The sequence below is a fragment of the Lepus europaeus genome, chromosome 13 (assembly GCF_033115175.1).
Source record: "Lepus europaeus isolate LE1 chromosome 13, mLepTim1.pri, whole genome shotgun sequence".
NCBI lineage: Eukaryota > Metazoa > Chordata > Mammalia > Lagomorpha > Leporidae > Lepus > Lepus europaeus.
This window is the reverse complement of record NC_084839.1, coordinates 555,917-699,585: the sequence shown is the minus strand read 5'-3', so window position 1 is coordinate 699,585 and position 143,669 is coordinate 555,917. Positions and strand designations below refer to the sequence as shown.

General features: G+C 52.8%; 1 protein-coding gene across 1 annotated transcript; it reads right to left on the bottom strand.

The window, feature by feature from the left end:
* Window positions 1-50,081: 50,081 nt before the first annotated feature.
* On the bottom strand, window positions 50,082-116,224 carry TPO (thyroid peroxidase). The gene is made up of 16 exons (XM_062210111.1): window positions 116,131-116,224; window positions 113,422-113,506; window positions 110,986-111,155; window positions 99,574-99,706; window positions 87,031-87,160; window positions 84,762-84,968; window positions 78,542-79,048; window positions 75,291-75,549; window positions 73,616-73,786; window positions 72,197-72,434; window positions 71,391-71,599; window positions 70,046-70,216; window positions 62,455-62,586; window positions 61,084-61,183; window positions 53,268-53,385; window positions 50,082-50,141 (listed from the first exon to the last, which is right to left on the bottom strand). The coding sequence occupies exons 1-16, from the start codon at window positions 116,222-116,224 to the stop codon at window positions 50,082-50,084; spliced, it is 2,784 nt and encodes a 927-aa protein (XP_062066095.1).
* Window positions 116,225-143,669: the final 27,445 nt, after the last annotated feature.

The window sequence follows — 143,669 nt, the reverse complement described above, 5'->3', positions numbered from 1 at the left end:
TTGATACTGACTAGGTGTGGATGTAGGGCTCACAGGGTGAAGTCTGCAGACTTACTCCGCATATTACATACTGATTGAAGGTATCCAGATGCTGATGGGATGTGCAATGAATGCTGACTTGGTGTTCACTGGATTCTGAGTATGGTCTGTTTTTTTACTATGCACAGATTACTTAGTGGATATGGACTAGGTAGTGGTTGGGTATGGATGAAATACTGACTGGGTGCACTGGATGCCGAGTGAGCATACAATGAATGAGAAGGTGTGGATTGTTTGAGCAGTGTGTATGGTCTTGCTACTTATTGGTTGTGGACTTGGTGGGGGTGCAGACTGTGTTGTGCACTGGGAAGGGACTGGAGATGTGTACTGGATGCTGCTTAGGTATGGATTACTCAGAGGACGTGGAATGTCTAGTGACTGGTTGCAGGTGAAATGCTGACTGGGGTGGCCCGCATACCCAATGTGTGTGTGGACTAGATACTGACTAGGTAGATTGGATTAAGATGGCAGGATAGGGAGGGAGCTTATTGCTCTAGTCTAGAAGGTAGATTTAAGAAAAGTAGAGAGAATGCAGTCTAATGGAAAAGTTAGGATAAAAACTCCACACAAGTTAGAGGGACACTGTGGACCTGTGTGGAGGGCATGGACACGCACAATTCAGGACCTCAGCAGTCCAGAACCTCAGCACCCGCTTTGGAGTGAGGCAAGACCAGTCTGCAGCAGCCCAAGCTACTGGCAATAAGGATGCAGGAAGATCCTGGTGGGAATCCAGCTTAGAAACCTCTGGGAGACAGTGTACCTGCCAACCTACAGGGGGAAGAAAAGGTGGGCTCGTTTCTCCCTCCCTGACCAGCCTGCAACCAGTGTCTTGTAACAAGCAGATAGAGGGTAGGTGCCATTTTGAACATATGTAACAGCTGCTCCAGCTCATGTCCATGTGCCCAGCAACCAGTGGAGTGGAGACACCCACGTCTGGCAGGGGGAACTGACAGGGGGCTAGGTAATCATGACTGTAGGAAGCTTGAGTGCCAGGACTGTAAAAATACTGTGGCCGCATGGGAGGCCTCAGTGTGGCTGAGACTTTGGGCAGTCACTGAGGGAGGCTGCACACAATCAGAGGTCCCTGATTTCCTGATGAAGGTCATTGCTGAGGGATCTGTGCTTACACCAGGGAATGCACAGAAACTTTGTGTGGTTCTTGTGGAAGTGTGGATGAGTATTACACCCACTGGGGCTAGTGCCCAAGGAACTGGTCTCCTTTGAAGGGGGCAGGGAGGGGGTAAGCTGAGATTACACCAATAGCACTGAACAAACCTCTCCTCTGATTAAAAATAAAGAAAGAGGAGATTTACCACACCTAACCTGGGTGTTACCTTGGACACTCACTTCACCCTGGAGCACTGAACAACTCCCCCTGTCCACACCCACTACATGCCTCTAGGTATTCACTGAAAAAGCAGACACTCCACTAAACCACAGAGGTATAGTCCAAAGATAAAAGCCGGCACATGGGAAAAACAAAGAAGAAAGCAATGAGTATCTCCACAAATACTGAATATTAAATGCAGCAATTCAAGAAACAAGAATAAAGAACACAGCATGACACTCCCAAAATAAAACAACACTTAGATACTAGATTGTGAAGATGAAGAGATTGAATAAATGCAAGAAATTAAAAAAATCGATTGTAGGATTACTTAGAAGTAATCAGAAGCAAATCCACAAATTATGAAATCTGTACATGACATGAAAGAAAATTGCTCCCACAACATTGAGATCTTAAAGAAAAATTGAAATAAAATCTTGGAAATGAAGAATTCAGTAGAACAAACAAAAAATGCAGTGGAAAGCCTTAACAACATAATTGATGAAGCAGAAGAAAGACTATCCAACTTAGAAGACAAATCACAAGAAATTTTACAGTCCTACAAAAACAAGAAGAAATGAGGAAACTAAAAAACACTTTTGGAGACCTACAGGGTACTATCATATGACTGAACATATGGGTCTTGGGATTTCCTGAAGGCCTGGAAAGAGAGAATTTGAAGGCCTTTTTAATGAAATAATAACAGAAAACTTCCCTAATGAGAAAGAAAGGGACATCCAAGTACAGGAAGCACACAGGACTCCTAATAAACATGACCAGAAAAGATCTTCACCATGACACACTGTTGTCAAACTCTCCACAACAAAACAAAGAAAGATTCTAAAATGTGTATGAGAGAAATGCCAGGTTAGTTTCAGAGGATCTCCAATTAGATTCAGAGTGTACTTCTCATCAGAAACCCTACAGGTTAGGAGAATGATGAGATATACTCCAAGTCTTAAGAGAAAAAAAAAAAAAAGCTATCAACCCAAAATACTGTATCCTGCAAAGCTCTCAGCAAAGCACTTTTCTTTCATGTCATGTACAGATTTCATAATTTGTGGATTTGCTTCTGATTACTTCTAAGTAATCCTACAATAGATTTTTTTTAATTTCTTGCATTTATTCAATCTCTTCATCTTCACAATCTAGTATTTAAGTGTTATTTTATTTTAGGAGTGTCATGTTGTGTTCTTATTCTTGTTTCTTGAATTGCTGCATTTATTATTCATTTATTATTATTGTTATTTCATTTATGAATGAAAATGAAATAAAAACCTTCTATAACAAACAGAAATTGAAAGAATTTGTCACCACCCCTCCAGCCTTACAAAAAATGCTATACACAGAAACAGAAACATCACTATGAAAGAAGGTGAAGGTAGAAAATCTCCCAGTAAGAATATTTATGGGAAAATGGCAGGGCCAAGTTGTTACTTATCAATAGTCAACTTGGATGTAAATGGCCTCAACTCTCCAGTTAGAAGATGCAGACTGGCTGAATGGATTAAAAAACAAAAGCCATCTATTTGCTGCCTACAAGAAACACATCTCACCAACAAATATGCATACAGACTGAAAGTGAAAGAATGGGAAAGATATTCCATGTTAACAGAAACTTAAAAAGAGCTGGCATAGCCATCTTAATATCAGACAAAATAGACTTTAACACAAAAACTTTTGAGACAAAAAAGGGCACTATGTGATGATTAGGGGATCAATTCGACAGGTAGATGTAACTATTATAAATGTATTGCACCTAGTTACAGGGCACCAGGCTATTTAAGAGAAATGTTAAGGGATTTAAAGGGAGACTTAGACTCCAATACAATAGAATTGGGGGACTTCAATACCCACTTTCAACAATGGACAGATCAACCAGACATAAGGAAACAGATTTAATCGACACTATAAACCAAGTGGACCTACCAGATATCTACAGAACTTTCCATCATACAGTCACAGAATACACATTCTTCTCACCAGTGCATGGAACTTTCTATAGGATTGACCACATGCTAGGCAATATGCTAGCAAATATCAGCAAATTCAAAAAAATCAAAATCATTCCATGCATCTTCTCTGACCAAAAGAAATTAAGTCAGAAATCAATAACTTAGGAATCTCTAGATCATATGCAAACACATGGATACTGACCAACATGCTCCTGAATGAATAGTGGGTCATTGAAGAAATCAAGAGAAATTGGCCAGCACCGCAGCTCATTAGGCTAATCCTCCACCTGTGGCACCAGCACATCGGGTTCTAGTACCAGCCGGGGTGCCGGATTGTGTCCCGGTTGCCCCTCTTCCTGTACAGCTCTCTGCTGTGGCCCAGGAGTGCAGTGGAGGATGGCCCAAGTGCTTAGGCCCTGCACCCCATGGGAGACCAGGAGAAGCACCTGGCTTCTGGCTTTGGATCAGCATGGTGCGCCAGCCACAGCATGCCGGACACAGCGGCCATTGAGGGGTGAACCAATGGGAAAAAAAAAAAAAGGAAGATATTTCTCTCTGTCTCTCTCTCTCACTATCCACTCTGTCAAAAAAAAAAAAAAAAAGATAAATCAACACCTTTCTGGAAACAAATGAAGATGACAACACAACATATCAAAACTTATGGGATACACCAAAAGCAGTGTTAAGAGGAAAGCTTATAGCAATTGGTGTGTACATCAGGAAATTAAAAAGGCACTAAATAAATGAGCTATCAATGCATCTCAAGGATCTAGAAAAACAATAGCAAACCAAACCCAAAACTAGTAGAGGAAAAGTAATTAAAATTAGAGAATACACAGAATTGAAAAACAACAACAACAAAAAAAAACAAAAAAAATACAGAAGATCAGCAAAATTAAGAGCTGGTTATTGGGAAAAAATAAAAGACATACCATTGGCCCAACTAATCAAAAAAGGAGGGAGAAGACCCAAGTCAATAAAATTAGAGATGAAAAAGGAAATGTAACAACAGATACCACTGAAATAAAAAAAATCATCAGAAATTACTACAGAGCTGTATGCCAACAAACTGTGAAAACTAGAAGAAATGGATAGATTCCTGGACACATACAACCTACCTAAATTGAACTATGAAGACACAGAAAACCTATAGAGACCCATAACCAAGGCAGAAATTGCATCAGTAATAAAGACCCTCCCAAGAAAGTAGAACCCAGGACTGGATGGCTTCACTCTGAATTCTACCAGACCTTTAAAGAAGAACTAAATCCAATTCTTCTCAAGCTATGCAAAACAATTGAAAGGGAGGGGATCCTCCCAAATTCTTTCTAGTGACACCTTAATTCCTAAACCTGAAAAAGATACAACAGAGAAAGGGAACTACACACCAATCTCTGATGAACATAGATGCAAAAACCTTCAACAAAATACTAGCTAATTGAATCCAACAACACAACAGAAATATCATTCACCTGAACCAAGTGGGATTTATCCCTGATATGCAGGGATGTTTCAACATGCGTGAACCCATCAATGTAATACATCACATTAACAAACTGAAGAAAAAAATATGATTATTTCAATAGATGCAGAGAAAGCATTTGATAAAATATAACACGCTTTCATGATGAAAACTCTAAGCAAACTGGGTATAGAAGGAATACAATCATGGCAACTTATGACAAATCCAAAACCAGTGTCCTATTGAATGGGGAAAAGTTTGAAGCATTCCCATTGAGATCTGGTACCAGACAGGGATGCCCACTCTCACCATTGCTATTCAATATAGTCTTGGAAGTTTTGGTCAGAGCCATTAGGCAGTAAAAAAATCAAAGGGATACAAACTGGAAAGGAGGAAATCAAATTATCCCTATTTGCAGATGACATGATTCTATGTATAGGGGATCCAAAATACTCTACAAAGAGATTATTAGAACTCATAGGAGAGTTTGGTAAAGTAGCAGGATATAAAATTAACACACAAAATTCAACAGCCTTTGTATACAGACAATGCCATGGCTGAGAAAGAACTTCTAAGATCAATCTCATTCACAATAGCTACCAAGAAACTCAAATAACTTGGAATAAATTTAACCAAAGTTGTCAAAGATCTCTATGATGATAATTACAAAGCATTAAAGAAATAGAATAAGATACCAAAAAATGAAAAACATCTTCCATGTTCTTGGATTGGAAGAATCACTATCATCAAAATGTCCATACTACCAAAAGTAATTTACAGATTCAATGTGATACCAATGAAAATATCAAGGACATTCTTCTCAGATATAGAAAAAATTATGCCGAAATTCATATGGAAACACAGGAGACCCTGAATAGTTAAAGCAATCTTCCACAACAAAAACAAAGCTGGAGCCATCACAGTATAAGATTTCAAGGCAAACTAGAAGGCAGTTATAATTAAAACAGCCCAATACTGGTTAAAAAAAAAAAAAAGATGGATATAACAATGGAACAGAATAGAAACACCAGAAAATCCAAGCATCTCCAACCAACTTATCTTTGACAAAAGAGCCAAAATCAATCCCGGAAACAGTCAGTCTCTTCAACAAATGGTGCTGGGGAAACTGGATTTACATAGAAGTATGAAGCAAGACCCCTACCTTACACCCTACACAAAAATCAACTCAAAATGGATTAAAGATCCAAATCTACAATCCAATATCATCATTAGAGAACATTGGGGAAACTCTGCATGACATTGACACAGGCAAAGAGTTCTTGGAAAAGACCCTAGAAGCACATGCAATCAAAGCCAAAATTGACAAATGGGATTACATCAAATTGAGAAGCTTCTGTACTGCAAAAGAAACACTCAGCAAAGTGAAGAGGAAACTGACAGAATGGGAGAAATTATTAGTAAACTATACAACTGATAAAGGATTAATAATGAGAATATATAAAGAGATCAAACTCAACAACAACAAAACTAACTACTCAGTTATTAAATGGGCAAAGGACTTAAACAGATAATTTCAAAAGAGGAAATCCAAATGGCCAACAGACACATGAAAAAACGCTCAGGATCATTAGTCATCAGGGAAATGCAAATCAAAACCACAATGAGGTTCCCAGTTATAATGGATTTCATACAGAAATCAACAAACAACAAATGCCGGTGAGGATGTGGGGAAAAAAGGTGCCCTAATCCATTGTTGGTGGAAATGTAAACTGGTAAAATCACTATGGAAGACATTTTTGAGGTACCTCAGGAATCTGAATATAGAGCTATCATATGACCCAGCCATCCCACTACTGGGAATTTACCCAAGGGAAAAAAATCAGCATATGAAAGAGTTATCTGTAACCCCCCATGTTTATTGCAGCTCAATTCACAATAACTAAGACATGGAGTCAACCTAAATGCCCGTCAACTGGAGACTGGATAAAGACATTATGGGATATATACTTATGGAATACTACACTGCAGTAAAAAAAAACAAAAAACAAAATCTGGTCATTTGCAACAAAATGGATGAAACTGGGAAACATCATACTTAGTGAAATAAGCCAGTCCTGAAAGGACAAATACCAAATGTTCTTCCTGGCCTGTGATAACTAATAGAGCACCTAAAAGGAAATCTGTAATTGACACTTTGAGAAGCAATGACCTTGAACAGCCCTTGTTTTGACTGTTGAGGAATAGTTGTTTTTTTTTCCTTTTCATACTATTTGTTAAACTCTTAACATAGTTAATCGTATTTGCATAGATTTAATCAAAATTGATCTTAGTAAAAAAGAAGAGTGGGAATAAAAAGGAGGAATGAATAATAAGGAGGAAGAGGGGTGGGAGTGTGGGTGGGAGGGCAGGCCCAGTGGGAAGAATCATCATGTTCCTAAAGTTGTAATTATGAAGTTTGTAAATGTAAAGCTGTATTGTTCTGCATACATTCCTATGGACTTACTTCTAAGGGTACAGTTTAAAAATTTGTCATGGGACCCTAAGTCTCCTTAAGCTGGGTGGTAAAAGTAGTATTTTAAGTGTTAAAGTGGGCATATGGATAGGATTAAGTGTTAAAGTAATCATATAAATAGGACTAAGTGTCTGATAATAATATAGAATTAAAAAGGAGTGAATTCTCCAACATGGGAAGCAGTCCATATAGCAGACTCATAGATTAACAATTGCTTTAAGTAGCACTCTGATCTCAGAATCAGCCCTTAATGCATTCTGGTCTTGTTGAAAAGCCCATGAGAGCATTTCAGGCATGGATAGCCAAGAAACTATTTCAAAAATATGTCCTACATGAAAGACCTCTGTGGGTGAGAACCCAGCTGAAAGAAGTGGTCATCAAAAAAGGAGGTACTTTTCTCTGAAGGGAGGAGAGAACTTCTACCTTGCTTAGGGCCTTGTCTAAATACTGATGGAGTTTGTGGATTCAAAAGGCTTCTACAGCCTAGGCAGCTCATGTCTAGATCCTCAGCTGATCACTGACATCATACATAGAATGTTAATTTTTAAATTAACAACAGGAGTCACTGTGCACTAACTTCCATGCAGGACCTCTGTCCTCAAAGAGTTGTATTATGAGAATTAATAGTTGTTCTCAAAGATTTACTTCATTTTATTATATTAAGTGGAGGATATTCTAATGTCTCATAAGTTATAGTTATGTCTAATTGCTCACAAAAGATGTATCCTTCTTGGGCTTTTCTTTAAAGTTAAGTTTTTTAAAAAAAAAAGAATGTTTAAAAAAATCAACTTTGAGACACAATGACTTTGAACAGCCCTTGTCTCGACTGTTGAATTTTTTTTTCATACAACTTGTGGAATACACACCGACTACCGGTGGAGGAAGTGCTGACTGGGTGTTGACTAGAAGACGGCTTTGTACGTACCACATGTCAAGCGGCTATGCAACGAATGAGGTGACAGTGGATGTGGGCTTGATGCTGACTAGATGGGGACTTTGTGTGGGCCACCTGCTGAGCAAGTGTGGCCTGGGTGCTGAATGGGTGTACGATGACTGATGGAAGACTGTGGATTGTATGATGAGTGTGTGGTCTGGATATTGACTGGTTGTACTTGAATGCTGACGACCTGGTGTTGCCAGAGTGCCGAGTGTGTATGGACCGCATGTTTGTGGTCTCGACTGTGGCCTGGGTGACAGTGGATGTGCAATGGATGCCATTCAGACTGAATACAGCCTAGATCCTGAATAGTGTGGCCTGGCTGCTAACTGGGTGTGCGATGAATGAGAAGGTGTGGACTGCATGAGTGTGGTCTTGATACTGACTGGGTGTGGTCTGAGCATACACTGGATGCCAAGTGGATATGAATTACTCCGTGGATGTGGACAGGATACTGATTGGTTGTGGATGAAATGCATGCTCCACTGGGTGTGGCCTACATACTGAATGTGTATGGACTAGCTGCTGACTGGGTGTGGGCTAGATACTGAGTAGCTGTGGACTAGTTGCTACTGTGTGTCCACTTACCTTTGGGTGTGGACTCTATGCTGGCTGGTTCTTGACCATATTCTGACCAGGTATGACCAGTAACTCACTAGAGTTACTGAGTGAACATGACTAGACACTGATGATGTGTCAACTTGAGGCTTATTGGAAATGGACTGGGAGCTGATGTGGATGGTTGCTGAATGGGAAAGGATTAGTTACTGAGTGGATGTGGGCTAGATTCTGATTGTTTGCAGGTGAGATGCTGGCTAGGGGTGGGCTGGATGATGAGCTGGTATAGACTAGCTATTGACTGAGTGTACACTAGACGTGCACTGGACGTTGAATGTGTGTGCATCTGGTGTTGACTGGGTGTGGATCCAATGGTGACAGGTAAACTTAGTGTAGTGTATACTGTCTGGGGGTGTGCTAGAAACTGACAGGATGTTGTCGACATGCTGACGGTGTTCACTGGATTCTCACTAGATGTAGATCACTTAGTGGATATGGTCTGATGACTGGGTGTGGGCTGGATACTGAATGGGCATGACCAGCTGTTGACAGTGTGACCTGGGTGCTGAGTGTTGACGAGAAGCAGACTTTGTGTGAACTACACGTGGATCGGTTGTGCACTGGATGCTGAGTGTGAGATGAATGAGAGGGTGTGGATTGGGTGATGGGTGTGTGTGGTCTTGATGCTGACTGGGTGTGGCCTGCATGCTGAATGTGTGTGGACTAGCTGCCGACTGGGTGTCCACCGGCTGGCTGACCAGGATGGATCAGTTACTGAGTGAATGTGTGATCATTAGATACTAGTCATGTCTAGACTGGATGCTGACTGTGTGTATACCCAAACCTGGGTTTGCAGTAGATGCTGGCTGGGTAGACCCGACTTTGACTAGGTTTGGGTTAGTTACTGAAGGGATATGGACTAGACACGGATTGAGTGTGGATGAATAGTGACAGGGTACGGGCTGGTTGCCGATTTTGTGTCGACAAGATGCGTATATGGATGTGATGCTGAGTATGTGTGCATTAGACGATCACTGGGTGTTGATCCCCTTCTGATTGGGTAGGAACTGCACACTGACTGGGTATGAAAAGGATACTCCCTGGGTGTAGACCGGATGCTGGCTGGGGTGGGCTGGAGTCTGGTTGTGGACCAGTGGCTACGGAGTAGGTCTCGATTGTGTGTTGACTGCATGCTGTGTGTGGACTAAAAGCTGAGTGGGCAAGGACTGGATGCTGAATGGGTGTGGACTGGCCGCTGACTTGGTATTGATCTGATGCTGATTGTGTGCAGACCATGTAGCAGTCAGGTAAGGAAGGGAGGGACTGGATGGATGCTGACTCGGTGTGGCCCAGACGCCAATTCAGTGTGCATGGGATGCTGACTATCTGTGCATTTTCTCTGACTTGGTGTGGCCCAGATTCTGCCTAGATATGGATCGGCTACCGAGTAGGTGTGGACTGGATGCCGTCTAATGTGGAAAAACTGCTGACTGGCTGTAGACTGGATGCTGACCGAGTATGCCCAGGAAAATGCATGGTAAATACAGGGACACACCTGTACTGTGAAGCCGGCTGTCACCCGGGCCTCTCTGGCTGTACCTGGGACATGGGGACCTAAGCTTGAGAAGGGCTCTATGCCTTGTCCTGCATTCAGCATCCCGGTGCCTGTCTGGCAACCTGTACTTCCTGATGTACACGTAGAGGCTGTGTGCATGGGCGTGGGCACAGTGTTCCGGACAGTAGGAGTCACAAGAACTGTGCAGGTATACGTGAACTGGTAGGGAAGTGTGTATAGACAGGCCACAGGCTGAGATGGGTCAAACTTTTGAAAAAAGAAAACTGGAGGATTCACACTATCAGATCTGGAACGTCATTATGAGCTGGGAGATCAAGGGACCAGGCAAGAGGTCCAGATGTCACCCAGGCAGCCGGTTAATCCTTGTGAGAAGTGTGACGGCACTGGAGAAAAGATAAGCTTATCTGCCGGAGCACTGAGACAACTGAACTTACACAGGCGGAAACCCCACCTTATCTTAAACTCCTCTCATACAGAAGTCAAAGCGGACCGAAGCGTACAGCACGCAGCTGCAACACTGCAGAACGAGAGTAGCAGTGGACAAGGGGCCCACAGATACATTTGCCAGAAGCAAGACAGTGACAGTACGAAGTGACAGAACAGGACATAAGGCTCAGCCGTGCTAGGTTCTTGTTCCCCTGCCTCCTTCCGAGAGACCAGTTCAGTCTGCACACACCCTGTATTGTTCCCCTTCCACCCCCTGGACTCTTCCCCAGGCTGGAAGCCAGTGGGCCAAACCTCAAGAACCAGTATGGAGAAGCTCACCTCCTCCTACTGCCCCACGCCCAGCCCCAGCCCACCTGAGCTATGAAAGGGCCCAGGGGCTTGGCCATGTGCTTGGTCTGCGAGTGCACTGGCAGCTGGTCGATCTCTACAAGTTTTCTCTGAATGAACGTGGCCTGGCTGTGAGTTCGTATTCTGTCTCCTCTATGTTCGGTGCTCTTTTTCTTACATGAAGATCGAAGATCGGTACGTTGCACTTCCTGGTTGGTCTTGAAACAGCGCTGTGAGAAACTCAGTTAAGAGGAGGCAAAGACAGGCTACAGGCTGGCAGGTGCTTAAAAATCCGCATTCAGCAGGGGCCGTGTCCTCGCCGGCATCCAGCCCTCTGCAGACTCCAGCAGAGCAGAAGGGGCACTCTGAGGAGCTTCGCCAGAGCCCACCTGGAGGGCAGAGAGCGGCGGTCATGCGGTCAGCCAGTAGGGAGAGCAGGTCAGAGCCCGTTGGAGGGGCCACAATAAAACACAGACAGTGCCAGGGCGTGGAGCAGCAGGGGCGCTCACTGCTGGCAGGGACGGGAATGGCAGCCACTGTGGAAGACAGCACGGTGGCTCCCTGCAAAGTGACGCACACATATAGAGCTCCAGGCAGCCCCAGTGCCTGGGGCTTGCCCTGCAGAAACCAGGTCAGGTTCATACAGGTTTGTCCACGGCTGCTCCTGGGGCAGGTGAGCAGGTGTCTGTACCACACGGTGCTGGGCAGGCGTGGTGTCCACACTGGGACGCCCCTCAGTAATAAAGAGGTCCAGGCAGGTGGGCAGCAGTGGGGCCAGAGGTGCCCGAGGGAAGTCACGGCTCGCAGAGGGCGTCCGCTCGCCTTGTCCTTGAGGGGACAGAACCACAGGGCAGGCTGGGGACACTGCTAGCTTGCCCAGGCTGCAGAGGGCAGCAGGGAGGGGCCTGGAAGTGTTCTCCACCCCACCTTCCTCTCCGCGAGACACCTTCTCACCTTCGGGGTCCTGTGGGTACAGCATCCTCATGACCAGGAAGCTACCAGGGATGCAGATTTGCCCTCGGGGGAAACTATCTGCGGGGTGGGCTGCCGGGCGGGGTTCAGTCGGCCCTGGGGTGGCTCGGGGGCTGGGGCAGCCGTGTCTCCGGCTTCTACTCCTTCTCTGGCCGCAAGGCCTGACCCCTGCGGGCACCTTTCCTCTCGGGGCCTCAGCACTGGGGTCCCCACATCAAGCTCTTCTGGACTCGTGATTTCACAGATGAAAAGCACGGAGCAGAGGGACTGACCAGATCCCCTCCACACACACACCCTGGAGAAGCCAGGCTGGTCACTTCTGGGTTTCTCTGCGTCTGGGTTCATTTCCCTAGAGCTGAAGGCCATTCCTAAGGGGGGAGGGGGGGCAGCCCCTCCCCTTCTTTCGTCCTTTTAGGACCATAGTCCCGCCTGCCCTGACTGCCCCTCCTCCGCAGACCAGCACCAATTGCAGCAGAGCTGCCCAAGCTGAGCTGTGGGCGATGTCACCAGGGTGATGTCACCAGGGCTCAGCAGAAGGCCGGCCGTCTACTTTGTTCTGTTTACGGTTCCTTCAGGAGTAGTTAAAATAATCATTAAGATCTTCATGCTTCATTGTCAGAAAATATTTCCCTCATGTGAACAGTTGTCTAAAGTCAACCTTTGCGCCAAGGATTTACGTGCTGTGTTGCGAGAGGCTTGAAAAGAGACATTGATGGCCGGCGCCGCAGCTCACTAGGCTAATCCTCTGCCTTGCGGTGCCAGCACACCGGGTTCTAGTCCCAGTCGGGGGCACTGATCCTGTCCCGGTTGCCCCTCTTCCAGGCCAGCTCTCTGCTGTGGCCAGGGAGTGCAGTGGAGGATGGCCCAAGTTCTTGGGCCCTGCAGCCCATGGGAGACCAGGAGAAGCACCTGGCTCCTGCCATCGGAACAGCGCGATGCGTCAGCCGCAGCGCACCTACTGCGGCGGCCATTGGAGGGTGAACCAACAGCAAAAAGGAAGACCTTTCTCTCTGTCTCCCTCTACTGTCCACTCTGCGAAAGAAAGAAAAGAAAGAAAGGAAAGAAAGGTGCTTCCAGCACCTCGTGCCATTACACGGTTGTGGCAATACTGGTTCACAGGGATGAGCAGGCGCCCCAGCCCCACGGCTCTCTCTGCACCCCAGCTAGACGAGAGCAGGTGCCAGCCCTGTCCCAGGCTGCTCTGCCTCCCTCACAGGGTGGGGGGGACTCGGTCCCCAAGTGAGAGGTCATGGACACAGCCCGCCACACTGCAATGGCACCATGCAGGCAGTCCAGCTGCCTCAGACAAGAGCCGTTAGTGAGAGGGGACTTCAGCTGGGAAGTGCCACCAACAGTGACCTCAGGGTCAGGGGTCTGGATCCCCTGGCTCAGCAGGAGTGGGAGCCATCAGTCCGCCATTTCCCTTCCTCGGGCGAATCCTCAGGAAGCCGAGGCCACTGGGGCCCGTGGGTGGGAGGGGCACGGAGACAGCTTCCCCAGTGTGACACAGGACGCAGCCAGGCGCTGGGACCGTGGCTTCCTGCGGTTTGTCTCTGGCTAAGGTCAGAACACAGACGGCCTTCTCTCTCCAGGTGCACCAAGACCACCCCACCCCCAGCGATAGCTGTTGCTGCTCTGATGCTCAGGGACAGCTGCTGGGGCACGCTTGCTCCTCTGAGCTGGTGGCACCCGTCACAGCTCAGACCCTCCTCTGGGGCTTGTCCGTGTCCCTTCATCTGGCTTGTACCGCCCAGGTACCCCAATAGCCGTGGTCACCTTCACCCTGCACTCTCCAAAGTGGCCTTCCACGAAGTTTTATTCAACTCCCTGCAATGCCCAAGCCTTGAGGGCGTGTGGATGCTTCCCCCACATGGGCACCCCTCAGGGAGACCAGGTCAGATCAGACAGTAAGACAGAGCCAGAGGCCACTGCATCACGTGCTGGCCCTGCACAGCACGCAGACCCATGGTAAAGGGAGGGCTGTGTGACCCATGCAGACAAGGCTGATTGTCATCACAGAAACTGCAAGGCAAATGGAGTCTTTCTGCACGTACCACCCTCAGTGGGGGTGCAGCAGGACACGTCCCGAGACTGGACCCTCAGCAAAGGAGACAGGGCCTCCGCTGTGAGGGGCTGCAGCCCGGCAGCCTCTAGGAGTTCAGGTGCTTGTCCTGCGGCCCTGCACCATCCCTCCCCGCCTCTCCACACCAGCCCCCAGGCAGGGTTCATATTCAGACCACCCTCCCGATCTTCTCCCTGCACTGCCCAACCTGGGCCTCGTTCCAGAGCCAGAAGATGCTGTTAGCACGCACCATACAGCAAACACACGCCGAACAGACACTCTGCCGAGTGACCAAGACGGACTTACTCAAGGGGCCACCATGACAGGACAGGGCCCACACCAGTGGAGAAAGCTTGGGCTCAACTTCAAGTACAAGGCCCGCGGGGAACTGTGACGGATAATCAGGTCCTTGCTGCTCACGCTGGGCAGCCGCTCCTCCCGAGACAAGGGCTGGTAAGAGCAGAGCGTTTATTTCAAGATGCTGGCAGCATTGGGCAGAGTGTTTTCTGGATCCAAAGTGAGCTTTTCCCTCCCAACAAGCCAGCAAAAGGGGTTTAAATAGCTGCAGGTGGGAGTCATAAAAAGCAATGAGTCATTCAGTTATTAAGGCGACTCCCGGGCTTTGCTGTGATGGTCCAGGTGCAGGCTTGGCGACTCAGTTGTGTGCAGGGGTGGTTGCATGTTTTCTCAGCTGGGTGCGAGGTCCACCTTCCCAAGTCACCTCCTCTTACAGGATCCCAAAATTCCCGTACACCGATGACGTGCGAGCCAGATAACTGCAGCAGCCAGTGCCCGTCAGCCACACGTGAGACGGGAAGGAAGCCGCCCGCATCACGGCTACAGAGTCTCCACTGCCGGTTTGCCCTTCCACAGCTCCGGAACAGGGGCGTCGACTCCGTCCTAGACACCTCCTGCTGCTTGGGGGCAGGCCAAGGGAATTTTGGATGGAAGATTTTTACAAGGTGAAGTGTATCTTCCTTGGTTTCCCCTTCAAAGGTCAAAGACAGTTGTAGCAGCCTACATGTTTGTTTGCGAAGTTTGTCTACATAACCCAAGAGGCATGTCATGTAGGCAAAGATACTTAGGGTCACTGTAAATGCTCACTCTTACCTCTCCCAAGGCATAAGGCATGGGTGAGGCCAGGACTTCCATCTGGATAGGGGTACTTGGTGGCAATGCTGTTTCCTGAAAGGTAACCACTGCATATTTGCACTTCTAACTTCCCCAATCCACTCGTTGCTTCCACCTGTGAAGAGTGTCAGAGATGGAGCTTCCAAGGGGACCCTGGGCAGGTTCAGCTTGCTGGAATACACTGTTCAAAGCACCTGTGCAAAGGTGCCTCAGGAGGATCTGGAGGCCAGTTGGCTAGATTTAAAGACAAGGCAATTGTTACAGTAATGTTTACATTATCAGCTGATATGGCTAAGTGTTTCCCAAGCAGCCATGAAGAGCCAGTAACCTCCCTGTTCCGGAAGTGGAGGCACGGGGTGGGCTGCCCAAGAGCGCGCAGTTCTGCCTCGTGCAGTGCCGCACGTGACTCATTCTCAAACCCAGCCAGCCTTGGGTGACAATGTCCGATCTTTGAGATGCGAGTCACTGAGTGTGCCGCTTCATTTTAAGAAAGATTTGAGTCAATGCTCCATCCTAATCCTTGCTTGCCAACTACAAGAAGTCAAGAGCTCTCAAGCCTGACCACCCCAGAGTGGGCGCTAGGTACAGATTCTAGCCTAAGGCGTGAGAACTCTAAGTATCACGTGTAGTCAGCACATCTTTGATGTGGTCCCCCCGAGGCTGTGGCTCAGTGTCTACTCTGACGGTTACCAGGTGGTAAATATACACAGGAACCCGCTTTCATAACCTCTCAGCCTTTTAGTTTAGGGTTGACACCAGGGACTCCATCTCAACTCCCATACCCTCCCCTTGCTGTCTTCTGTCACAGGGTAGCAAGGCTCTGTTTGCTCCTTGTTGCACAATGAACTTGGTCCTGGTCGTGTGGTTTTATCTGGTTCCACGTTGGATTGGAGGGGTGGAGACTGACTACCAGAGTCAGTGTCCGAATCCCTTTTGGTCACAGTTAAGCAACAGAAGAGGTACAAAGAAGGGGCCTTAGGCTACACACGCCTGGTGTCTGTCAGAGACTCACTTCTGCAGGTGAATCAACTCAAAGTGTCAGGCCAGCATTAGCTCGCTAGGAATTGTACTTCTGCAGAATTTGACAAGCAATAGAATTCTGACAAGGAAAACAACAACAACAACAACAAAATCAGGAAGATGTATAGCAAAACAGTGATAAAAAAACACCTGCATCATAAAGAGTTACTATGTGAAAGTAATGTTAGTTTGTCAATCATTTGCATTAAGTACAGTGGAAAAAAGTTAAGTCCCCATCTAGTTATCTCAGATTTGGAAAATAAAGTTAGCAAGCCTAGCATGGGCAGGTTTAGATGTTCATTTTACACAATCTAACTCAACTAACAGCTCGTCACTCCAAGTAAGAAGCCTATCCTTTGAAGTTTCCAGGGATCCAACTGAAAGTCAGAAGACTCACTTTGATATGGGGTAGGCAAGCAGCTAGGTTAAGACCACGGAGCTGGAAGCCACAAGCTGCCACCACCCCATGTCCCCTCCTACTCAAACTGCCCCCCTTCCCGGGCTGCCCATTTCATCAGGGACTTGGGGGGAAGGTGCCAGGGGACAGGCACAGTAGGTGCCTTCTGCAGAGACACCCCCTCCTCACAAAAGGGGGTGCGGGAGGGTCTAACTGGATGAGGCACTGGGGTACTGTCTCCCCTCTCCATTCCTTCTCCTTGCCCACCGCCCACTCATGATGGGTATTTCCATGTGGGGCAACCTATGTTCACAAGCGTTTGCTTTCTCACCTGTTCAATAAGACTTACCACTTTGTGCACCTTATACATACCTCTGCTTAGAATGCTTCTGGAGGTACAAGAGCCCAAAATGCAAACATTAATGCCCCACTCCCACACAAGTCCAGAACTCTGAATCTAAAGAATTTTCAGAATTAAAGAATCTATTCAAAGACATTAGATCATTGTAAAGGAATCATTTCATCTCAGCCAGGGCCAGATCTAAGCAGAGTTAAGGTGCTCAAACATTTTAAAATAGGCAGATAACATTGAAACATTTAAAGTAGGCAGATAACATTCAGCTCTCCCCAAGCAAGCGAGATTCAGAAAACACAAGAAACCTCCCCAGATCTCATTAACTAGACCAGTTACGAAGAAAAGCCTTGATTAAAAGGATTAGCAAGTGACATCAACCTAAGATCCCACTACTTCTACCAACAGACTTACACAACCTACCCATCAGATTTAAGTCACATGAACTGAAAGGTATTTGCGTTTAGTAGTTTTAGCTTATTTGAGTGTTCTTATCTATAAGCCAATTAAAACAGACCAAGGATTTTATTTTACCATGTTGACAACATGTACAGACACAAAATGTATGTAACGAGAGGACAAAAAATCTCCAACTCCTTTTAATCGGTTGATTAGAACGGCTTCTTGTTCTTAGCAACCTGAATTAACCATAACTTCTCAATTGGAATCTGCAGGAAAAACACCCAACTTGAGCGTTTGGTTTGCAAGACAACTCCAGCCCCAGTAAAGCAGCTGAACATTTTCACATCTGAAGAGAGTTCCGTTTTCATTTCAGACTGGGTTGGCACTCTCACAGTTGGACAGGTGCCTCCTGTTGCGTGATTCTTAGGATCTTCTGTTCCCCACTGCCGGCTGCACCAGGGACTGTTACAGCCATGTTTAGGAGATCAGGGGAGCCCCTGGGCCACCGCTCCACCATGGGCGGGGGGGAGGTGGAGCTCCAGCACGTGTAGATTAGCAGGGACTCCCAACATCTCCTTGGGCACAAATTGCCACAGACACAGCCGTTCCAAGAGTTTAAAGTATTCAAGAGGTAGCTTTCCTCACCTGTTCCTGGGTTTTTCTGTCTGAAATGGAACAAGTCGTCCCCTTTCCTTTCAACCGTCAGTCTCGATCCCTCTATCAGAATCCTTGTTATCTGACAGGGAAGCTTGCCCATGAGGCACTTCCCCATCCCTTAGATCTGACCAAACCTCTCTGGCCTCACACAGCATCACAGTTCAGGGACCCATTGAGCAGGCGCCGACACACAGGCCACACAGCCTTGCACCCGAACCCACCTGCTTCTCAGTCACAGGCCGCCCATCAGACGGGACGCTACCCAACAGCTTCTGAATGGGACTGAAATGGAACTGCCCACGTGCTACCAGAGAGAAGGAAACTGACACAAATGAGCACTCCAACAAACCACACCCTGCTCGTGCAGGGACTGAGGCCACAGCCTTAGAATCTTCTCTCCCCCAACCAGTGCCTGAAGACGACCCGACGACCCACGCTAGGCCCGAATGGCACGAAGCCCAGGTGGTAGAGAGAGGATTTCCGGGCGCCCGGTTCGACTTACCCGGTCCTGGAGCCCAGCAGCTCCTCTCCAAGTACTGTTTCCTCGCCCCAACAAGCGTTCGTGGGAAGCTGATGCCATAGCAGGGAGAGACTCCCAGGAAAGGCCCTCGGCAGCTGCGGAGTCACGGCCGCAGGGTCAGTTCACCACGAGCAGCTCTGGGGTACATGTGGCCGCTGCCCTTCCCTGCCGATGTGGGAGGCTTGGGCCACCTGCAGACTGCACCGCCGACGCCCAGGGTGCACGCTGGACAAATCGCCAGGCCCCTGCCCCTGCCCAGACAGCCGGTTCTCCAGACCATCCGGCAGCGGCGGTCTTGGGGAAAGAGCCGCGTCCGGAGCCAGGATGTGCTCCCCCACCCGGCAGGGCGGAAAGGGTTTTTCAAGGCCTACGGCAGCTGCGGGTGGAAGTCAGGAGGCGCGAGGAGCGAAGCAGGTGTTCATATGTGTTCTGATGATGGCCCGGGAGGGGCGGCTGGAGGGTGGTGCTCAGCTGTCTGCGGTTGACGGTTGCAGCCCCTCCCCTCAGCTGGCCGTGGGGTCTTTCCAAGTCGCCCTCTCCCAGCAGGCTCCTGAAATTCCTGTGCAAAATTACTGTTCACTAGTACAGGTGACTCACACGCCAGCAACCAACGCCGGAAGGGGGAGGGGGGGACGCCTGCAACGCAGTTGCTGGAGGCCTGCAGGGGCATCGTGGGGTCTGCCCACCGAGGTCGGTGGAGAGGGATTCCAGTATACTGACCTACAGGTGCAAGCAGCAGGCAGGCCGGGCTGCCCACCCCTCCCGGGCAGGAGATGGGATGAGGGCTCTGACCAGGTATGGGCGGGGGGGAGTTAGTGCTGAGCTTCCACGGGCCCTTGGCGAACACAGGTGATGCACAGTGAGCCTGGAGGAGCCGAGGTGGCCCCGCTGAGGAGGATACAGGCTGTCTCGGCAGCAGAGGCTGGTCCAGGAGGGAAGCTTTGTCCCTGCAGGTGGCGGCTTTACCCCCGATGCCTCAGCATCAGCCCCTCTCTTTTCTTCTTCTTCTTCTTCTTCTTCTTCTTCTTCTTCTTCTTCTTCTTCTTCTTCTTCTTCTTTTTTTTTTTTAATATTTATTTATTTGAAAGTCAGACTTACAGAGAGAGAAGGAGAGACAGAAATCTTGCTATTGCTGGTTCATTGCTCAAATGCCCACAGTGGCCAGGACTGGGCCAGGCTGAAGCCAGGAGCTTCTTCCAGGTCTCCCACATGGGTAGCAGGGGCTCAAGCACTTGGGCCATCCTCCACTGCTTTCCCAGGTCTTTAACAGGGAGCTGGATCAGAAGTGGAGCAACTAGGACGTGGGAGGCTGGCCTCCCAGGTGGCAGCTTCCCCGCCACACCACTCACTGGTCCCCAGTCTGTTTGCTGCGTGCGCTTCTTTCCACTGTTGCGTGGGCGTTGTCCTCGTGGAACCGCCCAGTGCTGCCTGATTCTGCAGTCAGAAAGCACGGACAGGAGGGGTTTTGTTTATTTGTTTAAAGGTTTGTTTATTTATCTGAAAGGCAGAGTTAGAGAGGCAGAGAGAGAGAGAGAGAGGACTTCCTTCTGCGGGTTCACTCCCCAAATGGCCGCAACAGCTGAAGCTGGGCCAATATGAAGCCAGGAGCTTCTTCCACGTCTGCCACGTGGGTGCAGGGGCCCAAGGACTCGGGCCATCTTCCACTGCTTTTCCCAGGCCACAGCAGAGAGCTGGATCGGAAGTGGAGCAGCCGGGACTAGAACCGGCGCGCATATGGGACGCCGCACTATAGGCAGGGGTGTGACTATGAGTGTGTATCTGTGCTGGTGTGTCTGAGTGTAACTGTGTGTAATTATGTGTCTGCTGTGGTTGTGCGTCTCTGGTTGTGTATGTTGTGTGTGTGGGTGCATCTGTGCTGGCGTGTCTGAGCGTAACTGTCCGTGTGTCTGTGGGTGTCTCTCTGTGTGGTTCTCTATGTCCCATTCCTAGGTTCCTGACGAGGGTCGGACAAGTTGGATTAGAGCCCCCCAGGGCACCTGCATCTTGTCTCTTTTCACTGCCATCTTCTGGGCTCCTATAGCCCCTGGGGGTTCCTGTGTCTGGTGCTGTGAAGCGAAGTGGCCCCAGGCCTTCGCACGCTCGGACACACAGTGCCCTTGTCCAGCGTTCTGTCCTGGCTCTGACACTGGCTTGGCCGACTTGGACAAAATGAAGGTTGTGGCCCAGCCATCTGCAGACGAGTTGCACACGGTAGCAGGCCTGGTCGTCCAGTCTGATACAACGCACGCTCCCGGCCTAACGGTGGAAACAGAAACAGCCGGAGCGTCCGCGGCAGGGACAGCGGGGCTGCTCACCCGGCCCCAGGGTGGACACTGCACGGCCTGCACGGCTGGGCCCCTCTAAAGCCACGGCGGTCACTGGGCACAGCACCAGTGGCTGCCGTCTGGGTCACTGCTGACGCCATCCTGCCCGGCAGGTTTGTTGAACCCTGTGAAGGCTGCACAGGAACACTGGGGCAGAGGCCCCTGTCTGTTAATTAAGTTTGTTTCTAGCTGACACAGTGAAAGTTGTGGTAGAGGCCCTCCCACGGTCAGAAGAAGAAAAAGGGAGGCCTGAGTCCCTGGAATGAAATGTGGCCGTGACCTGCCTCCCTGTGAGTGTTCCAACTGCAGTCCCTATGGGCGAATAGTAACCATTTCAGGTTCTGCTCGCTACTACGGAGCAATGGTGCTAACCTTTGCCAGACAGCTTACGGTTCAGTATGTGTGTAAAAAAACAAGTCTTCAGTAACTGCTCCCATGGGCAGTACTGTATCAGTCCTGTGGCTGCCACGTAACATTAGAATATCCAATCCAACGTACGCAGGCAACCACATAAGGGAGACAAAGAGCCTAAAACCACATATAAGGGAAAACCCTTCTTTGTCCCGGGCTCAGGATTTTGGATAAGAAATTCCACCTGGGCCTTATGCCAGCATAATAAAAGACTACTTCCTGTGGAGAGGCCTTGCTACATGGCACAGGGCACAGGGCACAGGGCACAGGGTGGTTTTCCCGAGGGGCCAATAACCCTGTTTGTTCCACAAACAGTGAGAGGTGCTGGTGTTGAGTCGGTGGGGAAGCCAGCCCTGTGCGTGCAGAAAGCAAGGGGGTCCTCCTCCGCTCACCACCAGGCACAGAACACACGGGATAATGACCCAGTGCCCGGCACAAGAACTCGGCGAGCGGCCACCTGTGGCCCTACATGGGTCACTTGTACTGGGGGTTGGCGAGGGCATCACTTTCCTCCTTACAATGATAAAAAATCCTTTTGTTGGTGTTTCTTGTCTCACAGCTGTATCACCCCTGGAAAGTGTCCAGAGATGAACGGGAGGGAGCCTGGGGACTCCACCCTCCGGAGGTCCTTGGGGAGAGGAGAGGAGAGGACAGGGCGCCTGGGGCTAGGACCCCCGTGTGGCTCCTGGGGGATGGCTTGGTTTCTGGAACAGTCTTCTGGGCAGATCAGCACAACTTCTGAGAACACAAGTCCCCATGGAAGCGAGCAGATCGAACGTGGACACCACACCAGGTTATTTCAACACTGAATGAAACTTGTGGAATATTCCCCAAGTGCCTGGTCGTCCCAAACACTGTCTGGTCATCACCACCACCACCAATTCACCACCTCTCGTTTCCCTCCACTGCTCCTCCGCTTCACCCACGTGGCCAGGGGCTGCCTACGCTTCCCCACCTCAGGAGATGCCTCTATTTCCTTCTGAGTTCCTACAGCCTCGGTGCTATGAGAACTGGGAGAGTTCAAAACGCAGGAGGCCAGGGCTGGCGTTGTGGCGCGGTGGGTTAAGCAGCCGCCTGCAGCGCTGCCATCCCATGTGGGTGCAGATCCGAGTACCCGGCTGCTCCCCTTCTGATCCAGCTCCCTGCTAATGCACCTGGGAAAGCAGCAGAGGATGGCCCAAGTGCTTGGGCCCCTGCACTGGCTCCTGGCTTCAGTCTAGCCCAGTCCCAGCTGTTACAGCCATTTGGGGAGTGAACTAGCAGATGAAAGACCTCTCTCTCTGTCTCTCCCTTTCTCCAGTAACTCTGCTTTTCAAATAAATACAATAAATATTTTTAGAAGTTAGGAAGTGGAGAAGGGTGGGACAGTGGGAGCTGGAATCTCTGTGCTGGGTGAGGACCCGTCACGGTTCCCAGCATCCTCCTCCCTGACTCACATGCTGGGTGAGGCCCCGGCCCCCAGGTGAGCCTGACGGGATATGGGGAGCTCGCCAGGCCCTGGAGGGGCCTTCTTGCTCTCACAGAGAGTGGTGTTGGTTTAGAGACAACAAAGACAAGTGATGGTTTCCACACGCCCACCCGTCAGGGCCAGAACCCGTGCCTGGCACATTTCCCTTCTATCTCAGACTCAGTGTTACTCCTCCTAACACAAGGAGCCCCACCTTTCCTGAGCAGCTGTGGGAGTGACCAGTGCTTTGTCACTCCAGGCTCACTGCGCCTGTCGGAGCCTCACGTCCTCCTCTCCCTCCACTCTGGCCAGGTGACCGACTTACGCAGCAAGACAAGTGCTGCCACTGCTCTGCTGAAAGCCACTCCGCGCGGTGGCCGCCACCCTCTCCGGCCCTGCTCACTCCCGTCTCACCCTTACTTGGACATTCTGCCTGGGATGTCCCGCCCCACGCCAGATTCAACTGAGAAAACCTGTCATATCGGGAGCTCTGCCTTCCTACAATGAACACCTGAGACCGAGGCGGCCTTACCGAGAAAAGACTGAGCTCCTGGCGTGGGCTCACAGGCACCTGTGTTCTGACGAGGACCACGTGGTGACAGCAAGCCAGGAACACAGAGAGAGACAAAGACGCTGGGGTCCCCAGTGCCCAAAGGACCCCATAGGGCCCCAATTCCCAGCAGCTCTACCACCTCCCACCAGCGCCACCCTGGGGACCCTAGAACTCATATCCAAGCCGTAGCACTTGCTCATCATGCAAGCTCCAACTCAGTCCGAGCTCTAGTGCCCCGCAGTCCCTAGCTCCCCCACTCGGAGGAGGCTGTGCCTTCCAACTGGCAAAGCTCCCAGAAGCCCCTGGTCTGCCGTGCTTGGGGCTGACAGCTGGGTATCCACACTGGCCATGTCTGCAGGACGCATTTGCTTGCTGACGTGTGCTTCTGTAGACACTCGCATGTTCCAGGGCAGAGGGTGCTTCTGTCTGTGCACTCATATGTGGATAAGCCAGGCCTCATGACAGCAGGTGCGGGAGCTGTGTCAAGAGGAAGGTTGTCTGTGACACCCTGTGGAGGGCACCCGAGCAGAACACCCTGAAGGGAGCTGGCGCCACAGGCAGAGCCGTGGGGTCATCGGGGGACAGGAAGGGCATGGGGAGGACAGCGTGCTGCATTCCTGGCCTGTTTTCCCACTGCTGTGACCAGACCCTGGTAACAAGTGACGGAGCCTGGCTCTGCCCCCACCGGGTCTCAGCACCCCTGAGAACGGCAGGGCCACAGCAAGTCAGCTGTGTTTGCACGCCTGAGGCTGCCTGGGCTGGGGGCTCTGGCAGCGCCACCACCCACAGGGGCCTGTGAGGAGCCTGCACGTGCGTGGACAGTGGCTGGGAAGTGAGTGTCCACATCTGGAGGGAAGCTAGTCCCCTCCGAGGGACTGTCCCTGACAGCTCAGCCAACAGTCGCTGCTACTCCTTTGTGAGACAGTGGATGCAGAGGTCCTGTGGGGACGAGTGGGTCTCGAAGTGCGGTTCCCGGGCCAGCAGCAGCTGGGAACGCACGAAGAACACCGGCTTCCAGAGCGCTCTGAGCAGACCGAGCAGCAGCTCCGACCCGCAGCCTGACAGTCGGGTTCCCAAGCGCCGCTGTGCTGCAGGCTTTGCTTTCAGACCTATGCAGACGCCTCTACACAGGAACACTAGAGGAGGAAGCCTCAAATCTCATATTCAAAGACGCTGGATCATTTTTTCATAGAGCACCCTCACCCATTACCCAGAGTCCTTACATGGTATAGAGGCAGGCACCAATTTTAGGGCGAAAAGCACTACTGGACTACACTGTAAGCCAGAAGTTGAAAACTGCATTGACCACACGCATCACATAAACACCACGTAAAAGCCCAGACCTCTGGCCTCTCACTGGATCATCTCCAAGCACAGGGCCCCATCAGCTGGGACCAGCAGGGTGAGCCCAGGATGGTGGGGAAGGCCAGTTGCCAGGAGCTCGTCTTGCAGGTCTGTGCAGGGCACCCCTCCCCTGAAGCTGGACTCAGGCCCCCTGGTGCATTCTCACACCCTGGGCCATCCCTCTAGCAAGTTCCCCTCCCACAATTCCACTGGGCACCGCCTCCTGCAATCCTGATGGTCCCCAGACCCTACTGTTGCATCAGCCCTACAACTCAGAGGGACACGGGGAGCCGCACAGCCAACACTGCACTTAGGGTCAGAGGGGGAAGCTTTTCCTGATGTCACTGTCACCACCTCTGCTCAACACTGTGCAGGCGGTGAAGGAGGGAAAACAAAGGGACCGCATGGAAAGGAAACTCTGAACTTGCTATTCGGGGGCCAGCATGCAACGGGTTAAGCCACCACCTGCAACGCTGGTCCTCCGTATCAGAGCTCAGTCCTAGTCCTGGCTGCTCCACTTCTGATCCAGCTCCCTGCCAATGCACCTGTGCAAGGAGCAGAAGATGGTCCAGATACTTGGCCCCTGCCATCCACGCGGGAGACCCTGATAGAGTTCCAGGCTCCTGGCTTCGACCTGGCCCAGTTCTGGCTGTTCCCCATTTGGGGAACGAAACAGCAGATGGAAGATCTCTCTCCCCCTGTTTGTCTGTCTTCCCTCTCATCACTCTGCCTTTCAAATAAAAATCTTAAAAAAACTATCTCTAGTTTTTGTACATATATCTCTGTTCTTGTATGTATAGCAATTCCTAGGGATCCACTAAAAAAGTTTCAGACTAAAAAGAAGTTCAGTGAGGGCGGCAGGACACAGGGGTAATAGAGAAGAATCAGTTGTATTTCTACAGAAGTTATCCAAACGAAGTGAAATGATTCCATTTATAATAGCACCAGAAAGGGTAACATTCTTAAGAACAAATTTATTTTGATTTTTGACTACTTATGTTATTTGAAAGGCAGAGACAGAGAGAGAGGTCTTCCATCTGCTGATTCACTCCCCAAATGCCTACAACAGCCAGGGCTCGGCCAAGCTAAAGCCAAGAGCCAGGAATCCATCTGGGCGCCCCCGTGTGTGGCAGGAATGGTGCCCCATTACTTGCTGGGCCAGCCTTCTAGCAATTTCCCTTCCTGCAATCCCACCAGACCCCAACACCAGCACCTGCTGGTGTTCCATTACCTGCTACCTCCCAGGAACACCAGTAGGAAACTGAGTCAGAAGCAGAGAGTAGCTGGGGCTCCAAGCAGACACTCCAGAATGGTACATGGGCATCCCAAGCAATGGGTGTCCAACTTTCGAGACTTATAAAACTTAATAAACTACTGTTGAATAAAACGAAAAAGATTAACTCAGTGGAAACCCCGTCTTGTGTCAGGAAACAGAAGACTTGGTATTGTTAAGACAACCCCAGTTAGCTTCTTGTTTACAAAAATTGACAAATGGATAGAAAATTCATGTGGAAATGCAAGAGACCTGGGGTAGAAATCTGACTCAGAATCGTGAAAACAACCAGGAGAAAGAGAAAAGAACAAAGCAGAGTTGGGAACCTTACTTCCCACCGTAGTAATCAAGGCAGGGCGGTGCCAAAGCCAGGGCAGACGCAGCTCAGCGGGGGGGGGGGGGGGGGGGGGGGCCTGGAACCCCGCCCACCAGTCACACTCCACTGAGTTCCCGCTGAGTTCCCACACTGGTGCCAAGAAAACCCAGAGGAAAGGAAACTTCTCACCAGATGGTTCTGGCACGCGGTAGCCACAGGCTCATACTTCACACCGTGTAAAATGAGGCCCAAGGGGCCGCAGACCTACACACAAGCTAAAATGTACTCCAAAACTCTCACAAGAAAGTAGAGGAACGCATCTGTGTGTCCTGGGAGTAGGCAATGGCTTCTTGATTTAACACCAAAAGCACAGCGACAAAAGAAAAAAATTACATAAAGTGGACTTTGTCAAAATGTGAAACTTTGTGCTTGGAAGACACTGCCAAGAGAATGGAAGAGCAACTGGTCACGGGAGAAAACGTGTACTTCTCAGAGCCGCTGTGGCTGGAATCCAGGAAACAAAAACAAAGGACAAGCGCCATCTCCACCATCCGGCACTGACTCTGCCCGGCCACGCTCACACAGCACCTGAGAATGGCAGCTTGGAAGCACAGGAACGCACTGCTCACAGACCTGGAGGTCGGGAGTCCAACCTCAAGGCGTGGCAGGCTCCGTGGCAGGCTCCGTGGCTGGCTCCGTGGCTGGCTCCGTGGCAGGGGGGGACCAACTCCTGGTTCTCGGGCAGTTCCCTCTCAGTGTGTACGGGCCCTCGATGGGCTGTGGAGGTCTCAAGCCACAGGATCACTACTGAGTGCAGCTTATGGTGGACACACATGAATGATCCAAGCAGTGTCTGTGCGCTAATGCAGGTCTTCTAGAACCTTCCAGCCATGCCACCACGGCCTGGGGTGCTGCTCTGTTGGGCCAGTTTTGGAGTTTGATCTGAGCTTTTGGAATCCTGGGACTGCTGGGGCCAGCTCTTTGCGCCAGTTTCTCTGCAGGCGCTTTCCAGCTTGTCAGAGAGGGTCTTTCTGGTCAGGGTTGGTTTCCCAGCCCTGAGAAAGCTGCTCTGTCACAAGACAGCAGGAATGTCTGCCCCGGCGGGGCCCCGGAGCTCGGGAACCGGCCCAGAGGCTGCTTCCCAGCCACGCTGGGACGCTCTGCTGTGTTCACACAATCCTTGCAGGCTGACTTCCAGCCCGCGTGCAGGCCCCGCGGGCCCCGCGGTCCTGGGCAAGGGCGCCCTCAGCCGGCAGCCGCCGCAGCCCCCAGCCCGGGCCGCGTTTTCCGTGTCGGGGCGCGGCTGTCGGGTTGGTCCGGGCGCTGATTGTTGACCCGGGGGGGATGCCAGGACAGGCGCTGGGGATGAGATCTGTCCTGGGGCAGAAGTGCACACTGGAGGTCTGGGCTGTCCCTTTGCGTCAGGGTCTGAACGTGGAGCATTCCCGAGGGGTGGCGCCCTGGGCAGTTCCCAGCACAGGGTGGAGATTTCCAGGAAAGCGTCCATTTTCTGGCCTTTCTGGGAAGCCTGGGGAGCACGAAGGAGTGGGCGTGCCAGTCAAGGTTACCCCACTGTCGTCACCGAGGGGCTCTGGCTCCGGCCCGGCCGCCCCCGGCCTCCCTCAGTGCCAGTCCTGGCAGCGTCGCCCCCAGGCCACCTCGCACCCCTGTCGCTCCCCCAGCACACGCCCGACGCTGTCTCGGGAGCGCTCAGCCTGCCCAGAGCTGGCCGGGGGGGGGGGGGCGCCCCAGGAACCCCCACGTCACTCCCGGGGGCCCGGCCCAGGTCACGTGGCCTGGCCCGGCCCCGGGTCCCAGGAGGACTAAGCTTCCACCGCTGCCGCCCAGATGCTGCCCGGGGCTTGTTGCACAGGGGCTGGGGGTCCGGTCTCCCCGCTCCTGCCTCTGTTCCACCGGCACCGCTGGCCCTGGCCGCTCCCTCTGCTCCCCTTCACAGGGGCGACCCTGCGCAGGAGACCTTGGCCCAGGCCAGGGCACATCTGCGGCTGGCACAGCTCAGCAGTGCCTGTGTGGGGGCCAGCAGGGGCTGCCCACGCCTTGGCCAGCGTGCCCCAGGCGATTCAGCGGGGAAGCCCACATCGCCCCCGGGCTGCTCATTGCTAAAGAACTAGGCCTGAAGACAGCGCGTGCTCCACACCCGTGCCCAGGGAGTCCTGGCTCCCGGCTGTCTCAGCCCTGCGCTGGCTGGGCCCAGGCACGACCAGCTGCTCACCACTGCCCTGCCTGGATGGCCGGCTCCTGAGCCGAGCCCTGCTTACCTGCACGCCCCTCCCTCCAGACAGCCCGCCGGCCCTTCCAGGCCCAGCCAGGCCCAGCCCTCCTCCGGCTGGGGGCTGGCCCCAGCCACTTCCTCTGCAGCCTGGGCGCCAAGCTGAAATCATCGCCCTGATGGGCTTGTTTACTTGTATTCCACCAGAGACTGGCTCCAGCTGCTGAATCCCGGACAAGGGTGGGCACGGACAACAGAGAAGCCCGTGGGAGCCACATGAAAACACAGCCCTGTATTGTCCCCTTGCAGGCCTGGAATCTGGAGGCAGGCCCTGGAGGCCTGGACGCAGCCCTGTTGATCTGCTCTACTTCCTTAAGGGGCCTCCTACTCGTGTTCTCACGGTGGCTACTGGGGCTCCTGCCATTCTGTATTTGTTCCAAGTAGCAGGAAGAGATGAGGGCCAAGAGCAAATGCGTGCTTGCCAACAGGGCCGGCCCCCTTTAGAGAGCATCCTAGAAACCCCATCTGCGGCTCCTGCTCGCCTCCCCGGCCTGAGCTGTGGCAGCCACTCCTGCCTGCTTTCCGCCTGGGAGACTGCAAACGCAGACTCCGTGGGTAAGAAAAAAAGAGAGAAAATTGCCACAAATTGTTTTTGTCTGCAGTTTTGTCTGAAACTTGTGCTCGAGGAAGACGGCGTCTGGATTCCTCGGCCTGAACGGCTGGCGCTTGGCAGAGGGTGTGGAATGCTGCGAGCCCTCAGTGAGCCCTGGTCGGAGGCCGGAGCCAGCTCTGACCAAGGGTGTCGGGCCTGGCGCTCGGTCTGCCGCATGTGCTCCGGTTGTTTTCATACGGAGTGAATTTGGGGCTCTGCTCTGGGAGAGGCCCTGGGCATCCGAGCCGCTCCAGGCAGGGGGCCTTGTGGGTGTGGGGACAGCGATCATCCGATCACGGAAGGTGGAGGCCACAGCACCCGGCACTGCAGCCCGAGACAGGTGGGACAGGCTGGCTACCGAGCGCCTGCTGGACAGGTCAGCATGGCCTCCCACAGCCGTGCTCTTGTGTTGACTTGGCCTGGGCGCCCTCGGCCCTTGTCCATCTTGTCCTGATGGCAAGGTTGGTTCAACTTGGCAACCCGACGCTGGGGCCGGGTATGCAGCCCCTTCCCCCAGAGGGCACTGCCAGGGCTGCTCCCCGCAAACTCTCGGCCCTTCATGTCTTCCAGGCTGAGCTCTGCCCCTGGCCGGGCTGCTGTCCACTCTCAGGACCACATGACCTGGAGGTCACCGTCCCCGCCCGCCATCTGGACAGGGCCACAGGCGAGTGGCGCCACCTGCCCCTCCAGGGCTGGCCTGCTCCTTGGCTCTCGATGCAGCTTCGCGTAGAATTTCTCCTGCATCTCCTAGAGACAGATTTCTCTCTGAAATTGTTGGGGGGGGGGGGGGCTTAAAAACTCATCAAAAATGGAATTAGATCTTCGTGCAAAAACATTCTGAAATCCAAAAGTTTCATGGAAAATGGTACAAACAAAAAAAACTATGAATTTCAAAAACCTGTCGTTTGATTCTATTTTTCCATGGACCTTTTAAAGGACCCCATAGCGTGAGAGCAAGCTGAGCGGCACTTGACCCTGAGCCTGAGAGATGGGGCTCCAACCTAGGTCAGAATGTCTCTGCTGCCCCCTGGCCCTAGGGTTCCCGGCAGGGCCCTGGACACGATGGGCAGACGGCTGTGCTGTGGGCAGTGCCACACCAGCTACTGCTCGGCAGGGTTGGGACACCTACCACTCCCAGTGCCAAAGACGAGGGCGGTGTGCGGTGCTCTGCCCTGAGGGCTATGCGTGAGCAGCTGGATTTTTCAATTCCAGGTCCTTGTCATGCACAAAGATAGGCATTCTAAGCTGCCATATATAAGGTGGATTTATTCAGAAGATGAGAAACTGTGCACACGTGTGTGCACACACACACTCACACACATGAACATGGGTTACCTTGCAGAGAGAAATACCAGTCATGAGTGGGCCAGGAGATCTGCACAAAAGAAGGGGTGGGGGAGGGGAAGCAGAGGGCACCCAGCCCCTCCACCAGCCATGCTCTGTGGATGGAGAGAGAGCTGGAACCCACAAGAAGTGCCGTCTGTGGTTGTCATGTAGTTCCGGGTGCCGTGGTTTCATGGGCGTCACGCAGAACACCCACAGCGTACCTGACCGTGCTAGCACTGACGGGTTTCTGGTTTTGCGCTCTCAGGACTCGGTGAGTATGAGGAAGTCTTCAGGCGCACCTGTCCCTGCACTCGGTTGGGGTTCCTTGCTGGGTACTGCGAAGGCTGTGCAGGGGCGACCCACGCTGCCTGTTGCACCTTCCCACGGGCGGTAAGAGCGCTCCCGGCTCCCGCCGTTGCCGATGCAGCGGGGCCTCTCCGTGGTTTACTCTGCGCTCCGCAGAGCTGGCGGGGGTCCAGCACCTCGGGCTCTTGGTATTTGTAAAAGCTGTGTCCGCCTCGCCCTCCCTAGAACACGTGCTGTCACTGCTGACTGGTGGCGGCCTCAGCATGTCCTGGGTGGAGCCTGTGTCTGTGTCACACACCCCTCAGTCTGCGCCTCTCACTCTCCTAACGCTTTCTGCTGGGGAACACCAGCCCTGCTTACCAGTCCTTCCCTGAGGCCTTTTTGTGTCCTGAGACCCAGGTCTACCGTTTACTTGGAAGAGATTCTCAATACAAGGCGCCATGGCCCAGCACGCGAGTGCACCCCCCCACACTCAGCCGGCCAGGGAAGCGGGTCACAGGTGTGCACATGCGCGGTCCTGTCTGCCGGGCCGGCGCCTGGCATCACTGGTCCTGGTGCTCCCAGGACCTTGTGCCTCGCTGGTTTGTGGGGCAGCGTCTCCGCACTGCCTAGAGCTACAGGTTGCCTCACCTCTTTGCTCTTCCTCAGGATGGGCTTTGCTCCCCAGACCTGTGCCTGCTCACCCATATTCAGGGTCAGCCTGCCAGTTTCCGCCAAAAAGAAAAAGAAAAGAAAAGAAAAGCGTCTACAGGGCTTTTGATCGCCAGGTGTTGGATGGAATCAATCGCTCGATTTGGGCTTTACTGAAAGGTTAGCATGTAGTTCTCCGGTTCACGCACATGGAATAGTTACACAGGTACGCGAGCCTTCTTGGACAGGCTTCAGCGATGTTTTGTAGTCTTTCATAAAGCTTTCGCGCATTTTGTTAGATTCATTTATTCGTCTTGGTGTCTTGTGCTCTTGTAAATGTTATTTTCTAGAACTGTGCTGCCGAAACATAAAAATGCAGCTGAACTGTGGGTATCAACCTGGGCCCTAGCAATCCTAAACTCACTTGTTAACTCTAATAGTTTTTATAACATATTTTTAACCATTTTAAACTTTTTTTGAGAGTGAATGGGCACTCCGGTTCATTCCTCAAATGCCTGAGTGGCCAGGGCTGGGCTGGGCTGAAGCCAGGAGCTGGGAACTCCGTCCAGGCCTCCCACGTGCATGGCAGAACCCAAGCACTTGATCCTGGCCGCCTTTCAGGATCCTCATGGGTAGGAAGTGGGGTCAGAAGGCAGAGCTGCACTTTCGGAGGCGAGGACCGGTCGTGGTGCCACGCTGAGTGCCTGCCCTGTAACACCATGTTGAGTTTCTACATTCGCAATCATTTTGTCTGTCAGTGACGGCGGTTTAAATTAGCCAGTGGAGCCCTGCGTTTTCCCATTTCTTTTCCTTCCTCTGTTGTCCTTGTGGCTTTTCCTGGCGTTGCAGGGAGTGGGGAGGGTGGGAGCCCTTGTCCTGCTCCCAGTCTCATGGCTGGCACCTTCCTTTTCACCATTGAGCGGACACAGGTATTTTTACAGATAGCTTTGATCACATTTGGGAAATAGTCTTCTGTTTATAGCTAATGGGGGTTTTAAAAATGGTCTATTTGAATCATTAGCTGATGATGAATTTATTCCTGGTAATTCTGTGACTGTTGATCCTATTGTGTGGTTTTTGTTAGTTATCCCATTGCCGTGCTGCGCTGCTGTGTTTGACTTGAATGGGTGCGGAACTCGAATCAGCAGAGCACCCAGCAGGCACGCCAGCCACGCTCCATGCTGGCCGGCTGTTTGGCTGGGGACCTGCCCTGCTCTCCAGAGCTAGACTGCCGGGCTGTTTTCTCTGCTTGCACCGGGCTGAGCTGGCCCGCAGAGTGCGCTGGGAAGCGTTCTCGCTCCTCTCTGCACGTCTGTCCAGTCGGCACTGGTTCCCCTTGGTGGAGCACTCGCCGGCGAGTCCTCCGCTTCTGTGGGAGACTGGGGCCCTGCCCTCAGCGGAGGTGACCTGTACAGAGCGGCTGCCCCTTTGCACCCCAGTGTGGTCCATGGCATCTCTAAGGACGTGGCCTCTCATGTGCCATGAGCCAAGTTGTTCGTCGTGTCCTCTGGTCTCTTACACAACTGCTAGCGACGCATGTTGGTGATTTGTGCCTTTTCTCCTTTGTGCGTGCGCTCAGCCAGCAGTCCGCCTGCACGCTCACCAGGCCTTCCTGATGCCCCCGTGTTGTTTCACTGGTGTGTGTGTGTGTGTGCGCGCGCTCTTGTGGTTTTTCTCACACTGAAGTTAGATTGCTGTTCTTTTTTGAGGTTTTTGGATAAACACATTATTGATTTTCATTCTTATTTTTAATAAAATAGGTGTTTATAGTTATATGTTTTTTTGACAGGTAGAGTGGACAGTGAGAGAGACAGAGAGAAAGGTCTTCCTTTGCCATTGGTTCACCCTCCAATGGCCGCTGCCACCAGCACACTGTGGCCGGCGCACTGCGCTGATCTGAAGGCAGGAGCCAGATGCTTCTCCTGGTCTCCCATGAGGGTACAGGACCCAAGGACCTGGGCCATCCTCCAATGCACTCCCGGGCCACAGCAGAGAGCTGGCCCAGAAGAGGGGCAAACGGGACAGAACCTGGCGCCCCGACCAGTACTAGAACCCCGTGTGCCGGCGCCGCAGGCAGAGGATTAGCCTATTGAGCCGCAGGGCCAGCCTATATGTTCTTTAAATACTCTCCAAATGCATCCCACTAGCTTTGATAGTTCATAACCTCATTATCATTCAGTTAAAATATTTCTAAATAACATTTTGATCTGGCCTTTGATGCATGAGTTAGGGAGAGGTGTTGCTCAATTTCCAAATATTTGGAGATTATTCTAATTGTCTTTTACTAGTGGTTTTAGTTTAATTCCACTTTTGCAAAGAATGATCCCTGTCGTGTTCAGCACCTTGAGATTTGTTGGGCTTTGCTGTAGGGCTGAGCAGTGGTCTCTCAGGAAATTCAGTTTCTGGCTGAATTTGCACATTGCCTATCTCAGTAAATTTCCCACAAGTACCTGGAAAGAATCAACTCTCACTGCCAGTGTGGTGTTCTGTTTATGACAGTTAGATTAAAGTTGTTGACTATATTGTCCAAATCTTCTAAACTCTTGCTAACTTGTATCATATTTATCAATATTTACAAATGTCCGACTACAGTTGTGGATAGGTTTTTTTCTCTTTGTGCATCTGTTAGTTTGGGTTTCATGCAGGTGAACCTGTGCTATTAGATGTGAGCATATTTCTCATTATACTGTTTTGAAAGTTTTCTACCATGTAACAGTTGTACATTTTTATGGGCAACAATAAGGATTTCAACACACACCACGTCCAGGCAACAAGCCTTCCCATTTCCTTGTCTTTGTGTTTGTCACCCACCAGCTCCGCTCCTCCAGTGCTCTGGGAGCTGTCATCACCCCCTGGCCACCACAGACCACCAGAACTTGTCTGTTTGGTACCCATCATCCAACTTCCATCGGTGCCTCTCCCCGACCCCTTCCCAGCCTTAGTGACCACCATGCCATGCTCAAACAGACTTTAAAAGAAGAGCAAACTTCCCCGTCTGAAAGGAACATGCAGTAGTCGTCTTTTTGCACCTGGATTCTTTCAGTTTACACAATGACCTGCAGTTCCGTCCACAAACACCAGGTACGGCTGAATGATGCTGCATCGCGCACGTATACCACAGTTTCTTCATCCATCCTCCACCGACACCCAAGTTTCTCATCCTCACCAGCATGTCTTATCTTTCGTCTCATGTGAGAGGTAGAACAACGCAGAAAGCGAGACCAAGACAGAGCTGCCATCTGCCGGTTTACACTCCCAGGCGTCCCCAGTGGCCCAGGTAGGACTGGGCCGAAAACCAGGAGCTGGAAATTCAGTCCAGGTCTCCCGTACGGGTGACAGGGAACCCAACGACTTGAGCCTGTCACTGCTGCCTCCCAAGGTCTGCGTTAGCAGGAAGCTGGAGTCAGGGGCTGAAGCCAGGAATCAACCCAGGTGCTCCGATGTGGGATGTGAATGTCTTAACTGGCTCGTCTACCACTAGGCTGAGTACCCACCCCATCTTCTGTCTTCTTGATAAGAGCCGTTCGGACTGGAGTGACGTGATACCCCACGTGGTTCTGACTCTCAGAGTTCTGGTGGTCTCCGGGGCATCTCCAGCACCCCAGACTCAGGACAGGGTGAAGCTGTGAACGTGGCTTGGGGTTCACTTCCAGGCAGGTGCCCCACCCCCCACACTGTGCTGGGGGCGGGTGGGGGTGGGGTGATGTATTTTCCCATTGTTTTATCTGCAGGTTCACACCCTTCAGGTTGATAGTTGAATCTGTCTCAAAACAGCTTCCAAGAAGGTCGGGGCCTTGGAATTCCCCAGGGGCAGGCGTGGGGGGCGGGGGGGGGGGTGGGTCTGGCTGGGGGCCCTTATGAGGCTCCTGTTTTTCCTCCTTAGCCTTGCTCTGCTGAGTCATTGTGGCCATCCACGGGCTGAGGACATCCTGTTTGCTGACCCCAGCAGACCTCGAGCATTCAAATACATTAGCACAGTGGTCCACTTGCCCAGCAGAGGGGTCAGCTGGGGCCGGCGTGGGCCAGAGTGGGTGGAGGACTGGCTCTCACGGGCGAGATTCCTTACGCCTGAGTTGCCTGAATGGCTGTGTCATCTCCTCTCCATCCCTGGGAATCAACTACGGCTGACCACAGGGGAGGATGAGCAAACCTCGCAGCGCCCCCAGGCCCACCCTCCCGGCTTAGTCATCGGCAGCTCGGGGCCACTGGGGAGCGCAGGGCGCGACGGCCCGGAGCCCCGAGGAGGAAGCCCAGCCATGGGGCTGGAGTTTGCCGGGCAGTTAGGGCAGGAGCAGCTGAACGGCTGATACACTCGGGCAGATGTTCGACTGATGCCAACACTGACCCCTCAAAATAACCCAGAGGTAGTGGTTGAATAGTTGTTATCTGAACATGATGACCGAGTGCAGGACAGCCGGTGGCTTTTACTAACTGTCATGTATTTTAATGTTTCTCATTTTCCTCTGGCCCTCCATGGAGGGGTTTCTACTGGCCGTGGGGGGTGCGTGTCCCTCACCGTGTGCATGTCCATGTGCACACGTGCAGATCTGCAAGGCACACACGTGCTCTCACACACGCGCATGTGCGCGATGCATGGATGCACACATGAACACGTGCACACACACATCACAGCTGAGGAGTGCCAGCTGCACTTGGCGTCCACCTGAGGAGAGTCCTGCTGAGCTGGGCCCTGCCTGCTCCACTGGGGGTCTCTCCACTGAGGGGGGTCTGCTCTGTTTTCCCACTCTTTTCATTTATTTCTTCTTCCCATTTCCCACTGCGTTTAGGGGCAGCCGGGTCCACGCTCATTATCTCCTTCCACTCCCAAAGGCCCTGCCCCACCCTGCCCCGCCCCTGCGCTCAGAGCCTGCGCCCTCCTCCTCTCTATCACACCTGTGACCTCACCTCTCACAGCTGCCAGGTTCCCCTCCATTCTCTGAAAGGACAGTAAACGCCACTCAGACGTAACGACTGCTCACGGGGAGTCAGCTGTGTGTGTGTCTGCACAGCTCCCTCCTTCCATGGGGAGACTCTTTTACGGGCCGTGTTGCCCTAACTGAATGATCTGCAGATGGAGTTGATCGCAGCCCCGGTCCCATGGCAGGGCTGCTCACAGCCTGACGTGGGCAGGGTCCCTTCCGGGACAGTGACCCAGAGCGGAGAAGCGGAAGAGCAGAGGCAGGGTGCCCATGTACGGGACGGGCTCCTCTGCAGTGGGGGGTCCCTCTCCGAGGGGTCACTGCCCGGGGGCTGGAGCTGGCCTTCCTCACCAGGCTTCTTGGTGGCCCTGCCTGTTCGCGGGTGCTACTTCCTGCCAGGCAGGGAGCCCCGGCACAGCTGCACAGTGGGGCAACCACAGGGTCTTCTGCCTGCCCCAGGTCGGTTGCTTCCCTGGCTGCACTGCCTTCTGTGAGCAGGGAGGTGCTAGTGCTGAGTGCCCGGGGTGCCAGGATGCTGGGCTGCGTGGGATGGGTGCCAGAAGCCATCTGCTTCCCAGAGCAGCGAGTTCTGTCCCAGGTTCCCTGACCTTGCAAGTGTGGGTGGCATGCAGCGCCCCCCACTCTTCGCTCCTGGAATCTGCCTCGCTCCCTGCAGCAGGTGGCTTGCAAGCCATGGTGCTGTGGCGCCTGTAAGCCCCTCGATGACCTCAGCAACAGAGACCACGACATCCTCCGAATTTTAAACATTTCCTTGCCTTGTAATAGAACCGTCAAGTTTGGCCCAAGAACCTGGAGTAAAAGCAGGTTCTCAGGCCGCCGTGTGGCTGTTCAGTTCCCTGAAATGGGGGAGCCAAATGCCATGAGCATGGCCAATCCTTCAAGAACAGAGCCCCCTCCTCTCGTGACCTCCCTGACTGTTCCTGGCTGGAATGTAGAAGTGATGACTCGAGGCCGAGCAGCCCTTCGGACCACGAGGAAGGCGTCCCAGCAGGGGGAAGGAGCTGTAGTCTTTGCTGCCTGCCTGGCAGCCACACCCCCCCCCACACCTGCTCCCAAGCTCCTGAGAAGCAAGCAGGGATCCCCGAATGCCTCTTCATGGGGTTCCTGAACTACACAGACGCCTAGCAAGCATCACCAGTTCATGACTGCAAACATCGCTGTGTAGGGACCAGGGGAGGCAGGAGACAGAAAGGGCGTCTCTGTGAGTGGGAGCCAGCAGCGATGTCCCTCCAGCAGGGATGGCCCAGGCTGTCCCACCCCCCTGGGAGGAAGGAGTCATGCAGCACTTTGAGCCCTTCAGTTACCCCAGAGCCACTATTGTGCCCATTGTACAGCTGAGAAAACTGAGGTTCACAGCAGTTGCTTGTGCCCAAGTCCCCAGCTCATGGTTTGTCCCTTCTGCCTGTCCTTGGTCTCCAGAGCCCCTGAGGTCCATGCCTGGCTCAGTGTGGGTGTTTGTAGGGGTGAGTATGCTTGTGGGGGTGACCATGTACCATGGGCAGGAGAGCGCTGGACCCTTTCTTCTGTTCTGAGTCAGTTCACTCACATGGTGGCGGCATCGTTCCCAGTGTGCCCGTCTGCCAGGGAGAGTGGCTGGAGCCACACAGGCTGCGGGGGTCCCGTCTCCCCCCACACTCGGGAACTCCCCAGGAGCAGACCAGCCTCTGGCCACTGCAGGGCTCAGGTGGCCATTTCAGCCTGGGCTCTGGGGAAGGGTGCTGGCAGGACCACCACAGAGGAGGGGACCCAGAGCCGGGTGGGCGCCAGGCCCTGGAGCACAGTGAGGCCAGCATGGCCGTTAGGGGCAGGGTTCTCATTGTCTGTGGTCCAGGCCCCAGGTGAGAAATGTCTGGGACGTGGGGATAGCCAGGTTGGGCGTCCACTTCCAGAATGTTCTTCCTTTGGAAGTTGGAGGACTGGCTGGGAGGGTGCTGCTATCCACAGTCTCCCACCTATGCACCTCCAGAGCCACAAGGCCCACCTGACCCCACAATGGCACAGCCCGGCGTCCTCAGCGCCACCTGGCGGCCAGGCACTGCCCCCTCTTCACTCAGCAGATTCTGCACCGAGCGCCACGCGTGTCTCTTCCCACCCCTGTCGTCACGTGTGTCATCTGCTCCCCCTCGCCTTCCAGACAAGGGAAGTGACCTGGCTACGGGCTCCCACTCACCGAATCGCCCCCCTTCTGACACCATCAGTCCCAAACTGGCTTGAGTCCTCCTCCGCTCCAGGAGGAAGGCCTCAACCTTCCCCCTTCCAGCGCCAGGTGGAACGCACCCCACCTTCCACCTCCCCAGGTCACACTGGGCCCCTCCCCTCAGCAGCAGGACTAGGGAGCCCAGCCCTACTCCTACAAGGGCGGCCCTGGGCTCCCTGGACTCTGGGTGCTGGGACTGTCTGTGAACGCTCTGTGAGCGAGGCTGGGTACAGCGGCCCTGGGCTCCCTGGACTCTGGTTGCCGGGATCTCCGTGAACGCTCTGTGAGCGAGGCTGGGTACAGCGGCCCTGGGCTCCCTGGAGTCTGCTTGCTGGGATCTCCGTGAACGCTCTGTGAGCGAGGCTGGGTACAGCTGCTCTCGATGCAGCCCCAGCATGCATCCTCATGGTGGAGACCAGGGTCTGGGGGCTGACCCCACCAGGCAGCCTGGGGCTGAGCCAGCAGAGCCAGCCTGTGCCGGAAGCTGTCGGGGATTCAGCCCACACCCAGGGAGGCTGTGGGGAGTCTGGGAGGAACCAGGATTTCCCCAGGTGATACACCCGGACCCAGTGCCCAGGCAGGTCCTTGAGGGGAGTGGGGGCTCTTGGCTTCCTCACAGCCTTTCTGGGCTGTGTTGCTGGGTCCCAGGCCAGGAGGGCAACACCACCAGCAGTGGCTGCACAAGTGTGGACCACGGGAACCCCAAGGTCTTTAGTTGTACTCGGAGCAGGAGGAAGTACTTCCTGTACCCAGATTAATGCTACCGGACTCTTGGGAACTCCACAGACCATGAACACGCATGGAGTGCAGCACGGTGGTGGTCCAGGTGGGTGCGGTGCTCTGGGGAAGAGTGAGGTGCCTGAGCCGAGCTTCCAGCAGACACTGTGAGGTAGAGGAGGCTAGGTGAGGAGGATGGCACAGGGGCAGCCATGGACAGGATGGAGAGCGAAGTTCAGGGTGACTGGACCACAGCACCCATACGTGGAACATTCCAGAACTTAGGGGCAGAGGCCCCCAGAGGCCAGTCCCACTTCCTGGAGGTGGGCCCTGGTGAGGCTGAGTGTCTTCTCCAGACAGTGTCAGAATGGGAACTGTGACAGGGAGGCCTCCTCTCAGCCAAGGCCAGGCCAGGCTGCAGGGGCACGGCCCGTCATGTGGGACTCCCAGGCTGGGCTGCAGGGGCACTGCCCACCTCATAGGGCTCCCAGGCTGGGCTGCAGGGGCACTGCCCACCTCATAGGGCTCCCAGGCTGGCCTGCAGGGGCACTGCCCGCCATGTGGGACTCCCAGGCCGGGCTATAGGGGCACAGTCCACCTTGCAGGGCTCCCAGGCACCCACGCTGCACCAGGTGGTGACTCCGTGCAGTGGGCTGGGGCTGTGACTGCAGCCCCTGTGTGCAGCTGTGGCCCATGGTGAACACTGCAGCCAGGAGACGTGCCAGGACCCCTCCTGAGCCCTGAGGGAGAGGGCAGGAGCCTGTGGGGGGGGTAGAGGAAGAGCGCTGGGGAAGCGGGAGGCCCAGCTGGCCACACTGACACCTGTGTGGACATGAGGCATTGTGGACACTGTGGCCTCACAGACGGGGCACCATGTGGCTGCATCCTGGAGGACAGGGCTACAGAGGGAACAGGGTTGCTGGAAGGGCTGGGGCTATGCATCTGTGTTGGCAGCATCAGGTGGCCCTGCCCAGGGTGGGGGGAGGCAGGGGAGCAATGCTGTGGACGGGGATTGTGGGGTCACTCGGGATGGTGCCTCAAAACCTACCTGCCCCAGGCCTACACTGAGTGAGTTCCCAAGTACAGAGAACAACTCCGGGCTCACAGGGAACAACCAGAGGCTCATGGGAATGACCCCTACGACCCTGAGAACCACCCCAGGCGCATAGAGAAAGACCCCAGTGACCCCAAGAACCACGCAGGCTCACAAAGACCCCAGGCGCATAGAGAAAGATCCCAAGGCTCTCAGGGCACGGTCCCAACAACCCCGAGAACCACGTAGGCTCACAGAGAACAACTTGAATGACCCCGAGAACAACCCCAGGCTCACAAGCAACAACCATGAGGCTCAGAAGAAATGACCCCAGACTCACAGGAAGGACCCCGGGCTCACAGAGGGCCCAGGGCCCCGGCAGCTCGGGTGTCCCCTCAGTCTCAGAACACCTTCATATCAGCACAAGAGTGGGAGTCTGACTCGGCCGGCGTGCGTGGGCTGAGAACGTGCGTGTCCAGTGGGTTCCTGGGGGTCCAGACCTGAGAACCACCACCCAGCAGCCCAGTGAGCCACCTGCGCCTCACGTCTGGAATCTACACGGACGGCCTGGCAGCTGAAAGGCCCTCACCCCATATCAGAGTACCTGGGTCTGATGCCGTGACCTGCTCCTGAGCCAGCCTCCCGCCGATGCCGACCCTGGGAGGGACACAGGCTCCCGACGCCAGCCTCCTGCCAATGCCAACCCTGGGAGGGACCCGGGCTCCCGACGCCAGCCTCCCGCCGATGCCGACCCTGGGAGGGACCCGGGCTCCCGACGCCAGCCTCCCGCCGATGCCGACCCTGGGAGGGACACGGGCTCCCGACGCCAGCCTCCCGCCGATGCCGAGCCTGGGAGCACCTGGCTCCTGCCGCCCACGTGGAGAACTTCTCCAGCCTGCAGGAACTGCACCTGCCACGTGCACAGAGGGTTACCAGGCACTTGTTAATGATGAGGAACGGATCCCCAGCAACAGGTTTGTCCCATTCACCCTCCAGGGCACAAAGCCCCACATCTGTGAGATCCTAGTGGTCAGTCCTGGGAGAGTGTGCGGGACACTCAGTCGTGACGTCGCTGACTTCAGCCTGGCCCAGCCTCAGCCGTGCGGGCATCTGGGGACTGAACCAGAGGACAGAAGATCTCTGTCTCTCAAATAAATATAAAAAAGCTTTTAAAAGGCTGAAAAATTAAACGCATGAAATAAAATTTACACAGGAGGCTGAAGGATGCAGGAGACACCAGGACCCAGGCAGACCCTGCGGCGCTGCGGCGGCCCCCTCAGAAGCGCACCCCTCCTGGGGGCCGGCGTCCTGGGGTGCCGGATGAAGCCCCTGCCTACAACATCGTCATTCCGCACGGCTGCCGGTTCAAGTCCCGGCCGCTCCACTCCTGCTCCTTCCCTGCTCACGGCCTGGGAAGCAGTAGACAATGGTCCACGTGGGAGACCCAGATGAAGCTCCTGGCCTCAGCCTGGCCCAGCCCTGGCCGTTGCAGCCATCTGGAGAGTGAACCAGCAGATGAAAAATCTCTCTGTAACTCCTTCAATTTGCACTTGAATTCCTTTCCCAATCTCCAAAACCTGTGCCAGCTGCTCCTGGTTCAGCCTTGACTCCATGGAGGCAGAGTCCATGAACTTAAACGAGGTGTTTGGGGAGGTGTTTGGGGGGGTGTTTGGGGGGGTGTTTGGGGAACGCTCCGGCAAGGCCAGGAGCCAAGCAGACAGCGCCCGAGCCCCACCCCTAGTGAGGAAGGCGGGGCTGCAGAGCCAGCAGCACTGAGGCGCCCCTCGGCCGGAGTCCCAGTTTACGAAGTGTGATTTCTTGGCCTTTGGGCTGTGTCCTTGTCTCTCTGGCCCTCCTATCTGCCAACCCCCCTTCCTGAGCTCCCATCCAGGAGTCTACCTAACACGCTGAGCCTGAGGGCCTGCCTCTGCAGGGACTCCCCAGCGCCACCTCCTGGCGGCCCTTGGCTCCTCCTCCCGGAACAGGAGAGGCAGAGGGCCGGTGGCCGGCGCTGTGCGGATGTTGGACGAGGCAAGGGTGTGTTATTTCCCTGTGGCTGCTCTGACAAATCACCACAGACTCAGGGAAACGTGACGTCGGTCCCATCGGCATCCCGGCGTGGGCAGGCTGTGCTCCCTCCAGGGGACGAGGGAGGATCCTTCCCGCTGCTTCCATCCTCAGGGGCTGCCAGTGTCCTGGGCTCCTGGCCCCAGCTCTGCTGCGGTCACCATCTTCACCAGTGCCCTCTGAGGAGGACCCCTGTGATGGTGCCGAGGGTCCACCTCCCCCCAAGTTCAGTCACTGAATCACACCTGCGAAGCTGCAGATCAGTGGGACGGTGGGGGCCTCAGCAGGAGAGCGGCCTGGAATGGACACAGGAAGTCCCAGAAACGAAGCTGGAGTTCCAGCTCTTGTCCACCCCCAGCGTCTTGGGGGCGGAGGGGCCCTGGGTGCTGTTGGAGCGCTGGGTTTGTGGCCAAGCAGAGGGCGCCCCTCCCCGGGGCGGGGCTTTGTGGAGCTCGCCCCTCCCTGGGGAGGGGGGGGACTTTGTGGAGTTCATCCCTCCCTGGGGCGGGGGGGGGGGAGGGGAGCGGGGGGGGGGGGGGGTGTGTGCTTTGTGGAGCTCACCCTCCCTGGGGTGGGGCTTTGTGGAGCTCCCTGCTGTGAAGTGAGGTCTGCCAGGCTTCTTCGGGCAGGACTTCAGAGAGGAGCTATACCTCGTTTTTGTTGGTTCCGATCCCTCCTGTCTCTTGATCTGGCCGGCTGGCCCAGCACACCGATGGTTCCCACCTTAGCTCCCGTGTGGGGTAGTGTGACCCGGTGCTCCTGAGTCTGGGACAAGTGGAACCAGCTTGGTCCACTGGGAAGCCTTATCCTACTGGGGCTCTGATGGACCCAGACTTGCCCTGCGGTGGGCGATCCGGCATCTGGGCCGGAAGTGCTGGGTTCTCCAGGAGCAGCGAGAGGCAAGCACAGCCCAGGCGCATATGGAAGCACTCCCCCGGTGAAACCGCAAACCCAAGAGCCTGTGCTCACCGCCATGTCGTCCAAAGCCTGTCAAGAGGAAAATTGTTTTTCCAGCGTGGGGGTAGGGAAGGCAGTTGGACGCTGCAGCAGAACTGGTTCACACGCAGCCTTGGACAACAGCACAGAGCTGCTTCCGGAGCAGGTTGGAGTTAGTGTCCAGTGTTGGAGGTTTCCGTAACGCCAAGAAACGAGGAATCACTTCAGGTCCGTGCAGCATCACTGTGGTTGCAGCCGCACATCCAGCCAGCAGGGATTCCAGCGGTGAGGACCCGTCTGGCCTCAGGTGGAGACGGCTGGGGGTCAGACGGGGGGTGGGGGGGCAGATGAGCTTGTCGGGACCTTGGCTTCCAACAAACGCTCAGGCAGGTGACTGCCCTCCGCCTCTGCCTCCAAAACATTCCGGAAGCACCACTGCCCCCATGTTACCTCCTCCGTGGTCCCGGATACAGGAAACACCTCCCACTTGCTCCCGGGCCATCGCTCCCCCACCCCACCGGAGTGAACCAGTAGGTGGAAGACATCTCCCTGGCTCTGGCTCTCCCTCTCTGTATAACCCTGCCCTTAAATAACTATTCTTTTTATAGGAAGAGCCCTTGAAGAAAAGACCACTGCTCTGTGAGGGTCTGGGAAAGCCCAGGGCCAGGGAGGGGGCTTCCTCTGTCCAGCGCCTGGTGCGGGGTGGTGCTGAGGGCAAGGACAGGGCCACTACCTGCTGGGGCGCTGGCCCTGGTGGCCAGGAGCCCCATTTCAAGGAAAGAGAACACTTGTGTGTGTTTTTGCATCCAACTCGGCCCTGATGTCCTCTGGCGCCGTTCCGGACCAAGGGCCAGTGGTGCTGCTGCTGGCTGTGCGTCCTGGCTGTGAGGTGAGACTGGGGCTCCCACCAGGGGCTTGCTGACTGCAGCGCCCGGGTGGGCCAGGGAGCTGCCCTGCCCTGCCTCTAACCTGCCCCTGCCCGGCCACTCCTCGGGCCCCGTGCCAGGCCCCGGTGTGCTGGGCATCGGTCCCCCCGGGGGCGCCCATCACCCGGCAGCGCGGGCTGAAGGTCACATCCAGGGAGGCGGTCAGGACGCCCACCCACAGCTGCAGACCCCAGCGCCGCACACGTGCCCTCATACAACTCAATGGGGCGGACAAGGAAACCATATGTGCCCCTTGGACCTGGGACGGATCCGTGACAAGGCCAAATCCTGTCTAAAGCGCTGGAAACCATGCCTGGCTGGAGCACAGGGCGATGCCCTCCGGCCCTGGCTTGCTCTTGTTCCCGTCACCGGCTCTCACCAGGCGCCCTCCTGTTCACCCAAAACACTGCTTTCTGGCCACAGATCACCCGTCTTAGCTGTTTCTGGTAACTACAGGCAGCTGGCTTTGTAAGGAATATTTCTTGCCCACAAATCACACTTGGTTTTGTTAATGAGGAGCTGCAATACACCCTACTAGCTTGGGTGCGGGGGGCGGCCGGGGGTACAAGTGGGAGGCTCCCGCTTGCAGGGTACAAGTGGGAGGCTCCTACCTGGGGGGAGGCGGGGGGCCACGCGAGCTGAGGAGCTGGCAGACGAGGACACTGGCCGGTGCCAGGTGAGCTGTGATGACCCCGTGCCCTAGGAGAGACTGCATCTTTTCTCTCTGATGCGGAGAGACCGCTGGGCGTGCAGGGCCCAGCCAACAGTTCTTGGGCTGGGGCCCAAGGGGACCGGTCAGCCCCACGGAGCCGTGCCTCTGCAGAGCCTTTGGCCCCAGCAGAGTGTGCAGCCCTCTTGAGGACCCACCCCATCTCCTCTTTGCAGCCGCCCATGATGGCAGCCACACAGAACATCCAGGCTGCCTTCCAGGAGAAGTTTGGGAACACCCCGCTTTCTGGCGTGCCCCAAAATGATTCGCGGAAGCTGGAAGGAGTGGGTTCCTTAGGTCTATGGAAAACTCAGGGCATGTCCTCCACCCTCTAAGAAAACAGGTTCCCAGCTCATGTTTCTGTTTGCATCAGGCTTCCTGTGACTCACCAGGCCAGCGTGTGGTCACTCTGAGCAACGGTAGCAGTGCAGTGAGTGCCCGCCGGACATGCGACCTGTGCTGGCCACGTCCCCCTCGCCAAGCACCTTGTTCTAAGCCTCACAGCAACCACAGGCATACAGCTGAGCCCTGGGTGGTGCTGTTCCGTGTCCAGGACTCTCTGTGGCAGCACAGGGGCTGAGCACTGCCCTCTGGTGTCCATGGTGTGAATTCTCCCTGCAGGGCCACCACCAGCTCCCAGGCCAGCTCTGTGGGAGGCGGCACCTGCACACCCGCTGCGGCCTTCCCCAGCGTGGTCACATGACCTGACTTCTGTGAGAGAACCCTCACGGTGGGACTTCTGACGCTGGGCACAGCCGGGCAGTGGCACGATCAGGATTTCCTTTGGTGTGGGGGGATCCCTGGTCTTCACAGGGTCTTCCTCGCAACACCTCCTCCACCTCTAGGAGACGGGACCCCGGTCGGTGCCATCACACATTCTTCCCAACCAGAGTCTGAAGCCTGCATGGTGGGAGGTGACAATGCCGCTTGCCTTGAGCACATGCAGACCACCACCTATTCTAGGCTGTCATCAGTCTGCTCGCTCCCTTTCAAAGGGTGACTGCAGGGTGCAGAGACATCCCCCATCCCCGCCAAGACTGGCCGCGTGCTCCCAAAGCCCACTGGGCCCCATCTCCACTCATGTCCGAGACAGGTGCTGGTGAGAAGCTGGCGTGAGTGGGCTCTGGACTTCATACAGGGAAAACGGGGCTCATGCCAGCGCTGTGCCTCCTCCTCTGGCTGCCCTGTGTCTCCTAGAGATGCTCAGCTTCCCAGAACCCTGTGTGTGCAGGACAGCTTCTACCCAGTGCCTGTGTACACCTGGGGACCCCTGGCCAGCGACCAGCCCCTACGCTGGGGGATCTCAGCCAGCTCAGGAGTGGGGACCCCTCACGGAGAGGAAAGGGAGCCCCCGGCAGCAGCCAGCAGGAATCACAACATGAGCCACCTGACGACCCCAGCCCAGGCCTGGGGTCTCCCAGCGAGGCCAACACCGTGGAGCAGAAGCAGACCCTGACCTGAGAACCTGTGAACGGGACGTGTGGTCACAACACACTGAGCAGTTCCGGGGCCACCGGATGCAGGGCAGGACTCTGACTGCAGCCTCTCCCTGCTCTGGGGGTTGACAGAGGGGAGGGGAGCTAGGAAGGGGTGTGGTCCATTTCCTGTTACCACCAAGAAGTAACTTGGGGCAGGCACCCACGTCCCACATCAGTTCGAGTTCTGCTACTGCTCCAGAGTCAGCTTCCTGCTAATACGACCCTGAAGGCGGCGGTAGCTGGGTCGCTGCCACCCACTTGGGGGTCTGTATTGGGTTCCCAATTCCCAGCCAAGGCTATTGCAGGCATCTGGGAAGTTAGTCAGCAGCTGGGAGCCCCTGCTCATGATCCGTACACCTGTCTGTCAAGAGGAAGGGAGGGAGGAAGAGAGGAAACAGGATATACCGAGGCTGCAGTGGACCTGGCTCTGGCGAGGGAGCCCTGTGTGGCCACATGGTGGACAGCAGCATGGTGGGAGAGGTGCACAGCAAGTCAGAGCGAGGGATGGAGCCAGTAACCACCTCCCACCAGGCCACATCTCTTAGAGGTCACACAACATAACACACTGCCAGTGTGGACCAAGCCCTGCCAGGAGCCGCTGGGGACATCCTAGCCACGTCCTCACCACACACCAGGGACCAAGCCCCTGCCAGGTGCCCCTGGGGACATCCTAGCCACGTCCTTACCACACACCGGGGACCAAGCCCTGCCAGGAGCCCCTGGGGACATCGTAGCCACGTCCTCACCACACACCAGGGACCAAGCCCCTGCCAGGTGCCCCTGAGGACATCCTAGCCACGTCCTCACTACACACTGGAACCAAGCCCCTGCCAGGTGCCCCTGGGGACATCCTAGCCACGTCCTCACTACTGCTCGCTTCCTGGCTGCTCCCCTCTGGGCCCAGGCGGAGCTGTGGATGTGTAGGCTTAAAGACCCTCCCATGGCTTAAAGACCCCTCCCGCAGGTCCGCAGGCCCCAGCACAGTGAACGGCGAGACCGAGTGGGGCACAGCACCGACCAGCTCATGCTGACGGCTGCAGTGCTGACAGCAGCCGGGCACTGATTGCCCTCGGCGGGCTGTGGCCTCTTGCCCTGGCCATGGCGGGCTCTGTGGGCTGCGGGCACCGGTCCCGTCCCTGGGAGCAGTGCATGTGGTTTGTGATTCTCTCTCCAGTTTTCTCTTCGGAACCTAGAAGTGGTTTCTGAAACTTATTACTGCTTTTAAAATATTCTAGGAATGTTTAAAAGTGAAGTGAATTCTCGAGGCGCCCACAGGAACGCTCTGAGAATGTGTTCAGTGCACCGCGGGAAGGCTGAGGGATGCAACGCGGTATAGACACGGCACTGCTCAGCCACGGCGCCCCTCACCACAGAGGTGGCTGGCCATGAACCTGGCAAATTCTGGGCTGAGCTTACAGCAACACACAGGGGTCCCGGCCTTTGTGCGCAGGTGTCGGGGCCTGGTGGAGGATGAGTCGAGCTCTGAGGACAAGAGCCTGGAGGCCCCAGGCCACCCCAGAAGAGCCCCAGGCTCACTTCAGCACAGCAGGACTTTGGGCCTGGATTCTCACCACAAAACCAGCCCAGCTACGCCCCTGCCTCCTCCCCTGCCTGGGCACTTGGCGGCCAGGGTCAGTCCTCCAAGATACACAGGGTGTGGTGCAGGACGGGTTCTGCCGGTGCCAGCAGGCCTGGGCTGCACAGCAGGAGGCCTGAGACCCTCTGCTTACAGGGAGGAGCCTGTCTTGGGTGTGGACAGGGAGGCCGACCGTCCACGCCAGGGCCGAGGGCCAGCTTTGGACCAGGTCCTGCTGTCTGCCTGTGAATGAGCTGCCTGGATGTGCAGTGACTTAGGGCAGTGTCTGGGGAGCAGCGGGAGGTAGGGTGGCACAGGGGCGGCCCGTTCTCCATGTCCTGGGAAGGGCCAGGCTGTTCTGTGCACCAAGCAGAGCCAGGAGGGCTGGGCCCTGCCAGCCTTGGTGTGCACATGGCAGCACAGGGCAGTGGAGGATGTCCACGTGCCAGGGCCACGCCCATAGCAGGGCAGGTGGGGAAGTGTCCACACATAAGGTCCATGCCCAGAGCAGGGCAGGTATAAAGACGTCCATGTGTCAGACCCACACCCAGAGCAGGGCAGGTGGAGAAGTGGCCACACATGAGGTCCATGCCCATAGCAGGGCAGTTGGAAGGGCGTCCACGTGTCAGACCCACACCCAGAGCAGGGCAGGTGGAGAAGTGGCCACACATGAGGTCCATGCCCAGAGCAGGGCAGGTATAAAGACGTCCATGTGTCAGACCCACACCCAGAGCAGGGCAGGTGGAGAAGTGGCCACACATGAGGTCCATGCCCAGAGCAGGGCAGGTATAAAGACGTCCATGTGTCAGACCCACACCCAGAGCAGGGCAGGTGGAGAAGTGGCCACACATGAGGTCCATGCCCAGTGCAGGGCAGTGGAAGGGCGTCCATGTGTCAGGGCCACGCCCAGAGCAGGATAGTGGAAGGGCGTCCACGCATAAGGTCCACGCCCATAGCAGGGCAGTGGATGGGCGTCCATGTGTCAGGCACATGCCAGGGCAGGGCAGGTGGAGAAGTGTCCACCGTCAGGCCCACGCCCAGAGCAGGGCAGTGGATGGGCGCCCATGTGTCAGGGCCACGCCCAGAGCAGGATAGTGGAAGGGCGTCCACGCATAAGGTCCACGCCCAGAGCAGGGCAGTGGAAGGGCGTCCATGTGTCAGGCACACGCCAGGGCAGGGCAGGTGGAGAAGTGTCCACCGTCAGGCCCACGCCCAGAGCAGGGCAGTGGATGGGCGCCCATGTGTCAGGGCCACGCCCAGCACTTTGGAAAGCCTTACAGAAAGGCGGCTGGATGAGAAAACACTTGTTGCTTCCCCAGATGCCCAGCAGGTGGCGCTGCCTGACAGAGACGCTCAGAATCAGATCCCTTCAAGGCCACTTTACCCAGAACCACACCGAGCGAGAAGCCCATGACCCGTAGGCGCCACGCAGGGCAGAACCCTCGCTCCCAGGTGCTGCTGGGTCCACGGGTCCACACGGGTGGGGCACTCACGATGCTTGCTGACTGACCCGGCCAGCAGAAGGACACAGAGGCCCAAAGGCCAGCCCCGATGGGAACTCCCAGGCTGTGGTGGGCAATGCCTCCAGGTGGGCAGGGCCCTTGGCCAAGTGTGAACTGCTTTCCTCTTTCGTTAAACTTGAGCTTGCTCACTGACTCTCAGCATCCACTTCTGTGCCCAGGACCAGCCACGTTGCTGTCCAGCCACGGCTGCCCAAAGTGCCCTCTGGGCTAGGTTCCCGGGCTACCATGCAGGACGCCAGGGGTCCCAGTCGCAGGCCAGCCCCTGGCAGTGTGCAAGGCTCCCCTGGGAACAGCACCAGGGAAGTAACCAGAGAGGGAGGCCGCAGGGGAAAGAAACGGAGCAACTCCCAAGGTACCAAGCCCAGCACAAGCCCGCTTAGATTCTGAAATGGGTCAGACTCGGCAAAAGCGTTCCAGACCCTGACAGCAGGCCAGCTGGGGTTCTCACACCAGTGGAGCAACCAAGCTCCCAGCTTGGCCAGGGCATGCAGGGACCGTGCTTGGTGCTGAGGGGGTCATGACGGGTGGCTGAACTGGCCGCGCCCACACTGCACTATTCCTGGGATTCCATGACGTGGGCTGTTGGTCCTGGACAACTGTTCACGGGCACCGCCTAAGAGGTGGGCGGGGCCGAGCACAAGGGCTCCGACGGCCGGGTAAGAACAAGTTCATTCCCCAGAGGGCACAGGCAGTGCCAGGGCTGTCTCCCAGCCACCCATGCCGCAGGAGGCTCGGAGGCAGACGTGGACTTGGCCGGTGGTGTGGCCTGGCTCCTCTGTCTCCCCAGCTGTTGTCCCCTCCATCTCGGCCGCCCTGTGGGGGAAAACCTCAGCACCCTGGAGCCCAGGCCGTGTCCCCGTGGCAGGGGCAGGGTGGTGACCGCCGGGCTGTGCTCATCTCTGCCCCATCTTCCCATCATTCACAGGCTTCGTGTTAACAACAGGAACAGACGGAGCCGCCGCTCTGCGAGCAGCCCTGCTGTGTTCAGGTCATGCGCAGTGAGCGGTGCGGGCCTTGGCAAGCAGGGCAAAGGCCCCTGAGCTCCCGGTACCATGCTCCCTCGCTGGCGGTGCTGCCCGCGGTTCTCATGGGCTGCGTCCCTGGGCAGACGCGTCCCCTTGTGCCTGGTCTCTGCATGGAGACAGCTTTACCTGGCTGCACCTGCTCGTCACCTTGGGCCAGAGAGGCAAGCCCCCTGGTTCAGGCCCTGCTCAGCAACATAAGGAAGCCGGCGAGGGCTGGCTGTGGTCCCTGCAAGGACAGCTGGGCTGTGTCCCCGAGGGAGAGGGGGCGGGGGAGGCAAGGAGGCATCAACACCGAGAGGTCCCGGGGTGACAGCACAAACGGCTTCACTTTGTGGGTCCCACGCGGCCCTGGCCCTCCCCTCAGGGTCAGATTCTGTCCCCAGGAGCCGGGCAAGCACAGCTGCTGGCTCCCGCATGGGGTGGGGCGGCTGAGGCTGGGGAAGACCGACCAGGAGTGGGGGAGCTTGGGGGAAGGGCAGAGCAGCAGAGGCACAGACTTAAAATTGGAGCACAAATCCTGCGTCACTAAAATAAACCTGAGGCAGGGCGGCAGTGTGACGGGGCCTCCGAGGTTTATCAGTGCGAGAGGTGTGTGGGTACATCTAGGGCACCCCAGCCCGGACCAGTGTTCATGAAGGGGCTGCGGAGGGGGAGGCCAGGGGTTCGCTCTCAGGGCTCGGAGGGACTGCAGCACAGCACGGGACTCCTAGGAGAACAGTCAGAACGGCGACTCCGAGGCGTTCCTGGCCCGTGCCAGCGTGCCTCCACCAGATGGCACCACGGTCCCCAGCAGGGCTCTGCTCTCTCCACGGACGGTTCGCACCGTGTCCACCGTGGCCTCTGCGGCAGCACACACATCACTTGTAGAAACGTCCCAAGCAGGTGGCCGAGGCAGCCACGCTCCTTCTGACTGCACTGGGGAGGAAGTTTCTGGCTCCAAGCTTCGTGGTTTGCTTCTCGGAGGCGGCCAGGGACGCATGCTGGGGAGCGCAGGCTCCAAATGCAGGGGGCGCCTACCTGCAGAGAAGGATCTGGGACCCACAGGCGGGCTCCTGCGGGACACAGGGAGTGAGACACCTGCCTCTGGCCTGGGTGACAGCCTGGCCCACGGTGCCCAGGTGTGGCTGGGAGGCGAGCTCAGATCCCCAGACACACACCTGCCTCTGCCCTGGGTGTCAGCCTGGCCCATGGTGCCCAGGTGTGGCTGGGAGGCGAGCTCAGATCCCCAGACACACACCTGCCTCTGCCCTGGGTGTCAGCCCGGCCCACGGTGCCCAGGTGTGGCTGAGAGGTGAGCCCGGGTCCCCATCCAGAAGACACCTGCCTCTGTCCCATGTGTGGCTGGGACAAACGTCCCTTGTGCACTGAGGTTGGCCAAGGCGTCCCTCCATCGGGGAGCCAGGGCAGGCTCCCAGGATAGCTCTCGTGTGGGGGGCATACAGCAGTCCAGATTTGAATCTGATGTTTAACTGACAAACATGAAAGTTCTGTATTCCTGTTGCGAAGCCGGATGTTCCGACGGAAGCTTGTGGTTGTTCAGTGACACGGAAACCCAGATGGCACCGCCACTCACCACAGCCATGCGCCAGGCACGGGGCTGCAACCGCCCCGTCTCCCTGAGGCTCTGCCTGTGCCCCATGCCCGCTGCTTCTGAGAGCCGGGACTGGGATTGCCATGGTGGCTGTTTCACCGGACACTGTGGAGGTGAAAGTGCTGGAAGGCACTGAAGCCTGCCTTTCCCACGTTCAGCACAACTCCTCCTTGGGAAGAACCAGACTTTAAGCCAGCATTTTCCAGGCCGGCGCTGTGGTGTAGCAGCTAGAGCCACCGCCTGCAGTGCGGCACCCATATGGGCACTGCTTGGAGGCCCGGCTGCTCCACTTCTGATCCAGCTCCCTGCTAACGCTCCTGGGAAAGCAGAGGAAGATGGCCAGAGTGCTTGGGCCACGGCACACATGAGGGAGACCCAGAAGGGGCCCCTGGCCCCTGGCATAGCCCAGCTCTAGCCACTGCAGCCATTTGGGGAGTGAATCAGACAATGGACGACTCTTTCTCTCTGTGCCTTTCTGTAACTTTTTTTTTTTTTTGAAAGATTTATTTATTTGAAAGTCCGAGTTACACAGGGAGAGGAGGAGAGGCAGAGAGAGAGAGGTCTTCCATCCATTGGTTCACTCCCCAATTGGCTGCAACAGCCGGAGCTACGCCGATCCGAAGCCAGGAGCCAGGAGCTTCCTCCAGGTCTCCCACATGGGTGCCGGGGCCCAAGCACTTGGACCATCTTCTACTGCTTTCCCAGGCCAGAGCAGAGAGCTGGATCAGAAGCGGAGCAGCCGGGATTCGAACCAGCACCCACATGGGATGCCGGCACTGCAGGTGGCAGCTTTACCTGCTAAGCCAGGGCTCCAGCCCTGACCTTTGTAACGCAGCCTTTCAAATACACACATGTTAAAACGTCAGCATTCTCAGGTTCCTGTGGGGGCGGGGCCGACTCCGAGGTGAGGCCCAGGTGGCTGTGCTTGGAGGGGCACTGCTGCCCTCTCCCTCAGGGTCCCAGTTCTGTCTGCCTGGTGCTGTCCACACTGGCTCGCTTCTGACAGACTTAGTGTGGACAGGAGAGCGTGCAGGAGGACAGGCACCAGAGCCATGTCCACTTCTTGGACGCCCTCTCTGGAAGCAGCGGCGCTGTGACCCCGAGAGTCCGCAGGGAAACTCACCTGCGCCAAGTGCGGAGCGCAGACCCCCGCGATCTGACGCCGCCTGCGTCCCAAGGGGGACGTCGCTCTTCCACCGCTCCCTGTCACCGGCAGTGTGGCCTCAGACCCTGACTGTGACCTGCGGCAGACACCACACACGGTCACCGCCATTATCCTCGGAACGTGCCTTCTGAGCCACAGCGGGACCCCTGTGCTCTGCCTGGCTTGGCTCCGGGAAACCCCATGGCTGCAGCTCCTCCCCCGGGGCCCTGGCTTCAGGACGGCGAGGAGCACAGGAAGAGCCTGGCGGTGACTCACGTGACAGCCTCCACTTTCTCCATCAAGGGTCAAAGGTCAGGGGTGTCCGAGAGGCTGCTTTCTAGAAGTTTCGTGGCCTTTTCTTTATACAGAGAGGGAGCTGCAGTGTGAAGTTAGCGTAGATTAAGTGGTTCACAAATTGGACTGACCCTGGATTCCAGGACTCTGACTTGGATGCACGGGGAGACAAACCTCACGCCTTTCCTGTGACTTGAGTCAGCAATCATGACCTGTGCATGTGCGGAACAGCCTGCCGTGCTGCCCACACACCACACTGGGCTCTCTTAAGTGGGAAGGGGAGTGGCCCCGTTTCACTCTCCAGCATAGCTCAGAGCATCCTGATGTGCCGAGGTTGGCCAAGCTCCCAGGAGGTGGCCTGCGGTGGCCCTGGCCACTCGGACGCTGACAAGCTCTGTGGTCTGGCACGAGCTCCGGGCCCTGCACCCGGCTGCAGACACAGAAGCGAGGTCAGTGGTGCAGCTCCTCGGCGGGGGTCTGTGTGCCCCCTCCTGCATCCTCACTCACAGCCATGGCTGCACCACAGCTGCCGCCAGGGCACAGCATGGGCTGATGCCCACAGACCTCACGGTTCATCAGAGAGGGTTCCCTGGCCTCACCGAGCCAGACCGCCTTGAAGAGGTAACACTGGCATTGCTGTGAAAAGCAGCCCGCAACTCCTCCGTGTCGTATTCCTAGCAGACACATCCACGTTTCTCTCCATCGCCTACATTTAGCTCAGTAAACAACCATCCTGGTCAATTTATCTGCCCTCATGTCACAGAAGAGCGCACGGCGCTAACTTGAGTTGGGCTGGTCAAACGGCTTTCTCAGTCACAAAGTGGATACAGCAACAACTTCCTCGGGGACTTGCAGTGAGAACGGGAGGGAGCCAGGCACATGGGCGGTCAGCGCGCACCCTGGCGCTGGGCAGGCATCGAGTGAGTGTCGGGTCAGTGTGCACTGACTTCTTAGTCACCATCCACTCAGACAGGTGGGCGGCCAGCGCGCACCTGGCATTGGTTAGCAGTGACTGACAGGTGTCCACCTGCATAAAAGTACATTAGCTTCTAATCCACTCTCTGGTAATGACTGCAACAGGTGCCGGGTGGCCTTCATAACTGTTCTACGGTGTGGGACTTGGTCTGCCCCTCAGGGCTACTATCCTCCGGGGAAGTAAAGTTTACATGCATGAAACAAGATACATGCTAAAAACCACCCAGAACTGTATTACAAAGGGTAATACTAGATGTTGCAGCTTAATTCACAATAATCAGATGTTGGGAGGAAGCAAGGTGTCCACAGACAGTGGGTGGAGCCAATGCAGTGCGCACTTACACATGTGATGGGACCATTCTAGTGTGTATGCAGACACATGCAGGACCCATCTATGTGCACATATACGTGTGGGCTGTGTGGTGTGTCCGCAGATATGGTGGAATGCATGTGCTGTGTAAGCAGACATGTAGTAGATGTGTGGTACGTATGCAAACACATATGTAACCGATGTGGTGTGTATGCAGACATGTGGTGGAAGGTGTGGAGTGTATGAGGACACATGTGGGTCCCATGTGGTATGTATGCAGACACGTGGTGGAATGTCTGTGGTGTGTAAGCAGACATGTGGTGGAAGGTGTGGTGTGTATGATGACACATGTGGGTCCCATGTGGTGTGTATGCAGACACATGGTGGAATGTCTGTGGTGTGTAAGCAGACATGTGGTAGAATGTGTGGAGTGTATGAGGACATGTGTGGGTCCCATGTGGTGTGTATGCAGACACATGGTGGAATGTCTGTGGTGTGTAAGCAGACATGTGGTAGAATGTGTGGAGTGTATGAGGACATGTGTGGGTCCCATGTGGTGTGTATGCAGACACATGGTGGAATGTCTGTGGTGTGTAAGCAGACATGTGGTAGAATGTGTGGAGTGCATGATGACACATGTGGGTCCCATGTGGTGTGTATGCAGACACATGGTGGTATGTCTGTGGTGTGTAAGCAGACATGTGGTGGAAGGTGTGGTGTGTATGAGGACACATGTGGGTCCCATGTGGTATGTATGCAGACACATGGTGGAATGTCTGTGGTGTGTAAGCAGACATGTGGTAGAATGTGTGGTGTGTATGAGGACACATGTGGGTCCCATGTGGTGTGTATGCAGACACATGGTGGAATGTCTGTGGTGTGTAAGCAGACATGTGGTGGAAGGTGTGGTGCGTATGAGGACACATGTGGGTCCCATGTGGTATGTATGCAGACACGTGGTGGAATGTCTGTGGTGTGTAAGCAGACATGTGGTGGAAGGTGTGGTGTGTATGAGGACACATGTGGGTCCCATGTGGTGTGTATGCAGACACATGGTGGAATGTCTGTGGTGTGTAAGCAGACATGTGGTGGAAGGTGTGGTGTGTATGAGGACACATGTGGGTCCCATGTGGTGTGTATGCAGACACATGGTGGAATGTCTGTGGTGTGTAAGCAGACATGTGGTGGAAGGTGTGTGTATGAGGACACATGTGGGTCCCATGTGGTGTGTATGCAGACACATGGTGGAATGTCTGTGGTGTGTAAGCAGACATGTGGTGGAAGGTGTGGTGTGTATGAGGACACATGTGGGTCCCATGTGGTGTGTATGCAGACACATGGTGGAATGTCTGTGGTGTGTAAGCAGACATGTGGTAGAATGTGTGGAGTGTATGATGACACATGTGGGTCCCATGTGGTATGTATGCAGACACGTGGTGGAATGTCTGTGGTGTGTAAGCAGACATGTGGTGGAAGGTGTGGTGTGTATGAGGACACATGTGGGTCCCATGTGGTGTGTATGCAGATGTGGTAGAACACAGGTGTGCAGATATGTGGAACACACATGTGTATGTAGACATGTGGTAGAACACATGTGCTGTGTATGCAGACACATGTGGGTCCCATGTGGCAGGCATGCAGAAGGGGAGGGGCTGAGCCAGGAACTGAGCAGAACCTAAGCACAAGGTCCCCCCCTGCCCTCAGGAGCTGCTGCACCCAGCTCAGAAGGGGTGGGGGCGGTGCCTCAGGTCCACGACAATGGCTGTGGGCACGAGCAGAGGCCAGGCTGGTGCCAGTCAGTGGTGGTGTGGGGGTGGTAGAATGGCTGGCAGCCCTGGTTCTGCCAGGGAGAAGTGAGTGACACGGGGGAGGGTACTTCTTGCATAGGAAGCGAGCGGTACCTAGCAGCGAGGACACGGAAGTAGCCCTTGGGCTAACAGGCCGGTCTCAGAGCAGAGAACCATGAACCCAGTGATCGAGGAGGCAGCCCCAGTGGTGGGAAGTGGGGCGGGGAGAAAGGCACTGGGATGTGGACACGGAGCAGCCTGGCCTCATGGCAGGCTTTCTCGTGGGTGAGTAGGAAACCAATGCAAATTGTCCACCTTTTGTCCAGGTTTATAGTGTGGAAGCAATCGATATAAAACAGCTGACACAGCGAAAAGGCGAAGACAAAAGGAGACCCACACCGGGGAGCCCGCACGGGAAACAGCAGAGCAGCTGAGGCCACACTCGAGGTGGACTCCACATTCGCACTCCACCGGCGTACCCCCCAGGCAGAGACTGAAGTCAGAGCACACCAGCCACACACACAGACCCAGGAGACCCAGACATGAAGGAACAGTGGCTCACAGAACTCACCACACACGTCTACTCGGCAAAACTAGGCGGGCCAGAGAGCTGAGCAGTTAATTTTTAAAAACTCAATTTGGGCCGCGCCGTGGCTCACTAGGCTAATCCTCCACCTTGCGGCGCCGGCACATCGGGTTCTAGTCCCGGTCGGGGCACTGGATTCTGTCCCGGTTGCCCCTCTTCCAGGCCAGCTCTCTGCTGTGGCCAGGGAGTGCAGTGGAGGATGGCCCAAGTGCTTGGGCCCTGCACCCCACGGGAGACCAGGAGAAGCACCTGGCTCCTGCCATCGGATCAGCGCAGTGCGCCGGCCGCAGCGCGCCAACCGCGGCGGCCATTGGAGGGTGAACCAACGGCAAAGGAAGACCTTTCTCTCTGTCTCTCTCTCTCACTGTCCACTCTGCCTGTCAAAAAAAAAAAAGTTAAAAAAAAAAAAACTCAATTTGGTGGAAGAATTTCAGCGACACAACGGAGTTAAAACTGACGATATTTACCAGTGGCATCAAGGCTGGATCAGGGAGCTGGCTGCACGGACGTGGTTGTGGTCACAGCGTTTCCTTGGGGACACGGCCCCACAGGAAGTCACTGACTCAGAACATGGCCTTATATCCCAAACAGCACGGCAGGTGGAATGGGGCAGGGCAGGAAGCAAGGCCCTTTTGCTTCCCTGAGAGTGGAGCTGGACGCGGACTGAGTGCCCGACGGGGTCAGGTGTAACGTTAGGTTCTCAGCCTCTGTCTCCCTGTCGCTCCCTCCTGTGTCTCTATCTCAGCCTGCTTCTGCTCTTTCCCCTCTCCCCTCCTCCACTCCCCCTACCACAACCTGTTTCCTGAAGCTGAAGAGTGAGCATGTGGGGATGACACCTGGGCTGACTGGTCAAAGCCTGGGAACAGCAGAGGGGCCACTGACCTTTGCCCTCTGAGCTCAATGCATCCCCCTGGGGGTGCCGAGGTGTGTGGGGGACACTGTTCCCTGGAGTCCCAGAGCAGCGCCTGGCCCATGGCCCCTCACGGAGATGGATTCCCTCCGAGAGTCACTGTGTCCCCTGGTCACACGTGTTGTCACAAGCTAACACCTGCTTTTCCACGACATGAGGTTAAGTTGTATTTTGAAAACTAAACTGGTGCTTGGGAGCATGGCTTTTGGGCTCCAGAATCTAAAATCAAATGTGGCAGAAGGCTTTCCTCCTGAGGCTCCCGGAGAGGCGTTCACTTAGTCTGTGGCTTCAGTCTGAGAACAGGAACGTTGCCTGTGCACGAAGGCTGAGTGCTGTCACTTCTCATAACGATAAAGTGTGAGATGCCCACAGCCATCTCCGCAATGGGGCTGGCATTGTGGTGCGGTGGGTAAAGCCTCTGCCTGCCATGCTGGCATCCCATATGGGTACCAGTTTGACTCCCGGCTGCTCCACTTTCAATCCAGCCCCCTGTTATTGCACCTGGGCATGCAGTGGAAGATGGCCCAAGTCCTTGGGCCCCTGTACCCATGTGGGAGACCCGGAAGAAGCTCCTGGCTTCAGACCAGTCCAGCTCTGACCATTGCAGCCATTTGGGGAGCAAACCAATAGATGAAGATTCTCTCTCTAAACTCTGCCTTTCAAATAAATAAATCTTAAAAAAAAAAAAACAACAACTCTGCAAATGTAAAATCACATAAATTGAAATTATTGTCACTCCAGGTCTTTCCCCAAGGAGCACTTAGTAGATGCAGTTACAAGACCAGTTGATTTGAAACTATTTGTCTTCAGCCCAGGTAATTTTTATTGCTCACTCTAATTCATGGTTGGCAAAGGGTTGTAAGTATTGGTGACACCTACGTTTTTAAGAGGAAGTGCATCACAGATGTAAGGAGTATTTCCTGTCACCCTCTCACTAAATCCAGAGACAGTGATTAAAGACAAGCTGAAATAACCTCTGCCCCCAGTGGAGAGAGAGCAGAGTTGATGGTTTTCTAGGCCACAGCACCATAGGACCCTGTCAGATGCTCTCGGCACACACCACGGTGGTTCCAGAATCTGCCCTCCCCTCAGCCTTGGGCAAGGACGGGACCACACACAGCGTGTAAGACACACTGCAACGGGCAGTGTCCCAGAGCCTGCCGATTTCCCCGAGTGCCCTCTGGACGTCCCCCACACCACACTGCTCAAGCCACAGCACTGTCTCCTGGCTCTGCAGAGGGAGGGCCGAGACCCGGCTGCAACAGGGCGGGCTCCTCTGAAGGCAGAGTGCTCCCTGCCTCTCTCCGGTGAGCTGCAGTTGCTGGAGGTCTTTGGTGCTCCGTGCCTACAGAAATACACGTGGATTTCCACTTTTTTTTTTTTTTTTTTGGCATTAGAATATCTTATCTCTTAATTTCATTTTCCATGAACTTACTGAATGCCCTGCTAGATGCGTGATGGCCGCGGTCTCTGTGCTCCTCTGTCCAAGTTTCTTGCTATAAAGGTGCCAATCACATCAGTCTAAGGGCCATCCTACCCCAGGATGATCCCCTCTTAACGAAGTACATCTGCAAAGTGACCGTCTCCCAGTGGGGTCACACCGAGGCCCAGGGGTGGAGGCTGCACCTGCATTGCAGGATGGACTGATGGGCCGAGCAGCGGCCCTGACGCAGGCCTTCCTTCCCGTGTCGGCCGTTGTAGCTCGGCTGGAAGAACTGCTCAGCCACCCGAGCCACGCTGTGGTCAGTTCTGTGGGACCCGAGAGCCTGCTGCAGACGTGTTGGTTAACTGTCCTCAGCCAGGCAGATCCTAAGCTGGCAGACAGACACCCAGGCCACGAGCACGGTGCCCAGGAGGGGTGACAGGAGGAAGGGGCAGCCAGGGTCAGGGCAGAGGCTGCTGCCCAGCGCCAGAGGCCCCTTAGATGTCTGCTGGCTGAGGATCTGGCTTCCAATTGCTACAGACCAGCCATGTCCAATGCAGGGAAACGTGTGACAAGACCTCTGTAGGTCAAGGGCAGGTATGCCTTGGAGTGCCAGGAGGCGCCTGTAAACATAGAGGCTATCAGTCTCCCACGGGATGAGCGGTATCCGATGAACACCCTGAGTGTGAGCGCAGCCCATCACCCACCGCGGCAGGCCTTGGGGAGAACTGAACAGACCGGAGCGAGAGTGACAGAAAGGAGGTGGGGAAGATGCCTGCAGGGTGGAGCCGAGCCCGTGGTGTGGTGTGGAGGAGGCACAGGGCCTCAGCGCGTGTTCAGGCGTCCTGGGCATGGGCCATCCTGGGCTCCAGGCTGGGGCGGCACTCACACCTGTGGCGTATGTGGAGCTTTTCTTAGTCTTCCCGGTTTAGAACAGGCAATCATGCAATAGAAAATTAATAACGCCAACCAGCTGCCAGGGAAGCAGCCGCCGTGGGGAGTGGAGGCAGGTGCAGCCCACCAGGGCCAAGAAAAGTACCCTCCGTCCTGCCAGGCCCAGCCAGGTTCCTTCTGCACAGACCGCCCTGCTGGGACGGGGCTTGCACATCTGGCCCTGGGAAGAGTCCACGGCAGGGGGCAAGAGTGCACCTTTCATCCCAGAGTGACCTTGCTTCTCTGTTGAGCCTTCACCCCAACAAGAGCCAAGCGTTTGATACCCAAGGGGTGCAGGTGGTCACCCTACTCTCACTGCCTGAAGCAGAAGAATGCGCCAGCATGTCTAATGTGCTATTCGGAGCGGCTCTGAGGCCAGTGCCTTTGGGCTGCCACTAACCTGTATCTGCCTGGGGAGAAGTGAAGCACTGGTGACTGGCTGTGCTGGACCAGCCATACCCGGAAAAGAGCACTGGGCTGTGCTGGACCGGCCGTGCCCGGAAAAGAGCACTGGGCTGTGCTGGACCGGCCGTGCCCAGAGGAAAGAATGCGGCCTTGGAAGGTGCATGGCACTTACCACCTGCAGATCACTGTCCACGTGAGCACCGCCACGCCGCCCACAAACAGGGCGCCCAGCGCGATGGAGACCCAGGACGCCCAAGGGAGCCTGCCGGAGTCTGGGCACAGAAGGGGCCAGGTTAGCAGAGCCTGCTGGGCAGGCAGCGTCCATCTTCTCACCTGACCCCGGCCCACACTTGATTCTGGGACGGCTGAGCCCACAGAGGTATCTGTCTGCCTGCAGAAGCCATTTAAACACTCAGCCCAGAACTGGCCATGGGTGTGGGGAGAGTGAGTGGGACGGGTGGCTCCACCCTGGGAGATGCTGCCTTGCAGAGGTTCCCACTGGGACAGGAAGCATCCCTGTGTGCCCAGACCAGGGAGCACTGAGCACACCCCAGAGACCCTGGGCCTGAAAGGACTGGGATGGGGCTGGGAGAGGGTACGGTGACTGCCGAGCAGAGCAGGACCCTCTGTGCCTTTGGTCACCTGTGGCCAGGGAGGGCGTGTGGAACCCCGGGTACCCGTCCTAGGTAAGCGCTGTTGCTGGCTGGGACGCCACCTGGCCCGTGACTATGTATGTATGCTCCTGGACCTGTATCAAGTCTGCCTGTGCATCTGAGTCTATACTGAACCTGCATCTACCTACACACCAGCCTCTGCATCTGCAAGGGCCCCTCCTGCTTGTTCTGGAGGCCACTGTCCCAGGTGCGTCCAGCCTGGCGAGCCCTGACCCCTCGTCCATCACCCGGGTCATGCCGGGCAGGTGACTGCGCCGCGTGGGCCTTGTGTCCTCTCACCCCACCCCACTGCACAGAGAGGGCCTCGTGAGCCCCTGCCCGGCTCAGGGTGGGAACACTCGTGGATGTCCTTGAAGGGGGCGGCCTGGGAGGGGGTGAGGGGGAGGTGCAGGCAGTGACTCTGAGCCTGGAGCTGGTGCTGGGAGGGGGCTCGCTCTGTGCAGCAGCAGCTGGCACGCAGTCCTCCAGTGGCATCTGGTGCCCGATCTGCATGCTCACCGAGCCTTCCCCAGAGCCTGCACGGGCCTGCGGGGGAGCCCAGCACCCAGACCCCTCATTGCTTGGGGACACACACACGAGAACCACTGCCCAGGCCTGTGTCAGGGCAGGCGGAGCGCGTTCAAAGGGGCCTGGAGCGAGAGTAGTGCCCAGTGAACCCGAATGTCCTCGGCCACCCCTCGGCTGAGGTGTGCCCCTGCACTGGCTACAGGAACCAAGGCTGCAGGGCTGCCCTGGCATCCGCACCTCGGGCATCATCCACCTGTCCTGCAGTGCAGCCGCCCCTCCCCCCCACGCTGCAGAGGGGCTGAGCGCGTTTCCTGTGTCGCAGGTTGCAAATGGAGCCACCAAGTAGGCGCGCTCACACTCACCTACACAGGTTCTCCCGTCGTCCCCCAGCACATAGGGGTCAGTGCAGGTACAGTGGAAGCTGCCCTTGGTGTTCCGGCACCGAGCTGAGGGGTGGCAGGGCGCATGCGCCGGGTCTGCGCATTCGTCCACATCTGCAGAAAAGAGCGTGAGTGAGCACGGGCCAGGGCCCAGGCAAAGCTCCTGCGTGCCCGCCCCTCCCAGGAAGCCAGCCACACACCCAGGTCCAGTCCAGGTCCAGGAGGACAGGGAGGCCACCTCTTGCTCCCACAATTCTCAGGAGCAAAGGCTGCCCAGAATCCTCTGCCACAAGTCCCTGCACTCAGCTTTGCCGGCCGAGTCTGATCCACCTGCCACCCACCCCCCACCACTGCAGGACCCAGAGCCACGGCCCTGTCCACTCTGCTAACATGGACCCTGCAGCCACCCTCCCACTGTCCTCTGCTGTGATGTGGGGGGTCACTCAGACCACAGGAGCCAAACGCACTTTTGCCCGATTCTAGGGCCAGGCCCCGCTGCGGGCCCTGCCTCTGGCAAACAACACTGGCTTTAAGCCAGCAGATCCCACATCCTTCCTGCAGCTCAAATGTGCACGTGATGGGAGTGACCGTGGGCAGACATCACGGACAACTCCTGGGCATAGGGTCTTCCGGGGCATTTACAGCTCCTGGGATCAGAGTCGCCTTCTTGGAAGAGCCCAGCTGCCGCCAGTGAGCTGGCTTAGGGGTGCAGCACAGCGAGGTGGGGTGAAGGTGGGGACAAGCTAGCGCCGCCCAGGCTGGGGACTTCCCAGCCAGCCAGCAGGCACTCCAGTGGGAACTCAGCCCTGCTTCTCCGCGCCACCGCCCCCAACCCAAAAATTATGCACCTTTGCTACTAAGGCCAGGAATGGAATCAGGGCTCTGGAGCCCGAACTGCAGTATGCAAACGTGGTGTTGAGGGAGCGGCTGTCGGTTGGGGCCCAGATCCCCCTCTGTGCAGGAAGAAGGTGAGCTGCAGCCCTGGGCCCTGTACCTGAGTCCACCTGTGCCTGGGAGCTGCAGCCCTGGGCCCTGTACCTGAGTCCACCTGTCCCTAGTAGCTGCAGCCCTGGGCCCCTGTACCTGGGAGCCGAAGCTCTGGGTCCTGTGCCTGAGTCCACCTGTCCCCAGAGGCTGCAGCCCTGGGCCCTGTACCCGAGTCCACCTGTCCCCAGAGGCTGCAGCCCTGGGCCCCGTACCTGAGTCCACCTGTCCCCAGAGGCTGCAGCCCTGGGCCCCGTACCTGAGTCCACCTGTCCCCGGAGGCTGCAGCCCTGGGCCCTGTGCCTGAGTCCACCTGTGCCTGGGAGCTGCAGCCCTGGGCCCCTGTGCCTGGGAGCCGCAGCTCTGGGTCCTGTGCCTGAGTCCACCTGTCCCCAGGAGCTGCAGCCCTGGGCCCTGTACCTGAGTCCACCTGTACCTGGGAGCCAAAGCTCTGGGTCCTGTACCTGAGTCCACCTGTCCCCGGAGGCTACAGCCCTGGGCCCTGTACCCGAGTCCACCTGTCCCCGGAGGCTACAGCCCTGGGCCCCGTACCTGAGTCCACCTGTGCCTGGGGGCTGCAGCCCTGGGCCCTGTACCCGAGTCCACCTGTCCCCGGAGGCTACAGCCCTGGGCCCCGTACCTGAGTCCACCTGTGCCTGGGGGCTGCAGCCCTGGGCCCTGTACCCGAGTCCACCTGTCCCTAGGAGCTACAGCCCTGGGCCCCGTACCCGAGTCCACCTGTGCCTGGGAGCTGCAGCCCTGGGCCCTGTACCTGAGTCCACCTGTGCCTGGGAGCTGCAGCCCTGGGCCCCGTACCTGAGTCCACCTGTGCCTGGGAGCTGCAGCCCTGGGCCCCATGCCTGAGTCCACCTGTCCCTGGGAGCTACAGCCCTGGGCCCTGTACCCGAGTCCACCTGTCCCTAGGAGCTACAGCCCTGGGCCCCGTACCCGAGTCCACCTATCCCTAGGAGCTACAGCCCTGGGCCCCGTACCCGAGTCCACCTGTGCCTGGGAGCTGCAGCCCTGGGCCCTGTGCCTGAGTCCACCTGTGCCTGGGGGCTGCAGCCCTGGGCCCCGTACCTGAGTCCACCTGTGCCTGGGGGCTGCAGCCCTGGGCCCCGTGCCTGAGTCCACCTGTGCCTGGGAGCTGCAGCCCTGGGCCCTGTACCTGAGTCCACCTGTGCCTGGGAGCCGCAGCTCTGGGTCCTGTGCCTGAGTCCACCTGTCCCCAGGAGCTGCAGCCCTGGGCCCTGTACCTGAGTCCACCTGTCCCCAGGAGCTACAGCCCTGGGCCCCGTACCCGAGTCCACCTGTCCCCAGGAGCTACAGCCCTGGGCCCTGTACCCGAGTCCACCTGTCCCTAGGAGCTACAGCCCTGGGCCCCGGGCCTGAGTCCACCTGTCCCTAGGAGCTACAGCCCTGGGCCCCGTACCCGAGTCCACCTGTGCCTGGGAGCTGCAGCCCTGGGCCCTGTACCTGAGTCCACCTGTGCCTGGGAGCTGCAGCCCTGGGCCCCGTGCCTGAGTCCACCTGTCCCTAGGAGCTGCAGCCCTGGGCCCCGTACCCGAGTCCACCTGTCCCTAGGAGCTGCAGCCCTGGGCCCCGTACCTGAGTCTACACCTGTGCCTGAGAGCTGCAGCCCTGGGCCCCGTACCTGAGTCTACACCTGTGCCTGGGAGCTGCAGCCCTGGGCCCCTGTACCTGAGTCCACCTGTCCCTAGGAGCTACAGCCCTGGGCCCCATACCCGAGTCCACCTGTCCCTAGGAGCTTCAGCCCTGGGCCCCTGTACCCGAGTCCACCTGTCCCTAGGAGCTTCAGCCCTGGGCCCCTGTACCTGAGTCCACCTGTGCCTGGGAGCTACAGCCCTGGGCCCTGTACCCGAGTCCACCTGTCCCTAGGAGCTACAGCCCTGGGCCCTTGTCCCTGGGAACTGCATCTCTGGGCCCTGTACCTGAGTCTACACCTGTGCCTGGGAGCTGTAGCCCTGGGCCCTGTACCTGAGTCCACTTGTACCTGGGAGCTGCAGCCCTGGGCCCCTGTACCTGGGAGCCACAGTTCTGGGCCCTGTACCCGAGTCCACACCTGTCCCCGTGGGCTGCAGCCCAGGACCCCAGCCCCCGTGCGCAGTCTGACCCGCTCACGGTGACTTGCTCCACAACTTTCCTTCATAACGCACAGCATCAGAGGCATCTGCACATCACTGAATGTCCTGTAAGCAGCAGTGGCCAGTATGTGTCTTCCTAGGATGTCCTCTGACAGGAAGGGCTGAGTCGCCCCTGTGCTCTGTGCTGGTCTTCTCAGGGCCAGCACAGGGTCTGTGAACCCCTCTGGTACTGGGATCCTGGCATCAAGAGGGTGGGCGGCCCAGAGGCGGCTGTGTGAGTTGTCCAAGGTCTCGGCCCTGAGTGGAGAAGCTGGACTGGCCCGGGCTCCAGTGCCACGTGGGTGAGAGCACCTAGCGTGTGTGGAGTCCAGTGTGAGTGATGAAACTGCTGTGGGAGCCCCCCGCCTGAGGGGACGCCTGGTGCTGTCCACGTGCGCTGGAGCCTGAGGGGACGCCTGGTGCTGTCCACGTGCACTGGAGCCTGAGGGGACGCCTGGTGCTGTCCACGTGCGCTGGAGCCTGGGGGGACGCCTGGTGCTGTGCACGTGCGCTGGAGCCTGAGGGGACGCCTGGTGCTGTGCACGTGCGCTGGAGCCTGAGGGGACGCCTGGTGCTGTCCACGTGCGCTGGAGCCTGGGGGGACGCCTGGTGCTGTCCACGTGCGCTGGGCTGACCAGCAGCAGCTTCTCACGCACAGGCCAGGGCCGCAGGTCTGCCACGAGCCTGCCTTCCTCACTTTGCTGATGGGCAGCACTGTGCAAGCCTGGCCAGAGAAGACCCTGTGGGCGAGGGGAGCTGTGGGCTCCTGAGACGTGATGACAAGGGCACCAGGAGGACAGTAGCGGGGCTGAGGGACTGGAGCCCTGTCTGAGCCGTGTCTCTTCTTGTTGCAGAGGCTGCTGAGGAGGTTCGTGTATTGCTCACCACATTCCACACAGGCCCCAAGCACGGGTGCTGTGGGGAGGCATCTGGGGTCCACAGGGAGGGGTGTCCCTTTTGTTGTGGCTCTGTCAGGATGGCACCCATGGGCGTGGCAGGTCCACTTTCTCCTCCTCACCTGGGATAGGGGATGAGGTCAGCAAAGAGGAGCGGTTGTCCTGGTCCCCGAGGCTCCGGGTGGGGCTCCATTTCACATGTCCAAGGCAGTGCCTCCAGGCCAGCTCCCTCCAGTCAGTGCAGCTCTGCTCCCCCGTGCCACCCTGCTGCTGCTGCCCAGACGTGGCCTGCAGGTCCCACAACGCTGCACGCGCAGGGGCTTGGGGATCCGAGTCATCCCCTCAGTGGCCTGCAGGCCAGTGGTGCCAGCAGGTCGCACACACTCCCCCTGGAGCCCAGGAGGGACCCTTGCAACCTTCCTGCAGCTGCTGGCCCTCAGTGTGCCTTGCCTCATACCCCAGCTGTACCCTGCCGTCCACCATGTGGCTTCTCATAGGAGGGCAGGCCTCGGTTAGGGCCCAACCCCGTGACCCCATCTTACTTGACGGCATCTTCCGACCCTGTGATCCCAGGTGTGGCTGCACCCTGAGGAACCAGGGGTTAGGACCTGAACACGTGTCTTTGGGGGGCACAGTATGACCCCCAGCACTCTCCATGTGTTCGGTGTATCCTGAGGACGCTCCAGCCAGGGACCTACACGTCCCACTTCTCCCCATCTGAGGACCACTGCTGAGAGCCAGGTGACAACTCCCCCTGGCTGGACAAAGAGGGGGAATCCCAGGGTCCCCAGATTCCAGATCTACCCTAACAGAGGCCAGGCCTCGCCGGTTTCCAGGTTCCCTTGTTTGCTAAGAGCAGCCGCAGTGTGCATCCCAACGCCTCACCCATCCGGGGAGCCAGCACCCATGCGGGCTTCCACTGCTCTGAGCACACCTGTGCTGGCTGCAAACCTCATTTCCCACAGCAGACACAAGAACCTCGTGTCTATGCACGCATCACACATTGCTTCATCTCGACAGTAAGTGGTGTAAAAGGCCACAGACTCAAAGGTTTTACCCACCTGGAAAGTACAACCTTACAGCACCCAAATGGGGATGACTAAGCTAACTTGTTAAGGTTTCTTTTCTTTTCTTTTTCTTCTATCAGCTGGGTTTCAGGGAGGAACTCGGGTCTGAACAGTGAGGGGTGCTATCTGTGTTAGATACTCAGGAGACCCAGAGCTTTCCCTGCTGCAGCCGTCGATGGGGAAAAGGCAGATGTTGTTGACCAGCTAAACGCTGATGTTCTTACTGCAGAGTTCTTTCTTGTGTGCTTACTCTGGTTTTTTCTCATAATTCTTCACTGAGACACTTCTAGCATATGGAAAAGATGCGGTGAAAATATTTGTGGGGGTCAGTGCCGTGGCGCAGGTTAATCCTCCACCTGTGGCGCCGGCATCCCATCTGGGCACTGGTTCCAGTCCCAGCTGTTCCTCTTGCAATCCAGCTCTCTGCCATGGCCTAAGAAAGCAGTACAAGATGGCCCAGGTGCTTGGACCCCTGCACCCACATGAGAGACTGGGAAGATGCACCTGGCTCCTGGCGCAGCTCCGGCCATTGCGGCCATCTGGGGAGTGAACCAATAGAAGGAAGACCTTTCTCTGTCTCTCCCTCTCACTGTCTGTAACTCTACCTCTCAAATTAATAATAAATAAAATCTTAAAAAAAGAAAATATTTGTGTTCATAAATGAATGCATTTAAGTCTTCTCATGACTTCTCCTATTGAGCATTTTCTAAGTTAAGACTATGCTTTAATGAAAAAAGCAATAAAAGAAAGGACAGAGTTGAGTAAACAGTCATGCCCTCCTTTTTTGCTTCTCACTGGGGATGTAACCGACATTCGGAAGTTCTCTTCTATGTTTATAAATACGACCCACAGAAGTAAACACTCCAAATGGCTTCTGATTGTGTCAATGCTCTGAGACCCGTGTTTGTACTGGGTGCGCTGTGGTCCCCTGAGTCCCGCTTGCCTCCCTCATGCCCGCTCACCCTGCACCACGGTGCACTGCACATACGGAGCTCAGAGCCCCAGGCTGTGCCGCTGTTCATGGGGAACACACAGCCGAGAGCTGGACCTTAGGCTCGTCCTCCTCTCACACAGAGCACGCAGGCTCACAGAAACCAGGAGATTCTGGGGAGACAGAGCCAACGGCTAGAGCAGCCCTGCTGCCCTGGTGGAAGGGGGGTGGCAGCTGTCAGGAGCGAGGACGCGGCTGATCACGGTAATTGCAAACACACCCAGGGTCCACAGGAGGCACAGCAGCGGGGCTCCAGGGAGCAGCCTAAGCCAGACCAGCACAGCCCACTTCCTGCTGGAGTGAGTCTGGGAGTGTGGAGCTGTTTTAAGTCCGGAGGAAGGTTTCCTGGGCCAGGGGCCAGGCTAGCGCCTCTGGCAGTAGCCTCCTCGCCCTGATCCGTGTGTGCCAGGTCAGCTCCCAGTCTGACTTCTCCAGCTGCTGGGCCCTGTCTCTCCATGTGAACCTGAGACAACTGTGGGGACAGCAGTCGGCCTCTCAACCTGAGCCTGTGCCCAGTCCTCCCGGTGCATGGGGCCCGCAGCCCCTCCAGCACTCTCCTGGCCACACAGCTGTGGCACCACACCAAGGACCTGCAGTTGAACCCGGAGCCTCACCACGGCACTGCACTGCATTCAGTGGCCGGACGACCATCATCACCACCCACAGGATGCCCTCCTTCCTCAGTCAAACGCCAAAACCTGAACCCCAGGTATGGCTTGCATTTCTGCTGGACTCTTCCCAGTGCTGAGCACGGCTCACTCAGTGCAGTTCTGACACTGGCCCCCTCCCTCCTGGGGACACGGCCTTGGTGGGGGCAGCCTCTCCAGGCACTGCCCCAGGGCCTCGCAGGGGTGTGAGTCAGGGCTGGTAAGGGGAGACCTGGCTCTGGCCACTGGATCACTCTGTGGCCAGAGCAGTCCCATGGGGATGTCCTGCTGGCCTCCCTGCATGGCCACCCAAGGACCCACGCTCTGCTAACTGACACATCTGCTACCCAGGTGCCCTGGGGGTGATGCCCACCTACGTGGTCACAGGGAGAAGCCGGTAGAGGTGGCTGGGGAGTTTCACAATGTGGCCTAACAATGGCCGTTCCCCACGTGCTCTCCAGGAATGGCGCGGGCAGCTCCTGGGCACCCCTAGGTGTGAGGAGGCTTGGGAATTGGGCCCAGCGGTCCCTGAGGGAGCAGACAGAAGTCACTGGTCCCAGATGGCTGGGGGCTCACCACGTGGGTTTTCAGAGGGCAACATCCCCTGACGATTCATTCCAGAAGTCAGCTTTGCAGATCCGTCTCTCCCTGACCCTCTCCCAAGGCCCTGCCTGGTGCCATGCTCCTCAGGTGACTGCTGTCACGCTCCACTACCTGACCACAGATGCGCCCACGGCACTGTTTGGTAGACAGCTTCCTGGCCCATGCTGCCGACACACTGTGGAAACGCAGGCTCTCGTTCTCATCCCCCGCATGCCCCGCCCCAGCCTGCTAAATGACTGACCTTTACAAGCAGGGGGCTGGGAGTCCCAGCCCTCCGGGGTGCAGGTGACTTGCTCTGGCCCGTGGAGCTCATATCCATGACGACAGGAGAACACCAGCCTGTGCCTCCCCGCCTCTTCACAGAGCACAAAGTCCCCGCCATCCACCGGGTCTGGGAGGCCACACCTGTCGTCTGTACAACGTAGAAAAGTCTTCTGCTTGGGGTTGCGGCCACGCCACAGATACCACTTAGCTCCCAGCCCCCAGGCCCTCAGAAGGCGGCCACGCTGGGGCCAGGGCCTTCTGAGAGGGATGTGCTTATCATCTGCCCTCCCTCCCCAGACAGAGGGCGATGGAGGCGCGCCTGTGTAGGGTGTGTTCACTCCCCCAGCAGGGCCCACCTCCCAGAGAAGGGCCGGCTGTACGGAAGGCACCAGTGACTGAATCTTCAGCTGCTGCTGGCAGCTGGTCAACCTCTGGGGAGCTGGTGTTGTCCAGGAGACCTGACCAAGTGCCTGGTGCTGGGATCTCTGCACTGCGGGGTCTGCTTGTGCTCATGGCACCTGCAGAACAGAAGCTGAGGCAGAACAGTTGTTCTGAACTAAACCCTGAAAACTCCAGCTCCTGGTCACTTGTGCATCTTTTCTATGGTGGCCAATGTTGACCTACACTGACCAAGATTTGCTCTTAGAAATGTGTGACATCCAGCCCCCACCTACAGCACTGGCATCCCACATGAACACTGGTTTGAGTCCCAGCTACTCTGCTTCTGATCCAGCTCCCTGCTGATGCACCTGGGAAAGCAGCAGCGATGGGTCAAGTGCACGGGCCTTTGCCATCCACACGGGAGACCCAGAGTTCCAGATTCCTGGCTTTGCCCTGGTGCAGCCCTGGCTGTTGCGACTATTTGGGGAGTGAACCAGCGCATGGAAGATCTCTAGCTCTGTCTTTCAAATAAATAATAAATCTTTAAAAAGTAAAAGAAAAAAGAAGTATGTAATCTCACCTGCTGCTTTCAACTGGGGCAATGTGCCCACAGGAATGGAGCAACTTGGTGGGTGATACTGGGGGCCCTACCAAGCCAGCACAGACCCTGTAGGCCAGTGCTGGGGTACTGCACCCCAACGACTCCCTGCGCCCTTTCTCCATGACACTGCTCAGAAAGGATGTCTGTCCCCTTGGACCAGGGTGCTCAGGCTGGTGGACTCGGCCTTCCTCAGTGGAGGACACAGCGCCTGCACGGGGCTGGCCCCAGTGATGACGCTGTTTGCTCAACCAGCCTGGGTCAGACACAGCTCTTGGGGAAGTCGCTCTCCTCTGCTACAGGCTGTGCTCTGTGCAGTGACGCAAAAGGGGCTTAAAATCACCTTGAGGGAGGGTCTCCCGCCACGCGTCCAGGTTCATGCCAGGGATGTCTTCACAGGACTCAAAGTCTCGGGGGAACTGTCCACCTTGGAAGGCATCGGCCGGCACCCTGGTGAGGCCCGTGTTGTCACAGACCACCCGGGACAAGGTGTGCTTCTCCAGTTCCAGCCGCTGGGCCTCAGTGAAGACTGGCCCGTGCTCCCACCAGAACCTCGGAGGAGAGAGCAGGAAGCGTGGGTGAGCGGGAGCCCCTCCAGTTCACTCACACACCAGGCACCCCAACATCACACTCTACAGGCCCAGCAAGGTGAACACAGCGTCCAGCCCAGGGCAGGATCAGGTGCCCAGAGAGGGAGGAGGAGGAGGGAGGGGAGGGGAGGGGAAGGGGGAGCAGGAGGGGGAAGAAGAGGAAGGTTGGGGAGAGCCAGGGAGGAGGGGGAGGAGGGAGGAAGGAGAAGGGAGGGGGAGGAACAGGCAGAAGGGAAGGGAAGAGGAGGGGCGAGGAGGGAGGGAGGAGGGGGAAGAGAGGAGAAAGGAGGCAGGGGGAGGAGGAGGAGGGCCTGTGGGCACCCAAGCCTGGCCTTTGCAACCTGAGCCTCTGCAGGGGCGTGGCCTCCATGGTGAGGGACACAGTGTGACTTCCCTGCCCGCAGCCCTCCACACCTGCTGGCCTCTGGGGGGCCCTGTGCTGTGTCTGCTCCCTTCTGCGCCCGCCCAGTCTCGCAGCGGAGGAAGCTGTGGCTGAGGGAGGTATCCCGCCAGGTCTCCGGAAGCCACAGGAGGCAGCGTGGCCACCATGGACGCCTACCTGTCCCCGTCCCTCAGGGCCTTCATCTGCCTGCCGATGATGCACGCGAACAGAGGCCCTGTGCGTGCCCCCGGGAGCAGCTTCTCAGCCAGGCCACCCAGCCAGATGTCGATGTTGTCGGGATGCCCGTACAGTTCCATCAGCCTGCGGACAACGCTGCGGTCGGCCAGGACCTCGCTGAGGTGAGCGGGGCTCTCCAGGCGCGGCAGGCCACAGAACACCCTCCACGCGTTGTAACCTGGGCAGGGGGCTGGGGTGAGCCATCTCGGTGTGCAGCTGCTGCCGCCCCTCACACCACAGCCCAGCCCCTGGAGCTCAGCATCCTGGAATACTCCAGCATCCACCTCAGGACGCGCACTGGAGGGGGTCACGGCGACCCATCCAGAACGTCCATGGGGGCTCGCTCTCACCCAGCAATGCTCAGCTCTGCCCCTACACAGATGCCGCCAGCCCCTCTCACAGGGGCCCACAGGGTCACCTCTCACCAGTGCTCAGGGGACCTTGTCAGTGCCGAGGCGGAGCCTGTTCTGCCCCGGGAGCCCAGCTCCTCATCACCCTCTCCAAAGCCCCCGTCCATGCTCATCCTGCCTCCCTGGACAGGCACTTTCCCTCCCCCTCCTCACACTGCCTTCCCCTCCCCCTCAGCTCAGCACCTCTCTGCCCCACATGCTCCCCTCCTCCCTCCGCAAGGCCAGACCAGAGCCTCCAGCTGCTGCCTGCTGTGGCACCACCATCTGACGGGAGCACGCACCAGGGTCCTCCACTGCTCCCCCTGCTTGTGTGGCCCTGTCTTACTCCTAGGGCCTCATCAGCCGTGGGCTCTGGAGCCCAGCACTCAAACACAGGCACAGGCACGTGGGGAGGACCGTGCCGGGTCTTTCGGGTGGTGAGGGACTCAGAGAGAAAGGGGGCAACTCGCAGGAATCTTGGGTTTGGACAGGATAAGAGGAAAAGCACACACCTTCCAATCTGCCTGGGCAGGGCACAGAGGTGATGGAGGCAGCTGAGTAGGGGTTTCCACCTATAGGTGTGGCAGTGCCAAGTGCAGCACCAGATGCTGCTGGCCCCAGAACAGTGGGAAGGGCAAGAAGGGGACAGGAGTTGGGGTCTGACCACCTCCAGGGCTTCCTGAGAAACCAGACGCAGCCTTGCCAGGGTCTGCCCAGAAATTCTGCCTCCCTGTCTGGGGCCGGAAGTGCCTCGGCTCATGTGTCCCTGGGGTTCATGCGTCCTGGGGTTCCCGGGCTCCTGTACCATTTCCATTGTCTAAGAAAAACTGGACAGAGCCTCTTTGGCTGAGGAACAAGAGTGCCTGTGGCCCACTGCTCAGATGCTGGAGCAGATTTGCAGGTACATCTTCACCTGAACCAGTTTCCCCAAGAATGGCCACCCTCACAGCACATGTACAGGCGAGCAGACCTGGCAGCCCGTGGTCCCGGCCCCTCTGCAGGTTCAGCGACGCCAGATCCAAGGTGCCCGAGTTCGACAGCACAAAGAGCCTTTCTGTCAGCTCCTCGTTCATCAGCTGGTCATGCGCCTGCAGTTTGGCTGGTCTTGCAAGAAGGCCTCTGACCAGCGGGTCCACCCCACCTGGGAGACAGCACACAAGCTGCTGAGACTTGCTGCTCAGTGCTAGTGCACAGTGCGACATCTCTGTGACAGGGCCCATCGGTTCTCAGCAAATCCTGTGTGTCAGCTTGTGAATTCCAGAACGGACTCCAGGGTGCTTCCATCAAGCTGAGGACCCCGCCCCGCTCTGCACTAGCCGCGTGGGGCAGACCTTGGGCCTTTACAATCAAAGGGGCCCGGCGCCGTGGCTCAACAGGCTAATCCTCCGCCTTGCGGCGCCGGCTCACCGGGTTCTAGTCCCGGTCGGGGCACCGATCCTGTCCCGGTTGCCCCTCTTCCAGGCCAGCTCTCTGCTGTGGCCAGGGAGTGCAGTGGAGGATGGCCCAAGTGTTTGGGCTCTGCACCCCATGGGAGACCAGGATAAGCACCTGGCTCCTGCCATCGGAACAGCGCGGTGCGCCGGCCGCAGCGCGCTACCGCGGCGGCCATTGGAGGGTGAACCAACGGCAACGGAAGACCTTTCTCTCTGTCTCTCTCTCACTGTCCACTCTGCCTGTCAAAAATAAAAAAAAATAAAACAAACAAAAAAAAAAAACAATCAAAGGGGCCAGAGACGGGGCCCGCCAGTCGTTCAAGTTTTAGGTTTTGTTTTTGGTGGCGGAAACATCACAATCAAATAACTTGAAATGTCTGGAACAGGAAAGACAGACTGGGCCCAAGGGCTGTCGGGACCCAAGTGGCCATGCCCACCCCCTCCAAAGGCCCTGGGGTCATCCTCACCGAACAGACCCAGAGGTGCGTGCACCCCCACTTGAGTGCAGTCAGATCTGTTTGGGGTCAGTTTGACTTCAGGGTGTCCCTGAACATACAGCTCAGGGCCCAGGATGTTTCTGCTGGTGTGGAAGTGGCTTTGCCTAAGATGGTGTTGGGGCTTTCAGACAGATGAACACCGGGAAAGGGCCAGAAGGAAGGAGGCAGCTGCCCAGGGGACTTGGTATTCTCTTCTCAACGTCTCTCCCAGAGGCAACCCAGGTGCACACGTCCTGAGCTCATGGTGCCGATCATAACCACAGGACGCGTCAGCACTCCGCCATGAAGGACCAACGGCAGCAGCTACAACGGGCACATTTAAAGGCAGATTTCTCCCTCTGTGTTTTCTGAAACCACGAGCAGAGAGTTAGCTGCCCCTGAATGGGTCATCCTGTGGATCAGAAATGTGACAGAAAGCATCTTTGATGAACAAATTTATCTTGCCTGTGGCCCGTGGACCACAAGGTCCATGAAATCTTTCTGTCTGGTCCTGCCAAGGCAACTACAGGCAGGACTCAGAATTCAATAAATCTATAGCAAGCTAATATAAGCTGAGGATTTTATATGACCTGTGACATTATAAGTATCCAAATGGGCTCGGCAGACACACGGTTCCCACCCCTGTTGAACACTGGAAGCTTGGTTAGCACCAGCCACGCGGACAGCAGGGCGGTGGCTGGAGGAGGTGGCGAGCGCCTGGTGGACAGACACGCACCTTCCTTGATGAGCCTCCAGGGGCTGAAGAACACATCGCGCAGCTGCAGCCTGGGGAGGCCCGGGGGCTCCTGGAAGTGGGCGTCCAGTCGCCGCACTCGCGGGTGCACTGTGGAATGGCCGAAGCGGAAGGCGGCCGTGGAGAAGACATTGGACACGGTGGGGTTCACGGTGGGGTCATAGCCTCCGTAGGGACCCACGTGCTGCTGGAAGGCCTGGGGTCCCAGGATCCTGGGAACGTAATCCCGCAGGGTGATGATCTGCAAGGAGAGGGGAGCAGGCGAGCTGCTGAGCAGGAACAGGAAGGCCCGGTGTCAGTGAGGGCTACGGTCAGAGTGACAGGACGAACGGCACCTTCCTAGCATCCCTGGGGACGCAGTTGTCAAGGGTGGGGGCCTGCAGGTAGACAGGGACAGGTGGGGCGCCAACCGCTCCACTAAGTCCTAACAGCCTTTGCTCCTGCATGTAGGATTGGGTGAGACATGTCACAGACATCCCCAGGCACCCTCCGGGGGTCACACAGAACCTGCTGCCCTGCACACACGCAGGACAGGGGCTGCCTGCCACTGTCCCCCAGAAGACATTCCCGTCACAAGCCACCTCTCCCCTCATCTCCCGCTGTACCGCGCAGTCCCCTGACCTTGAACACAAGACACATATCTGAAACCAGCTCCCCTCAAGGACGCTGGCCCTGGAGCCCAGGATCCAGGCAACTTGAGCTCCTACCCTGCCACCACGTGCAGCTGCCCGACTCTGGGGAGTCTGCTAAATCTGTGCTCTCTGTGGAAAAGCCTCTTTCCACATAACAGACAGCAATTTTACACAGATCACAGTTCTGGTCTACATACATCAGTGAATTTCCATCCTCCAGTTTAAAGCAAATCAACGTAGGCCAGGCAGGGGGTCAGGAAGGGATGAGGAGCCCAGTCTGGCCAACACCTAGGCCATGAGCCCCGCCCAGATCCGTCACCTTCCAGCCAAGGCCGGGCACACCCACTGCTCATCCTACAGCTGGGCCTCAGTCTCCATTATGCCCCAGATGCCATGACACCTTTCTGGAGACCACCACATGTGCTGCAGCCCCACCCACACCCTGCCTCCTTGGGATCTGGGATCAGGCCCTGCCCTGAGTTCTCCCAGCCCCGGCTGAGGGCAGTTCTGCTGCATGAGGTTGGCGGCACGCACACTGCAGCGTGCACCATCCCTTTGCCTTTCGGTAAAGCCTGCTCCATTGTTCACCTCCATCTGCGTCTCCCACTTGTATTCTTGCAGAGGGAAGAGAAGAACCTGGACTGAGTCTGGCCCAGCCAGGGCTGTCAATCTCCAGAATATAATTTGGGGATCCCCATCTCTGTGACAAAATGATACCCAAATTAAAGAGTGTGTGGTGTGCACAGCTCCTGTGATTTAGGATCCGTGCCAGGACGAAGCTCCTGGGTTTCTTCTTCCTCTCCCCCTTCTGAATTGTGCTCCCAGCTCTCTGCTGGTTCTGTGAGAGACAGAGACAGGGTGAGCGGCAGTGGCCTTGGCCGTGTCTGAGCGCGTGTGGATTTCACAGGGGAGGGTGAACCCCTGCTTCTGTCCTCCTTCATAATTTCAGCTCATATTATCAAGCACCTACTCTGGACCAGGCATATTGCAGGTGCTGGGAAAAAGAACTCAACGCCCAGATGACAGTGTCCGTCATGGTGGAGCTTCTGTTCAGAGAGGACACAGAACAAAGTTGACAGAACAGACCAGTTCCTAAGGCATCGGGGCTTGTAAAGCTGTCAGCCCTGCTCCAACCTGCTCACCTGTCAGGCAGCGTCTGAGCAGCCGTGACAGTAGCATGGGCACAGATGCAGAGTCCTACAGCAACACGGTCTATACTGGCTTCACTGCTCCCCTCAAACACCCAGTGTGGGTATTTTGAACATTCTAACAATCTAGTTTTGTACACCTGTCTTGTCGGTCACTTGCTTCTTCTCAATTCCACCGTTTAAGCTTCAAGTCAGGCTCTGTGTATCCTGTTCCTGCTTTCATTACTGACTCCAGTACCCTACATACACAGACACACATACATGCGCATGCAAGCCTAACCTGACATGCACGCAGACACACATACATGCACACACATGCCTAACCTGACATGCACACACATTCATGCACACACATGCCTAACCTGACATGCACACAGACACACACATACACACACATGCCTAACATATCCTGCACACACATCCATGCATGCACATGCCTAACATGCAGGCACATACATGCACATGCATGTCTAACCTGACATGCACACAGACACACAATCATGCACACACATGCCTAACCAGCCTTGGCTGTGGCTGACAGGCACTGAACACTCACACGGTCCTGTGTAGTCGATAAAGACAGACTCACTCCCTGCTGCTGCCCAGCCTGCCCCCGAGGCTCAGGTGCCCTCACCACTCAGCAACTAAGGGGTCACTGCCTGGGCCATGGGGGCTTCCAGGCTGGGTGCCTGGACTCTCACCTGCAGCAGTCATGCATGCTTGGACAAGACTCACCTTGCTTCTCTGTAAAATGGGGTTGGCCACCCAGGGCCTGGAGCGATGGAGACACACGAGTGGGAACTACTAATGCAAGGTATTGCGCTTGTCTTACATAACCCAGCAAGACTGCAGATTCAGCCATGGTGTTTTACCTGTGCAAGTCACTCTCACATCACACAGTGAGTATGCAGGCTCCATTCAAGGCAGTCAGATTCAGTGTGAAAAACAATCACAACATGAAGAAAAGAATTAACACGGCTGCTTAGTTTAACTTGCTATTTCAGAAATCTCACCCAGGAACATGGAGTCCTTTATTTACTCCACTGTTTGCAAAACAGAAAAACACCACCATCATTGGTGTCCACCACCTGAAGGGTTGTTATGAGGGCTGTTAAATGGGCTAAAATCTGCAAAGCGTGGAAGTCCTGGGTGGGCTGAGCCTGTTACTAGGGTGGGACTGGCACTGGGATCATCACAATGGCTGGGGGGGGGGGGGTGCGGAGCCCAGGAGGGAACCCTGCAGCTCTCAAGTTAGCCCCATGTCCCTGGCCAAGGTGCCCACGATGACCTTGCCTGCACCTGCCAAAGGGCACCCTGGATTCTGTGCCCACCTCTACGGGGCATCCATAACCTCCTGTGCAGCCGCCGGTAGCTGGATTCTGCACTCTTCCAAACAGAGTGACCAAGGCCTCGCCCCACCCTGCAGGGGTGCCCACGGTGACTCCTCACTCACCTGGTGCAGGGCGCCCACCACCTTGCGCGCCTCCTGGTACGTGGTGTCCGCACTCCAGTGCGGGTTGAGGGCCTTGAACTTGGCAGCCAGGCGGTTGTGCTCACGCACCCACAGCGTGTGCACGGCTGTCAGGGAGGGGACCTCACTGGCACGGCCATCCCCAGCCAGGAAGCAAGGGGCATGGGACTCCCCCGGGGCTCCAGGCTCTGGCGCGCAGGCAGCGGGCACGTGCAGTGCAAAGGGCAGGTAGGCGCGGCCGGCGTCCCAGTGGCGGGTGTTGATGCGAAGCAGCCCCTCGGCACTGGTCCAGTTGCGCAGCTGCTTCTCAGAGGCGGGGGAGCTGCCGTACACGGTGGAAGCATCGAGGAAGGAAGTCAGCCCGTTCATCTGCTGCCGCGGGTTTGCCTGGGACAGGTTGCCAAAGAGCGCACCCTGGTCCCCGGTGCCGCAGGCAGGAGCGGAGCGGTAGAAGGGCAGACAGGTGGTAGGCGAGGCGTTCCCAGGGAGCTGCAGGGCAGAGGGGAGAGTGGAGGTCACCTCGGGCCTCGGGCACCCTCTTAGAGACACAAGGAGCCCCAGGCAGGGGCGACCGTCAATGCCAGGGTTTCCCGTACTCCTGTGCTCTCCCTGTGGGGTCAGCCCACAGGCCCTTCTGGCCCTTCCTGGGAAGGCAGAGCCGGTGGGATGGAGCCCCCACCAGGGGAGCGGGTGTCCCTGATCAGTGTCCTGCTCCTGCCCCTGGGGTCCCGCTGACCTCTTCTCCCCCATTACCTGGGCTTCCGTTAAGGGCATGGGGCAGAGTCACAGGGGGTTGCTGGCTGGAGGGGCAGGGCCGCTGGGTCTGGTTCCAGCTCTGCCTGTGGTCTGACAGCTGTGTGTGGGGGCAACACCAAGACCCTGCACTCTCCGGGCACCTTCACAGCTTTCCTGGGCAGAGTCAGGCCGGGGCCATGCAGAGCACGCGGCTCTGCCCCACTGTGGATGTGCCCAGGTTAGCCCTGCTCTGGGACGCTGGGCCTTCCCCAGCTCCAGGAAGTGGGATCCTCACGGGCGTCCTCCTGCCTTGGGTCTGAGGCCCAGAGGTCAGACCTCCTGCCCACAGAGGCAGGGCACAAGGGACGGGCAGGTTCTGGAGGGAGGCCTCTTACGAAAACCCCAGAGTACACAGCCCTGCCTGGTGAGGAATGAGGAAGAGCAGAGGACCTGGGGCCACTCCGGCGGGCACGGACCTGAGGGCCAGGGGCAGCTCACAGAGGACCTTCTATACCTGTGGCACTGGAATTCACGCATGTGACAGAGGCCGCAGAGGGAGTCACCCTGGGGAAAAGGAGCAGGCTGGGTGAGCCCAGGTCCAGCCCACAAGGAAGGGGTGTCCCCTGAGACCCCTCAGGAAGCTGGGCTCAGGATGGAGCGCAGAGCAGGAGGGCTTGGACCACGAGGGCCACCAGGAAACCACAGTTGGAGCCCAGAGTCCCATCAGCTAAAATAAAGCAAAAGAACGGAAAAGCTCAGAGAACCCTGGCAACAGACACATCAGTCTTCACCCTTCACCCAAGATCAGAAAAGAAAGAATGGGTTAAGTTAGAGAGCACAGATAATAGGCTGGCAATAAAGTTCTCCTGGATAATCCTTGATCAAAGACACATTTTAAAATAAATTGAAATCTTCGTAGAAATCGATGGAAGTGGAGCCAGGAGGCAAACCAGGCACAAACAGCATTCAAAAGGATCAACGTGTGTGCAGACGCGGGGGCTGAGCGATTACAGGTACACTTCAGCCGGGTTTTATTCACTATGGCAGAAAGGCAATCATGATCCGTCAGCATCGATGCAACACACTAACAGACTAACCATCAAACTCTGGGAGCGTACACAAAACGCCGGGGGAAATGAGCTGGTGACTGCAGAAGACAGGTCAGTTGGTAAGGCCCGAGGCTCACAGACCCGTGTGTGGAAAAGCCGGTTCTGGTGAGCCTCTCAACAGAACTGCCCCAGCTGGACAAGGCCAGGCTGCAGCTCTGTGGAGGAGCCAAGAGTCAAGATGGGTTCCTAAGCCGGAAGAGAGCATGGAGGACATGGCCGTGACGGGGTGTCCGTCGGGAGGCCGTGGTGCAAGGACTGAGCAGGAGGGCAGGTGGGCATCTGAGAGGACTGCGTCGGAATCAGTGTGGAAAAGGGAATCTGCTCAAAGTGATCACCACTTAGAAAAGCACCCTAGTAGATCCCTACCTCTCACTGTTGATCAGTGTAAATTTCTAATAAAGTTTTCTATAAAACCTCCATCTTGAAAATATTCAAAGGAAACCATACTGTGCATTCACAACCTTCAGGTCGGGAAGCACTGCTTAGTAAGACAACTCACAAGCACAGAGGGCAAAGACTGACTCGTTAAAACATATCAAAATTGAGAACCCAACGAAAATAACTGCACCATCAGCAGAATTACAAGGCGAGCAGTTGTGTATGACTAAGCATTGATGCTGAGACTGCGCAGAGACTGTGCCTGTCCAGCTATGGAAACGGATCTGAAGGGAACAAAGGGCGGACACAGAAGGCGGCTGTCACTCAGCAGTGACGTGCGGTGCACACTGCCTCTTTCTCTGCTCCTCAACGCGTCAAGTTACACTCATGGCTGCTGAGAGATAACCAGTTAGAAAACACAACTTAGGATCCCACTGTTGTTGGGCATTTTGCGAGTATTCATTACAATTAAAGCATGCACATAACCCTGTCTTCTAGTTCCACTTGTTATATACCCAGAAACTAGTAGTATTCGAATTTTTACAATGTTCATGTATCTGTGAGTGATGCACACGGTTATTACTAAAAATGGGTAACTGTTTTAAAAAGAAAAATGCAAAAAGAGGTAAATAGAAGGTTGGATTTCAGCCTGGCCAATGGGTGGGAGGGACATGACAAGGACAGGCCAGCCCTGTGCACCATGGCAAAGTGTGGATACATCAGGGAAACTTTACGGAGCAACACAGGCACAAGAAACGATGCAGAGTTTAACTATGCACGTGATTTTCCTGCTGCTGCCTGCAGCACAGGCGAGCGATGCAGAGAACCAAGGAAGTAACAGCCCCATGGAGGCGCCACCCGGCCAGAGGGAGGGGACACACGCAGGAGAGGGCTCAGTGAGGGCCGAGTGCAAGGTCTGGCAGCAAAGGCACCAATGCCCTTGGGGAAATGGCACCGTGGTGCTGATGGCCCCAAGCAACGAGCACAGAGAGTCAGGGAGAGACAGTGCCATGAGAGTGAGGACAGAGGGGGGCCGCCCTCCCATGACTGACACCGGCTGGAGCACTGGTACCCACATACCAGCTCACTGCTCAGCAGAAATCAGTAGCAAAAGCGGACTCAAGCCACACAGCCCCTGCAGGGGCAGCTGAAGTAGCCAAGTGATGAATTCATTAGCAGAGAAGCTGATATCTGCATCGAATGAAGCTTCTAAAGCAGATCATCAGTTACCAGCGCCTGGAGCCCACCCACAAGCAGGTGTTTTCTGTAGTCCTTGGTCTCCCGCTGCCCTGCAGGACGAGGGTCACATGTGGGAAGGGGGGCCCCTAAGACCAGGGAGGTGCAGAGGTGCCTTGGCAGTGTGAGTCTGTGCACAGGTACTTAAAACACTTCGTTTTTTTTGTTGTTGTTGTTTTTGTTTTTTTTTACTTTTTGACATGCAGAGTGGACAGAGAGAAAGGTCTTCCTTTTGCCATTGGTTCACCCTCCAATGGCCGCCGCGGCTGGCGCGCTGCAGCCGGCGCACCACGCTGTTCTGATGGCAGGAGCCAGGTGCTTATCCTGGTCTCCCATGGGGTGCAGGACCCAAGGACTTGGGCCATCCTCCACTGCACTCCCTGGCCACAGCAGAGAGCTGGCCTGGAAGAGGGGCAACCGGGACAGGATCGGTGCCCTGACCGGGACTAGAACCTGGTGTGCCAGCGCCGCTAGGCGGAGGATTAGCCTGTTGAGCCACGGCGCCGGCCAAAACACTTCATTTTAGTCTCAGGCAGATGCTGGAAGCATGTTTGCCTTAGGAATGGTGAGCAAACAAGGGGCTAAGAAAGTGGATCATTTTGGTTTTTGTTTGGGATTCAGAAATCCCACTGCTTCTAAGCTCACTGCCCACCTTCCAGCCTCACATTGCTCTCCAAATACTCAGAGGCCACACTCGGTCCGCCAGAGCCAGGCCGCCCAGCACTCCCAACACTAACGGGGGATGCACCGACTGGTGGGCTCAAGGGGTTGGTTCCAGGGGTTCTGCACGCTTTTCATCCCACTGGAGTGACCTTCAGCTAAATCATTTGACACAAAACCCTACCCCGGAGAGCAGAGGAGTCTGATAGCTGACAGAGCATTTATGCACAAGCCAGGGGGCAAATTCCCAGGATGCACAGGTCCCAGAGGAAGTCCCAGAAGGCAAGCCTGCTCCGCTGCTGTTCTCACTCCTGGCACACGACCATCCCTCTGCTAGAGGGAGTGTTGCCTTTTACTTTTATTTTTTCAATGTTAATTTGTTTACTTTCATTCTATCTGAAAGGCAGAGAGATCTAGCCAGGAACTCAGAACTCAAATTGGGTCTTCTACGTTGGGGGCAGGGAAGCAAGTATTTGGGCCATCACCTGCTGCCTCCCAGGGTGGACGTTAGCAGGAAGCTGGACAGGAAGCAGAGGAGCTGAGATTGAAGCCAAAGTTTATGATGTGGGATGTAGGCACCCGAAATGGAAAGACTGTTGCACCACAGGCCCACTCCCTTACTTTTTAAATGATCTAAAAACTAATTTTCTATAAATTCAAAAGTAATATATGCTCAATAATGACCATCGGAAAAATGTCCTATCAATTTCACTAACTCAAGAACCATTTCACCATTTTCAATAACATCATTTTGTAGTGGAATTACTGACAGTTATATTTCCCATGTACTAGAGTCTACTTAATTCACATTCTGTGATCAAGTTATTTCCACTATTTTCATGATGCAAATGATCGCCATGAACAAGTGCTACATTAGCAGGTGGGAAACAGACTTTTTTTTTTTGTATAGACAACAAACATGTAGTCATAGCTAAGGAGTTACAAGGCAAGGCTGGAACCCAAGATCTGTGTGAGAGGTGGAGGGAAAAACCGCTTCTCCAGGCTACAAAGCTCAGTGGGTTTGCAGTAGTTTAGGTTTGGAGCCACTTAGGTGAGAACTGGGCTCTGGTTACCAGACTGCCACCAGAGACACCCCAAATAGCTCCCACCTCAGATGGAGAGGAAGGGGGACAAGGGGTGCCCTTCCTGGGGTGGGGGGAGGGGACCCTGGTTGGGGCTGCTTCTGTGACTCTCACAGCATCTCCTGTCCTGGGTCCACCCTGGGTCCATTCAGGGCCTTGCCAGTTGAGGCCTCCTCCAGAGAAGCCCAAAGTTGTGTTGCTGGTTCTCTCAAGCGCGGCGCACAAAGCAGCTGCCAGCAAGGGCTGCCGAGCGAGCGTCAGCGAGGACGTGGGCTCCAACAGCACAGGCTTTATCAAAAAACGTTCTTGCTGGCTTCCAAGCTGCTTTCTCTGGAGAAGTAATGAGAAATCCTGGGACAAAATCCCCCACCTGCACTGTCCCTGTCTGTGCTGCTGACAGTGGAAATGGTTGTGCGATCAAGGGAAGGCAATGCTGCAGAGCCCCTCGGGCTCCCTGACTTGTCCATCAGCTACAGTAGCTAACGCAGCTCAGTCCCATTTCTGCACCGAGCGAGATGGAGAGAGCATGCATCCAATACACGCGCACACGCACTCACGTGCGAGAGCACGCATCCAGTACGCGCGCACACGCGCTCACGTGCGAGAGCACGCATCCAGTACGCGCGCACACGCACTCACGTGCGAGAGCACGCATCCAGTACGCGCGCACACGCACTCACGTGCGAGAGCACGCATCCAGTACGCGCGCACACGCACTCACGTGCGAGAGCACGCATCCAGTACGCACACACACGCACTCATGTGCGAGAGCACGCATCCAGTACACACACACACGCATTCATGTGCGAGACGCTGAGATGACTGTGGTAACTTCTGGTGGGGTGCCTAGGAAAGTCACAGCTGGTAACCCCTGGGAACGGGACAAAAGGGGCGGGTTCTGGCATTTTGTTTCACATTTTCCTTGATTTGAAGTGACAATTGTTCACATCATGATGACATTCTGGAAGGCTTCAAAATTATTTTGGAAGGCTTCAAAATTACCTGTATGGGGAAACATGGGCTTTGGTTCTCGCACGTCAGCTGGCAGTCAGCTCCCCCCGAGAACGAGGCTCTGCTGGGGCTCTGGGGTGTGAAGGCAATGTCGTGACTGATGTACTGTCCCCATGCCGTCAGGAAATCCGAGTGCTGCTCGTCGTCTGTCACAGCCTCATTGGGGGCTCGAATAACTTGTCTTGTCACCTCCCGAACCTGGGGATGAAGCTATGGGTCATCCACATAACGCGTAACCATCAGGATGAAACAGTGCAGGGCTCAGGGCACAGCCCGGACACAGGAGTCACCCCAGGTCAGGATGAAGTGCACAGCTCAGGGCATAGCTCTGACACCAGAAGTCATCCCAGGTCAGGGGTCACCCTTGGGTCAGTACAAGGCGGTGCAGGGCTCAGGGCATAGCTCTGACACCAGAGGTCACCCAGGTCAGGATGAAGTGCACAGCTCAGGGCATAGCTCCAACACCAGGGGTCACCCTCAGGTCAGTACAAGGCGGTGCAGGGCGCAGGGCATAGTTCTGACACCAGGGGTCACCCTCAGGTCAGTACAAGGCGGTGCAGGGCGCAGGGCATAGCTCTGACACCAGAGGTCACCCAAGTCAGGATGAAGTGCACAGCTCAGGGCATAGCTCCAACACCAGGGGTCACCCTCAGGTCAGTACAAGGCGGTGCACAGCTCAGAGGGCACAGCCCTGACACTGGGGGCTACCCTAGGCCCAGGAACGCGAGGGAGTTTGCCTGTCTGGATTTCCGAAGGGCTTGGGATTGACTTAGCTTTCCCATTTCTTCCTTTCTGCACTGGGCTGATTTCTCCTCCTCACAGACCTTGAGGGAGGAATTCTGTCCCAGGACGGATCATACATGGGGCTCCCCACACCTGCTGTGGACGACTTCCATGGTGAGATCAGGGGCCGATGCTGCGTCGGGATGGGATTGGGGGAACTCGGGAGGGAGTGGATGTGCTGTGCAAGTGTGGTGAACACAACTCTTTGCGGGTCAGAGGGCAGAAGAATACCCCCGCCCCTGCCCTTGGAAGCTGCAGTTGTGTCCGTTGAGGGCTTGTGAGGCGACTGTCCTAGATTTCCAGGGAGTCCAATCTAGTCATGGAGGTGCTTGAAACCCGAGAACATTTCCTGGCTGCAGTCACCAGGTGTGCCTCTGGGAGAGAGGCCCAGGCAACGCAACCAGGCATGAGCTGACCACGGCCTGCAGAGGCTGGAACAGGCAGACCCGGGCCCTGCCCTGGGGAACGCACCTCAGGCTTCTGACACACATAACTGGAAGGCAGTCTGCTTGGGTGATTGAAGCCATGAAAATCGGCATAATAAATTTGCTACAGCAAAAGTAGGAAACCCATGCAGTCCATGTTTAAAGATACTCGGGCTTGGATTTTTCTAAATAGTGTAATTCAGAGCGAACATGGGTTTATGGCATCAACGTGTCACCAAACCTAACCATCAAAGCCTCAGCACTAAACAGGTGAGGCGGCATTGCCCATGCTGTAGAGTCTGGCTGAGGCCAAGACTGTGGGTGACTTGCAGGAGAGTAACTGGTGTCCACTGCTTCATCCCCTGACCTCAGCAGCCTCTGGGGACACTGGGTCCTCTCACTCCAGCATCACCTGGAACAGCTGCCCAAGGACAGCTGCTCGCCTCTCAGGGCAGCCTTGTGATGCTGTACCAGTCCCTGCTGGCCTGTGTTGGACCTGACTCCTGACACCGAGTCCTCTGGGCTGAACTGAGCATCCCATACCGAACACTGGACAAGGACGCACACTTGTTCACTGCAGGGAGTGATCACCTTGGGTAAATGACCCCTTGTTTCACCAGACTGACCAGTAGGTTAGGTGTGAGTTTGTTTAACAAATGCATTGAGCTCTGGGAGCAGTGATAATCTCCTTTGTATACAGGAGTGGATTAATTAATGCATGTCTCTCAATGCATCTCAGCTTCTACCTGAGCAGCAAAGGGATTTGTCTGCAGACACCACAGTGACTGTCAGGGCAGAGAGAACAGCTGGACAGACCCTAACAGCAGCGTTGTTTCTGTTCTGCGTGGCTTGCATGTTGCATGGAGCCTTGGCTCCTTGGCTTCCTAGCAGGGACTGTGACCTCACAGAGAGGTTGGGGGCCACGAGGAATTATCTCAGTACAAGGCAGCACCGGCACAGGGAGCAAGAGCACAGATAAAGGTTAGTTTCCTCCACAGCTATGTTGGGAAACCAACCCCGACCCAGTTCAAGTAGCGTCCGGAGGTACCAACCGCAGGCAGTGGAAAGCCGTGGTGTAGGAAGCCGGGGTTCCAGCCCCTGGGCTGACTGAAGCCGTCTTCGTAGACGGGAGGGAGCCATCTGGCCAGCGCAGTGTTGGAGGCACCCCATCTGGGATGGTCTCTGGGGAAACAAATGTGCACATGTGTTTGAGAAGCAGAAGAAAGCAGCATCAAGTCCCAAATACGACGCCATTCTCAAGGACAGGAAGGGGGTGGCATCCCTGGGACTCTCGGCTTAAGGAGGTGCCCAGCTGGGGCAGCTGTCTGGTGGGTCTGCAGGCTCTCCTGGGGTCCAAGGGTGTGTCTGGCCTGCAGGGAATCGCTTTCCCATGCTTCAGGCCACTGCTCTTCCCTAAGCCTAAACACACCTGTCTACAGGAGTCCGCCAGGCAGTGTCCCTTTCCTGCCTTCCTTCCCGAAGCGTTTCCTTGACTTTGCTTTCCCAAAGCGAGTCTCCCACCCTCCTAGAATCACCATGGGATGTTTCCCTGCAGGATGGAAACGTCTGGGCTCCGAACGAGGAGACATTTTAATATATTATGGTAATTAAACATGCTTTATCAAGGCTTCACAAAGCCCCCTGCATCTTGTCTTTTCTGGTCCTGTGTTTGCAAGACAGAATTTCTGCTGGAAATGGGCTGCTTGGAAACTTGCTGCAGTGTCTAAATTCAGAAGTGAGATGGCTGTCACGGGAACAGGTGTTAATACATTTATTTGAATTAAAAATAAGGTTTTTAATACATTGTGCTTTTCTGAGATTGATTTGGCATTGAGAATGGATTTAGATGGGAAGATTTTCTTAAGTAGAATAGCCTGCAGTTTAATTCTGTCGATCAACATCTATTTTGACCAAAGTATATCTAAAGTGCATGATAAGACAACGGTACGCTTCAGTTTACAAACTACTTCTGAGTATATTCTGTTAAGTAAGGTCCCTCTAAGTAGAAAGGAACAGGTATGATTAATTTGATATGTCTTGGATAAATTTTCCAGAAACTGAGAAAATGAAAGACTGATGACTGTTCATGAACATCTGTACAAATCAGGTGCTTTCCAATTTTGTTGAAAAACAACGAAGGCCAAGCTGAATGCTGATAAATCAATAAAAGGCATGTTAGTGATAGCTTACTGCATGTTAATTTTCTTATATACCTCAGGAGGAGTTTTGAGGACCAGGTTCCATCACCGTAACAAACCTGTCTCCAAACACACATTACACCTTTCATCTGTAGAGGCAAATAATAACCATGCAGGGTATTTCCTCGTCTCGTTCTGCACCGAGTCTGGCGATCATATGACTCACTATCCACAGTGGAGTGCTTCACGGAGTGAAGGGGACACTACCCACTGTGAACCAGTGCAACGATACCTCAGGCGCAAACAGGCTGCCAGCTCACTGCAGTGCCTGCTCCATCAGCCAGTGGGGGACGTTCACCCAAGCAGCATGAGAACTAACCATGGTTCTGTCTGTCCTGTCAGTAATTCCATCAGAAATCTACCTCTGTGCTAATTACCCATCAACATCTGTAATATATCTGGGCTGATTTCGTGTGTTTTGTCTTACTAACAATCATAAAAGTATCTAAATATTGAAGAAAACAGCTAATATTTTTACTCTTGTGCTCACGGAATATTTTCTGAATATGAAATTGCAATTTCTAATATAAATACACAAATTATTCAAAATGTAAATATACAAATATATATACAAATATATGATTATATAAATGTGTAAAATAAGTGCATACATTTAAATCTTACATCTCTGCACGTTATGTAAAAGCAAAGGGATATGCAAAAGAAAAAAGACTTTTAAGCATAAAACATCCTACATTTGGAAAAAAGCAAATGGATGAAATTATGAGCTCAAAGGACAAAAAAACCTGAGAATTTTCTGCTAGAAAAAGGCTTTTTCTTTAAGACTGGATTATGTGGGCACCAGGCTCCCGGCATGTCAGGGCCATCAGGGTGGGCTTGGCTGACCCCTGCCTGGCTTTCCTCTCACTTCTGGACTTGGATCAGCTGTGTCAGGGGAACCTCTGTCTCCTGGGAGCCAAGCATGGCACCACGTTTATTAGATATGGACTAATGGCAGCACTGGAAGCATTCCTGGAGGGGAGTTTGGGAGAGAAACGGACGTGTTTGCTCCCACTGGGGCTCTAAGGTGCGGTGGTTTACATGCAGTGCCAGCTCCCGGCTCCCAGGCAACAGTGGACCATGTGATGTTCTGGTATCTGGAGGGAGAGGACATTCAGATCTTGTGAAGATCCAGCTTCCGGAGAGAAAACATTCAGACCCTGGGAAGATCCAGCTTCCGGGGAGAGAGAGAGGACATCAAGACCTTGTGATGTTCTGGTATCTGGAGGGAGAGGACTTTCGATGCTTCCACCTCCAAGACAGGTTAGCTCAAAGCTCAGGGCTGAAGCTGAGCAGCAGGAGCCAGCACATGCCCACAAGTCCCCAGTACTGACGGGTGTTTCATTAGGGCCTAAGACAGAGGCCTCCCTGGGAAGGAAATGCAGTGTCACTCAGAATGTCCTGTGAGGATAAGGTTCCGGTTCTGGCCAGCTCCAAGCCCCACAATGGCACCACTTAGTGGTGGTGGTGGGACACAGAGTACGGATGGCTGTGGGGCCTTGAGTGGCCTGGTGCCCAGGGCATGTTTCATTCCCTATAGACTCTGTCTGCCCTGTCTGATGGCTGGAGGTGCATGGAGGTTCATCTGAGCTTTGGACATGGGCCGTGTTGACGCCAGTGTGGACTCTACCTCCCTTTCTTAAGGACTGTGCACCTGTCATCTCTTCCTTACTTTACCAAGATGCTTGAGAGGAGCATCTGGGGAAGGAAAGAGCTTATTCCGGCCAGTCTGTGGTTCACAGTCCAAAACCAGCATCTGGTGGAGGTTAGCAGGGGGCTGATGATCACCCATGAGCTGGAACGCAGAGACACACAAGGCTGAACTCGCCTTAAAAAGCCCACTGTCCTGTGGACACTGCCCCTGAGGCCTCCCTCTGCCCCACCCCACATGCCGTGATGAGATCGTCTCCCCCTACTCACCAGCCTGAACACGATCCTCTAGCTGCTGACCTGAGGCTCTGGCCCACATAGGACAAGTGTGCTTTTGTCTGTCTTGGCTCAGGTGTTTAGAGGGGTCTATCATTTTTTCAGACACGTTTTGGTTTTAAAGTTGCTTTTGTTTTTGCTTTTAAAGCAACTTCAGCATTTCCACTGGAGGATTCTGGGGGTGAGGAGGGGTGACACAGGAATTGACAGCTGCCTGTGGTTTGTGGAGGTGACTCACTTCTGTAATTTATCAATAAAGCTGCAGGCACTTGCTACTAAGTCCTTCAAGAAGGAGCAGCATGAGAGACAGGGATCCAGCTGAGACTCTGGTCTGACTGAACTCAGTTTGGCCAGTGTCCAGGCTCAGGAAGCCTGTATGAACTCCCTTGGTTTGCATCATCAAAACCCACCACAGGTGGTGCTGGATGATCCGGGGGAGGCATCTGGCATCTGGGCAGCCCCTAGGTCTATGGTGGAAACATTTATAAACCCTGCACTCAGGGCAAACACTTTCCAGCTCAGCTTAATGGACTTGGACACACACTTGTGGGTGCAGTGTCAGGGGTAGCTAAGGGTTGAGAATTCAGAGTGCTCAAGGGATTGTGTGCATCTTTGAAGGGTGCGCAGTGAATGGGAAAGACCAGGGCGAACGTGGCAGTGCTGAACAGTGCTGTTGAATGGGCAGGAGTGGAAGTGAGGCAGGTAGCAGAAAGTGAGCACCCAGTCTCAGGATGGCAGGGAATTTGTAGAGGTCCAGATGGGGTCAGGGGCTGGCCACTTGATGTCAGAGCCTGCTGGGATCTGAGTGGAACACCGTGTGCACATACAACACTGCCATCCACTGCACACAGGCCAGCATGAGACCAAGGTACACCCAAATCACTGAGCAAGGCCATCAATAGGTGACACATGTACAAGGGGGTTGCCTGTCCCAGTGTCTGTCATCCACCACCCTCAGCCCCAAGGTGCCTCCCCACGAGGGGGAGGACTCAGTGCCCTGCTGAAATGGAGGACCCCTGTGCAGGACATGCAGCTCCAGTGTCACACAAACCTCAATCAAGATGCATCACAGACCTAAATGTGACAAGAGCACAAGACAGGAGCACTTCCAGGAGAACAGGGGAGCCTCTTCACCTCCCTCAGAGAAAGCAAGATTCCAAAGCACAGCAGAAAGTTTTCTTTCCATAAGGGATGGCTGATGAGCCAGACTTCATGCTGCCATGGGCTGCTGCTTTTCATAGATGCCAGAGAGGGTCCAGCACTGTGGTGTAGTAGGCGAAGCCTCTGCTTGCAGCATTGACATCCTATATGGGCAGGGGTTCAAGTCCCAGCTGCTCCTCTTCCAATCCAGTTCTCTGCTAATTTATGGCCAGGGAAAGGAGTAGAAGATGGCCCAAGTGCTTGGGCCCCTGCACCCACCTGGGAGACCCAGAGGAGGCTCCTGGCTTCGTATTGGCCCAGCTCCAGCTGTTGTGGCCATTTGGGGAATGAACCAGCAGATGGAAGAGCTTTGTCTCTCCCTAACTTTGCCTCTCAAATAAATATTAAAATAAAAAAGGCTCCATAGAGCAGGCATAGGAGGAGACACTTGCTAGACATCTTTCTGAGGAGGGTGCATTTAGGGTATGAGAGACTAAGCAGTGAGGAAAACAGGCTCCCTCCCAAAATGGGTGAAGTACTCAGGTTGGTCCATCACAGAGAGTCCACTAACGCTGGTTTTAAATAGGAAGGCACCCAGGCATTGGGTGCAAATACATTTACTATAGTCACATCTTCCTGAATTGATCCCTTAATCAGTACATAGTGCCATTCTTGTCTCTCTGAGAAGTTTCTGTCTTAAAGTCTCTTTTGTCTGACATTAGGATGGCCACTCCTGCTCTTTTAACGACTTTCTGTTAGCATGGAATATCTTTTTCCATCCTTTCACTTTCAGTCTGTGTGCATCTTTGTTGGTGAGACATGTTTCAAGAAGCAAATAGATGAGTCTTGCTTTTTAATCCATTCAGGCAGTCTGTATCTTTTAATTGGAGAATCTAGGCCATTTACATTCAAGGTCATTATTGATAAGGAATGACTTGGTTCTGCCATTTTCCCATACACATTTATATTGTTTGTTTTGGATTTCATTTATACTTTCACTAGGAGATCTTCTGCCTTCATATTCTTTCATAATGATGACTATCTTTCTGTGATTCTGTTAGTACATCCTTAAGTATCATTTGTAGGGCTCCATGAACGGTGGCAAATTACTTCAATTCCTGTTTATTTTGGGAGGCTTCTATTTTGCCTGCATTTATAAATGAGAGCTTTGCTGGGTACAGTTTTCTGGGTTGGCAGTTTCCTTCTTTTAGAAGTTGGACTATGTCTCTCCATTCTCTCTTAGCCTGTAGAGTTTCTGAGGAGAAATAAGCTGTTAGTCTAATTGGGGATCCACTGACGGTAATCTGGCATTTCTCTCATGCACATTTTAGAATCTTTTATTTATGTTTTACTGTTGAAAGCTTGACTATAATGTCTTGTGAAGATATTTTCTGATCATGTCTGTTAGGAGTTCTATGTGCTTTCTGTACTTGAATGTCCCTTTCTATCTCCAAATTAGGGAAGTTTTTTGCTATTATTTCACTGAATAGCCCTTCTAATCCATTCTCTTTCCCCACACTTTCAGGAACTCCTAAGACCCATCTGTTAAGTCATTTGATAGTATCCCATAAATCTTGAACACTGTGTTCAGTTTTTCTAATTTTTTTTGTCTGAGATATTTCCAAGGATTTGTCTTCTAGCTTTGATATTATTCATTTTTTCCAGTGTATTTTAAAAAAGTTTAAGAATGAAATGGTCATTTTGGGATATGATTGTTGTTTTAAACCTTTGCTTATACTCCTGTGGAACTGTGGTCTTCCTACTTTTTACTTGTTGAATATTATGATTAGTGGCAAATTAAGCCTGTGAATATAGAGTGGGTTAAAATTATGGCTTTACAAAAACTTATGAAGGGGGAGATGGGAGAGCAGAGTAGCGAGGGAAGTGTGGTTATCATCTTGGAACTGTACCTACAGAATGCATAAAATCTATCTATTTATATTAATAAAAAGGAACAGAAGTTTGTAACTATGAACTCCGATTCTACAACTTCTAAAATGTTGGAGAATCTCCATGCCATGGCTTAGATCTCCACCCTACTCCAAGTAGGGAAGTATGGGGCAGAATGAAGGTCTCCTACCATTGTAAGTGATCTACAGCTGTATTCACAATTTGTCTTGGATATAGATTCTAACTCTTCACAATAACGAACTGAGGAAGCACGAATAAAATAAACATCTCTGAAAAAAGGGAGTGCATCTCTAAATGGCCAACAAATACATTTAAAAAGTGCTCCAATAATGACGCAGCAGGAAAATGCAAAGCAAAAGCACGGGGACACTCCAGCCACTCCCCAGGAAAGGTGAAGATTCAGGGGTACGCAGTGGCCTGGGGGAGGGTTTGTCTCTCACATTTGGCTGCTGGGGACGCAACTGTAACAATCAGGTGGAAACTGTCAGCCAGAACTTCTTAAGCTCATGCTGCCGGTGCCTCACAGCCCTGCAGGTACCATCCTTGATTGTGCTCTGCAGGAATTATCTCCATGGCAGCAAGAGGCAAGGCAGTGAAAGACCCAGCACAAAGGAGTGGCCAAAGCTGTGCATCAAGGGGGCAGTGGCCAGGCAGAGTGCTCCCTTCTGACTTCTCTGAGAGGAAGCAAGGTCAGGCCAAACTATCTGTGTGGACAGAGGGTAGCAGAATGGTCACCTCTGGGGGGACTCCTACGGTTCAGGGCGCAGAAAGCAGGCCTCTGTTCACACCTCAGGGTTTGCTTGCCCAGCCCTGTGCTGGCTCAGCTCAGTACTGGGAGGCACTCAGTAGACAGGCTGCCCCTGCTACGCCATAGTCTACCCTGGTGCAACTCACACTGCAGCTCAAGAAATAACAAAACTGTCTCAAAGATAAACCGCAACTCTTAAGGTCCCAAGAATCACAGCATCCTTGAAGTAGGGTCTGAAGAGGCAGGGGTGGCTTACGGAGAATGGTGGTTAGCTTTGCGGGCTTCCTGCTGCCACGGTCTCATCTTCCCACATGACAACCCTGTTACCGTCTTTGCCACGGCTACCTTTGCTGCTTTTCAGATGGAGATAAGCGGAGAATCAAAGAAAGGAGGGCTAACTAGTTTGGAACTAATGCAGTAACTAGAATTCTATTTCCTGTTTCAGAACATAATGGCTCTCTTATTACATAGTACACAGAAATGCAGGGAACTGTCCCAAGAGAATACAAGTTAGGATCAGGTATATGTGCACACAGCTGCAGATGATTCTGGTACAGTGTCTACACAGGTGAACGTGATGTCACATACTATATGTAGAATGTGCTTCTATACACAGCAGTTTCTGTACAATCTTGGACAACACGTGGTGTGCACCAGCGCAATCCTGTGCTCTATTGAGGGAGAACAGAGCAGCAGGCGCTGAGCTTCCTTTATTTTCTAGATGTTCTGGAGCAAACTGGCTGCACCTGGCTCTGTTCCTGGGCGTGGCTGAGCTAGTCCAGCAGGAGCAGAGCAGCTTCCTGGGCACCACAAGTCTTCCCTTCCTCAGCACCTCTCCTCCCACCCCATCCCACTGAGTGCTTGGTTGGCTGAAGACGTAATTCACCTAACCTCTGGATAGATGCTCTAGCTATACACTAAAACCACATTTCAGCTGCAGAGTCTTGGTCAGCCAATCCTGGCTGCTTCTAGCAAGCACAGCCCACCAACAAACCCCTCCCAATCCTGTTCTCCAAGAAAACACAACCAATGGGGCAGTGAGGCCTGCTGGCACTCAGGGGAGTTGAGAGCATCGACATGGAGCCAGGGTGTCAGGAGGTCTCCACACGCCGGTTACAGAAGGAGGAAGGAACTTGAACACCTTTGAGTGATGTTGCTGAGGCATCCCCCCCATGACATTTCTCATCTCTTAATCTTTATTTTTAGACATCCATAAGTGCTTTAAAGCACAAATTCAGTGTGCCATGCACCCTCACACATAAGAAAACAAGCTCATCCAGGAACCTAGAACCAGTATCAGGAAGAAGTTAAAAGAAAAGCGAGTAGAACGGGCGGCTGTGTCTCTTCCGACAAAGCATCTCCTTGGTGTATCAACTGCATCCCACAAACGAGAAGTCCAAAGGAGATGCTAAGGAGTTACTCTCTTCCAATATTCATAAATAATGTTGTGTGACATGTCCCAGGCAATTAGAGAAGCTCAGTAAAGGGAAAACAAACCTCAGGAGCTGCATCCTACATGTGTAACATAAATCACACCATCACACAGTAAAACTGGCACAGCACTTGCAGTTCAAAAGTCTCCGACTCACTCACTGCTCAGCATCACTGATCCTCAGGGGAATGCAAATCAAAGCCCACTTCTGTTAGACTGCCTCCTGTCCATAGCTAAAAGACAACAAGTGCTGGCAAGGGAGGGAGAAAGAGAAAGGGAACTCATACCCTGTAGGTGGGCGTATAAATTAGTGCAGCCACTCCAGGAAACGGTACGGAGGTCACTCAGACTAGCAACAGAACTGCCACACGATGCAGCAACCCTCTACTGTGCACAAATCTAAATGGCAGGAAATCAGCCCGTCAGAGACACGCGCAGCCCTTGTTCCCTGGAGCACTACTCACAGTGGCCAGGACGTGGAATCCTCCCGCGTGCCCGTGGGCAGATGGACGGGTAAAGATGTGTTCTATAAATGCAGCAGAATACTAGCAAACCATAGAAAGGAAGGAAATTCTGTCACTGGCTGCAGCACGGATGGGACTGAAGGACATTATGTTAAGTCAGTCAGGCACAAAGACAAATACCTCATGTTCTCCCATGTGGAAGCTGAAAAGCTGAACCAACTGAAAAGAAGAGTGGACACCAGAGGCTGGAAAGGGTGTGAGGGGATGACGATTAACAGGTACAGGGTGCAGCTGGACAGGAGGAGGAACTTCCAGTGTCTACAGCACAGCAGGGTAGCCACGGCTGACAGCAGTTAGCTACTTCAATATAGCCAGTAGAGACGATTCAGATGTTCCCAACACAAAGAACTGGTAAGTGTTGGAGGTGTGGGTATGCCAATCACCCTGACCCAGTCATCAAACATTGTGTAGATGTTCTGAAATGCCACAGACACCCCACAAATAAGCACAATTATAATGTGTCAATTAAAAATAAAAATACATTAAAAATCTACCACTGATACAGAGCTTTAAAAGTTAAATCCAAATACTATTTGGCTTAAAATGTGCTCATAGTCAACACCCAAATATCCGAAATCTAACATTGCTTTGCCACAGCAGTGGCAGCAGCAGCAAAGAAATGCTTTTTTTTTTTTTTTGGACAGGCAGAGTTAGTGAGAGAGAGAGACAGAAAGAAAGGTCTTCCTTCCGTTGGTTCACTCCCCAAATGGCCGCTATGGCCGGCGTGCTGTGGCCGGCGCACTGCGCCGATCTGAAGCCAGGAGCCAGGTGCTTCCTCCTGGTCTTCCATGCGGGTGCAGGGTCCAAGTACTTGGGCCATCCTCCACTGCCTTTCTGGGCCACAGCAGAGAGCTGGACTGGAAGAGGAGCAACCGGGACAGAATCTGGCGCCCTGACCGGGACTAGAACCCGGGGTGCCAGCGCCGCAGGCAGAGGATTAGCCTAGTGAGCCATGGCACCAGCCAGAAATGACTTTTAAGAGAGAAAAAGAAAGCAATAAAAACCCACTACATATGCAAGTTAGATTCTAGAAGCACAATGTGTGAAACTAGCCCAAAAGAGAAAAGAAACACTGGTGATGTTTTAGAATTAAATAGAGGTGAAGTAGACAGGCATACAGGTTAAAATCGATTAGGTTTGTGAGCTGGAAGACCAAGGCTTCGCCATGCCCCTGTGTGACCTCACACCCTACGTGATACCTTCGCCACACCCATGTGAGCTCATCCCCCTACCTGGCCACACTTAAGTGTCCACCTGTTGCTGTGGATTCGTTTCTCGGAGGAGGAATGTGGTGGGGGCAAGAGGTGCGGAGTCCCCATACGGACCCCGGGAGTCCAGTGAAAGCAGGCCTGAGGCGAGCAGCCTGCAGACTCGTTTATTTCAGTTGCTACAGCTGCTTATATAGCCAAGGCAGCCAATCCGGTCAAGGGGCCGTCTATGCCCTAACCAATCACAGCCTGTTGCCAGGCAGTTTCCAAAGCCATCCAATCACAGCCCGTTGCCAGTCAGGCTCTGTTGCCAGGCAGTTTCTGAAACCATCCAATCACGGCCTATTGTCAGTCAGGCTCTGTTGTCATGTGGTTTCTGAAACCATCCAATCGCGGCCTGTTGCTAAGCAGTTTCTGTTGTCAGTGGCCATCTTGGCATGACCTTCTCACCTTCTCATTCCACCACATGTGGCCAATCAGGTTAATTAACCACTCTCCTATGGAAGTGGGTTAAAAGCCTGGGACACGGTGTGTCTGTGCTCCCTCTTCTTTTCCCTGGCCTCTAAGCCAGGAGGGGGCTGGCTGTAGCCCTGCACCCCCAGGACACGTTGCCTTCGGGCCACCCGCCCTAGGCTTCCTGGCTTAGATGCTCCTCCACGTGGCTGGTTGCTGGTGCTCGGTATGAACCCAGATTTACTCCTCTCTCTTAGATAAAGTTCTCACTCTCCTATGCATCTTTCTCACTAAATAAAAGCTTAAAATGCACCATGCTGCCTCGTTTATTTATGCCGGTATTTAGAATTCTTCTCTAAATATTAGGCAAGAACGCTCTGGATCTTATCAATACTGGGGATTTATTAAGCATATGGTGATATCATATGGCACCCCAAATTCCAGTATCATGTGTGGCACCCCAGATGGCACTTCTGGGAAACTTTAAGGGGCCACCTTTTCATATATATTTTAGAGGGTCATTTCTAACATAGGGGGGCCAGCGCTGTGGTGTAGCAGGTAGGGCTGCCATTTGCAGTGCCGGCATTCATATGGGCACCGGTTCAAGTCCCAGATGTTCCACTTCTAAACCAGCTCTCTGCTGTGGCCTGGGAAAAGCAGTAAAAGATGGCCCAAGTGGTTGGGCCCCTGCACCCATGTGGGAGGCTTGGAGTTGCAGCCATCTGGGGAATGAACCAGCAGATGGAAGACCTCTGTCTCTGCCTGCTTCTCTGTAACTCCACTTTTCAAATAAACAAATGAATAAATCTTTTAAAAAAGAATAGGGAATATGACATGGAGACCACGGTCCATAAAGAATTTTGACCATTAAGAGTCTCAAACAAAGATCCTCACTCACCGCAGATGAGCAATGTGCCCTTCATGACTGATAAAAATCATCATCTACACCAGCAATGATGAGACTGATTCAACAGAAAAATACATTTTCAAAGTAAAAAAAAAAAGATGTATCAGGATGAAATGTCTGACTCAATGAGCAATTCCCAAATACAGCAAGCATTTAAGTAAGATAAGGCTGGAGATGCTGAATGGAAACTGCAGCAAACCCTGTAAATTGTATCAAGACTTAACTCATACTTGAGCCTGCACTGTATAGGCCCACACCATGCACACAGCCACAGCAGCGCCCCAAGACTGTCGTGGGGGGCTCGCAGCATGGGGTGGCCGGCTGGGGATTTCACCAGCAACATGGAAACTAGAATCAAAGCCACCGAAGCCAGGCAGAGCAGCCAGAGCCACTGCAGGAGGACAGTCTCCACAGGGGGCCAGGTATCTCCCGGGGTCAGACAGGACCCAGAGGAAGCCACAGAAGCTGAGCCCAGTGTGGCAAGGGTAGGCTGGTACTCAGGTGCCAAAGAGTCCTGGAAAGTGCTGGTCACAGCCAGGGCACGCCTGGGAGGCAGCTCAGGGTACCAGGGTCCACAGGAGGCAGGGCCACACCACAGCATGGACGGGTTGCAGGAGAGGGACAAAACTCATGCAGGAGACCATCCAGAGGCCACATGAGGGGCTATGGCCAGAAGGGGAGCAGCTCTAGGGGTCACCTGTAGGATGTTCACCAGAGAGGGGCTCCATGTCTGGTGATGTCACTCAGCAGCCGGTGGGGGCAGGGCATGCTGTGGCTCACACAGCTCTGAAGGGCAGCGGCGGCCTGGGGTGTGATGACCACCTGACCCTGCAACTGTCTCAGCAATGGCCAGTGTGTGCTGAGGCAGACTCCCTAGGGGATGCAGAGCAGGCTCCAAGTGACTGAACGGCATTGATTACTGTTACCACCATGGATGTGTGCAGACTTGATGTTGGGCATAGGGCCATGTTGGAGGTGAACCCCAGGGCGTAGGTGGCGAAGTCAGCTGGCCAGAGGAAGGAGGGATCAGGAGCCCGGGGTTGCATGAGGGGACACTCACAAGTGTTCCCTGGAGCCCTCTTCCTGGTGCCATCCAAGCCTGTCAAATCTAGCCTCTGTGAGGAGATGAGGGAAGGCCACAATCATACCTGTTGTTGCAGGCACCGGTGATCAGTCTGTACTTGTCTGCTAGGCAGGTGTTTGGGCATTTGGGTGGCAGCATGTGAGGGAGGCAGCCAGATAGGTTGGCGATCGTGCTCAGCAGCTCTTCCGATAAGATGTCTGAGAACCAAGAAAGAAGCCGTAAGTTCTCGCTGTAATAGCACACCCATGTGAAGAAGCTGGCTTCACACTACAGTCTTCCAACTGCCCCACCACCTGAGCTGGGATTCCTCTGCAACTCCAGTCATTCTTTTCAGAAAATTACTGTCTCCCTTCCATCAATCCCTTGAACTTTGTTGTTGCTCAGAATGTGTGAGTTAAAAACAAACAAAAACGCATTGTGCTCTGTGATGTCCCAGAAGCGGAACGTAAGAGCTCCAAGCCCCCAGGAGAAAGGCCAGAAAACGAGGCCTTAGGGTCTTCAGGAGCTGTCACTCAGCACATCTCCAGTGTCAATGCAGAGCAACTGGACAATGGCCCAAGTCCTCAGAAGATGATGGACACACCATTTATTTTCCCCTCAGCGAAAAAAACATCTGTCCTGCTCAGGTTTGCTGACTGTACAGTCCTCACCTGACATCTACAAAACACTTAATTTTCTTACTGGTTTTTATTCTCTTTTTGTAGGTGTCTGGATTGGGGTCCCCAAAACAGTCTCTCATATTTTGTATTTATTTTGTTAATCCTATCATACTTATATGTTATTCAGGAAACCAAAGTGAGGGCTGCCTTGTTATCCATTAGTAGAGTGATTATCTATTACCTCTCCAAGAGAGTTTCTAGAAATCTTTGAAGACAAAACTCTAGTTAGACAGATACTCATGAAATAGAGATATGCAGAGGGGAAAACAGGAAGAAATACATTTACCTAGCAGTTTCAAAAGGATGACACTAGAGAAGTAGTTAAATAAGCATAGACTTCAGTCTACACTGTAGTAGAGAACTATGCATTTCTTAAAAAGCTGAGAAGAAAAACTCTGTAACAGGAAAAAGTTCAAGTAAATGCCTGAGCAGAACAAACGATGTCCAACTTCCGATCCACGCTAACACATCTGGGAAAACAGCAGAAGATGGCTCAAGTTCTTGGGCTGCTGCACCCATGTGGGAGACCCAGATGAATCTCCTGGCTCCTGGCTTTAGCCTGGTCCATCCCTTGCTGTTATAGCCATTTGGGGAATAAACCAGAGGATAGAAGATTTCTCTGTCTCTCCTTCTAACTCTGCCTTTCAAGTAAATAAACAAATCTTTAATTAAAAAAAAAAGTAGTCACCTACATACCCAACTGACACTCTATAACCCCCAAACAACAATAACAAAAATCTACCCTTTCGACAACTGCTCCTAAAACTGGAAGTGGTGACTGTTACACAAGGTGGGCAGACATCAGTGTAGGATGCAAGAAGTTTGAAAAACAAGGAAACAAAAGAAACAGTTACTCTCTGGAAAAGACTCCAGTGCATGACAGGCCTGCAAAGGAATTTAAATAACAATCCCTAGGGAAACTCAGTGCGATGCAAGAGGATACAAAAGACATTCAACCAACTGAGGAGCAGCTCAGGATCTGAGAAATCCATGAAGAGACAGAAAAATCCTCCAAAAGAGCCAAACAGAAATCTGGGAGTTGAAGAGTTCAGTGTGGGGCAGACATGTGGTCTAATGGTTAAGATGCATGTATCTCCTAGGTAGTGCCTGGATCCAAAGCCTGCCTCTGGATCCTAATTCTAGCTTCCTGCTAATGCACACCCTGGGGGCAGCAATGATGGCTCAAGTAATGATCCTTGGCACTCATATGGGAGGCCAGTACTGAGTTCCTGGTTACCAGCTTCAGCCTCAGCCCAGGCTTGGCTGTCCTGGGTATTTGAGGAGTGAACCAGTAGACAGAAGTTATCTCTCTCTCACCTCTCTTTTTGCCTTTCAAATAAATAAATTAGAAAAGAAAGAAGAATCTGGGGTCCAACATTGTGTCACAGCAGGTAAAGCTGCAACCTGCAGTGCCGGCATCCATGTGGGTGCTGGTTCATTCTTGTCCAGCTGCTCCACTTCTGATCCAGCCCTCTGCTAATGGCCTGGAAAAGCAGTGGAAGATGGCCCAAGTGTTTGGGCTCTCACCACCCATGTCAGAAATCCAGCTGAAGCTCCTGGCTCCGAGATTCTGCCTGGCCCAGCACTGGCTATTGTGGCCATCTGGAGGAGTGAACCAGCAGATAGAAGATTTCTATCTGGTAATCCCCCTCTGATACTGTGACTTTGAAAATAAATAAATAAATCTTTTAAAAAATTAAATCAATGAAAAAATATATAACGGACTAAACGAAGAAAGAATTTCTGAAGTTAAAGATGGATTTTTTTAAAAAGATTTTATTTATTTGAGAGGTAAATCAAAACCACAATGAGGTTTCACCTCACCCCAATTAGAATGGCTTACATACAGAAATCAACCAACAACAGATGCTGGCGAGGATGTGGGGAAAAAGGGACACTAACCCACTGTTGGTGGGAATGCAAACTGGTAAAGCCACTATGGAAGTCAGTTTGGAGAGTGCTCAGAAACCTGAATATAACCCTACCATACAACCCAGCCATCCCACCCCTTGGAATTTACCCAAAGGAAATTAAATTGGCAAAAAAAGAGCTATCTGCACATTAATGTTTATTGTAGCTCAATTCACAATAGCTAGGACATGGAATCAACCTAAATGCCCATCAACAGAAGACTGGATAAAGAAATTATGGAATATGTACTCTATGGAATACTACACAGCAGTAAAAAAAATGAAATCTGGTCATTTGTGACAAAATGGAGGAATCTGGAACACATCATGCTGAGTGAAATAAGCCAGTCCCAAAGGGACAAATATCATATGTTCTCCTGATACTGAGCACCTAAAAGGAAATCTGTTGAAGTGAAATGGACACGATGAGAAACAGTGACTTGATCAGCCCTTATCCCGACTGTCGAGGAACAACTTACTATTTTATTCCTTTTAGTATTTTTTGTTCTACTTAATACCATTGGTTGAACTCTTTAATTAACACACAATTATTCTTAGGCATTTAAATTTAACTGAAAAGTGATCCCTGTTAAATATAAGAGTGGGAATAAGAGAGAGAGGAGATGTATAGTTTGGCACATGCTCATTCGGACTTACCCCTAATGGTAGAGTTAGAAATGTGCCAGGGGATTCCAATACAATCCCATCAAGGTTGCATGTACCAATGCCATCTCACTAGTCCAAGTGATCAGTTTAAGTTCATAACTGAACATAATGATAGGATTAAGTGTCAAAGGGATCACATAAACAAGACTAGTGTCTGCTAATACTAACTGATAGAATTAAAAAGGAGAGAATGATCCAACATGGGAAGCGGGAGACACAGCAGACTCTAGAATGGCAGATGTCCTAAACAGCACTCTGTCCTCAGAATCAGCCCTTAAGGTATTCTGATCTGGCTAAAGAGCCCATGAGAGTATTTCAGGCATGGAAAGCCAAGACACTATGGAAAAAAAAAATGACCTAAATGAAAGATCTCTATGAGTGAGATCCCAGCAGAAAGAATGGGCCATCAAAGAAGGAGGTACCTTTCTCTGAAGAGAGGAGAGAACTTCCACTTTGACTATGGCCTTGTCTAGATAAGATCAGAGTTGGCGAACTCAAGAGGCTTCCATAGCCATGGCAACTCATGAAAAGAGCTTCGGGTGATTACTGACGTCATAAATAAGAGTGTCAATTGTTAAATCAATGGGAGTCACTGTGCATTTACTCCCCATGTAGGATCTCTGTCTTTAATGTGTTATACTATGTGAATTAATGGTAAAACTAATACTAAAACAGTACTCTATACTTTGTGTGTCTGTGTGGGTGCAAACTGTTGAAATCTTTACTTAGTAAATACTAAGTAGATCTTCTGTATAAAGATAATTGAAAATGAATCTTGATGGAGAATGGGAAGGGAGAGGGAGTGGGAGATGGGATAGTTGCAGGTGGGAGGGAGGTTATGGGGGGAAAAGGCCACTATAATTCAAAAGTTGCACTTTGGAAATTTATATTTATTAAATAAAAGTTAAAAAATAAATATTAAAAAAAGACAACTGCAGATCAATATCCATGATGATCTTAGGTCTAAAACTTCTCAACAAAGTACTGGCACACTGAACCCAACAGCACATCCAACAGATTAGACACCACAATCAGGTGATGCAAGTATGGTCCAATGTTCACAATCAATGAACATAAAACATCACACCAACAGAATGTGGAAAAAAACACATGATCATTTCAATAGATACAGAAAAAGCATTCAATACTATTCAGCATCTCTTCATGGTAAAAACTCTCAAAAAATTAGGTATAAGAGGAATGTACTTTAACATAATAAATGTCGTATGTGATAAACCCACAGCTTTCTCAGATGAACATGTAGAAGCTTACAGCATTTCCTTTAATACTTTAATAAGACAAAGATGTCCACTTTGGCTACTCTGAAGCAGCATAGTATTGGAAGTCTTATTCACAACAACTAGATAATAAATAAAAGATATCCAAACTGAAAAGGAACAATTTAATTTATCCCTGCAGATAACATGATTTTATATAGAGAGAAATCTAGACTCCACACACCATAAAAAACTGTTAGAACTGATAAATCAATTTAGCAAGATTTTAGGATAAATGAAATACAAAAATAGTAGCATTTTTATACACAACTAACAAATTTACTGAAAAAGAAATCAATAAAGCAATCCATTCATAATACTCACTCAAAAATCTAGCAATAAATATAATGGAGGAAGTTAAAGATCTCCTCAATAAAATTATAGTGATGAAATAAATTGAGGACACAAAAAAATCAAATGTCATCCTACTTAATGATTTAGAGGATTTCATATTGTCAAAATGTAGATACTACCCAAAGCAATGTATAGATTTGAAGCAACTCCCTTAAAAATACCAATGATGTTATTCAAAAAAATAAAAAATCTTAAAATTCACATGGACCCACAAAAAAATTGCAAATAGCCAAAGCAACCCTGAGCAAAGAGAACAATGTAGGAGATATCACAATATCTTACTTCATAACATACTACAAATCTATAGTAACCACAACAGCATGGTACTAGATGAAAACAAACACCTTTGCTAATGGAACAGAATAGAGAACCCAGATATTAATCCTGACACACAGTCAACTGCTTTTCTTTAAAAGATTTATTTGAGTGCTGGGGTCATTTTGGAGGGTTCTGGGGTAACACTGAGGAGAGCACAGATCCCCTGTGTGGTTTGTGCACTTGAATGTGAGCTCACCCTAGATGGGTGAGTCACCTTGGCACTGAGAAGGGCTGAAACTGTGAACACTCCAGCCAGTGTGATGATCCTTTCTGCTCTAATGACAACAGGGGATAATGACCACCAACCTGGACTCTCACTCCACCCTTGAGCACTGGCCAAAGCTCCCTGACCTGCCCCTAGACCTCTAGATGTCCACTACATCCAGTGAAGGAGTTACATTTCAAAGAACAAAGCCCTCAGAGGAGAAAACCAAGTGTTTCCATAGATGCCTAAAACAAATTTAGATGAGATTTCCCAAAAGGAACACACCCCCAACTCAAAGCTAGAATGTGAAGATCAAGAGACTGATGAAATGTCTGAAAAGGAATTCAAAGTAGTGACCATACTACTCATTAAAAAACTTCCAAGAAGGCCACACTAATGTTAGCTGCTCTGAGATGAAAAGAATACAAAGAACCATGTTTCCAGGGGCCTGATGGAAACTTGTAGTGAACAAGTTAAAAAAAAAACAGTGAAGATTCCATAGGATAAGAGGAGAGAAGACAGAGATACCCTGGGCATTGATCACTTCGGCAGAGAGGAGGTGAGGCAGTAATCACACCCTCCCCTACTGACGACAGAGGAGCTCCATCACATGCAAGCTGGGTATTAACCTGGACTCTTGCACTAATCCCAAGGACTGACTGGAGCTACCAGGCCCCAACCAGCACACACCTCTGGATATCCAGTGAATGAGTAGACACTGCACTAAGCCACAGAGATATATTTCAAAGACAAAAGCCATCAGAGGAGAAAACCAACAAGTGGTTCCACGAATGCCTAAAAATAAATGGAAATACAAGACACATGAACAAGGAAGACAATATGACATCTCCAAAGGAACACAACAACACTTCAATATTATAATATGAAGACAAAGAGACTGATGAAATGTCTAACAAAGAATTCAAAAGAATGATTATAAGATTACTCAAAAAATGAGAGGGAAATTAATGAGTTAAATGCTTACATGACATGGATGAAAAATTTTGCCAGGAGATAGAAATTCTGAAGATAACTCAATCTTAAATATGATAAGAAACAATATCTAAGCTAGAAGACAAATCTTTGTGAAATATGCAGACAAAAAATTAAAAAATAGAAAAATTAAGAGTAGTGTTTGAGGTTTATGGGATACTATCAAACAACCTAACATATGGGTCTTAGGAATTCCTGAAAGTGTGGGAAAAGAGAATGGATTAGAAGGACTATTCAGCGAAACAACAACAGAAAATTTCCCTAATTTGGAGAAAGAAAGGGACATACAAGTACAGGAAGCACATGAATTCCTAATAGACATGATCTATAAAGCTCTTCACTAGGACACATTACAGTCAAGCTTTCAATGGTAAAACATAAATAAAAATTCTAAAATGTACACAAGAGAAATGCCATATTCTTTCAGTGGATCCCCAATTAGACTAACAGCCTAATTTCTCATCAGAAACTCTACAGGATATGAGAGAATGCAGAGACATAGTCCAAGTCCTAAAAGAAACTTTCAGGGCCTGCACCATGGCATAGCAGGTAAAACTGCCGCCTGTGGTGCCCGCATCCCAAATGGGCACTAGTTCAAGTCCCGGCTGCCCTACTTCCAATCCAGCTGTCTGCTATGGCCTGGGAAAGCAGAAGATGGCCCAAGTGCTTGGGCCCCTGCACTTACGTGGGAGACCCAGAAGAAACTCCTGGCTCCTGGCTCCAGATCAGCGCAGCTCCAGCCATTGCAGCCATCTGAGAAGAGAACCAGCGATGGAAGACCACTCTCTGTCTCTGTCTCTCTTTCTCTCTCTGCCTCTGCCTGTACCTCTGTGTAACTCTGCCTTTCAAATAAATAAATATTTTATAAAAAAGAAATGAAACTGTCAACCCAGAATACTATACTCAGCAAAGATCTCATTTATATTTAATGAAGGTGAAATAAAAGCCTCCCCCAAAAAATAGAAACTGAAAGAATTTGTCACCACTGATCTAGCCTTACAAATGACACTTAAGGATTAGCTACACAGAAACAGAGATAATCATTATGAAAAAATATGAAGGCAGAAAATCTCCTAGTAAAAGTACAATGAAAAGCCAAAGCAAACAATATGAATATGTACAGGAAAATGGCAGAACCATTACTGATAAGTAATGATCTTTCATGTAAATGGGCTAGATTCTCCAATTAAAAGATACAGACTGGCTGAATGGATTAAAAAGCAATACCCATCTATTTGCTGCCTACAAGATATACCTAATAAAGATATGCAGAGACTGAAAGTGAAAAGATTGAAAAGATACCCCACGCTAACAGAAAGCCAAAAAGAGCAGGAGTAGCCATCCTAATGTCACACAAGATAGACTGTAACACAAAAACTGGTAAGAGACAAAGAAGGCCATAGTGTAATGGTTAAGGGATCAGTTCAACAGGAAGATGTGACTATAGTAAATGTATATGTACCCAATGCTTGGGTGCACAGGTATTTAATACAAATGTTAGTGGATCTAAAGGAAGACATAGACTCCAATACAATAATCACTTTCTTCAACAGACACATCAACTAGTCAAAAAAATCAACCAAACCGGCAAAGAAACAACAGAGCTAATCTACACTATGGACCCAATGGACTTAATTAGCATCTAGAGAACATTTTATCCCACAGCTACATATTGCACATTCTTCTCATTAGTGCATGGAACTTTCTCTAGTACAGACCATACACTAGGCCATAAAGCAAGTCTCAACAAATTTCAAAAACTGAAATTACACCATGTATCTTTTCTGACCATAATGGGATGAATGTGGAAATTAACAACTTAAGAAACTTTAGAAAATATGCAAATACATAGAGACTGAACAACACACTCTTGAATAAATAGTGACTCATAGAACAAATCAAAAAGGAAATAAAAAATTCCTGGAAAGAATGAAAATGACACCAAAATACATCAAAACTTGTGGGCTACAGCAAAAGCTGTAGAGGGAAGTTTATAGCAATTAGTTCCTGTATCAAAATATTGGAAGACACCAAATAAACGATCCAACTCCATTTCAAGGACCGAGAAAAAGAAAAGCAAACCCAAACCAAAAATTTTAGGAGGGAAGAAATGATTAAAATTAGAGAAGAAATAAACAAAATTGAAATAGAAAACATACAAAATCACTGAAGAGCTGTTTTTTTGAAAAAATAAACAAAAATGATACATCATTGGCCCAACAACCAAAAAAAGGAAGAAGACCCAAATTAATACAATCAGATGAAAAAGGAGATGTTACAATGTGTACCACAGAAAAAAAGAAGCATCAGGAATTACTACACACAGCAATATACCAACAAACTAGAAAATACAGAAGAAATGGATAGATTTTTGGACACATACAGTATACCAAAATTGAATCATGAAGACATAGAAAACCTAAATGGACCAATAACCAATATGTAAATTGAATCAGTAATTAAGAAACTCCCAACAAAGAAAAAATTCAAGTCTTCTCAAACTATTCAAAAACTATTGAAGTGGAGTGAATCCTCCTAAACTCCTTCTGTAAGGCCAGTACCACCTTAATTCCAAAACCAGAAGAAGATACAACAAACAAAGAAAACTATGGACTAATATCTCTGATGAACAGAGATGCAAACAGCCTCAACAAAACACTAGCTAATCTAATCCAACAACACATCCAAAAAGTTATCCACCTGGACCAAGTGGGATTTATACTTGGGATGCTGGGATGGTTCAACATACACAAATCAATAACATGAACTTAGCAAATTGAAGAATAAAAGATATATAATTATCTCAATAGATTCAGAGAAAACATTTGATAAAATAAAATAGCTCTACATGATAAAAACCTTAAGCAAACTGGGTAGAGAAGGAATATATCACAATATAATCAAGGCAGTATCTGAGAAAGCCACACCAAAATATTTAGTGAGGTAAAGTTAAAAGTATTTCCACCAAGATATAGAACCACAGAAGCATGCTCTCACTATTACTATTAAATATAGTTCTGGAAGTTTTAGTCAGAGCCATTAGACAAGAAACAGAAATAAAAGGGATACAAATGGGAAAGGAGGAGCTCACATCAGCTCTGTTTGCAGATGACATGATCCTGTATTTAGAGAAACCAAAAGACTCCACTAGGAGATTACTGGAACTAATAAGAAAGTTTGGCAAAGTTGCAGGATATACAACCAACACACAAAACCAATAGCATTTTTATACACAAACAATGCTTTGGCTAAGGAACGACCTACATGATCACTCCATTCATAACAGCTAAAAAAATTCAAATACTGTGGGATAAATTGGACCAAGGATGTGAAAAATCTCTACAATGAAAATTAAAAAACATTAAAGAAAGAAAAAGAAGACACAAAAAATGGAAAAATCTTCCATATTCATGGATTGGAAGAATCAATACTGTTAAAATGTCCATACTACCCAAACTAATTTACAGATTCAATGTGATCCCAATCAAAATACCAATGATACTCTTCTCAGATCTAGAAAAAAAAAAGACCATAAAATTCATATTGAAACACAAGAGAGAGACCTGAATAGTTAAAGCAATCTTAAAACAATACAAACAAATTGAGAAGCATCCCAATATCATATTTTAAGACATATTACAGGGCATTTAAAATCAAAACAGCCTGGTACTGGCATAAAAATAGAAACAGATTAGAGACCCCAGAAATTAAACCACGCATCTACAACCAAATGAGCAAACATCAATTCATGGAGAAAGGACAATCTCTTCAAAAAATGGTGTTGGGAAAATTGGATCTCCACATGCAGAGGTATGAAACAAGATCCCTACCTTACACCTTACACAAAATCAACTCACAATGCATCAAGGATCTGAACCTGAGTCCTGAAACCATCAAATTACCAAAGGAAAACATAGGGGAACACTGCAAGACGTTGGCAAAGGCAAAGACTTCTTGAATAAGACCCAGAAGCACAGGAAATAAAATCAAAAATAGACAAATGAAATTTCATCAAGCTAAGAAGCTTCTGCACTGCAAAGGAAGCACTTGGGAGAGAGTATTTTCAAACCATGCTACTTATAAAAGATTAATATCCAGGATCCATAAAGATCTCAAGAAACTCAACAATAACAAATAGTCCAGTTAAGAAATGGGCAACAGACATGAACAGGTACTTTTTAAAGGATGAAATACAAATGGTCATCAGACACATGAAAAAAATGCTCAGGATCATTAGCATCAGGGAAATGCAAAATAAAAACCATAATGAGATTTCATCTCACCCCAGTTAGACTGGCTGTCATCCAAAAATCAGAAAATAATAAATGCTGATGAGGATGTGGGGAAAAGGGTACACTGATACACCATTCGTGAGAATGTAAACTAATACAATAATTACGGAAGACAGTATGGAGATTCCTCAGAAAAATTAAAATAGATCTACTAAGTGACAAAGGCATCGTACTCCTGGGAATTTACTCAAAGGGGATGAAATTAGCATATGAAAGAGTGATCTGTACCCTGAAGTTTATTGTAGCTCACTTCATAATAGCTAAGATATGGAATCAACCCAAATGTCCATCAAATGATGATTGAATAAAGAAATTGTGGCATAAATACATGATAAATCCTGCTCAACCATAATAAAGAATGAAATTCTGTCTATGGCAACAAAATGGATGCAACGGGAAACCAATATGTTTACTGAAATAAGCCAGTCCCCAAAAGACAAATGTCAAATGTGTTCTGTGATTTGTGGCAAATAATATAAGAGTACAAAAATGTATATGAGTATAATTGACATTCTGAGATTTGTTTATAGCCCTTGGGCCCCTGCACCTATGCTGGAGACCCATTGGAAACTCCTGGCTCCTGGCTTAGGATTGGCTCAGCTCCGGCCATTGCATTGGGGGAGTGAACCCAGTGGATGAAAAACCTCTCTCTCTCTCTCTCTGCTTCTGCCTATCTGTAACTCTGATTTTCAAATAAATAAATCTTTTTTTTTTTAAAAAAACTGTATATATGAAAAACATGAAATTTGTTCTCATTATATAAATAAAACACTTAAAATGACTACAGAGCACAGGTGCTCACCTGCTGGATGCTGTGACCATCCAGGCTGCAAGTGTGCTTTCTCTCTCACTGCGTGTACTGAAGCTTCCATGATCTCTGCTGCTCGGGAGACAGCTCTGCTGGTCGGCTCCGGGAGTTTGGAAAGAGACAGAAGCTGAGCTGGGGAAGTGACGTCCCTTTTCTTGAGGTTTCTGTAGTATAAGATATAAATATTCATTTGTGGCTGCTTTGGGATGTAATTTCAAATTAATCAGGCATCTACTGAGTAGCAACTGCCAGGTGACATGCTGGGCACTGCATGGATACAAAGATGTGAGCCGCGGTGAGGGTGGCCCAGACAATGTGACGGTGGCAGGTGTAGGAGGGCTGTGGTCAGCACAGGTGTGGAGCTGGCAGGGAAACCCTGACCTGCTGAGTGTTCCACCCAGAAGTTCCACCCAGAAGCACCCACCTCACAGCGCTCTGTTGTGGGAGAAAAAGCCCCTTATTGCTCTTTGCAGTCATTTGTTAGCTATAGGTCAATGGATCACTTACATTTTTTTTCTATTAATAATTACTCAAAAGAGCTTTCTGAGTGGATGTAACAGACACGTATCCAAAATCTACTTCAGCAAAAGACTTCACTAACAGGAAAATATTCAGACATAATCCAACTTTACGGCTGTGCAAAGGGCAGTGGTAGTGGCAGGCCCCTTCCTAAGGTTGATGGTGGGGGCAGGGTAGACCCCACCTCCCAGAAGCTGTGCCTGGAAGGGACCCTCAGCGACAGGCCACGCAAAAGGTATAAATGTCTGGGCCCTGTCAAAGGACAAATTACTCCACCATCCCTACTCTCCCCAAAAGATGTAAAATCAGCACCCAAGTCCTTAACTCCCCAGCCAGGCTCTCCTTCCTGAAGGTACCTGTGAGGCTGTTGGAACTTAGTGATCTCCCAGGCCACAGCCCACGCCTGCACCAAGAGTGGTTGGCCACATGTGCACTGCTGGCTCTCCCTGATGTGAGCGCCTCCCTGGCTGCCCTCAGAATTCACCACCACCTCTTTTCTCCCCACAAATTTAAGGAAACCAAATGTGGAAGGAATGCAGATATTTTAAACACCATCATCAGTATTCAGAAATATTTGGATAATTAGCTCCCTGTTCATTGCTCATGTGTTCCCCAAACTGACACATTCATATGTACATCACATATGCACACTCATCACATACATGCATGTGTATCACACCACACACACACATTGCTGTACATATAAAAACTCCCATGCACTCTCATGCAGATACATGCTCATGCTTCTCCCGTTCATCTCTTGGTGCCTCACCACCTAACGTCTCAGACCTTCCTGGACCAGAACTGAAGGTGGTGTCTGATGGCACTCGGGCAGTCTCACCACCTTCTCATCCTGCACCAACCTTTGTCTGCAAGTCTGCTGGTTCAGTCTCTGCATGCGTGAAGAATCCGTAAACTCCCCAGAGCACAGGGCAGAGGGCCCCATGTCTGAGGAAGCAGGCTCCTGTCCCTCCCGGAGCAGCATTGCACCTGCCCCAGGGCTGTCTTGAACATTCCCTCAGCTGCACACAGGAAGATGGGAAAGGCAGGGACGAGGCCCCGGGAACCTGAGCTCAGCTCCCAGTACTGTGCTGGAAGACAGCGTCACCTTGCAGGGTGCCTGACCTCCACTGCACTCCAGTGAGTCCAAGCCTTGCAGGTCTGCAGGTGCTCTTGCAGAGGCGATTCTGCAGGGCAGCCTTCATCTGCTACTGTGCAGCTGTGAGTGCACAGCGCCACTGCACACGCTCACGTGCTTACTACACAGTGTATACACGCACACACATGTTCTTAGTCTACAGAGACACGTCTGGGCATTAACACATGCATACGCAAACAAGCTCTTATTCTACAGTGCACGCACATGTGCATGTATGTGTTCTTCTGTAGGTATGTGTGTGCATTAACACACACATGTACATATGTTGTTCCATAGTCTATGCACATACATATGCTCTTCTATTATAACTGTGTCTATGCACTGAAACATACATGAACACAAATGTTCTTATTCTATGGATAAATGTGCATGTGCATCAGTATGTATGTGTACACACACATTATCTTTCTACCGGCACATGTGGGTACGTCGGCGCAGGAGCAGGCACCCAGGGGGGTGGGGTTGTCTCTGGCGGTGTCTCTTTTCCCCCAGCTGTCCTAGCTCCTGAGGAGGGGCCCCTTCCTCCATCAGGGCTTTGGTGGCTTTCAGCTTTTAAACCAGGTTATGCGGAACAATGTCATGGATCACGGTGCTTTTCTTCTATTTTGCTAAAGAAAGACTCAGAGTAAACACGGTTCTGCCAGCTGCTTACACGGATCACGGGAGAAGCGAATCATCTCGTGTGGGAAACGGCGGCTGGGGCCCGTTTAGGAAGCCACAGAGAAGGTGCGGGCGCCCTGGCCGCATCCTACCTGCGCATGGTCAGCTGCAGCGCGCCGTCCACCAAGGCCCTGCTCTCCTCTAGGACGCGCAGGACCCGCGCCGCGTCCGCCTGCCCTGCGGAAGAAGCAGCGGTCACCAGACGTGGACGCGAGGCGTGGCCAAGGCCAGTCGGGGCGGGGGCGCTGCGGGGCCTCCCGGGCCTTTCTGGGGCCTGGCCCTCCTCTGGGGACTCCGAGGCACGCTCCTCGGCTGTCGCAGTCACCAGAGCATGCCAGAGCGCACGGCACTGTCCGCCTACCCGCAGTCCCCACGTGCTGATCCAGTGGAGCCACCGCGCGTCACCGCATCCACGAGGCCCGGGATGGGTGTTCAGTGCCTGGGGCTCAATCTCTGGTCGAAAATGCGAGGCCGCAGAGGACGCGAGAGGGCACCGGCCGGGGTGTGCGCCCCTCCCCGAGGTCGGCACACCTGTCTGCAGGGCGAAGCCGCGCCAAACGTTCTGGAGAACACACACAGGAGCAAGCTGAGCGGGGCTCGCCCACGGGGCAGCTGCTCCCGAAGGCACGCGGAGCCTCGCCGCGCTCCGGACGCTGAGGTGACGCTAAGGTGACGCTGAGGTAGCGCCGGGGCAGCGCCGGGGCACGCGTGCAGCCTGCTCTGGGCAGGCGCAGGGCGCGCGCCTTTCCCGCCCAGCGCACTGCGCCTGCGCACGCGGCCTGCGCTCGTCCCCGCGTGGTCGGAGCGCGCCCCACTGGAGCTTGCTGCCGCGGGCCTGGCTAACGAGGGGCGCGTGGCCTGAGGCGCCGCCCCGGCCCCCGCCTGGCCCCACGCCCGCACTTGCCCAGCCTGAACCCTGGCCGTCCTCGCTGCCCCGCACACCCCAGAGGGCGGCTCGGGCCGCGGGCCTGCCTTGGCTCCGCTGCCAGCTCCCGGACTTGCGTCTGGAGCCCCTGTGCAGGAGCCGGGGTCTATTTTCGGGGTTCAGGGACCCTGGGACGGCGGCTGGTTTCTCCTTCCCTTTAGCAAAACCTCACTCCGGCTCCCGGGCTTCTCCCAGTTCAAATGCGGTCCTTGGGCCACTGCTCCTTCCTCCTCCTCACCTGCGTGAGGCGCCCCGCCAGCCTCTTGCCGGCCACGGGACACCTGCTTCACCCGCCTACCTCCTGTGCTCAGCTCACAGCCTGGTTTTTAGTAGGAAACTGACCATCATTTTAGCAACTGACCGATTAAGCAAGCCCCCCCCCCAACTGTGTCCCCCCATCTTGGAATCAGCAGGTGTCAAGAGGTCATTTCTTCCTGCCGACCAGCAGGAGTCAAGTTCTCTAGGCTTCACCACCACGCTAATGATCACTTTTCTAATGACAAGATGTTCTGCTGAAATGTTAAAAATAGTTTTACATAATCACAGATGATTTTCTGCTCAAATTTTGCCTAAGAAATAATTTTTCATATAGAAAAATTTCCCCCAGCAAACCATTATTCTCATCTGCGATAGTCCCAAATTTCTGCTGGAACTGGACAGATGTTATTCAGCGAAATCACTTCTTGACTGAGCAGAGATGACTGGTAGCCATGGTGGGGAAGGAAAGTGTTTTTCTCACCCAAGTTTGGTTAATGTCTGAGGCCTCTTAGGTTAGACTGGCAGGAGAGGGCTTAACAGGAGAAAACAGAAGCTAATGAGCCGGTGCACCTGCCGCACCCATCACACACCAGTGAGCTCCCAGGGCACGGGGGAGGCTGGGTGGACGCTGCCCCTTAATGAACGACCAGCAGGTTTTGAGAGGTGAGGAGGCGCAGGAGCAGGACTCTGGCCTCAGGCCACAAGCAGGGCAGGGCTGGGCACCTCGGACTAGCTCCGCCCTCCTGCTGGGCAGGGCACCCGCTCTGCTCTCAGGAAATGGGGGAGCCTGCCTTCTCTCTGCTGCTCCTCAGATGCCGTCAGCTCGAAAGTAAGCCACTGTCCAGGTGGCAGGTGTGGACGGTGGGTGCTGAACCCACATCCCTGGATCCTACAGCCTCTCCCTCTGCACCTCTGCTCGCAGCTGTGCAAGGGCGCGGGGGGGAGGGGGGTGCACCCAGAGCAGAGGCAGAGCAGAGCAGTCTCTGACAGGAGACTCACAGACAGGCAGTCTGGCCTAACCTTTTCCCTTCAGGGTAGAAAACTAAATTCTCGAAGTCACAGGACGCCTGGGACGTCTCATTGTTCCAGCTCTCAGGGGCTGCCTGCCCCCTGCCAGTCTCCCTCGCATGCTCATGTGATGAAGCCTTGGGATTCAAGAACCGCCGTGCGTGCGAGGAACCAGCACGTCCAGAAAGACGACAGCACTACGTGGTCAGCAGACCGGAAGCCCCGCCCTCCCTTCTCCACACCACACCCTGCGCCAGGCTCCTGAGATCCGCTCTGACCGACCCCAGCTAGGCCGCCGCTCAGAGCTGCACTGCGACCCCTGCTGGTGAGACCACAGACTTGGAATAAGGCTGCACGCTTTCCTGTTACACAGACTTTCCCATCAGCAGGAAGGAAATAGTTTTCAGATTTAAGCCAGGGAGAAATGGGAATTTTCTACCGGGCAGTCGTCGGAAGATTAGCTCTTCAGAAGGCAGCACAGCTTCACTCTTCAAAAATGATCACAGAGCGTGTGCCTACTGCTCTCCCCGGACTCGGGCGGTCCTTTGCCGTTGGTAATGGTGAAAAGTAGCTAGACGAGGCCCCAGGCCACGTCTTACCTGTTACTTACCCCCGAGGCGCTGTCTGCCTCTCAGCATGAGTGGGAAGAAGATGCAGGTGCAGGCCACCGCCAGTGTGAGAGCCAGGGCCACGAGTCCTCTCATTCTGCCTGCAGGGAGCACACAGCAGGCCGGGGTCAGGGCCGGACAACTGGACCTGGTTCCTGGCATCTGGCCAGTGAGAATCTGCACTACCTGGGCCGTCCAGTCCCTGCCTGGAGACTGAGTCCCCACCCGCCCAGGGAGGGGTGGGAGCCCCATGAGACCCTGAACGCCCTCTGGAGTCGGTGGGATGCGTCACCATGGCCCCACACAGGCTCTCAAGTCCTAGCTCTGAAAACAGATCTCTCCTGACAGGAGGCTGCAGCTGCCACAGTATCTCAGCAGATGTGAAATTACTGTCATGGGGAATAAAATAATTCTATTTCCCCAACATGTCCACCTGGAACAAATAGCCCATGCTAGGATTTCAGCCTTTATAAAAGCAGGAAATGGGGCCTCCCGCTGCCCCTGAACTTCTCGCTGCAATTTGCACTCCTCAGCCGGCTCAGAGCTCCGGAGCCAGGAGAGCCAACACCAGCAGTTCCTCCTTTCAGATCTTGGCTTCACCGTGCGCTTGCGGAGGCTGCCGCTGAGCCACTGGGCTTGCTGAGCAGGGTGGCGCTGGTGAGGCCGCCCTCCGGGGATCTGCCTCACTGCAGGGCCAGACACGCCCTGCACGCTGGAGCCAGGAGCCCCTGCACACCCAGCCCTCATCTGCCCACCCTATGCTAGCAGCAGCTCCCCGTGTCTGCCCCGATACTGGCCTCTCCTGGACCACTTCACAGGTTCACTGATGGCTTTCTCCCGGAAAGCAGAAAAATTAGAAGTTTCCCAGCCTGACCTTTCTTGCTCTCTCAGCCGACACACAGCAGGGTCCTCTGTCGCTGGCTGGGACTCTGCCCAGGTGTCACCCGCACTTGCTTCCCAGGGGTCAGCCACCACCATATAAACCCGTGCCATGCTCTGCTGCCCACTTGAGCGCCTGGCAAGTGGGGAGGCGTCCACCTCTGTGGCCGCAGAGTAGTGGCTGGTGCTGTGTGTGCGCCAGTTCCTCCGCCCTGGCTGGTCAGAGGCCAGGCGTCACATCACTGCGGTCACACCTGAGGTCCAGCCTCTCGACACGCATGCTGGAAAGAAAGGGGAAAACGTTTGTATGTGGAAGAAAGGCAGACCAAGCAGGACCATCACCACGTGACAGCAGCACTGTTCTCTCTTGTGCTCGGAGTTGAAGGGGGGGGGGGCAGGCAGTGAGTCTCCAGTGTTAACTGGCTGGAGCTGCTTCCAGGCCTGTGGGTGACCACAAGGCAGCTTTGGGCTGGCCCCGAGTGGATTCCTGGTCACAGAAAGGTTTATCTCTTTGCTGGGGGAGTGACGCGTGCCACCCAGGGTGCTCGTGCAGGACAGAGTCCCATCCCATCCAGAGAGGCCCAGCATCCTGCGGGATGCTCAAGACAAAGGTCACAGTGACTCCTCCGAGAGCCGGGGGGCATGTGGTCACAGTCTGTGTCCAGGCCACTTACCTCATGAGAACGCCAAGCTAACGTGCCCAGCGGGTGACACAGGCAGACCTCCGTGGAGATTTTCATCCCGGCTCACTGCTGATCTGAGACTCTGAGCTTCTCCATTTCCATGGAAGTCTTTCAAGTCCCCGCTTTATGAAAACCATCACTCTCTTATTTCCCTCTCTTTAGGACTCATCCAAACGTGCTGCTTCTTCCTCTTGGAGAAGAGAGGCCGAGCCCTGAAACGTAAGGCGCCTGAGTGTCGGCCTGCGCTGGGGCACATCATGCCCCAGTGCGGTGATGGGTACGAGGAAGGGACCGGCTGAAGGTGCTGACCTGGAACGTCAGAGCCTGTGCCATCCGAGGTTGAGGGGGTCCTCCCCAGATGTGAGGCTGGGAGCAGCTGGGACTCACTGGGGAACGCCGTGGGCAGCTCATGTCCTTTGGGAACCAGCCCCTCTGCAGGAAGAGAAGCCAACTGGAGAGGTGAGGTGACCGCTCTGAATCCAGTAAGGAAGGGTAGCGATGCTCTCCCACGGCTGGGACTCGTGTCCGTTGGGGAGCCCGTACCCTCCCCGTGGTATCGTGTCCATTGGGGAGCCCTCACCCTCCCCGTGGGACTCCTGTCTGTGCGGTGCACACACACAGGCTGGCTGGCATAAAGGTACGTGTACAGCTGCCAAGTTCACACAGTACTAAGGGGTCTTGTGTGTCCGTGTGGTCCAGTGACCCCCACAACTCCACAAAAGAGCATTGTGACTTTGACGTCAAACCCTGAGTCAACAGCCTGTGTGCCTCCTTCAGCAGCCCGTCGAGCGTGGAGAACCCTTTGTGCCCGTCAGAGTGTTCCAGCAGCTTCTGTGTCGCCAGACACTCGTGTCCCAGTCCTGGGGGAGGCTGCAGGGCTCCCCACACGGACACGAGTCCCACCTGGCAGGTGCTGTGTGTGCTTTCCATGGTGAGGAGGATGCTTGCCTGCTGCCTCCCGAGTCGCACACAGTGCACATCTGCCTCAGACCACGGCTTTCCGTGCTGGGCGGACAGGCGGGTTCTCCCCAGGCTCACGTGTGTGAACACCACTGTGTGCTGCCCAGAGTGGGGAGCAGCACAGTGGGGGTGGCTTGTTCATGCTGCCATGAGAAACAGCTGTGGTGCCAGGTTTGTCCAGGGGCTCTGCTCATGGGGCCACGCAGGGCCAGGCTGGCACACGCTGACTGCCCTTCCCCCAGCAGTGACCGTGTCACCCAGCACAGCACATCTGGTGGACACTCCCCACCTGCTACAAGGACACTTTCTCCTCTCCAGAGAGGGACACCATGTCCAGGGAGCTGATGTGGCTGCTGCCAGTGTGTGGTCACCAGGGACTGTGGCGTTGCTGGCTGAGCTCACATGCCCCTGTCCCAGTGAGAGGCATCTCCATGGGCACACCCCTGCACCCAGAGTCAGCAGGCATGACTGCTGGGGGCTGGGCTGTGACCCCTCAGTCCATAGTGCTGCGAAGTGTTGAACTCAATTCTGTCCATCTCCACCTCCAATGGTGGGAATGCGGCTGAGTGGCCACAGGTGCCTCCAGCTACCTGGAGAGGCCCACCCAAGCCCAGCCCTCCTGCTGTGTACTTCCACCTGATCTCGATCTCAGGTGTGTTCCAGAGGGCTTCCACCCACTTGGTGGGAGCCCAGCGTGTACAGTCTTCTGGGAGCGAGGCTCAAAAGGTGGACATCAGTGCTGCAAAGGAAGAGCCAAGCGGGGAAGCTGTCTGTTGTCCCCTGCTCCAGCGTTCGCTGCCAGGACCTCGCCCCAAGTGCCTGAGACCTGAATCTCCCACACTGCCCAGGATTCCTGCACATCTCTGTCTGCCCAACGCCCGACGCCTCCTGCCCACCCTCCCTCTCCTCCTCCATCCGCTGAGATGGCATTGGTGAGGGGCTACTGCATCTCTTCCTCTCCTCATTTTGTGGCTGGGGCTCCCGGCTCCTGTGGGAAGACCCAACTAGTTCCTGTGTGCTGGATCTACGTAAGGACGGGCTCCTGTGTAGCTGGTCTGTGGTCACACATGCGTGAACCTGGCACGGACCCCAGCAAACGCACTAACCCGGCATCCTGATTGCTCCGTAGCGATGAGCTCTGCCCTGGAGGCTCCCCGAGTCAGCCTTTTGCAGGAGCTGCTGGAAAGGGACAAGCCACAGGTAAGCAGTGACCCACCTGGTGCAGCCCTGTGACCACGGGGGAAGGCCCATGGTAAGCCTGGGACACGGGGCCCCGAGACAGCATGTCTTGTCGGTGTCTGGTTGGTCCCAAGGCCAAACGTAAAATGTCCTGTGCAGTTGGGGCAAGATCCCAGGGCTGCACCTGGGTGCTGTGGGCCACACTGCTGTCCACCTGTGTGCTTCCTCCTGCAGACCTGTGTCCGCTCATGCATGACAGTCGGAGTCCACTGAGTGAGTGACCACACCTCGCGTGGTGGCTGCCAATCCTGCTACTCAGTCAAGCATTTGTTCCTCTCTTTCACATCAGTAGTTCCCTCCTGGTGCTGAATTATTTAAAAACTTTTGACTGTTCCTCTGATTCTATCTATTTCCTCTGATCTCCTCTGGAATCAATTTTTTTTTTGACAGGCAGAGTGGACAGTGAGAGAGAGAGACAGAGAGAAAGGTCTTCCTTTGCCATTGGTTCACCCTCCAATGGCCGCTGTGGCCGGCGCATCTCGCTGATCCGAAGCCAGGAGCCAGGTGCTTCTCCTGGTCTCCCATGGGGTACAGGGCCCAAGCACTTGGGCCATCCTCCACTGTACTCCCTGGCCACAGCAGAGAGCTGGCCTGGAAGAGGGGCAACTGGGACAGAATCCGGCGCCCCGACCTGGACTAGAACCCGGAGTGCCAGCGCCGCAAGGTGGAGGATTAGCCTATTGAGCCGCGGTGCCGGCCTGGAATCAAATTGTTTTTAAAATATCCAAACCAACCACAGATTGTCACAGAGACACTGAAACCCTGGGCACTATGGGTCAGAAAGTGATTGGTACAGCCGTGAGAAAAGCAGTGTGGACACTTCTGAAAAAGTTAAAGACAGTTTACACAGTCCAGCAGCTCCACCTCGGGGTACCTGTCCAAGTGGATTTTGTACAATGGACACTGCCGGCACACTCACAGCAGCATCATTTGCTGGAGCTGAGTTAACAACAAGCCCTGTGAAACCTGTGGACAGATGGGAGGTGGTTTGGCCACATGGAGGCAGGGCGCGTCAACACAGCCTGCACATGGATGGCCCAGAGAGCATCACCGGCGGGACACAGGCAGTCACTACGAGACCAACACTGAGCGAATCCACCGACAAGATGGCCCTGAGTTGGCCAGTTTACAGAACAGAGAGCAAACACGGCTGCCAGGGAGCACGCAGAGGAGAAAAAGCAGTTTTTTAAATGGGTCTCAGTTTAGGAGGATGGAAAAACGTTCTGGAGAGGATGGTAGTCAGTGTGAACACCCTCGGTGCTGTGAACACTGCACCCAACACCCCCACCACAGTGAGAACACCCTCAGTGCCGTGAACGCTGCACTTGACAGCCCCACCACAGTGTGAACACCCTCAGAGCCGTGAACACTGCACCCAACACCCCCACCACAGTGTGAACACCCTCAGAGCCGTGAACACTGCACCCAACACCCCCACCACAGTGAGAATACCCTTAGTGCCGTGAACACTGCACCCAACACCCCCACCATAGTGAGAACACCCTCAGAGCCGTGAACGCTGCACCCGACAGCCCCACCACAGTGTGAACACCCTCAGTGCTGTTACCCATGCACCTAAAGACAGAATGGACAGTTTTATGCTGTGTGTTTCTTGCCACAACTAAGAAGTTTTTAAAAACCTGTCATCATGGCCTCCACTTCCCCTCCCATCCTCACATGTCCAGCTCCACCTGGGCTCCTCCCTACCTCCTGGACATTTCTGGTCAGTGTTGTGCCCAGCCTTGCCAAGATGCTTCTCTGTCATCATGATCTGTGCCAGCTGCGTGGACACAGCCACGGTACACTGTTTCCACATGAGGACCCTGTTCTATTCCCTCGATTTCCCTCTCCTTGTTGGTTCCCTCAGTTCTCAACATCTGAGAGCCCTGGGGCATGGATGTCACATCCTTTGTGTCCACAGTGCCTCTCTGGGATGGAGACTCTACTCTGCCTTGCAGATGTGAGTGCCACTGGACCCTGGGCACCTTTGAGTTTGGGACTGGAGCCTGGACTTGACCTTCACACTTGTTCTCTGGTCCTGGCTCAAATGTGTCATCAGCCAGACTCTGCCAGCACCGTCCACGTCCTAGCCCAGCTGTCTTTGATGCTCTATGCTATGGACAGTGTTTAAGGCAGGTGGGGGCAGGCGAGTGTCTAGCTTAGTGGTTAAAATACTGCTCAGTATGCCCACAGCCCCTACTGGAGTACTTGGGTCAAGTCCTAGCTAGGGCCCTGAGTTCAGCTTCCTGCGAATGGGTATCCTGAGAGGAGCAGGTGATTCCCTGACATTGCAGTCCCTGCCACTCTCACGGGAGACATGAACTGAGAGCCCAGCTCCTGAATTTGGCCTGGCCCACCCCCAGCCGTGTGGGCAGTTGGGGAGTGAACCAGCAGATAAGAGGTCTGTTTCTCTGCTTCTTGAATAAATAAAAATAACTGAAAACAAGGCAGGTAGGAGGCAGGAGGGGTCATGTGTTCCTCACCTGCCCATTCTCTTGTTTGAAACACCAGCAAAAGCAAAACAGAACAACCACCTTCCCAGTCCTGTACCAGTTGTGACAAATCTTTCCCTCTTATTACCCATGTGGTAGGGCCACGCACCCGGGGATACAGAGGAGTGCACAGGTGTGTGTCCATGAGAGGCAGTCAGGAGAGCAGCATGGCTTACCCCCATTCTGGTGAATTCTCTCCAGGTCTACGGGATCTGGTGCCCCTTCTGGCCAGGGTTCCACAGGCACTGCCGTGACACCCTAGCACCCCAAAGAAAGACAACAGCCATGAGGTCCATGAAAATGGCTGAAGATGCAGATAACAGGCCGGACAGCTGTGAGGTGGCACTGGCTGGCTGGGACCGTGTGTCCCAGCGCAGAGTTCAAGGGAACACCCAGAGATTTCTGCACTCACATGGGTTTTTTGTCAAGTCTGTAATCAAATGCAGTTAAAGCTTCTTTGCTTTGATAACTGAGGTGTTCTGTGAGATCATTAAATTTCAGATCATAAGATGAGAAAATAGAGCTCACAAGACTCATTTAGAAATGATCCAGCGTTCACCTCCCTGCTGGGGAGCTGCTTCAGGATGTGACATCGCCCTGCCAGGTTCTTGCTCTCCTCTCAAATCAAGGTATCAAGGTCGACCCTGAAAATCAGTCTCCACCCCTGGCTCGGGGTCCTGGTTCTGAGCTGTGGTCGTGTCTCCCTGGTGTTCTCTGAAGATGGCTTCCCTGCTCACCCTCCACGCAGCTCAGAGACTTCCGCCAGCTCCTCACGCCCGGCGCACGCCATACAGACACAGCCCACAGGGAAAGTGAGCAAGTATTTGTGACTTCAGTCCCTGTCTCTTAGGAGTACAGGCTTTTCCCAGCCTTTCTCCTGAAAGATGTAAGTAAAACTTAAAGATGAGTATTCATCAACCACCATCAGGAGAGAGAGTTACCTGCTTGGGCTCCCTTTGCTAACAAGGGTCAAGGTAGTCTCCAGAATGACACACTTGTCACTTTTTTTTTTTTGACAGGCAGAGTGGACAGTGAGAGAGAGAGACAGAGAGAAAGGTCTTCCTTTGCCGTTGGTTCACCCTCCAATGGCCGCCGCGGCTGGCGTGCTGCGGCCGGCACACCGCGCTGATCCGTTGGCAGGAACCAGGTGCTTATCCTGGTCTCCCATGGGGTGCAGGGCCCAAGCACTTGGGCCATCCTCCACTGCACTCCTGGGCCATAGCAGAGAGCTGGCCTGGAAGAGGGGCAACCGGGACAGAATCCGGTGCCCCGACCGGGACTAGAACCCGGTGTGCCGGCGCCGCTAGGCGGAGGATTAGCCTGTTGAGCTACGGCGCCGGCCTACACTTGTCACTTTTACTAACACATCACCAGCACTGCCTGGCTATGTCACCTAGCACTCTCGGCCCTCCATAGAGTTGTATGTCAACAACTGGGAAATCTAGCAGAAATGGATAGATTTCTGGACACATGCAACCTACCTAAATGAACCATGAAGACATAGAAAACCTAAATAGACACATCACCAAGTCAGAAATTGAATCAGTAACAAAGACCCTCCCAACAAAGAAAAGCCAAGGACCGGATGGATTCACTGCTGAATTTTACCAGACATTTAAAGAACTAACTCCAATACTTCTCAAACTATTCAGAACAATCAAAAAAGAGGGAATCCTCCCTAATTCTTTCTATGAAGTCAGCATCACCTTAATTCCTAAACCTGAAAAAGATACAGCAGAGAAAGAGAATTACAAACCAATTTCCCTGATGAACATAGATGCAAAAATCCTCAATAATATTCTAGCCAACAGAATTCAACAACACATCAGAAAGATCATCCACCCAGACCAAGTGGGATTTATCCCTGGTAGGCAGGGATGGTTCAATGTTCGCAAAATCAATGTGACACACCACATTAGCGAACTGCAGAAGAAAAACCATATGATTATCTCAATAGATGCAGAGAAAGCATTTGATAAAATACAACACCATTTTATGATGATAACTCTAAGCAAATTGGGTATAGAAGGAACATTCCTCAACACAATCAAGGCAATTTATGACAAAAACACAGCAAGCATCCTATTGAATGGAGAAAAGTTGGAAGCATTCCCACTGAGATCTGGTACCAGACAGGGATGCCCACTCTCACCATTGTTATTAAGTATAGTCCTGGAAGTTTTAGCCATAGCCAATAGGCAAGAAAAAGAAATCAAAGGGATACAAATTGGGAAGGAAGATGTCAAACTATCCCTCTTTGCAGATGATATGATTCTTTATTTAGGGGGTCTGAAGAACTCTGCTAAGAGACCATTGGAACTCATAGAAAAGTTTAGTAAAGTAGCAGGATATAAAGTCAATGCACTAAAATCAACAGCCTTTGTATATACAAACAATTCCACAGCCGAGAAAGAACTGCTAAGATCAATCCCATTCACAATAGATACAAAAAAATCAAATACCTTAGAATAAACTTAACCAAGGATGTCAAAGATCTCTATTATGAGAATTACAAAACTTTAAAGAAAGAAATAGAAGAAGATAACAAAAAATGGAAAAATCTTCCATGTTCATGGGTTGGAAGAATATCATCAAAATTTCCATTCTTCCAAAAACAATTTATAGATTCAATGTGATACCAATCAAAATACCAAAGACATTCTTCTCTGATCTTGAAAAAAATGATGCTGAAATTCATATGCAAGCACAGGAAACCTCAAATAGCTAAAGCAATCTTGTCCAACAAAAACAGAGCTGGAAGCATCATAATACCAGATTTCAAGGCAAACTACAGGGCAGTTATAATCAAAACAGCAAGGTCATGGTAGAAAAACAGATGGATAGACCAATGGAACAGAAATAGAAACACCAGAAATCAATCCAAACATCTATAACCAACTTATATTTGATAAAGGAGCTAAAAACAATTACTGGAGCAAAGACAGTCTATTCAACAAATGGTGCTGGGAAAACTGGATTTCCACATGCAAAAGTATGAAGCAAGACCCCTATCTTACAGCTTACACAAAAATCCACTCAACATGGATTAAAGATATAATCTATGACCGAACACCATCAAATTATTAGAGAACATAGGAGAGACCCTGTAGGATATAGGCACAGGCAAACACTTCTTGGAAAAAAAAAACCCCCGAGACACAGGCAGTCAAAGCCAAAATTAACAACTGGGATTACATCAAATCCAGAAGTTTCTGTACTGCAAAAGAAACAGTCAGGAAAGTGAAGAGGCAACCAACAGAATGGGAGAAAATATATGCAAATTATGCAACTGATAAAGGATTAATAACCAGAATCTACAAAGAAATCAAGAAACTCTACAACATCAAAACAAACAACCCACTTAAGAGATGGGACAAGGACCTAAACAGATATTTTCAAAAGAGGAAATCCAAACAGTCAACAGACACATGAAAAAATGTTCAGGATCACTAGCAATCAGGGAAATGCAAATCAAAACCACAGTGAGTTTTCACCTCACCCCAGTTAGAATGGCTCACATACAGAAATCTTCCAACAACAGATGCTGGCGAGGATGTGGGGAAAAAGGGACACTAACCCACTGTTGGTGGGAATGCAAACTGGTAAAGCCACTATGGAAGTCAGTTTGGAGAGTGCTCAGAAACCTGAATATAGCCCTACCACATGACCCAGCCATCCCACTACTCAGAATTTACCCAAAGGAAATTAAATTGGCAAAAAAAGAGCTATCTGCACATTAATGTTTATTGCAGCTCAATTCACAATAGCCAAGACATGGAATCAACCTAAATGCCTATCAACAGAAATCTGGATAAAGAAATTATGGAATATGTACTCTATGGAATACTACACAGCAGTAAAAAAAAATGAAATCTGGTCATTTGCAACAAGATGGAGGAATCTGGAAAACATCATGCTAAGTGAAATAAGCCAGTCCCAGGGGGACAAATATCGTATGTTCTCCTGATCTGTGACAACTGACTGAGCACTTAAAAGGAAACCTATAGAAATGAAACTGACACTAAGAGAAGCAATGTCTTGATCAGCCCTTGTCCTGACTGTTGAGGAACAGCTTACCATTTTATTCTTTTTAGTATTTTCTTTTTCTACTTAATACCATTGTTTGAAATCTTTAATCAACACACAATCATTCTTAGTTGTTTAAACTCAACTGAAAATTGATCCCTGCTAGGCTAATCCTCCGCCTTGCGGCACCGGCACACCAGGTTCTAGTCCCAGTTGGGGCACCGGATTCTGTCCGGTTGCCCCTCTTCCAGGCCAGCTCTCTGCTGTGGCCAGGGAGTGCAGTGGAAGATGGCCCAAGTGCTTGGGCCTTGCACCCCATGGGAGACCAGGATAAGCCCCTGGCTCCTGCCAACGGATCAGTGCAGTGTGCCAGCTGCGGCGGCCATTGGAGGGTGAACCAACGGCAAAAGGAAGACCTTTCTCTCTGTCTCTCTCTCTCACTGTCCACTCTGCCTGTCAAAAAAAAAAAAAAAGAGTGGGAATAAGAGCTGGCGCCATGGCTCACTTGGTTAATCCTCCACCTGCGGCGCCTGCATCCCATATGGGTACCGGGTTCTAGTCCTGGTTGCTCCTCTTCTAGTCCGGCTCTCTGCTGTGGCACAAGAAAGCAGTGGAGGATGGCCCAAGTGCTTGGGTACCTGCACCTGCGTGGGAGACCAGGAAGAAGTACCCAGCTCCCGGCTTTGGATTGGTGTAGCTCTGGGCATGGCAGCCATTTGGGGGGTGAACCAATGGAAGGAAGACCTTTCTCTCTGTCTCTCTCCCTCCTCCCTCACTGTCTAACTCTATCTGTCAAATAAAAAAAAAAGAGTGGGAATAAGAGAGGGAAGAGATACACAATTCAGCACACACTCCCTCAGACTTACCCCTAAGGGTGAAGCTAAAAACTTGTCATTGGACTCCAAATCCCATTAAGTTGGCAGGTACCAATGCTATCTCACTAGTCTAAGTGATCAGTTTAAGTTCATAACTGATCATAAAGATAAGATTAAGTGTCAAAGGAATCACATAAATAAGACCAGTGTCTGCTAATAATAATTGATAGAACTAAAAATGAGAGAACAACCCTTCATGGGAAGCAGGATACACAGCAGACTCATAGAATGACAAATGTCCTAAATAGCACCCTGGCCTCAGAATCAGCCCTTAAGGCATTTGGATCTGGCTAAAAAGCCCATGAGAGTTTCTCAGGCATGGAAAGCCAAGACACTGTGGCAAAAAAAAAATGACCTAAATGAAAGATCTCTATGAGTGAGATCCGGAAAGAATGAGCCATCAAGGAAGGAGGTACCTTTCTTTGAAGGGAGAGAGAACTTCCACTTTTATTATGGCCTTGTCTAAATAAGGTCAGAGTTTGTGAACTCAAGAGACTTCCATAGCCTTGGCAGCTCGTGACAAGAGCCTCGGGTGATTACTAACATCATAAATAAGAGTGTCAATTGTTAAAGCAACAACAGGAGTCACTGTGCACTTACTCCTCATGTAGGATCTCTGTCCTTAATGTGTTATACTATAAGAATTAATGATAAAACTAGTCTTCAAACAGTACTTTAGTTGTGTGTCTGTGTGGATGCAAACTGTTGAAATCTTTACTTAGTATATACTAAGTTGATCTTCTGTATATAAAGATAATTAAAAATGAATCTTAATGAATAATGGGATGAGAAAGGGTGTAGGAGATGGGATGGTTTGTGGGTAGGAGGGTGGTTATGGGGGGAAGAACCACTATAATCTGAAAGTTGTACTTTTGAAATTTATCTTTATTAAATAAAAGTTTTCTATAGAAAAAAGACAAGTAGACTGAGAACACTGCCTGGCTATGTCATCTAGTAATCTCTGCCCTCCATAGATGGTTAAGCTGGACTGACAGTACTTCCTGGCTATGTCATCTAATAGTGACTGCTCTCATGCCTAAAGAGTTATCTGAGATCAACTACAGACCAGGATAGGATACCATGTATGTATTTCCGGTAGTTTTATGAAGAGGCTTACATTCCCATGGCTGGGACCATTGGTGACGAATGTTCATGAAATCAATCTCTAGTGATAGCTCTCAAGTTACAAAAGGATTCCAACAGTCAGCACTTCCCTCCCTCTCCCAGCATGAGAAGTGTGAACTCAAGTTTATCAGTGTTGGTAAAGAACAACGATGCCTGTGTGGTGACTCCTCCTGAGACACGGGAGCACGTGGGGATCCCTGTGTGGGATCGGGTTCAGTACGGCACCATTTAAACACCTTCTGAAATTTCAGATACCGAAAACCTATGCTGTGGCGTTTAAACTTCAGTGAGTTCATCATAAGTGACATCGCCATTCTAACTTGTATATGAAGTCCAGATCATAATAAAACCACTATATAAAAAATGCCTTGGTCACAAACAATTCTGCTTTACAGTGATCAGCACCTGACCTGGCTTTGTCTCTGTGTAACTGGTATTGAATAATCCCTGTGGGGTTTCTCATGTACATTTAGGAATCCTTGCAAGTATTCATAAAACATAAAATAGTCGGGGCCGGCGCTGTGGCGCAGTGGGTTAACGCCCCGGCCTGAAGCGCCAGCATTCCATATGGGCGCCAGTTTGAGACCTGGCTTCTCCACTTCCTGTCCAGCTCTGCTATGGCCTGGATAGCAGTAGAAGATGGCCCAAGTCCTTGGGCCCCTGCACCCATGTGGGAGACCCAGAAGAAGCTCCTGGCTCCTGGCTTCGGATCGGCGCAGCTCCGGCCATTGCGGCCATCTGGAGAGTGAACCATCAGATGGAAGACCTCTCTCTCTCTCTCTGCCTCTCCCCTCTCTGTGTAACTGACTTTCAAATAAATAAATAAATCTTTTTTTAAAAAAAAAACATCAAACAGTCAGTAGATTTATCTGTTGCTGTTCTTGCTGTGTCCGCAGAACTTCTGTGACTTTCAGGACCGCTCATGCAGCAGCCCCTCCCCAGCCACAGCCACCACCACCAGCACATCATGCCTGGAGCAGTAGCCTCCACCAGAGGCCAACTCGTAACCTTCCAGTCCACAAATGTGTAGGAGACGGCTCAACGAGTCCTCACCCAGCTCTTCGCACACTTCAGTGATTTATGCAGGTGCTAAAGCTACGAACTCTATCCCGCCTCATCCCAGACTGCAGGCTCATATTCTAATCCCATGAACCCCTGCCCTGGCTTATTGTATCAAAATCATCAAGATCCATCCTTTCAACACAACAGATATGTATACATTAGAGAGAGCAGCATCGTGCTGGGTGACACAACCAGGCAGTGTTCTCACTGCGGGTCACCTGGTGACATCACCAGTATTGCCGGTTGTGGTTTTCTGCCCTCATGAAAGTAGTAGAGCAGTAAATAAATCAGCAGACGACGTTGACAGTGTGGGTTATCCTTCTACTGTGCACACGACCTAGACTGACACACAGCCTGGTTTATGCTCTGACGCTCCACGTTCCTACTGGATAACTGACAACCAATACTAACAGCAGTGTCTGCTTATGTCAGCTAATACTCTGCTCTCCCTAAACCAGATAAACCAGAGTGACAACACAGCCTGGCCATGTCACCTGGTACTATAACCTATCACGAGTGCAGATAATCCAGACTGGCACTGCAGCCTGGTTATCTCATCCACTAGTGTACTGCCCCAACAAGCACAGATGACCCAGACCAATGCACTTTGTTTACTCCAGATGGCTGAGACTGGCAGCCCTGTGGTTATGTCATCCAGTACTCTGGTGGTCTCACTGGTGTAGACCAACCAGACTGACAGCACTGCCTGGAGACCCTGGGGCTGCTCCTGTGTGGAGGGAGGGTCTGCAACCCCTGAGCCAACTCCACTTCCCTCCTTCTGGCTGTGCACGTAAAACAGAAACCTGACACTCGCCCATGCTCCAGAGCCAGATGCTGTGCACCCATAAGTGTTGTGTATGCAAGTGTGTGTATATGGGTGTCATGCACAGTGCTGTACACATGCATGTATATTTGTGCACATGAGTGTTCTGCACGTGTGAATGTAAAAAAGCATGAGCACAATCTGTTGGTTACACGTGTGTGGTGTGTACATACTTATCTATATACATGTGTGGTATGTACAAGTGTGTGGTTAGGATAAGTGTGGCATTTGCTGCATGTATGTGGCTTGTGTATGGTATGTATATGTCTGTTGTGTATATGTGCATGTGATATGTGCTGTGTATATCTGTGATGACCACACGTTCGTGGTATGTTTCTGGGGTATGTGTGCTGTGTATAGGTGTGTCTTGTGTATATGGTATGGATAGGTGCATGTGTTTTTGCACATTTGTGGGTGTGTACATGTGACATGTACAGGCATGTAGTGCATATATGTGTGGCATGTATATCTTGTGTTATGGTATGTATGCACGTGTATTATGTGTGTATTATATGTGTGTAGCATGTGGCATATTTGCACATATATGTTGTATACACATAGATTGTATGTATGTATGTGTGGTGTGATGTGCATACATGTGGGATATGTATATTGTATGACCACATGTTGCATTTGCACTGTGGCATACAGTATGATGTAGGTGTGCTTGTGTGGCGTGTACACACGTGCCCCTCAGCTGCACCTCTCCCTCTCAGACCTGTGCTTGCTCTGCTCCACAGAACACGAAGTCTCTGCTGACCCACCCTCTGGTTCTCCTGTGTCTCAGGGGTGCCCCCTGCCCTGGGACTCCTTCCCAAAGGGGGATAAACTGCCTTCCATTTACGGCCTTCCCTGTCCCTTACCACACCCACTCACACCCAGGGATGTGCCCATGTTCATGTCTCTCCTCAGTCTACAAACACCAGCCCTGCCAGACCACGGTGTGGGCAGGGCCGGTCGCAGCGCTGTGGTGCTGCCAGTTTAGAATTCCTGAGAGCCCACTCCCTGGAGTCTTGTCATCACTCGTGTTCAGCAGTGTAGGGGGCCCAACAGGCACTCAGCTGTGGCCCTGCACATGGCGTGTGTGGGTGTGCACATACAGGTAAATCTATAGGCACCAAGCACTTTCTCAAGCAGCGTTCCGTGTAAACCTCCCAGAGTCCCCCACCCCTTTGGGGAGAAGCCAAGACCGGGAGCTGCTCTAGGCCCCGGCCTGGCGCGAGGCAGTGACATCGCCAGCGTTCCTGCCACACAGTACCAGGCGCCTCCTCCTTTTCCTGTCGGCAGCACCAGGGTGGTTTTGTGAATACAACCGGACTTGGTTTCGCTCATCAGGGGAACAGAACCTGCGCTCGTGTCAGGTCAGCACGCATTCCTGAAAGGACGGCTCCAGCTCCCCCGGCCCCGAGTGTGTCCTCAGGCCTGCGGCGGGAAGTAGCCGCACCCTGCTCGGTGCGTCATGCGGCTGAAGGGAACTGCATGTGCAAAGGCAGAGCTGTCTGGGAAAGCAAACCACCTGGAGAAGTCCTTAAAACAGCCTCCCACAGACGGAAGGGAGCTGAACAAATTATGTTTCACCATTGACGGGCTGATGTGGAAAGTTTAAGTGTAGCTGTTATAAAATGCAAAGGCGCAGTTTTATTTAAACCCAAACAACCATAAATATAAAGTCTCAGTTGAAAACCAGAAGTGGGGGCAGACACCTGGACCCCCTGGTCCCACTCTGGAGCTCCTGTGTTCCGACCTCGGCTTCCTGGGACAGCGGATTCTGTGACGGCTGGAGCAGTCGGGTCCACACCATCCAGGTCGGAGGCCCAGACGAGGGCCCGGCTCCCGACTCCGGCTCCAGGCCAAGCTCCAGCCTTCGGGAGCGCTTGGGTGGTCAACCAGCTGATGGGAGCTCTGTTTCTGTCTCTGCCTCTTGGTGAACAAACAAACAAAACGAAGCTGCCTCCCTCTGGTTCACAGTCTTGCACCTCTTTCTACAAGAACAGGAATTACTGACGCCCGCGCTGCAGGCACAAAGCCCCACCCACCCCAGTGACTCAGACCAGCACACATCCAGGCCTCAGGGATGAACCGACACCTGTTCAAGGTCCATTCTCATCACAGGAAAGGAATAGACGGCTGCCTGGGAGGCCCTGTGCTGGGCTCTGGGCCTGTTACAGTGGTGCCAGGAAAGAGCCACTACAGCAATAACACGCAAGCCACTGTGTGAGGTTGTAGAAGGGAGAAACCAGCGAGACACGGGGAGGGAAACTGGGTGATCTGCAGGAGCCTTCCCTGAAGTTGAGTATCTTACCTGCAATTTATAATTGCTTACAATAGCATCCCCTAACCAAGGTAAGAAGTAAGTTCTCTCTGTGAGAGGCCAGAGCCACGCCATGACAGGCTTCTCACAAGACAAGGTACTGGCTAGGCCCAGGAGGCTTCCCTGAAGAGGAAACCTGACACCGGGCAGTCCTAGGTCCTGCAGGGCCAGGGGAAAGAAGGAATGTGGACTTAACACTTGTTTGCCCGGGGACTATAAAAACCCCTGGGAACAAAGAGAAGGGGGTCTTGGTCTCCCTGCGCCCTGATGCACCAGGAGTCAGGCCCCAGCATGCTGGACCTATAAATAAAGTCCCTTTGCCCTTTGCATTTCGGTGAGTCTCGCTGGCTCTGTCTATCTGGGCGGTTGGGGACACAACTTCAGTATTCTAGTTCTCTGGTTGATTAGAGAGCTGACCAGAACAAAGGCCTAAAGACGGACAGTGCTTAGGAAACTACCGAGTAACTGTACTTGGCGGATCCCTGGATCACTGGATTGCCAGGACAGTGGACAGCACTGAACCCTTCAGGTGGGGAGCGGGCGGAGCTCAGGCAGGTGGGGAGTGGTGGGAGGGGAGCAGGGGAGGCGCAGGCAGACAGGGGAGCAGCAATGGGCCCTGGAGGCAGGAGGTGGGAGGGGCAGAGAAGGACATACAGGAGGTCGGTTCCCGGTGGCTGGGGGAGGGGGCTCAGGTCAGCATTTTGGAGCTTAGGACTCCACACATTCCAGAGCTTCCAGTAAGGGTGGGGCACGTGACATCAGCCTGAGCGGAAAATGTCCCCAGAGCTCTCCCAAACCACAGCGGCCACCAGGGCAGCAACAGCCAGACAACAAGAAGTGCAGCGATTTAAAGGCGATCCACCTGCAGGGCACTCACAGGGCGCTGTCCCTCTGTTACCGGAGAAATTGCAGGGTTCTTGTCTTCGCGCAAGAAAGAATTCAGGCGTGAGACAGAGAGTAGTAGGAGGTAAAACAGCAAGGTTTATTAGGAAGGAACCTCTGTAAGGACAGATGGGCACCTCTCCAGACAGAGCCTGAGAGACTGGGGGGTTGGGGAGGAAGGAGGGAGGTTACAGGTTACATGTTGAGTGGAGAGGTTACACCTGACCAGGCCAGGTGGGCGGCTCAGCAAAGATGCAAAGAGCTGAGCGCGCCCTCCAGTTGAGGCTGGGGGTTTTTAAGGAGATGGGTCTTGCTTCCCCACCTCTGCTCCTCTTGGAACAAAGGGCTTTTTGGATGTAAATAGAAAAACTTCTCTTGAAGGTCTGAAACAAAGGACTTTATGGATGCAAATGTTATCAGGAGGAAGGGAGCAGGGTGTTTGAGATGCAGATACTAGGCTGCACCTGGGAGATTGTGGAAGGCAGAAGGGGGCAGGGCAGGGCAGGCTGCCCCTGAAACATTTTCGGGATGACTTTGAGATGCAGATGCATATGCTGGACATAGATGTCTTCTCTTTAGGCCTGTTACACACACATAAGCTCACAACTGACTTCCTACCTAACACCTCGAGGCCTGGTTCCAGCGTCTGTCTCCTCAAAGCATCTCCAGAGGCTAACTGGACTTGTCCCTGTGACTGACACGTTAACCAGCTTGACTTCACTGCTCTCAACACACACAGACGCCCAAAACACACGCAGTTACACTTGCTCCTGAATCTGTTCAAGGGTGTCTCCTGCAGTGACTGCCGTGGGAGCGTCAGCGTTCCCCGGCCCAGGCCCCAGCGTTGTCCCGAGTCTCCGTCTGTGTTGTTCCCGCACCATGCGTGTGGGCCTCAGCATTGTCCCGGGTCTCCGTCTGTGTTGTTCCCGCACCACGCGTGTCTCTGTGTTGTTCCCGCACCACACGTGTGGGCCTCAGAGTTGTCCCGAGTCTCTGTGTTGTTCCCGCACCACACATGTCTCCGTCTGTGTTGTTCCCACACCACGCGAGTCTGTGTTGTTCCCACACCACGCGTGTGGGCCTCAGCATTGTCCCGGGTCTCCGTCTGTGTTGTTCCCGCACCATGCGTGTGGGCCTCGGCATTGTCCGGGGTCTCCGTCTGTGTTGTTCCCACACCACGCGAGTCTGTGTTGTTCCCACACCACGCGTGTGGGCCTCAGCATTGTCCCGGGTCTCCGTCTGTGTTGTTCCCGCACCACGCGTGTGGGCCTCAGCATTGTCCCGGGTCTCCGTCTGTGTTGTTCCCGCACCACGCGTGTGGCAGAGAGCTGGAGCAGGGGTGCAGAAAGCAGCCCCATGAACATCTCCTTTGCAGCTCGCTCTCCGTACCTGTCGTGATCTGGGCTCCGGGAAGGCCAGACACAGCTCTGGCTTCAGGGTTCTCCGGGCCTGTGTGCCTCCCAGGGTCGGGACCTTCCGTTATCAGAGGTCTCCTTGTTACTGATTCAGTCTCAGCCCTGATAACAGATCTGCTCAGGGTGTCTATGGCTTTGTGCCTCAATTTTGAAAACTTACGTGTCCTGAAATCCATTTCTTCTAGATTTTCCAATCTGTTGGCATCTAATTATAATAATTCCTGGTGTTTCCTTGTGGCTGTGGTATCAGTTGTAATATCACCTATTCCCTCTCTGCTTTTACTCATTTCCACTTTCCTCCCACCATTTTTTGTTATTTGTGTCAGTGGTTCATAAATTTTATTTATTCAAAAAAAACTTCATTTCATTGATTTTTTATATAATTTTTAAAATTTCCATTTTATTTCTTCTCTAGATTTTATTATTTGTTTCCTTCTACTAATTTTGGGTTTGGTTTGTTCTCTTCTTTTTTAAGATTTTATTTAGGGACCAGTGCTATGGTGCAGTGGTTAAAGCCCCAGCCTGCAGCATAAGCATCCCAGATGGGTGCCGGTTTGAGTCCCGGCTGCTCCTCTTCCCATCCAGCTCTCTGCTATGGCCTGGGAAAGCAGTAGAGAATGGCCCAGGACCTTGGGTCCCTGCACCCACGTGGGAGACCTGGAAGAAGCTTCTGGTTCCTGGCTTCAGATCGGCTCAGCTCTGTCCATTGCGGTCATTTGGGGAGTGAACCAGCAGAATGGAAGACCTCTCTCTCTGGCTCTCTCTCTCTCTGTAACTCTTTCAAATGAATAAAATGACTCTTAAAAAAGATTTTATTTATTTATCTGATAGACAAGAGAGAGAAAGGGAGGACAGAAATGTCATCCATCCACTGGTTCACTCCCCAAATGGCCGCAAGGGCTGGAGCTGGGCAGATCCAAAGTCAGGAACTTCTTTTGCGCCTTCCACATGAGAGCAGGGGCCCAAGCACTTGGGCCATCCTCCACTGCCTTCCCAGGCCACAGCAGAGAGCTGGATAAGAGGAACAGCTGGGACTCAAACTGGTGCCCATATGGGGTGCTAAGAATAATGGTTTACAGTTGCATACATTTTATTGCAAAAGACAGGATTTCATTTTTTTAACTACTGCATAGTATTTCATAGTGTATCTAGACCATAATTTCTTCATCCAGTCTTCAGTTTAAATGAGGCAGATGGTATGACTAATCATGCCAAGTGGAGTGGGCATATGTGGTTTCAGAGTGCACACCGCCCTAGAGCGTGGCAGGACCCGAAGTTTCCCCTCGGTGACAATGCCATTCCCAGGGTCACATGACAGTGGTTGATGACTACATTTGTATTTAAAGATACACTAAGTTTCAGTTAGTTTGACCCCCCCAAAAAGTTAAATTTTCTCCACATAAATTTACAGATAGTCTGAATGTTTGGACATTCAAGACTACTAATATCTCTTTTATTATTCATGTTTCATCTCTATTAGAGAAGATGTTTTGGTCTCTATATTGCCTTCACATTTGAAGGCTTCTTTTCTGGGATTAGAACACATAAAGTGGGCCAGCGCTGTGGGGTAGCAGGTAAAGCTGCCACCTGCATTGCTGGCATCCCATACAGGTTCCAGTTCGAATCCTGGCTGCTCCACTTCCTGTCCAGCTCTCTGCTATGGCCTAGGAAAGTAGTAGAAGACGGCATAAGTCCATGGGCTCCTGCACCCATGAGGGGGACCCGGAAGAAGCTTCTGGCTTCAGATCGGCGCAGCTTTGGCCGTTGCAGCTAATTGGGGAGTGAACCAGCGGATGGCAGACTATCTCTGCCTCTCCTTCTCTCTCTGTGTAACTCTAACTTTCAAGTCAATAAATAAATTTAAAAAAAGGACACAGAAAGGCAGACTCTCCGTCACGTCCCTGTGGTGGTTTCGGGGCTTGCTCTCTGCTGAGCAGAAGTCACAGTGGTGCCACCACTTCAGGGATTCCCAGGAACTTTTTATCATGAGCCAATGACCTGTTACCTTCCTGTTTCAATAGCTTTGATCCTGCCCTGCTGGTCTGGGCACTGGAATATTCAAATATTCACCTAACGTTTCGAATGGGCTCCACGGGAAACCAGCCGTGAATGCGTTCACCAACAGGGCCTGGGCCTCAGTCTCAGAAATGTGCAGAGGCTCTGGGGTGAGAAGTAGTAGCTCCTGAGCACAAAGATGCTTTTCAGGAGTGTGAGCAGGAATCTTTGAGCAATAGTACGATTTCCCTCAGTTTCTGCTGTGATAAAGATAATTGCAGGACTATCCTGGCTCCTGGCTTCAGATCAGTGCAGCTCCAGCCATTGCAGCTAACTGGGAAGTGAACCAGCGGATGGGAGACCTCTCTCTATCTCTGCCTCTGCCTCTCCTTCTCTGTGTAACTCTGACTTTCAAATAAATGATATGATATGTGTTTCTTCTCTTATTACGTGTGAGTGCCATTAGAAGCAGATAAAAGACACAGACTCTGACAGTTTATTGTTTCCCACATAGAAAATTCTTCCTCCTCCTCCTGCAGCACATTCCACTCTCCAGGAAGTGCTCCTGGATTACAAACACATCCCCAAGTCTCCCTGGATGAGGGACAACCTGTCCGTCCCTGCACCAGCGGGGGCCTTGCCTGCCCGCTTTCTCACAGGTGGTGTTGACGGCTATCTCACGCCCTCCCTTGTCCCCATCCTCCTCTGCCCCAAGCAGGCTCTGTCCCGTTCACCCAGGCAGCAGCAGTTACGAAGCCACCGCGGGGGCCTGCCTATCAGGCAGCCCATGAGCTGTCAGGCCATCATAGTCACCGACAGTGGCCCAGTCCTTGTCTTTGCCCCAAGGTCCAGGCAGAACTTGATCCTCGGGAAATGACAGCTCTTATCAGCTGCCCAGGAGATGTGGAAGTCGGCAATTATACACTCAGGACTGACTTTCAAAAGTCTAGGCCTTGCCCCATCCTGCAGTATCTCCTGTCAGCTACTTTTTTATTTTTACTGAAAGACCCAAAGCTGGCAGGGTCCTTGGTAGCACCCTGGGGACCCAGAAATTCAGACTCCGGACACCGGCGATGCAAACAGCAAGAGGCGGTTTATTTACGTTTTTCGCAAAACGGACCCCTCCCTCCTGAGAGAGTGAGGTACTGGACAAGGGTTACAGGCAGTATTTAAAGGCAAAAACCACAAAATTATCTTAAGCAAGTGAATACAAAGGGGAAGGGGATTTTTGTTTACAGTAATTTCACTTATCTTAGTATACAGCAGTCCTGCTTATCTCAGTACACATCAGTTTTACTTATCTTAACCATTGCACAAGGGGGGTTTCCAAACTGCTATTTCCTGTTATCTGCTAAGTTGCAGTTTCCCAGAAACTGACCTTTCTTGAAACTTCCTAACTGACCTTTTTTGAAAGGTTCTTATTTTTCAGCAGGTAAATTTTCAGAAGTCCTTCATTACCAACACACGGACAATCTGACCAGTCCTGCTTGCTCTCTCCACATGTGAACTTGAAAGTCCAACAGAGCAGCCGTGGCTGTTAACTGCAGTGGTTTGCTGGGATTGATTATCCCTACTCTTGAGGACCTGTGCCCTGCACAACCACACAGACAGCAACAGTATGGAATCTAGCATCTGCTTCGCTTCATGACTTAAGTGTGACTTTCTTACAAGTTTTGTTCCCTGGAGGTTCGTGCAAGCATTCCTTGTTCCTACTTAGGATCTTTATCACTGGGGGGGGGGGGCAGACTTAAATTGGTGGAAATGATATTAAAAAATAAGTTTATTTTGGTGTAAACATTTTTGAAATCCATGCATAATTTTTTCATAATATGCATTTCCATGAACTTCTTTGAATTCAGTACCTATTTTGTGGTAAAATACTCCATGGAGGTTAAAAGACTCTATGGTGTAAATTGTAAAGCATTAACAAAAGAAATGGAAGACACAAAAAATGGAGAAATCTTCCATGTTCATAGATTGAAAGAATATCATCAAAATCTCCATGCTACCAAAAGCAATTTACAGATTCAATGTGACCCCTATCAAAATACCAATGACATTCTCCTCAGATCTAGAAAAACCAGTGCTAAAATTCATATGGAAACACAAGAAACTTGGAAGAACTAAAGGAATCTTATGCAACAAAAACAAAGCCAGAGGCATCACAATACCAGATTTCAAGACATACTACAAAGCTCACCCACATACACGTAGACCAATGGAACAGAAAAGAAACCCCAGAAATCAATCCATGCAGCTACAACCAACTTATCTCTGACAAAGGAGCTAAAATCCATCCCTGGTGCAAAGACAGTCTCTTCAACAAATGGTGTTGGGAAAACTGGATCTCTGCTCTCTGCATGCAGAAGTATGAAGCAAGACCCCTACCTTACACCTTACACAAAAACCTACTCAAATGGATCAAAGACCTAAACCTACGACCCAATATCATCAAATTATTAGAGAACCTTGGAGAAACCCTTCAAGACATTGGCATAGACAAAGACTTCTTAGAAAAGACCCCAGAAGCATAGGAAATCAAAGCCAAAATTGACAAATGGGATTACATCAAATTGAGAAGCTTCTGTATTGCAAAAGAAACACTCAGCAAAGTGAAGAGGCAACCAACAGTATGAGAGAAATTATTTGCAAACTATACAACTGATAAAGGATTAATAATGAGAATATACAAAGAGATCAAGAAACTCAACAACAAAACAAATAATCCAGTTAAGAAATGGGCAAAGGACCTGAATAGGCAATTTTCTTCCTTTTTTTTTTTTTTTTTTTTTACAGGTAGAGTTATAGACACACAGAGAGAGAGACAGACAGAAAGGTCTTCCTTCCATTGGTTCACTCTCCAAATGGCTGCTATGGCCGGCGTACTGCGCCGATCCAAAGCCAGGAGCCAGGTGCTTCCTCCTGGTCTCCCATGTGGGTGCAGGGCCCAAGCACTTAGGCCATCCTCCACTGCCTTTCCAGGCCACAGAAGAGAGCTGGACTGGAAGAAGAGCAACTGGGACAGAATCCGACGCCTCAACCGGAACTAGAACCCCGGGTGCCGGTGCCGCAGGCAGAGGATTAGCCAAGTGAGCCATGGCACCGGCCAAGGCATTTTTCAAAATCAGGAAATCCAAATGGCCAACAGACACATGAAAAAATACCCAGGATCACTAGCCATCAGGGATATGCAAATCAAAACTACAATGAGGTTTCACCTCACCCCAGTTAGAATGGCTTTCATACAAAAATCAACAAACAACAAATGATGGTGAGGATATGGGGAAAAAGGTACCTTAATCCATTGTTGGTGGGAATATGAACAGGTACAGCCACTGTGGAAAACAGTACAGAGATACCTCAGAAATCTGAATGTAGACCTACCATATGACCCAGCAATTCCACTCCTAGGAATTTACCAAGGTAAATGAAATCAGCATATGAAAGTGTTATCTGTACCTCCACGTTTGTTCCAGTTCAAGTCACAAAAGTAAGATATGAAATCAACCCAGGTGTCTGTCAACTGAAGACTGAATAAACAAATTATGTGATGTGTACACCATAGAATACTACACAGAGGTAAAAAAAAAATGAAATCCTGTTATTTGCAACAAAATAGATGCAACTGGAAAACATTATACTTAGTGAAATAAGCCAGTCCCAAAAGGACAAATACCATATGTTCTCCCTGATCTGTAGTAACTAATAGAGCACCTAAAAGGTAATGTATAGAAGTGAAATTGACACTTTGAGATGCAATGACTTTGGACAGCCATTGTCTCGACTGTTGAGGAACAGGTTTTTTTTTCCATACTATTTATTGAACTCTTTACTTAGTGTAGGGTTAATCTTATGTGTATAAAGTTAATTGAAAACAGATTTTAGTGAAAAATAAGAATGGGAATAGGAGAGGGAGGAGGAAGAGTGGTAGGGGTACAGTAAGAAGAATCACTATGTTCCTAAAGTTGTATTTATGAAATACATGAAGTTTATATACCTTAAATAAAAGTTTATATACATTAAATATTCAGGTGTGGGAGAGTCTGGGGCATCATAAGAATGAACAACAGAGGTTTAGAGTGCTTTTCATCCTGATGTCACAGGACAATGCTGAGCCCTGGACAGAGAAAACAAAGTCCTCACTCCATACAGTCCCATCCTTACCTCCAAATTGGTGTCTGCCCTCACATTCCCAAAACTGCTCTTTCCAAGCTCCCCTCCAGCCCAGGATATCAAAGTCCACAGATCCCTCACTACCCTCACCCCAGGACACCCACACCCAAACATCCTATACTACTCTCACCACCCAGGACACCCATACCCACACATCCTATACTACCCTCCACCCCAGGATGTGACACCCACACACACTACACTACCCTCCACCCCAGGACGCCCACACCCACATATCCCACACTACCCTCCACCCCAGGATGCCCACACCCACACATCCTATACTATTCTCCACTCCAGGACACCCACACCCACACATCCTATACTACCCTCCACCCCAGGACGCGACACCCACATATCCTATACTACCCTCCACCCCAGGACGCCCACATCCACACATCCCACACTACCCTCCACCCTAGGACGCCCACACCCACACATCCCACACTACCCTCCACCCTAGGACGCCCACACCCACACATCCCACACTACCTTCCACCCCAGCACTGTGCTGTCTTTTCAGAACTTTTTTCTTTATTTTTTAAGACCACCAGGTTGTCCCCCTCCCCTCTGAGCACCCCCAGTGTCCTCTGCTCCACATCTATGATTTCTACCTCACCCCAAATGTAGAATCCCCAAGTGCTGTCCTCCTGCTCCCTGTGCAGGCTCTTCCTAGATGTCACCAGATCCCTGGGCTGCACACACTGCTGAAACCCCTCACAGCTCCTGTGTCCAACTCTTCTGAGCCCAGAGCACTGGCCAACCCTGCACCGTTCCCATGGAAACCTCAAAGGCATCTTAACGATTGCATCCAGTACTCAGCTTGTGGCTCCCCCACCCAAGCCCCTCCCCGTGGCAGCGCCTTCAGTGCTGCTTTGTGGCCAGAGGCTGCGCTGTCACCAGCACCCACATCTGCGTTCCCTCCTCTGTCGTCACAACCCTGCCTGGTCCCAGAGAAGAAGAGCTGCTGCAGAAGGAAGAGGCTCGCTCACTGCCAGCACCGACAAGGCCACCCCCACCCAGAGATGCCAACCTTCCAGCCCAGCACACAGAGGAAGCCACGACTCCCAGTGGCCACACGGATCCACAATTTGGCCACTTCTTTACCCTCTGTGGCCCAGCAATTCCACTGGAATTCACATTTGTGTTTCTGTGACCCAGAGCGCAGGATTCAGGGGATGGGGCAGGAGTTCTGACAGTTCCCTCCTCAGAGAAGCCAGGAAGGCTGACCCGGGAACATGGCGCTCACCGGGGCCACACCCCAGTCTACCCATAAACGCCGCAGGGAACCAGCCTGCATCACACCCATGAACGCGACGTAGGAGGCCCCCTCCTTCCTACATCTTGGACACCCGAGCCCTTGCTCTAAAGTCCTGGCAACTGCTTCTCAGGCACTTCCTCTGGAGAGCGACACCTTCCCACTGCCCCCACTGCTTGTCGCAGGAAAACAAAGCTTCCCCCTGGGCAACCCCCACGTGCGGCTGATTATTCAGTGACACACCAGGTGTGTGGAGCCCCACTGTCTGCCAACAGCACGGATCTGTCATCTTGGGATCTGTCCAGAGGCAGCTGTCACTGGTGCCATCCTGCTTCCCAGCTGTGCTGGCTGAACATCGGATGGACATGCTGTCCGTGTCAGAATGAACTCACTCACGGTAGTCAGGGGAAACACTGCAGAACTCAGGAAGGGAACCTGAGGAAGGGTCCTAACTCCAACAGCACTGTGTACCACTGGGCCAATGGAAAACACGGGCACCTTTCAGTAAGAAGCCAGACCAAACAGTGAACCGGTTCCGAGAGGTCTGTGACATGAAGCAACTTAGCATAACAGTTTATGGCCACGAAAAGTGGGGAGGCTGAATGGGGAAATATACAAGTAAGCAAATAGAACAGCTGTGTGTCAAGATGCTGAACACAATGGATTGTGTCCTAGCCCGCCCCACAGATACAACATGTTAGATTCTCATGTGGAAGGAAGGAATTGTCAAGTGTTATTTTTAATTAAGTTGTTTATTTAAGAGTCACAGGGAGAGAACGGGCTCCCACCCACTGGTTCATTCCTCAAATGCTCACGATGGTTGCAGCTGGGTAGAGCCTGAACTGAGTAGCCGGGAACTTAACCTGGGTCACCTGACAACCACTACTCAAGGTCTGTACCAGCAGGAAACCAGAAGGAATCAGGGGCTGCTTCCGGGGACAAAACCTAGCGACACTGATGTGGGATGTGAGCGTTTAACCACTAAGCTAAACGCCTACTCCCTCAGCACAGTTCTAAATACCCGAGAGAATCTATCCTGGCCAAGCACTGGGCTGATAGAGACAGCAATGAGAAACCACAGGAGAACTGGACTTCCAACGAGAGAATGTTTAAGCACAGGTAAACAAATACTAGAATGTCACCTTCTGCTTCCCAGGACGTTTAGTTGGATGAAAGCTTGAACTGTCAGTGGAAAAGCTGGGCCTCTAACCCTGGCACTCTGATACAAGATGCGGTATCTTAACCCTTGTGCCAAGCACTCATTCTTCTCTAAGGTTTTCAAAGTTATTAAAGGCATGTAAAGGAATGGCAAATTAATTACTTTAATCAACTTACAGTTTGGG

Coding starts and splice junctions, on each gene's coding strand:
- TPO (XM_062210111.1), bottom strand. CDS start 116,224: ATGAGAGGACTCGTGGCCCTGGCTCTCACACTGGCGGTGGCCTGCACC. Junction 84,969..87,030: donor ACGGCTTTCCACTGCCTGCG/GTTGGTACCTCC, acceptor CTTCATCCCCAG/GTTCGGGAGGTGACAAGACA. Junction 75,550..78,541: donor TGGTGGGCGCCCTGCACCAG/GTGAGTGAGGAG, acceptor CTCTCCTTGCAG/ATCATCACCCTGCGGGATTA.